Source organism: Netta rufina (genome assembly GCF_964035555.1).
Source record: "Netta rufina genome assembly, chromosome: 12".
NCBI lineage: Eukaryota > Metazoa > Chordata > Aves > Anseriformes > Anatidae > Netta > Netta rufina.
Genome location: NC_140135.1, coordinates 3,647,764 through 3,791,942, shown reverse-complemented (window position 1 = coordinate 3,791,942; position 144,179 = coordinate 3,647,764). Strand labels below are relative to the sequence as shown.

The following is a 144,179-nucleotide window of genomic DNA, read 5'->3' as shown; positions in this document are numbered from 1 at the left end:
AACCTCCTCAAAAACATGAATAAATAATCAGGTGGTGAGCCTGCAGTGAGCTACACGTTATTACAGCTACAAACCCTGCTGGTACACTGATCACTCTGTCCTTCAGCTACTTACGTATCTGAGTGAGGATCTTGACTCTTAATCTCTGACAGTTTGGCTTCTATAGGAGCCTTAGGTAGGTGCAAATTTTTATTGGCCTTTGGAAATAAAAGAAGACTGCAGCACTTGTTTTTCTTCCTCATTCACCTGGTCAATGTCTCCTTTAAAGATTGCAATAGATTTGTACCAAAGTTGGGCTGACTTACACTGAATAGGTGATATTCCTGTGTGCACTTAACTCCACTCTGAGTTTCATTTCTGAAAACTTGCCTTGTGCAGGTTTCAATCTCACAGGATTATTATCCTTAAAGAGGGAAACATGATGCATACTTTGTTTTGCATATCATAAACAGAGATTTCCAAGACAGACTTTCATTTGGCTGCAACCATTGCACATCAGTTAGCAGCTGGGTTCTTGCGCAAGTCGCCACTGTGCACTTGAATATTAGATGGTTGAATAAAATTCAGCCAAAAATCCTTACAAAAGCTTTAAATGAACATGCCTAATTTAATTATTCTATTTTCTCCTTCTTTTATTTTCCTATTTTGCTCAGGTACAAAGCACGTAGTTTAATAAAATCAGAGAACTATCAAATGGGCAGGGCATCTCTGACCTGCAGACTGAAACACAGCATGGAAATACTCAAACCTGCTTTAAAGGGTTAGTTCAGCTGCCAAAAGCAATCTAGCCGGGGTATCAGGGAATTTGGTGTTAAGCAATTTACTCTACCAAACAGAACCCTACCCTTGTTCAAGATGACTCAAGTCACCCATTGTAACAATACCTCAGGAATGCTGGGCAGTTTACAATGAAACTATCATGCTTTTGGATCTAATAACAACATATTAATACATAATTAAGATTTTCTAAAACCAAAAGCTTGCCCACAGTACAATGCAGGGCACTGCAGAAATACCTGCCTCTACCTATGCCATATGTGAACCGGAGGTTATAGGGATTGTTTACGCAGCACAACATTGGGCAAAGCTGCGTAGCTACCTTGCAGGGGCTGTTGACCTAGGAAGTCTGTGCAGAGTGCTCTGCTAACGTAGCTGCACTGCTTTCAGGACCTTTGCTCCCTCTGCACTGCACAGCACCAGGTGAACATCCCTGAGACCCTCTGTTTACTCATTGATCAGGCAAGGCAAGCCTAACAGCCACCCTAACTTCTCAAATTACCTACTATACCCTAAGGCCCTTCCGAGGAAATCTATCTGTTGCTGAGAAGATGGACTGAGGCTTTAAATCCACTCAGTATTACACTTCTCTGCTGAGATTACCAACTGCGTTGTAAAGAAGAGCCACGCTGTGCTGTGTGCCAAGGGGCAGCCTAATGTTACAGCTACTTGGTTAGCTTGTGCCAAAAAGGTTCATGTCCCTGCCCATCAGCTCCTGCCTCCACACTCCTAATCTCTTTCACGTCATTGGGTAGGATGTCAAATTTCTAGTCTCTCTCCAAATTCCTGCTCTAGATATGAAACCACTTGCTTGTCTTACATTTCCAGTGCTTACAAAGTAAGAAAGTCTTGCTCAATCTCTGCTGCTACCCCAGCTGAGAATCTGGCCATCAGGACTGTGTAAGCCAAGCCTAGCCTTGATTGACACTTTTTTTTTTTTTTTTTTTTTTTAACCAGATATCACAGTCACCTCCCTTGGGAAAAAATGCCATTTTCTAATGATGTCCTCTCTTTGCCCTCTGTTCCCGATTCCTTTCCTATAACACTTCTTTCCATGGTTAATATCATGCCATGATTATATGTATGGAATTGCACTGGGAAAAGTCCACGGTATAAATAGGAGGAAAGAAGCGTATATTCACCAAAACAGTATTTAAAAATAAGTCCTTATTTATCTATCTGATAGCTGATACCAGATTTAGTTGGCTTAGCTTCTTAGTTTTTAGAGTGATCTTGTGCCTTTTTTGTTTGTTTGTTTGTTTGTTTTTGTCAGCAACAATTTATTATTTGTAGAGGAAGGATTTCCTTGCTTGGCAGAGTCATCAGTAATAATTCAAAGTAAAAATAACTCCATGTTGAAAGAGGTAACTGAAAGGAGCACTACACCTCATCAAAAGTCTGCAAGATGAACATAAAAGAATGTAGTACATCATGAACTGTGATTATAAACCTCAGGTCCTGGTTGTGCCCAAATGCACATACAGAACTGAGTACAAGGTATGCTGCCCCCTTAAACCAAATTTCTAGATTAAATGTGAAAGGAATCACAGACCCACTATCTCATCTAGCCTTTGGAGTGCACTGCATCTTTGTCTTGTACCAACAAGTGATGAGGCATTGAGGAATTTGATTGTTGTTTTAACTGTGGTAGGACACTAACAGTCAAACAAAAGGTTTTCAGTGCTTCTGTTCCATAAAGCCAAGCCTGCACTTGTAAGAGGGTCTTGTTTTTTTATTCAGTCCCTCGAGCTGAACGCACAGAATTTGTTATCCTCAATTCAGTAGCATAGCTTTACTGATAAAAAGCAAAACGTGTTTCTGTCAGTTAAGATTCTAAATCAGATTTGTACTTAAATTTTCGTCAGCTTTTGTTTGTGTATTCTACTCAACAACAACAACAAATGCCACACAGGTTTCTCCTGAGGGAAATGGGAAAGATCTTCTATTGGGTCTTGCAGTCTGTTTTCGTTAACAAATAAAAACAGAGCATATTCCTCTAAGAACGCGTTGATATGAATCATTCTATTTAAGAAAAGATGTATTAGAAGGGAATGAATCATTGTTTGTTCTATGCAGTATTCCAGCACAATGAAGGTACAAGTATTGTTCATCCAGATGTGTCGCTACTTCACTGCAAGCAAAGCAGTCTATCTAGTGTTATCAGCTGCTTGTATCTTTTTCTGCTAGTAGACTATTCACACAGACTGAAAGCACTTAAACACATTTGATCTTGGAAACTAAACGTTACCAACCCTGGACAGCATTTAGATGGGAGATTATAATATACAGAAGCAGAGCTGATGCAGAACAAAGAATTGTGACAGACTATTAACTAAATATTAGACTAAGATTGACTATTTAGTCCTACTGTTGCTGCTAAACTGACATGGAAGCAGAAGAAAACAAGAATGATGAATTCCATGCTCTAGAATCATAATCAATTCACAATAAATGTTATTTTCCATTTCTAGAAAAGATGTGCAAGACAATATGTCATTATGTCATTTCTTTCTTCCTTTGTGATTTCAATTCATGTTAAGTAAATCTATAAACTATTTTCATTTTCAGAGCTGAAAACATAATATTAAAAGTTTAGTTACAATCAAAGATACATTTTCAGCAAAGAAAAAGGGAAGAAGTATTCCAAGAAACATATATAACCTTTTCTTAAGGTAAAACTGCTTTTCTTAACCTATAACTGCTGTTTAAGCTTAATGAAAAAAAAAACTTAATCTATTAAAACACACTTAGAAACATTTGCAACTGAATTTAGCTTAAAGATTTTAATGATAAACACTGTTTGCCTAACAGGATAAATTATACCGGTAAAGTTAGTAAGCAATATGAAAAAGGAAATATCATTTCATGCCAATAGGATGAAAGACTGATAACAGTATATTAATGCAATTACATCCTCTTTCTGCAAAAATAAAAGTCCAGTTTTCCCCTTACAGTAGATACGGATTTTGTATTTTATCAATTATAAACAACCCAATATATAAAAATTTTCATGCCAATTATTCAATACAAGAGAAACACAGCCTTCAAAATATCAGTCTTTTCTATCAATTGACAAGAAATTATTTCAGTTCAGTATTAGGCAAACAGTGCTTTGATTCAGTTGACAGACTGAAAAGCAATTGGCATTAAACTGCATTTAAGAATTTTGGAGGGGATGATTTTAACAGCATGTCCAAGCTGAGCAGAGTACACCTTATAAAATGAATTTAGTTCACAAAGTTAAGTGCCCTGTTCTCTATACATCCACAGCAGACGAGACGGGATCTCCCTAGCAGAAAGCATGCAGTCCCTCTCAAAATCAGGTTTGTCCCTATTTGCATAGTACCTAAAAAGAAATTAGAAACTACAACTCTTTATTTGTTTAACTTAGCTATTTATATCGACTTGAATTTAATTTATAGTTTATAGTTTATATTGATTTCATATTGAGTTTATATTGATACTAGTTGATTTTCATTTAACGATGTATATTTATTGTCTACAGTAGATTAGAAATTCATTCAGTTGCAGACTTGTCTGAATAAAAACAATCAAAGTAAGCTTCCAATGGCATTTGTGCATATTCTTGACATATGCCCACAATCCAGAACTTTTTTCCTATCTTTTAAAAAATTATTTATGCATAGAAGTCTATGCATCACTACCACTAGACTGTGTACTAAGGGTCACTTTGACTCGGACAGTGGAAACATTTAAAATATTATTAGATTTCATTGACTGAAATGGACTTTGAAGTAAGGGTTGTATGCCTAGGTATTTCCGTGCATAGATAGGGGTAGAGATACAGAGAAAAATTTGCCACCATACACAATAACGTAGTCACTGACAGAGGTATACATCAGCTGCCAAAGACGTGTTTTGCAGTTGTACTTTCATCTGAATACCAATATAGAACATGTTGTACTTAATCTTGCAGGAGAAGGCTGTTTCTGCAACAGTTTTGTCTCATTCTGAACTACTTATTTTGCTTAGGGATGAAGGTAGCCATTTCATTTAGCTTTATCTCAAAACATTGCTGCAGGCAAAAATTTAAACAATGTTGCTGAAAGCATGCAGAAAGTAATGTAAAGGGTCTTACTTCCTAACTTGAGCATGCAGAGGATGACTAATGAAAATGTCAACTTCTACAGCTAATTGCTAAGGGAAGTCAAGGGAAGTCTCGTAAGAATGGAGGACAAAGTAGCTGTGCAGCATGCCAGGAGTCTGAAGCACAACTCTGAGAATTTAAGATAAAGATTATTAGCATAATACTGGTTGGCAAATACTAGATTTTTATCTGAGGATGATTATGGGAAAGACTTCCGGCACAGTCTAGTACTAGAATGTGTCACCTATGTAGACACAGCATAAAATTAACCACAATTTAAACGTATAAGGTTTACTTTCACAAAGCTTTTAGTGACTGTTTCCTCTATTACTCACATTCCTTTAATTCATATAAAATTGTTACGAAATATGGGTTTTAAGAGTTTTTCCCCCAAGCCCTCATCTGGTTTACCATGTTGACAAAGGAGAAAGAGGAATACTCTTCACCCACTTGGAAGTAACAGTAGCTCATTCAACTGCCCTTACCAGCTGAGGCCACCCAACTCCTAGCAGTGAATGCAGCAAGCAGGATGAGCCCCACCAGAGCTCTGCAAACAGCACCAGTTGCCAGCACACAGGGAGCACCTGGGCAGCAGGGCTCCGTGCTGGCACAGCAAGGCATCTGCCGCTGAGCCTGTACAAATGCTGAAACACTCCCTGATTCAATAATGCTGTATTTTCACTGTATCTGAGGACCTTTATCTTGCAAATGACTAGGCAGGATTTGCCCCTGAAAAAGTGAAGATTAACCAAAATATATAGATAAACAGAAATTTGCCTTTTGCTCTCATCCACCATGACCATGCACATTCTAGGTCTGTGCTGTAGCAACAGCCAGCGCAAGTTGTACACACTTGTGAGCAGTTCAAGTGGGGCCCCACATCAAACCTGCATCACCAGGCTGAGAGCACATCTGTAGGTGTTGCAAGTACTCTTGCTAAAGGGGTGTCCAGAATGTTTTGGGAGCAAGCTGCAAACTTAGTCACCTCTGTCCAGTTGTGAAGCAGCATAACCCATCACAGCTGTTGTTACCTCCCTTCTCTGGAGCATGTTTCTTACGGCTTTATCTATACGTTACACAGTTGGCAAAGGCAGGCTGAGTGAGCTCCACTGGTGTAAACATCCAGTTTTAAGTTAATACATTTCCTTACAAACTCGTTTCTTTTCTTCCATCTTGTTTTCCTTCCTCTTTTCAAGAAATCATGCTCCTATATTCAATCGTTCTTGTAAATTCTGAATTATCTTACATAGAAAAAGCAGTGAACTTCTGGAGCACACTACCGTTGTTCCGTGACTACAGCTGGCTGCAGCCTGGCCCAATATATTGACTCATGAACTCAGTGCCCCTCTGTCATTCTTCTAAAACCTTGTTCTTGTGTGTGAGTCAAAAGCTAAGGATTCTCTTAAACAATAAATTTCTGAAGTCTCATTCTCGGGTGTCAGCTAATCTGTGAACTCCTTGCAAATATTTAGAAAACAAGCTAGAACAGTTGTGTTGACTCACCAGTGCACTCTACCACCTCTCGGTCAGGTAATGTACACAAGAAGAGTCTCTCTCATCGAAGGCACTGCCAAAGGGCCAAATTCTTGCCCTTTCTGGCAATCCAGAAGAATAGCTCTACTAGGTATTTTACAATTTACAGAAATGTATTAAATCTTCAGTACTTTTGCTTCTGCTTGTATAGCCATGCTCTAGCACCCTGCATTTCCTTCAAATGAAATCCTAAACACATGGGGAACACAGAAAAATGAAGACTACTTATCAAAAATTCTCTCTTCTTTTTCTAAATTCTAAATGTGACTCCTGTTTAAAATGCCATTTTCACTGATTTCATCTTCATATTTTTCATGCATTGCTTGTATGCATTTCAGTTTGTGGAGACAGATCATAAACGATTGTTTTAGCATTCTATAGATTTAACAGCAAGTCTGAAAATTTATCAACAGGTATGGAAATAAAGCACACCAGTTTTTGCATGAGAATTTACATAAGCACACTCAGGCTGCATACACCTATGGGTGCACAAAACTTTTAAAAGATGCTTGTGAAAAATCCAGTCCTTATCAGAGGTTCAGGAGGGCAGGCTTTCCCTGCTGTACTTTGAATCAGAAAGCTACAGTCTTTGTCACCTGTCCTTCAGTTATGAGCAAAGCTATTTCTGAGCTTTAGCTAAGCAACTTCAGATACTACCAGCTCTCAATTCTTTGGTATCCCAACTAGTTGCAGTTTGTCAAACAGTATTACCAGAAATATTTCTGAATAACTAATAAATCATGGCACAACTGTGATCTGAGACAGAGCATGGGGAACTGTATGTGCACAAAAGCACCAAAGTTCAGACACAAGGCAGATGATATACTGAAAGAAATATCAGATTTTAAGATGTATATATTGCAGTTGAGTCAAAGTATGAATTGCAAAACCTTTCCTGTCTTAAGAGGGCTAACTTTCTATGAAGCTGCTCTAATTACTATGCAGCTTAGAACAGAATTTTGTCTCAGAGAAATGGGAATGAAGTACACTCGTATTCTCTGACACACTGTAAGCATTTTTTTTCAGTAAAAGCACAACTTCTTTTGCTCTTAAAATTATTTTTGCCCTCATTATAAAACTATTATTGCCCCCATTTTTGCTCTTAAAATTATTACCAAGTTCTCTTTCCATAGTCTGCAGAAGGCAAATTAACAATCACACACACATACATGGCTCTACCCCAACCTCACATTCAGGGTGCACCCACTCCCAAAATAGCAGTGCTTGTGCCACTCAGTGTTGGTTCATTCAGCAGCAGCTCTGGTACCAATATTTTATAATGGGTTAAAGACATAGGAAGAAGAGTATTTTATTAACTTTCTGATTAGTAAAAATATGTATTTTAATTTACAACTGGATAAATAATCATGCACATTTAGCAAAGAAACATAATACTTGTTTATAAGAAGTTTGAGAAGAGATACAGTTGATCACGTATTTTAGCTTTGCCCGTGCAATGTAAGCAGCCTTTGGCAATCTCCTTCATTATCTGTACTTATTCACCGCTGTAACACATAATTATTAAAAAAAAACAAAACTATGATGACATGATGTTTTTGCAGAATATTATCTGGTATTAATTTTAAAACTAATCTCTGTCAGCTGTTCCACAAAGTAGAAGAAATAGGATTTTCTACAAATAAAGCCCACCCAGTCAAAGTAACATTTCTTCTGCTATATAGTAACTTCCTTCACTCTAAAGGATTGGAAACAGATCAAAAACTCACAAAAAATATGACTTCTTTTTCCACATAAATAAGCAGAGGCAAAGACTGTTAAGGTGATTTAAGTATGAATTAAATCCAATAACCCATTCTAAACCTCGTATTACACTATCTTGCCAGAAATCACCTCAGACAGTCAGGAAATTATACCTGACAGCGGATATATTTGTCATACTATTCCCAAAAGATTTTATGAAATACTAGTATTGTTCTGTTTTTTAAATCTCCAGATTTATAAATGATAATTTAACTTCACTAACAAAATGTAAATCTTCTTGGCACATACATACTAATCTGCAGACAATTCAAGTACACACGTTACAGTTTCTTTTGGCCCTTCTATTAGTAAGAGTAACACTGGTTTATTAACCCGTAGTCAATTTACAGAGACGGCTTTGCCAGGTAACAGACATTCTGAACCTTGTGTAAATAAAAGGTAAAATTTCTCAGACGTGAGTGCTTTTTAGAGCAAGAAAGACTGGGATGGCAAAATGTCTCTTGGATGCAACAGTGAGGCATTTGCTCTAGCAGAGACTGAAAACGTGCCTTCATTATCCATTAACAACTTCAAAGGAGCAAAATTGTAACAACTTCACAAATGGTTAATTATACACTGTTACATTAACAGGAAATACAGCAGATATTATAGCAAATGCTGTGTAGAGGCTGCAAATAGTATTATCTCTAAAGGTATAATAATGATCTCTTCTTTCAGGAATCTGAATTGATTCCTGTAAAGGGAATGATAATTCAAGACAGAACAGTGCTTCAACAGTGGAAGACTCCATTCTGCACCCAGAAGGAACAGGAGTTTCTTAGATGAATCTAAAGGATTTCTGACTTGATCAACAGAAGCAAAATAAACAGAAATAGAGGAGATTTGTTATTTAAAGTAATAAAGTAATTATTATTTTCTGAAGTTTCAGAAATTTCCTTTCCTTTTTATCTTCAGCAATCTCAATGTTATTTGAAGACATTTATGTTCTCAACTTTGTCACTGCCTTTTTTTGTTTGAAAGATTAGGTTGATAGCTAGATCAATGACAGCTAACTATCAACAGAAATTAAATCCCCTGTCTTTCAAAAAGCTTTGAAAGAAAAATAAAAATCTAATGAAATCTAATGAAAACAGACTGGACTACAATGTGGTTCTGGAACTTCACAAAGTCGAATCTTACATCATATTCTAATTCTCAGACTTGAAGCAAGTTTTATTTCAGAAAAACTGCAATTCCAAAAGTGAGTGACTGGCTATACCCACCATGAAGAGGTCTATCTTTTTTTGTGTTATTTTACTATCCCTGTATACTAGCAAATTTCAAACGTTTTTGGGATTGACTCTGTTCAAATGTCACTAAATTTTCTTTAGCTCTGCCATTAATATATTTTGTCCTTTTATCTTCCTTTCTCATTTTTCTACTCTTCCTAATACTCAGTTAATTTAAAGTATTATCTATATATTTATATATAAAGTTATATATATATATATATATTTGTTTTGTGCAGACAATACAATCATAGAATGGTTTGGGTTGGAAGGGACCTTAATACCCACCTAATTCCAACCCCCCTGCCATGGGCTGGGACCCCCCCCCCACCAGCCCAGGCTGCCCAAAACCCCATCCCGCCTGGCCTTGGGCACTGCCAGGGATGGGGCAGCACCAGCTGCTCTGGGCAGCCTGTTCAGTGCCTCACCACCCTCACAGTAATGTAAATAAACATGTACTTTTTCTTTTGTTTTTCCTTTCATTATTTTTCTCTTAATTTTTATTTTTCATGCATAAAACATGGGAGGAACAAAGAAATAAGAAAGAGAAACTGTAATGATGATTGCATCTTCCTCCTGACTTATGCTGAAGACAAAAAAGCTCTTGAGCAATTAATAACTGAAGTATATTTATGTTATTTTAATACTATAAACATTGTCAAAGTTTGCACACTTTTCATTGTCATCATCAGGATCCTGATCATTAGGATCGTTGTAAACTCAAGACAAAATGCCTTCCTAAATGTAATGCTACAAGCTGTAGATCCCAGTTTAAGCCTAACCACCAAGTGAATCTGGCATCCAATTCCAACAGTAGAATGTTTCCTTAACACCATAGCAGGCATGACTTCAGTACTGACTCAGCTATAATGATGAAACCTATTAAACCACTGACATCCTTTCTTGTAATACGATGAATTTTTCTCACACATCTCCCATTCAAGTACAGACGAGGCCCAACTTTGTTTAGTTTCTGAGATATTACATGATCCTACCTCAAGCACAAAAGCAGCTAAACTAACATGCTTATTGGCTTTCTTAATGTTAAAGTGATTAACATGTTACCTCTTGCTGATTTTGTGACTCAAAAAAAAGACATTCAACATTGCTCATTTCTACAGTTTTGTTAGATTTTCTCTTTTCTCTATTACTGTATTTGTAATCTACGTTAAATGAGATACTGAGGTACAACTTTTATAAAAATCTTTTTGTTATATATATTTTAATTACAGCAATGTAGTAGTAAATGTGTAATAAACCAAATTATTACCTCAAGTCTTATAATACATTCTGTACTGCTCCTGATTATTTAATGACTAAATCTGATAGATTTAGATACTCATAATTTATTGTTATAAATGCTATATTAAGTGTCTTTTCCGTTCTGGAATATTTGTTCCCTAGCGAAGATGCTCTGCACGTGGACACTGGGCATTGCTAACACGTGTTGGCAGACGGGAACTCACACTGCATGCAGGTTATGCTGAGGGAAACCAACTCTGGACATAAAAACTGCCTAAGCTAACTAGCCTTGTGGAATAGTTGGACTTCTCAGTCTGGGCACGCAATCATGGTAACATACTTGCACGGGTTTTGGACACCCCATCAGGTTCATTAGCTCTGTGCACATCAATGCACTTGTACAGTTTCTGAGTCACAGCAAGATCGTAGCTGGCTATCTCGGACTACAGGCATAAAACCCCAGGTTTGTCTGCACAGACATGCCCAGACCCATGCTAGTAAAGACTTCAAAATGGTTATAATATTTATTATGATCTTGAAATAAATATACAGGGCCAAATACTTCTCATAGTTATAGAAAAGTAGTTTGGAGTAACTATTAAATTTCCATATTTATTTGCAGATCATTAACTTCAGGTTTGCTTCTTGAAATTTACACTAGTTCCACCAACAGCGCGGTCTGCATCTCTAACGTGGAGGTGACAGAAGCAACCAGTCATATATTTCAGAAGAAATTCCAGCTCAACTTGTATTAATATTTACCCTTTAGATATCAGCATAAAGACAGAGGAACTTACAGTTTTAACAGAGAGATATTTGGTGAATAAAGTAGGATTAACGTTGCTGAAGGTTAGTTTAGCTATCTATTTGATCTTTGAGAATGTGAAGAACTAATTAAAGGTGGCTAAAGTACATCAAAAATAGGCAAATCACTAAATATCTTCCTTACCTTTCCCTTCCACATCCTAATACCATCAGTTCTAGTTTTACTTTTTCAGTTGCAATCTTGCCTTTGGACAACTGATTGCTCCTCCTCTTTATATGTTTCTAAATGGACAAGGAAAGTTTTGCCTTCATTTCATTCTTTACTTCTTCATTTTTTCCCTTAACTTCTAAGATTATACTTTGATTGCGTTCTAGGGATTTTAAACTACCTTGCATATCAGCAACACTTGGATGTTAAATAGCATTACCAAGGTCATTCTGACAGGAGGAGCAGAAACAATCTGTTTGTTTTGAAACCAAGTGCTCTGTTTAAATCTGTTTATTTCTGTACTAAGTCTAGTCACTTTGAGTTGTCCTGATGACTCAGAGAAAAGTTGCAAAGCCTCAGCACTACAAAGAGATTAGTCACTTTGTTTTTTGCAGTGAGCTGCTCTGAGTCAGCTTCAAATTGTGTGTATAGAGTACCTGGGTACAGCTTCAGATGGTGCAGGTAACCTCAGTGCAAATTTCTGAAAGAAAAACAATCTTTGTGTATCTGAACAAATAACTGGCTAGGTCTCACTTCTCTGATATCCCCAAATAAGAACTGCCTTTTAGAATGAGAGAATTGATAACAGTATGAATGTTGATTTACATGTTTTCTCTTAGACAAGGAGAAACTTTAGTGTATTAAACTCAGACTAAGTATAGTAAACAATTGTTTGAGCTGTGCTCTTAAATCATTAACTCGTTCAAGGATTACAAATTTAGACACTAAAATATTTAATTATTTTTGTACTTTCAATTGTTGGAAATATGTCTGTTTTTTACACTGTGGTATAAGAAGCTTTTAGCAAAACAGAGATCGAGGTTCACACAAATAATTCAGCTGCTTTACTTGACTGTAGAAATCGAGTTAGTGTATCTTGCTTCTAAACAAGTGACTCACTTGTATAGACCTGTTTTTCATTTATTGTCTGGGCTGTGTTTTTTCTTTTCCTCAATGTACATATATATGTATTGTATATTTAAGACTGTGAATATATGACTGTAATCTGTATTGTTGATTTTATGACTGGGGTTGACAAGGTACACTATTTAGTCTGTACACTATATCATCTAACTACAATTCATAGCATTTATGTGTAGCATTTAGGTGTATTTGCAACATGGAGTGAGAAGTGTATTGCTATTGTATAGGTTTACATCTACACATGTAAACACCGTTTTCTATTTTCAATAGAAAGTACGGTAGTCCAAATGGTGTGTCTAGACAACAGTATAATCCTTATGCTTTCTAGGGGAAAAAAACATAAGAAACGTCTTTGAAGAAACGATCAGATTTCTCTGAATTACACAGCTGTATTAATGCTATTACGTGGATCAACAAAGCAGCATATAACATGAACGCTAAAAGTACTGAACTCTAGGGTAGGAAGGAGAAGGATAATGACCCAATCCACTTACAAGTTATAGCAAACGAGTGTTGTTTTTCCTAAGGCCATTTTGTGAGGACTGAATTTGCTCCCCTTTCCTAACAGTATGTTAGATATCTTTTCACAAGGGCCCTCCTTATTCTTCACCAGACCGTTTGACACATTCTGCTGTCTCACTAAGCATTTTTAGCATGTTAAAGAACGTGCAAGTGTTTATGTCTTGATTCAACTTAAAATATTAGTCTCATTAAGTTATTTTCCTGAGGAGTGTTATGGCCATTTATTTTTATTTCATTTGTTTTCTAAAGAAAGCATTAAGGATAACACCCCTCAAATGCCTAGTCACTACAAATATGACTTCTGCTACATCTTTACCTGTCACCTGTTCATATTCTGACTTATTTATCAATAGACACTTAAATATATAAATAAGAATAAACATCTGTTGCACTTGTTCATTCTTTAAACTCATTTCTGTCATTAACATGTGTATCCTTGATTTTTTTCTATGTCTTCCCATCTAAATCACAAATAATAATATAAATGCTTTCATATATCACAGCTATCACAGTATAACAATGACATCTTAAGTCATAAATTCTATAAACGTATTTGGGACATACTTATTTGTAAGACTGTATGAAATACTTTCATTACATCATACAATGCTTTTACGCTGAAGGGACTGTAATACAATGTCAGGTTCACTCTGTAAGATTCAAAAATAATTGAAACTTGGAAAACGAACACTCAGAATATGATTTAAGAAGCAATAGAAGAATGTTGGGTAAGATTTTGAAGTCTTCTGAAGACCATTCCTTTACAAACTGCCTGGAGATGAGAAATATATTGCTGTGAAATGGAGTGATAGAAATGCTCTCCTGTACACTTTATCAACAGGAGTTCTAGGATAGGAATTTTGGAGAGTTACTTTATTTCAAAATATATCAAATGCTGTTGGAAAACAAAACAAAACAAAAAAACAGGTAAGCCTTTGCTAATCTAGGATGAAATATAGAAGATGATTTAGAGACCCATTGGCCCTGTATTAAATGTCATTATGTTGCATATTGTATAAATATACACAGAAATAACACTAAACTGCCAACAAGATTAAGCAACAGAATATCCCATTACTGAAAGAACAGTAGGAAGGGAAGCTTTGAAAGGCATCAGGTGATTGATTTTGCACTGATACAATGTACTTACGCACACTTCATCCTCTCCCCCTACTCTCTCATTTATTTTTTAATAAAAATAAATCAAGCTGTGAGTATACAGAAAAATCACCCTATTCTTCAAAATGCATCAGCACCAGAAGTGCTGAGTTAATGTGTACTGATGTGTTAAAAACAAGCATAATACAAATCATATTGCAGACGTCACAATTACTTGAAAAGGAATTTTAGAAAACACCTCTTCTTAGAATTTCATAAAACTATGAATAATAGCATGAAAGTCAAGCAGGCTGGCAGTTGTTCGCTGGCCACATGGTATGCCAACCAAAGACAGTTGAGATGAGGATTATTAGTTTTATCATACTGGTGTATCTTTCAGAGTGACTGTTAGGTTCTTAAAAACAGAGGCACATCACAATTGTGATAATCGTGATAATAACAATTTATTACTCAATCTATTCTTCATTTTTCACAGTGATGTAAAGTAGAACTTGACAAGCAGAAAAGATTAGCAATAACAACAGAATGGCCCTGACAAAAGAATTTCGGGAGCAAATATTCAGTGGCAATCTCCTGTTGTTACAGTACATTGTAACATTATTTTTTTTTCTGGCTTTATCATCATCTCTTTTCTTTTGTAATGATTTTCAGGTTTTGTGAAAATTACTTGTGAATCTGCAAAAGCTCCTTCTGAAGAACGAGGGTGGTTATAAGGATCATGCAGGATGGAATTCCAAGTTACATTCTCAAAAAATGGATTGTACCTACTTACCCCGGCAGTCCTAGAGGCTAAACTCGACAAATTGATATTTCCTTGTGCACTGAGGGGTGCATAATTTGCCCCTTGAATATACAGTTTTGGTAAAATTTTCTTAACATTTCATTATAAATGTAAAAGTATAGGTAACTATTATTGAAATGAATAATTTCAAGATATGCTATCCTACTTAGATTTTCCTCCTTCATTAATGGGGTAAGAAAATAAATACTACTCAGTGGCAGGCTTTACATATAATTACTGTTGCTAGCAAATTAAAATTCTAAATGCTTGATTCTAAGTAGGTTACCAGAATCATTAACCTCTTTAGCCATTAAGAACAATGGACCTTTGCATTGCTAGGTGATCTAATACTAATAAATGAATACTTTAACCCTGATTTACACTGTTATAAATTTTACACTGTTATAGATTATTACACTGATATAAATCACTGTTCATCTACAAAATCTGGTGATGGAATCTGTTAAAAGTCATTGCAGAGTTTAATTAGCTGATCAGATTTTTTTGGTTCTTCTATTCTATTACTAAATTATTATATTCAACATACAGGAAATATTTATTTTTGTTGGTTTACATGTGACTAAAATTCCTTTTTTGTACATTAATACCAAAACCTCAGCTTTGTTTAATCGTATTTTCCTTGCTGATTATTAGTCTTGCCAGATCTGCCTGAGATCAGACTCATACAGTACTTTAATGCTATGTCATTGTTGCTGATAGACTCCCTCAATGCCACATATTGGCTTTCCATTTGTTTGGGATGACAAGCGAGTGCCCAAGGAACAAGAACTAGTTTCAGACTTGGCAAGAGAGTACAGTGTCCCACCAACAAACACGCAGCAACACAACTACCTAATACACCAGGTACTGGGTTGCTAGCAAAGTTCTTTACGAAGTTGTAAGGCCTGTGCCATCATGCCACCTCTCCTAAAAGCCCTACTGTGGGCACTGCCTTAACAAGCAAGCCTCAAAGAGACATTGTTTTCTTCCATAAGCAAGTACAGAAGCTGAAGGAAACGGGGTCGGAAGTAAACATACCCATCACTTTCCTCTCGTGTCAGCAAACAGAGCTGGCTGGCCATGGGAGAGGGAATATGCTTCGTCTGGCAGAGGGCCGACAGCATACTCCCCACTTGTGCAATGCTACAGCTCAGGGGAAATATGATTCAGAGGGCTGTCTCTGAGTCATAATTTCTTTTTGAGCTCCTTCTGAAGTGGTAAAGCTGTTCTGTCCCATACTTAGAACTACAAGCAAGGCTTCCATCTTATCCTAAATTCTGACATGTGTCAAGGAGATCAAAAGCACTAACTTTGCGAGGGGCACCAACACATGATTTTCTACTCACTATTGCTTCACTTTGCAGTAATTTAGCACGACTAATATATTCTATATTAGCAAAAAAAGCATGACCGCCTACTGCTACTGAAACAGCAAAAAAGCATGTTTAGTGTTTCTTAAAATGTCCTGCTGCACAGCTGAGATAATTACATAGCATATATATATATATATATATCTCCATCATATATATGGAAAGCTGAGACTTGTTACCTAAAGTTTACAGAGATTTTATATCAATTAGTCATCAAATGAGCACTAGTAAGAATTGTGAATACACAACTTCACTGTGAATTACCATTTTAGCAGCTTTATTATTTTACCTTTTAAAGCTACAGGGAAGGAAATCATTTACTAAAAATTAACAAGTAATTTCTATAAAAACAAAACTAATTCATATGAAATACATGCAAAATAGGACAGTAACTTACGGTATTAATAGCAATTAACTTTTAAAACCTATGTTAGAGGGAAGATCATTATCAATCTAGTTTATATTGTAAAAGGTTATACTTGTAAATATGTTTCTTTATGGCAAGTAGAGAGATTGAAAACATCCTTCTTTAACAGCACCACAATGTGTCTTTGTTCTACTAAAAGAGTCCCCTAAACAGGGAAAGCATTGCTAAGCTTTCTAAATCACTCATGCTAAGCATTACAAATAATTGCCTTTGTAATCAAGGACTACAAATAGATGTCAGCTATTACTCAGTTGCAGGACATGACACAAAAACAGCCTAAATGAAGGAATAATTCCCAACAACCTATTTGAAACAACATTGGAAGCATCCTGCAATAGCAAATTAACACAATATTGTACAGAGTTAATGCTAATATACAGTGCAGAAGACAGTGCTGATGATCAGAAGGCACTAAGTCTGGTGCCTGGGGGGCTTTCATCCTGTTCCCACTTCAGGCGACGTTCACGTTGGCTCAACTGAAAACAAGACTGGGCCCTTCTGATCAACATCCAGTGCTTTATGAACACTTGGAATTTTTCTATCAGTTCTGTTACACTGAAAAATGCCTCCTGCAGCTGTACTGCACTGCTATGACGTAGTTTTCCTCTTGGCACAATGTAACCTTATTTGAAGCTCTCAAGTACTGAAACATCTCATATTTACAAATTCAAGCAGTACTTTAACCAAGAAGTTCCATAACCAGGCAAAGCTGCCTTGACTGTCTTCATCTATATTTTTTTTTCCTTTAAATTCTTGAAATTCAGTAGAACCCTGGAAATATTAACAAAAACTTCTACATTTTTAGATGACCTCATTGAAATATTTTTGAAAAACATTTCTTGAGGTACCCAACGCATATGACAGTTTAGGGATCACTAAAATTAATCTGTTCCCCAAACTGAATGTTCCTCTGACAAGGGACATTGCAGAGCAAGGTTTCAGCTTTTCCATAGCAAGGCTTTATTTCAGTGGATTATAGAGAAGACACACCACAAATTTGATTTGCCTTGTTTACTCCATATTACTCCTGTTGAGGCTACTTGCTAGTCTTAAACTTGCTAGCTGTGTTATCAAGCAGTGCAGTAGAGCACAAGAAGATACTGTACTGAGGTCACGAAGTTCATGCTGTGTGCGCTTCCACAGTTTTTCTTTACATCAACTGTAATTTGGTGCTACAGATGGACTCGTTAGCAGCTGGAGAGCATTAAGGCCATGTCTACATTAACAAGAACTCCAGACAAGTACGGTAGATCTGGAGAGCCAAGTCAGTGTTGAAGACTTGATGTCCACTCTATGTGCATTTGGCAGTTTACCTGACAGCAGTTCTAGGCTGGCTCAACGAACAGCTAAGCTGTTAGCATGCAATGCATTAGCCACACTACTCTACCACAGCTTTTGGTCTAATTTCATCTGAAAGGAATTTAGTTTGTGCACTCTGAGACTGTTCCACAGTGCAAATCAAAGCAAGGTGATTAGGGACGAATGAGAAATTAAAGTTCACTTCTAATACAACAATGTAGATACACCAGAGTTGTACTCCTGGAACAGATCTTTTGGTTAAATTAATCAGAAAGGAATTCACCCCACATGCACCAAGACTGTCCTCTTCCAAAGTCAACTCCTAGTCTTAAAATGCTGATGCACATAACACTTTTGCAACCTTGACAGACAGGAGCTCTGTTCTTTACATCACCCTATGTTTTCCTTCAGAGCTCTACACGATTAGTTTACTTCTTCAGGCACGGAGGGCATTGCATTTTAGAAAAGCAACACTTATGGAGTAGAGTGACTTATTAACACCCTGTTCAAGAGAGCAGAGAGACATGCCTTTGCCATTGTACGTGTGCTACTTGTGGTCAGGTAACAGTGTGCCAGAGAATCACATGCAAAACCACCATCATCCTCTCCTGAGAGCGCGTAAAAATGGCTTCACACAGTGAGGAGCAAAGGCACTTTCACTCAGACTTTTCCATGCTCTGCCTACTGCAGTTAGCATCCATTATTTATAGTCTGAAGCGGACTAAACATCGCTCTAAGCTAACACTTATTCTGCAATGGAAATTGGCCACGTGTGTTAAAAAATACTGACAATAGTGAAGTTAAAACATTTCTTTCTGACAGCAGGTCTGGTATCGTTAGAAGCCAATTATGCTGCGTCTTGATGAGAAGAGGAGGCATTTCTGAGCTGTTGGTCAAAGATACCATGCAGGAAAAATATCAGCCCCACTTTTCCAACAGGACATTCAGGCCCAGCTGAAGAACACAAACAGGTGGGAGTACTAGCTTCTGCATGGGAAAGGATTTCAAGTGCCAGGATTCCCTCTCTAAAGTATTTTCCCTTAGGTTAGATGATCTTTTCTCTTCTGATAAATACTTTTCTTAAGTTCAGGTGGTCACTTGTTGCTCTATTACAAAACACGACTGTACTAACAAAATCCCCAGAAATTATTTTGATGACCAAAAATCCTACATCTTAACATGCAGAATAGATTTATTTTTCTTCTCTTGTACCAAGAAGAAAGGACATTTTCTGTCAATTAGAAAATAAAGAGAAGTGTAGAAGCTAAATGAAAGCGACAACACAAAAATTGCATAAGGAATGGCCACTTTAAGTGTGGCTGTTGTTAAGACAAGCACACACTCACTTCCTCAGATATTGCTGAAGGTTAAAAACAGGTTAAAAACGATTTGACTCACTGGTATGCAAGTATTGACTCTGCAGGACTGAAGCCATCATCAGAAAAAGTAAATGTATCAAACACAAACATGTTTGCAAACTTCTGTTTTTTACCTTTACTTGCTAAAGTGACTTACATCAGGAAAGAAATAAAGAAATTATTTGCAACTTCATATCTTCACATGTCAAAAAAATGAATTTGAGAGGCAAATAGATCCATATTTTTTTTTTAACTTGAAGCATTTTTACAAAGTTTGTTACAAGAGTTACAAAGGTTTTTATCATCCAGCACAACACTGACATTTCTCATTTATAAACTGTCTAGAGGCCATGTATTTAAACTCCCACTAATCATTTTTTAAAGTCAAAATTAAAGACATGCTGTCTAACCAATATGTAACATCTTTTCAGTAGATCTAATGCACTAGCAAAGAAACTAAAAGGAAAGGGTCATTTGTACTCACTCCGGGGAATAAATGCTTTTCCTTTATCAAAACAGTCTTGACTGCTCATTAGCTTAAAAACTGGCACTAATTACACCACTTTCTATTTCTAGTTATATAAATAGGTGTCTTAAAATTTCTGTTCCAACCTGCTGTTCTCCGCAGACAATCTGTGAATTCAGTGAGTAAATTCTGGTTGCTTAAGTATTTTCCACATCTTACTGACCTGGACATACAGCCAAGAATTCTGTATCACATAAGAAATCTGTGTCTTTCACTACAGCAGTTGCATAACATTCCACATAATCTCAAAGCTATCATCACTATATAACCAAAACAGCAAGTAGCAACTACACATAAATAGCAAAACAAATAAGCAGAATAATCTTACTATTCATTCCTGATCCAGTGAGAAAACGTTTTGCAACTTTGAGCATATGCCTTTGAAAAACAGCATTCTGTGGTTCTTTTCACTGCATGGTGACACTATCCCCAATTATACAAAACAGTAAAGAAACCAAGCGTCTGAGCATTTTCTGTAGACAATTACGCGATAGGATTAGATAGATGGTGAAAGGAGTAGAATGGAACAAGTAAACAACCGGATCTTCATTATCAGAGAGGTGCTGAGCACCCACAGCTCCCTCTAAACTAGATTGGGCAACTCTTTAATATGTCTGCCTTTAATCTTTGTGCCTAAAAATCTTAAATTCAAATTTATACATTTTCATAAACAAGCATCATAACAAACGCTGTGAGGTTCAGGTATCTTATTTATGCACAGCAAAGAAGAGCTGGATGAGAGAAATAGGAGGTCATGTAGCTTACGATCGGAAAATGCACATTTAGGGGACGCGACACAGTGGATTCTGTGCATTTGTAAAGATAAAGGAAGCCCTCGGGTTGGCTTTACAATTATTTTCATATAGCCCTTGATACCACAACACCTGAGGTTCTCAGTCATTAACAGATTTTATCTCCAAAATCACTCTTCTAAGAAAAAGGGAGGAATTATCATTTCCATTTAATGACTGAAGGATTAAAGACCAAGGTAGATGGAGAGATTTACCCAAGGACATGGGGCACACTTACAAGAAACCTAAGAAAGCTTTGAATTCCTTTAACAGAAAGTGTTTTTGTCCTCTGGATCTTAAGTAATGTCATAATCATTTCATTTTCTCATTCCACTGACAGACATACAGTGAATGGGAAAGTCGTCCTGTTTGCAGAATAACCTAGCTATGATTGATTAATTTAAAACCATTATCCCTTTCCCATTTCTGAGCTTACATTGCCTGATCACAGTATGCCCATACTGAGAACAGAATTGCTAAGATGTCAATGGAGTAGGCTACACAGGAGATGTAATGAGAAAATAAGACTTCTACGGGAAAAGTCTGAGACAGAAATACTTACTTGCAACAAAAGCTACAATAATTTATTTTGTGAACTTAGTTTAAAAAAAAAAACAACACACACACACAAAAAAATGAAATGTTGGGAATGTATACAAATCCACAGTTAGCGAAATAGTCTTAACACAAAACTGAAAGCTTAGCATTCACTCAACATCCTTTGTTACAAAGAACTGACAAATACACCTGCACTATTTTTACTCTAAATTTACTCTGAGAGGTAAACGAGATTCCCTTTCCTTTTTATACATCACATACAAGACTGAGCTAGGTTTGTGTTTTACTGATCAAAAAAACCCAAACATTACTTTTTTGCTGTTTATCAGGTTCTTACCTGAGCAGAATAATAGCAGGTGCAACTGAAGATGGGCATAACATAGGCTGGTGATAACTAGAAGTAATGAGCATTAAATCTTGTAACATTGTGTGAAAAACCATTTACCTTTCTGCATCAACAACATTGCTCTTTGGGGAATTGTAGGTGACACCAACAGGAACCCATTATTTGTCTCTCAGTATTTCTGCAGCAGATGACATATGGCCCTCCGTTTGGCTCAACAGTAAAACTACCAATCCCTTAATTACTTCACATTACAGACGTTTTAGCAAATTGTGGAAACTACAATGAAATGGTTCCAAACTTCTGGTCTTTTACAGTGCCTGCTTCAGGCAGGCACTTGGAAGGGTAGAAACAGCAAATAAATGAAACACAAAGCAAACATACCTCCAGCTTTAGGAACTACAGGTTCTTCTAGTCTGGTGAAAGATCAAGAGACACGAAGAGGGGATCTTGATTTCCCTTTACAATTGCTGCAAGACAATACAACCACAGTTAAGGAAGCATTTGATACTAAGGCTAGGCTGCTGTCTTTAAGTAAAACTGAAGAATATAAAACTGACTTCGTATAACAGTAGGGCACTGGCTTTACGGAGTAAATTGCAACTATGTGCTAGACCAGGAGCCAGAGGTACAGTGAGATGGTAGCCTACAAAAATTGTGTGGAAGTTACGACAGTTTGTGACATAAAAGGTAGTAAGTTAGATCATATCCCATTTCTAGAAAACTACTTCAGTAATGCAAGCGTATCATCTACTAACAGGTATTCTCTCTTATTTTCTGAACTGCAAAAATAAAAAATAATTGCTACAGAAAATCAGTAACTTTGATCCAATAACTGCATCAAGGACTCTAAAAATTTATTTGAAAAGTAAGTAAACAAATTTTCTACTCTTCCTAATAATGGAAGTTGGGAAAGCATATGCAAACTAAAGATTAGTTTGCGGTTTGGGGAAGTATTTCTCAATAGTCACATAGAAAAATTTGAATAACTTAAATTTTGAGGAGGGCTAAGCACTCCTTTTAACACAGAGAAAGCCTGTAAGAAACATCTATCAGCTCTGTTTTTCACAGCTACCTGTCGGTGATCACACGTGACTCCCTCCTGGCCCCAAATTCTACATGACTGAGCTATGCATGTATCACTTTCTCAAATCCCCAGCAAAAACCTTGCAAGTGCAATGCAGGAGCAAAAGACTTTTAAAAAGACCAAAAAACACTGATGCATTTCTTTTTACATCCAAAGGCAGGCTTATTCATAGTTACTGTCAAGCAAGCCCAGAGGTTGATGACTAAAAAAACCAACAAAGAACCACCATAAACAAAATAGAAAACCAAAGCCCCTTCTTTTAAATCGTTTCCTTTCTTCCACCCACACATATCCTTCAGCAACCAGCTGGAATAAGCATGAAATGAACACAGTTCATCTTGCTTTACAGTTTTGAGGGTTTAATTTATTTAAAACTTTAATACCAATTTGAATTTTCATGTAGAAGTACAGAAAGAAATCCAAACAATACACGGAAACACCCAAGCAATCTCAAATCCACTCAACTGAGGTACTAAGAACAAAAAAATATTCTAATTTAGTCTAGCCTAGTCCTGTCAGAGGCTATCAATAATATAAAGGAATATAAATGTACACTGATTACGTGATACCACCACATGACAGAATCAATGTTATTTGTGTGTTGAGATGTATTTTTTTTCATGCTAACCTGTTTGATTAAAAAAAAAAAAAATCTCCTTTTGTTAGTGTCTATAATACTTGCTTTGTGAATAATTACATTTCTGGAACTACAACTCATTCACTGTATTGCCATAACACTTAGGAGCTGTAATCATGTACAAGAACACATTGTGTTAGGTGCTGTAAGAATACACAACAAAAGCGATTGCTGTTTAAACACGATAAGCAGACGGTGAACCGACAGAGAAGTACAAAGAAATGATGAGACATTAGCTATCAATACAGCAAGTACAAGATTTGGCATGCCAGCTCCCAAACCGAGCTGCTGGAGACTCCAAAAAATATCTTCTCCCACATCTGAGAGGCAGAATGAAAGAAAACACTGAGCTACTTATCCAAAAATTTAACAAGTGGGTGGTGGAAGTTGGTGTCAAGAATTGGTTCGAGTTGTCATCTCGGTAATGAATCATAGGCGAAGCAGACAAAGAAGTCTTGAAAGCTCACCGAGCACATCGCGGCCAGTGACTGACAGGGAGAGCGGGCAGAGACGTGTGGCCAGGGGTCCTGGCTGGGGGAACGATCTCTGCAGTTGGACTGCGGAAAAAAACAGCACTTTTACACGTACGTTACTGACACACACAGCGCCCTGCCTCCAGTTAAACCCGGCTTTGCTGCGGGGACTTTTATTAAGGCGAAGCCCCGGGGGGTGCAGCGCTCGGGGCAGGAGCCGGGGCAGGGTCGGGGCAGCGCCGGGCTCCCGGGGACACTGCAGGGGCGGCGGCGGAGGGCAGGGCGCTGTATGGGGAGGGAGCGAACACTTCATCGGGGAGACAATTTAACGGCACGCCAGCGTCCGTTCGCGGTGTGACCGCGAAATGAGAGGGTTTTGCTCCTCGCTCCTCACACAGCGGCCCTCAGCCCGCAGCACAGCACACCCCCACCCCGGGACCGGAGGGTGGCTTTGGGGGGGGGGGGTCCCTGGGCCCGCCGAGCGCCTGAGGGGAGCGGGGCCGTGCGCAAAAGGCCAACGGCTGCCGCGCACCCCAACGGCCGCCCGCGCGCTGCCGCCTTGTTTACGTCCCCGGAGCCCCCTCCCGCCCGCTCGCCCCGCCCACTCCGCGCCCTCCGGCCAATCAGCGCCAGCCGCCCGGAGGGGGCGGGAGGGTGTTAAAAAGGAGCCGGGGGAGGGGGACGGCGACGTCAGCCGCTCGCTCTCGCCGCGCGGCGCTGATTGGGCGGGGGGGCTGCCAATCATGTCCGAGCTCCCCGCCCCTCGCGCCGCCTTGCGTGTTACTCGCGCCGCCGACTCCACGCAGCGCCTCGCCCCCGCCCTCCCGGCGCTGTGTGTGTGAGGCGCGGATTGGCTACCGCCCCGCCACTCAGCACCCCGCCATCCAATCAGCGCCGGCTCCTCCGGCCCAAGACCCACCCCCGCGGGCCTCCGGCCTCCCCCGCCCCTCCTCGGATCCCTCCCCCTCCCTCCGATTGGCCCGCCGGCCTCAGACCTCCGCTCCCTATTGGCCGCCGGCCGCGCCGCTCCGCGCGGGGGCGCTCCCCCCTCCCTCCGGCGGCGGGGAGGGGTCACGTGATGTTTTCGCCGTGCCGCCGCCGCGGCTGCCCGGGGGAGCGCGAGTAGCCGGGCGCGGCGGGGGGACGGGGACGGGGCCGGACCCGCGGCGCCAACGGCCCCAACGGCTCCAGCAACGGCCCCAGCGCGCGGCCGCCTCCCCTCGCGTCCCCTCCCCTCTATGCGCCGCCCGCCGCCGGGGGGGCTCCTCTCCTCCTCTCCTCCTCTCCCGGTGAGGCCGGCTCGCCGCCGCCCGGCCGGCAGCTAAAATGGCGAGCGGCGTGAACGGCGCCGCCGGGGCCGAGGGGGAGCCGGGCGAGGCCGGGCGCTGCCCCTCGCCGCAGCCCCACCACCTGCTGCTGCTGCTCCGCCGCTCGCCCAGCGCCTCGCTCTGCGGGCCCCCCGAGGCCGGCGGCGGCGGCGGCGCCAGGGGCGGGCAGCCCCCCGGGAGCGCGGCCCGCGGCGGGGAGGACGTGAGGAAGTGCGGCTACCTGCGCAAGCAGAAGCACGGCCACAAGCGGTACTTCGTGCTGCGGGCCGAGAGCCGCCTGGCCCCGGCGCGCCTGGAGTACTACGACAGCGAGAAGAAGTTCAAGAGCAGCCTGCGGGCCGGCGGCGGCGCGGCGGGGCTGTGCTGCCCCCCGCCCAAGAGGGTCATCCCCCTCTACCAGTGCTTCACCGTCAGCCGGCGGGCGGACGCCAAGCACAAGCACATCATCGCCCTGTACACCAAGGACGAGTATTTCGCCATGCTGGCGGAGAACGAGGCCGAGCAGGAGGCCTGGTACCAGGCGATCAGCGAGCTGATGAGCCAGAGCAAGAGGGGCTTCCTGGAGCAGGAGGAGCAGGCGGAGCAGCAGCTGGACGAGGACGACGAGCACTACGGGGCGGCCCTGAGGCCCGGCACCGTCTTCAAGGAGGTGTGGCAGGTCAACGTGAAACCCAAAGGACTGGGCCAAACGAAAAACCTGACCGGGGTGTACAGGCTGTGCCTCTCCAGCAAGGCCATCCACCTCGTCAAGCTGAACTCGGAGGTGCCCTCCGTCCACCTGCAGCTGATGAACATCCGCCGCTGTGGGCACTCGGAGAACTTCTTTTTCATCGAAGTGGGCAGATCCGCTTCCATCGGGCCCGGAGAGCTCTGGATGCAAGTGGACGATTCGGTGGTTGCCCAGAACATGCACGAGACTTTTTTGGAGACCATGAAAGCGTTAAAGGCCTTTGCGGAGTTCCGGCCCCGAAGCAAAAGCCAGTCTTCTGGTGGCGGTGGCGGCACCAACCCCATCTCCTTCATCACCACTAGGAGGCACCTGGGCAACCTGCCCCCCAGCCAGACGGGCTTGCAGAGAAGGTCTAGAACTGAGAGCGTTGTTGGAGGGACGCCTCCGACCACCAAAAGCAGCAACTCCTATCGCTTCAGAACATCCAGCGAGGGAGAAGGCACCATGGCCAGGCCTTTCAGGTCAGTGACGGGGAGCCTCATCCACCTGAATACCGCAAGGATGAACTTGGGCCGGCAAGAAGGGAGCGGAAGGTACGTTAGAGCCGCGTTCAGCTCGTCATATCACACCCGCTCTGCGTCGCTGCCCGTGTCTCACTTTCCCTCCACTACCAGTCCCATCAGTGTTTCTTCCAGTAGCGGCCATGGCTCTGCTTCAGATATGTTGACCAGGCCTTCTAGCTCCTCTGTCTGCGGTTCCCCAAGCGATGGGGGATTCATCTCTTCTGATGAGTACGGCTCCAGCCCTGGAGATTTCAGGTACTTTCGGGTCAGGAGTAATACACCAGATTCCCTGGGAAACACGCCACCTATCAGAGAGGAGAATTGTCTGAGTGAGTACATGTCCATGAGTAAGCAGCAAGCAGACGATAGCTTGAGAGATGATTATATGGAGGCTGAAAAGTGTTTCAGGAAAAGAACTTACTCTCTGACTAAACCAACCTCGGTAGCAGTGCAGCAGAAAACGACACAAACGACGGCTTCGTTAGATGAAGACTCTGGGGGAAATCATGGGCGACTGCTGTACTCTGAAACACCAAAACTGAAAGGTAACCATGAATTGGAATACAATGACAGTAATCTTGACTCTGTATGCAACCAAAGCAGGAGTAAAGCTAGGGACGATGGGTACATGCCAATGATGCCAGGAGTTGCATCTTCTCTGTCAAGTAGCAGTGATTATCTGCCAATGACTCCTAAAAGTATGTCTGTTCCAAAACAGATAAACAATTCGTGGTCACCATCTCAGGTTGACTCCAGAGGATATATGATGATGTTTCCAAAGGCGAGCTCTTCACCCGTACGAAGTCCTTTAACTGGATTTATTTCTAAAGGAAGTAATGAGAAGATTGTAAACAATGAGTATATGGATATGTCTCCCGGTAATTCTGCTCCAAAGCACCCTGGTGATTCAAATTACATTCATAACAATTCTGTTTCCAAAGGTTTCAGTTCATATTTTTCTTTGCCCCGAAGCTTTAAGGCGTTATCAGGACAAAATGGTGACCACAGCGAATATGTTCCAATGTCTTCACCTGGAAAACTCCTGTATGGTGGACCAGAAAACGTAAAAAGCATCAACAGCGAAGCCCTGTCTAATGGCATCTCGAAGTCGCCAGTGGTGAAAGGTGAAGAAGGAGGACTTGTGCAGAACAGGGCTACGAGGCCAACGAGGCTCCCGCTCGGTACGAGGGGAAGCAATACTATCCCGAGAATGTATGATCGTACAGTTCCACCTGAGCCAGCAAGTCCTGGTGAATACATAAATATCGATTTTAATGAAAAGGCAAGTAACACACCGTATTCCTTATCTGCAGAGGGATCACCGTCATCTCTGGGCTCGAGTAGTGACCACAGACAGTCCCCGCTCTCTGATTATATGAGCGTTGACTTGGATGTACAGTCGCCAAAAGTAGCGAAAGAACTTTCCAACTCTTTAACGGATATTTCAATTTATGCAAGCTCCAGTATTCCTAGAAACCAACCAAATCCTGACTATGCTCGGCTCTCCTTTGGTACCGCCTGTGTTAGCGCTGCGAGTAACAGGACTGACGATTACACGGAGATGACGTTCAACATGGCAGCGACGCCACCGCGGCCGTTTGCCTCCGAATCTGACGATGGAGTAAAGATTGATAGTCCTTCTTCCATAGTTAACAGACTGTGCATTGTCGATCGATACGCTGGTAGCAGTAGCTTCTCTGTTCCTAGCTCCGATCCTCCCGTGGGACCGAAGGTGATCCGAGCCGATCCCCAAGGCAGGAGGAGACACAGTTCTGAAACATTCTCTTCTGCTGGGACTGTGACGACTTCCTCCTCTTTCTTTACTGATAGTAGCAAAAGACACAGCTCTGCCTCATTTGACAATGTTTGGTTGAAACCAGATGAAAACATTTCTGATGGTCAGGAAAGCAAAATGTCCAGGGATACCTCAACTGGATTTCAGAATGGCTTAAACTACATTGCTCTGAATTTACGCGATGATCCTATAAGCTGTGAGGCAAGTACTGCAACGCCAACTTGCCATCTCCAAAATGGTACTTCGAGTTTGGACAGTGGAGCTTACGTAAGCATAGATTTCACCAGGTCCGATGGTCTGAAGTGTAACGCTGCGCGAAAAGGTTTGTAACTTTAAAAGCACTTTCCTTTCATGCTTGCTTAACTATAGGAATTAGATTGTTTACTTAATACTGAAATGTGGCCTTCAAAATAGGGTCCATGCTTCTATAACCTTCTGTATCTAGTTCAACTGGTAGTAGTGCAGTTACCTAAACATTGAATGAACACACAAAAAAGGATGTGGTCCTTGGCCTAAAGGGTATACAGAGTGATGGAACTCTCCTGGGAGGTGTTATCAACCTGTCATCTGCCCAGGCTTTTTATGAAAGAATTTTGCTAGTATAAGCACTGATTGTATTTTGTATTGTGACTTCTTGTCCTGAGGTTATGATGCTTTTTTTCCACCCCCCCCCCCCCCCCACACCTCCTTTTCCTCTTCTTCCCTTCTTATAACCAAATGACTTCTCACCTGGTTTGAGATTGAAATTTTGTAATTGGTGTTGTGGATAGGAAGCTGAGAACTGCTAAACTGGGTTCAGAAATCAGAAGTTGGGGCTTAGATCTGTTCGTGTCAATAAATGTGCGTGAGATGTGTACTTCAGGGCTTTCTATGTGTAAATCTGCCCGCATTTATTTAATTGAATCTTAGGTAAACAACTCACTTTTCTTTTTCCCTCGAAGGTTTGGTATGCTGCTTTTGAGTTCTGGTCCCCTAAATATCCTTGTATCCTCAGGAGAAGCCATCTGCTGCTGGCTGGGAGGGTGGTGAGGGGCTCCTGCAGCCTGTACCCCCGAGTCCGCCGCCTTCTTGCAGTGTCTGGGGGCTTAGCCGAGCTGTAATGCTCCTGCTGTGCAGTGATCTGCCTTGTGAGGAGCGCCTGTGGTAGAGGAAGAGCAGGCTCAGAGGGGTGTATTTTATGTCTGAAGCTTTGGAGAGCAGGCTGCTAGCTTTCAGGTTGGCAGTAGAGCTTGACCAAGCTTAAGGTAAAGTAGTGAGAGGTATGCCTAAAAAGTTAGGCTGTTGGGGATGGGCAGGAGGAGTAGGGACGCTCCTATTCATGGCTTAAGCTTTTTGCTCTCATAATGAGAGCAAAAAATAATTACCTGTTGGTGGTATTGTGTATGTCCTCTGCCTAACCAGCAGTGTTTATGCCAGTGCTTCATTGCACTGTAACATTTTCTTTGGAAGCATAATCCATGTTTTGGTATTAGTGGCCCACTCAGCTCCTTACAGTAATTCACCTACCCAGACAGAAAACTGTGTGTTGGAAATGTTTTCCTCTTTGCAAATGTGTGTGTAGTCAATAATTGATGACTACTAAGAGGAAATATTTAATCGTTGTTGGACATTGATATTTGTCTACTTCTCTGTCAATAGAGAAAGCAGTAAAGGGGCAGGCTGTTCCTGCCTTCTGTATTTTTAATTACAGTTCTAACCCCTGAAATGATAGCTTTTTTTTTCTTTTTTTTTTTTTTCCTAGTTTCACTTTAAAACTGTCTAAAGGCAGAAGGTAGTGTAGGAGCTTAAAATTGTGTAGCCTTTAATAGGGGAAGGTGTAAGCCTGACTCAGCTAGCATGCCATTCAAAGTCTGGCAGCAGTGCTTGGGGCTGCTCAGAAATGTGTGGTTTGCCTCAGTGGTTTTTTTTCCCTGCTTTGTTTTGTTGGTTGGAATCAAATTTAGAAGACGTTGAAAGTTGCCAGTCCAAGGAGTGCTTTCTTCCAAAGTTAGTCTTTCAGCACTTCAAAGATTTGTCCGCTAAGTCAAAGGCACACTGATTGCCATGGTGGATTTCTTTTTTTAGAAGAAGCACCCCCCAAAGACAGCAGAATTCCTACTGGACCTTGTTCCCCTCATATGACTGTTAAACTTGTAAAATTTTTTAAAAGCAGGGGAGCACCAAACAGGTGATTTCATTTTGGCTGTATTGTAAATATGTGTTTAAAAATATTTTTCCAGAGACTGTTCAGGAATTGTACTTAAGTTAAATGATTTGTTTACTGCAGCTACAGCAAAATATCCACAGGCCTGTGCTTGGGGCTTTTTCCTTGTCTATTACAAGGTCCGGAGGGGAAGGAGACTTGCTGCTGGTGTGTTTTGCTGTCAGTCTGTTTTCTGGAAATGGCATGCATTAGAATGAAGTGAGAGAAGCTGTGTATAAAAACATGGACACTGGCAGGAAATAAAGCATGAGAATAGTAAGAGCTTAGGTCGGTGGCTTCCCTCTAGTCCTAAAAATAAAAAACAAAACAAGAGTGCTTCAAAACAAGGTCTATCAGTTTTTGACAAAGACAGCATCCAGTATTCATGGTGCATAGGAGGAGGGCAGGCGGGGTGTGGACACTGTGCATTTCTAGGTGCCTCTCAGAGGGGCGGACAGATTTCGGAGTAGTCCAGGCTAAAAGCAGCTTGCCAAACATAAATACAGTGGTGCAAATTGGTGGTGTGTATCTGTTTCTTTAACAATGACTTAAAGTTACTGATTATAAAAATACTAGTTCTCATTCTCACTTTAAATCGGGTTTTTGAGCTATAGCAAGCATAACTGTAGAAGTGTACTCCTTAAACAGCTTATCAGTTTTTAATGCAGTGAAGCTTTTATTCAATACTTAAGAGAATGTGTAATCCAGAAAAAAAAAAAAAAAAACTTTCAAATTCCATCTTGAATAGTGGAAATAAATCTCCATTTCTAAACCTCTTATGTCCTGAGGAGGTGCAGTGTGTCCCTATGTGTAATTAATATTTTTAATATTTTTGCAGACTTTTAGCAGAAGTGCTGTCTTTATTCCTACATCCCAGCTCTTTTAGTCTTAGCCTGGAAAATCATCTGTGTGGTCAAATACATTCTTAAGGGAAATATTTAGCAGATGCATTTACCCTTTACTTCCTAGGAAGGAGCTATCTTGTATCTTTTAAATTCTATTGGGTAAAGAACTTTAATCTCTTCTCCCTAAACTGTACTTGCACTCAAAGGAGAACACTTCCCAACATCTGATTATTCACTGTTCCGCTTTGTTTTTGTTTGCCTAAATGGGATATTGTGTGCAGTGACTCAACTGTATTCTCCTAACTGCTGAGAGTGAAATGGAGAGAGATTTCCAATGCATCATTGCCCCTCATTGTAATTCCCAAACTACTTCTGGTTCAGGTTCACTGATATGAATCTAACTTTTTTTTTTCCCCTTCTTCATTCATGAAGTGGATGGAGGAGAGGGAGAGCACTGATTTAACATGATAAGTAAATACATCTGGCTTGCTGTTAACTTTTATTTAGGGTTAAAGCAAAATTGAGGTCAGGTTTTACGATGAAAAAGATGCTAAAAGGAAAATAAGGTTGTGATCCTTAATGCCTGAAGTTTAAGGAGGTCATTAGCAGAACAGTTTCATCATGAAATTGTTACACAATATTGAAGCAAGCGGTTTGCAGTTTTGATTACATGAATCTGAGTCATGAAATTTTGTGCTAGGAGTATGGAACACAAAAGCTACTTCAAACAGGGCTTAGCTAATGTACACCTTGTTATTGGACCTCGGAGAAACTGCGGATGATAATGAGAACGGGGTGGTAATAAACTGCATAATGGGTCATGTATAATAAAAGTTTCTACAGACGTAATTAGAAATACTCAACCTACAAAGATATCCTGAACTACAAAAAACAAAACAGACTGTTCAGGGTAAATGTGATGTTCAGCTTCGTATCTACCTGCCTATTTTATACCCACTCTTTAATCTTATCTCTACCTGATTTTCTAGTGGCATGTTAAGATGCTATTTCAGAAGTTTGCTAAAGTGTAGGATTATAATTTAAATGTTCCTCACCTTTTTAATCCTTTTTAATCTACTCCTGTGTTAGACTTGTGTGAGGAGTTGTGTGTTCTCTGGGGAGCTGGGAGGCAGGAAAACAAGTCCAGCTGTAGAGCAAAACTTTGGGTCTAAGTTGTCCAGATCCTTTATGGGAGCTGCTGTGTTTCAAATGCAGGATCTTGAACATGGTAAACAATATGCACTTTGAGAAATCCAGCAGCTGGAGGTTTTAGCTCTTACTAATATAGTAAATTACAGTTTACAGGATACCAGACAAATAACTGCCCCTTTTGGATTTCAGACCAGTGGTTTTTGGAAGTTTGCTTCAAACTGAGGCTCATTTGTATTGGAGGAATACTTAGGGCAGGGACCCATTTAAAAATAACTTGAAGAACTCTTCTGAAATACATCTGAACACAGCCATGTAGCCTGAATCTTGTAAGCGATGGAGGGATAATAATTCTTGAAAGGAAAAAAAAAAAATCTTGCTGTAACAGATGCCACTTTAACAGTCTTGAGTGACTTACTGCTATGCTTAAAAATACCCAGGGTAACTTTTTCAAGTAGGATACGAGCTACTGAAGGCAGAACAGATTTTTGTCTTGTGGTGTGGGAGTGAGTTAATTATGACATATTTGACCAAGAATCAGCTAGGTTTTACTGGTGCTTGGGTGAGAAAATCTGAGTTGAGAATGTTCCCCTGCTGCTGAGAGAGAGTACTGGTAGTGAGTGTTGAAATGCTTTTGGAAAATCAGCTCTCCAGATTTTACATCCAGAGTTGCAGCTAATGGTCACGTGGCTTTTTAGACTTTGAAAAAAAGAAAATAAAAAAAATTCTGTGTGTAGCTGTCTCGTAGGTTAAAGCACTGCTGCAGGACACTGGGATTTCCAGGAGAAACCAGTACTGGTTCAAATGGCTTTTTTATTTTTTTCTTCTTCAGTCTTGCAGTGAAATCTCGAATATGTCATTGCCTTTTCAGTTTTGCCTCCACAACTTCATGCTGTCCCTCCTGTGATGTCCCAGGGCCCCTTGCTAGCTGTGGGTACAGCTTGGTGGGGTTTAGGCTCTGCGTATGCCCTTTTTTGTGAAGGGGTATTGAATAAGTTTTCTTCATTTTGATTGCTGGGAAGGGAGGGTTTGTGCCTTGAGGTTTTGGATGGTGCCGAGAGGTCGTCGTGCTGTGCTGTGACTTGGTGTGTGCTTGTGCGCTGTTTGTGGGCATGGGGTGCTCCCAAGCACCTGCTGAATGCTGCCCAGTGTGCTGTGCTAAGAAAGCTGTTGTTTTTTTCTGATCCAAATCCTACAATTTTGAATACTATTGTGATCACGTGTGCCATTCTTCAATCCAAAGGAAAGTGGAGCAATAAAACTGAAAGGCAGGAGGTGAGAGAGGAAAGCTTTCTGGAGCCTGGGGATGTATTATTATTGCTGTTTTGACCTAAAAATGTAGTCCTAGCTTACGAGTCATCCTCAAATGGTCAGTAACAACCTGGTTGGAGGTGAGTCCTGTTGTCCACCCTGCAAGTTGCTCTTTGGCTTTTTTTGGCATTTAGCTTTTACACGTTAGCAACAATCCAATGATGATGGTACACTGTTGTCTTACTGGCTAAAGCAGAGCCTTACAGGTAGAAGCAATTAATAGGGGAAAAGGAAGAAGTATGTTCTAGCTTTAATCAAGCCCTGCATCTCTGTAAAGGTCACTGAGCTTCAAGGTGGTTACAGGTTAGCTGAGAACCTTGATCAGTGGGGATTTGTGACATTCTTGAGGGCAGGGGGAAGACAAAAGTAAATTAGCCTGACTCATCAAAGGCATCGCAGAGGTGTTGCTCGACATCATAGGAATATCTTATCTGAAAGATCTTGAACATACAAGTGTTTGGATTTGTGGAGATTTTGCTTTGGGTGGAACATTAATTACCCCGGGAGTAGCAGTGTAACAGACTGCTGGGAAGAGTTTTCTGCCCCGGTTAAATCCTGAACTGTATCTTGAGGGACAAAAGTTGATTAATTCCAAAGTTGGTTTTCCTAGTAATTCTGCTATATAGCTGCCTGCTAACAATCCAGCTTGCTTGTGCATGAGTACGCGTGTGCTGTGCGCCAGTCAGTTGTGAGTTAAGTGTGAGGGCTAATCTTAATCTTCTGAGAAGAAAGGGCTTTTGAAAGAGATGCTTTATACTGAAATTAATATGGTTAAGATTTAGCTATAATTCCAAGGTGATGATACAATTTGATGTGACTCAGGAACATTCAGAACTTTTTAATTACTGCTGAAAGGTGAATGCTGCTTGTGTTCACGGTATCGTGTACGTGTGTCTATCTTGAACTTATAAATACCAAACTGGTAAACTTTGCTTCTGAATTTATTGAGGCACTAATGAATGATATCCTCCTTTCACAGGGAGTAGTGCGGTTCTGTTCCCGTGCTCATGCTGAGCCAACGTGCTTTATTGTTTATAGCTCTTGCTCAACAGCTGAATGTGCAGCATAACTTTCTTGGACACCGGATAGCCTGAGCCTGAAATGCTTTTGGGAACTGATGTTTCTTTAAACAGATACCTTGGGATACCCGGAGTTTGTACAGCTCTTAATGATGTTGCGCTTCGTTAAATAAATGAGCACCTGCCGTATGCTAGAGCAAGAAGAACTACCACCGTGAGCCGTGTGAGAACCCTATTTCAGCCATTGACAACTAGTAGGATTTCTGTGGCACCTCGTTGTCGATTGAGCTAATGTGGCCCCAGTAAAGCAGGAAAGAGTAGAGAAAGGCTTCTCCTTAGGCCTGGGCACCTGTGTGAGTAACCAGAGGGTATGGGGGTGGGTGTGCTGAGGGCATTCATTAGCACAAGCTGGATGCTGGTAAAACACCCATCAGCACTGATGCAGGAACTGGCTGGGACTACTGCTGCTCGTCTGCAGCTTGTTTATCAGTAGCCCAAACAAATAAGGGTCAGGGGCCAGAAAGAAACTTTGCTCCATGCTTACGGATTTCTTTGTGTTTTAAGTCGGTTAGAAAAAAATTGCAAGCTTTTTGGGTTTTCAACAGCAGTATTCACTGCTGAGTTTGGGCTCCCAGAGTATTTGTTTTTGTGTGAGAGACTTGAGGAGGTATTTGCCACCCGTATTTCACTCTGTGGTGTTTTTCTGGGTGGTGGTGGCATTTTTTGTTTGTTTTTAGAAACAGATGTTTTTAAGTTGCAGATTGTGGTGAACAGGGTAGCAGTCAGAAATGCGTTTAAAAACTGAATAGGTTTGCTCTTGAGGGAGTTGGGGCTCGAGTAGGACAGGGGATCTGCCGGTGGAAGCTTGTAGCTCCAGACGTGCCCCCTGCTCCTTGTTGCAGAACCTGAACGGGGAGGCAGGGCTGAGGGCCCGCGCGCTGTGCCACGGGTGCACACGTGGTAGTCCCTGTCCTCAAGAGCTTACAGTTCTGAAGATGAAACTGAAGAGATGGATGAAACTTAATGTGCTGGGGTGGAGGTGAGATAGAGATCAAGGCTGCTGCCATTGGCAGTGGAGATAAGAGCGAGCCTCGCAGAGATAAAAGGCTGCCTGCGAACGGTTGCGAGAAAGGAAGCTGGTAGAGGCGCTCGGGAGGGTACGCGCCTGGCAGGGAGCGATGGGAGGTAGAGAGCTATAAATACAGTGGTTGTAATGGTTTAAGTGACTTGGAGAGGATGAGGTAAATGTCAGAACACTGGCCAGGATATTAATCTCGGGGAGAGGAATGTGGGCCAACATGTATCTCCGAGTCAGGAGCGTGTCCCGGTGTTTACTTCTCCCTTTCAGAGGTGGAATGTGTGTTGTTGTTTTCTCCTTGTCAGTTGGGTTTCCTGCAGCTGTGGGACTGACAGACGTGGTGCCAGCAGGGATGCAGGAAGGTGTAGTGGAGCACGAGGTCACCCTAGGTAGTGTGGATGCGATGTGGACCTGCACCCCGTGTCGAGACTTTGCTCCAGAAATGGATGGGGTGCTGGGGTTGCTCTGTTGCCTTTTTTCACAAGCTTTCTGGGTGGCATCTCTGAGATCCAGATGATCTTCTGGTGTTGGGGAGGAGCTGTAGTGGGGATTTGGGATCTGGAGGCAGTAGCGTGGCTCGCAGGGATATATTCACCTTTGGGATTTGCATTGCAGGGCCCCTTGCAAGGAGGAGGTGTGGGTCAGCTGGTCGCCACTGTGGTGCTTTCAGCTGCTTGAGAACTGCCTGTGGGAGCCAGAGCGTAACACAACAGCTGTGGCAGGAGGAAATGACTTGAATTTTGTGTTGGTAGATCAGGTTGAACAGACACTGGTGGTTGCGGGTGGGTCTGGCAGTGGTAGCAGTGAGGACTGATTCACATGTCACCACTGCGGGTGTAAGTGGCTGAAGTACTAATGCTGGCAAGTTCCACGTGGCAAACGCTAAGCAGGAGTAGGCTCACTTGGTTAAAACTCGTCTGTGTGTAGGCACGGTTTAATTCTGTCCTTGGTGAGCCCCTGAGCTGCTCCTGGAAGCTGAAGGCCCTATCCTTGGCTGTCGTGCATGTGCTGGGAGTGAGAAGTGTACTTAGTGCACAGCCTTCTTTCTTCACAGGGTTTGGGGGGTTGGACTCAGTGATGTGATGATTTCACCATGGCAGAAAGCAGCGTGTGCCACTGCTCTGTGTGGCAGCACGTAGTGGCTGATAGCAAGATTTCTGTGCAGGCACACGTGGGCTAAGCGCACGGCTGAGGATGGTGTCGTTACGTGGTGTGTGGCCACGTAGCAAGCTTCTGCCTCTGATGGTCATTTACGATAATAGAAGCGAAAGAAGAGAAAGTGCTGAGCGCTTTCAAGTGTTGGTGACTAAAGGGGTTGGGAAGAGCTAAGGATGAACTGGCAGATGTGGCGCGTTCCATAGAAAAGTCTCACAAAAGGTGAGTTGGAAGGCGGGGAGCTGGTTATTTAGTCACGAGTGACACTGTCCTTTATCTCTCAGGTGTGTTCATCAGAATAGTTTTGCTCGCTCAAACCAAAGACCTGTGCCTGCAAGCAGACGCCACCCAGCAGCCGAAGAACAGGGCCGGCTGACAGACACCTCCCCACAAGCATACTCCCAGCCTCTGATTCTTTTTCAGCTTGGGGATTTCCTGAGCCTGATGCAGTTTGTCTGTGTTATAATCCTTTATGGATCTCTAATCCAAGTACTTTTCCAACCTCTTTGATCCTGTGTAACGCCTTGTAGCCATAGCAGCCTTTGGTCGGAGGCAGTGCATGCTGCACACGGACCTCTTCGTGTCTATTTTGGACCCAGCTTTGTTTGACAGCCCCTTGTTTGTGTATTGGCAGAGATAACGAACCCTATCTTTTCTCTCCATGCCACTTAAGATGTCGTATCCTCCTGTGCCATACCCTTAGCCTGTGTGCTGTCAGAGGCTTCCTGCAGTTCCTTCACGCAGTGGGGACGTACGGTATATCTGTGTGTTTTCATTTCCTGATACATCCCAGGACCTCTGTGCAGGCTCTTACTTGGCAGTTCCTCACAGGGAAGCTGTTGCACACCTTTCATGAGTTTTTCTGCAATACTCTTGACTCTTGCAGTTATTCTGGCTCCTTTCTGAATGAGGGAATTGGAACTGCACGTGCTGCTCAGTGCCCATATTTGACGTGGTTGTTTGCTTTTCCTATTTGCTTCCCAACAGTTCTTAACATCTGCCTTGCAGAAGGAGCAGGGGCAGGAAATGTATTCCTCTCTGTTGACATTTACAGACTCCTAACCTTTGTCACCAGAGCAGAGTGAACTGTAGCAGGTCGTGTTGCCATAAGCCACACAAACGAGTTTTTGGGGCTAAAATTTAGCTATGTTTTGTGCAATTTAGGAGGTCAGTCAGAGTATCTTGACACACGTATTGTTAAAGTGTTTTTGAGAAAGCAGGACTTCTTCACTCTTCTGTAACATGAAAATCTGAACTTGTGAACTTGTGTGTCTTTAAGTGGAGAGAAGTTAATTCTTAGCATCGTCCTGCTATGTTGAAACTGAAGTTTAGTTTTCAGAAAAATGAAAAAAACAACTTATCAAGCTGTCGAGAGCAATTTGAGTTGGTGTTCAGGCCCTGCCAAAACTGCATGTAAGTTTCCTAATTCTAGGAATAGGATTCGTAAAGGAGATGAAGCTGGGGAGTGTGCATAATGCCTTCCTAGAAACTCCACTACTGTTTATTAAAACAGAAAAAGAAGCTGCTGTTGCAGAAGATAAGGCATTTCTGCGAAATAAATAAAAATGCTCTTAAAGCATGGGAGAGGTTTTTTTAGCTCGTGAAGTTGCTGAGCGTAAGGATACTGGAACCGTGTTTTGAGTGAATTACTGTACATGGAGTATTTGTAGGAGTAACTTTGTCTTGTAAATTTTAGAAGCACATCTGAAGGAGGAAGAGAAACCTAATTTACTCAGATATGTTGTTACCAATCAGTTCAAACAGTTTACGTAATGAAAAGTGGATCACGTAACAGTTGCTTTTTGTTTTTTAAAACAAGCTTTTGCTTTTTTTTTTTTTTTTTTTTTTTTGCCTGTGGAAAGGTCAGTCAAGTCATAGGTACAAAATATATTCATTAGCTGAAGTCGAACACGATAGCTTTGTTGTTGAATGAAGAAAGTATGCGAAATATGTGCTTAATGGTAAGCATGTAGTTTAACATACTTCCCAAATAAGGATGTTTTTCTGTGTCGGGGCCTTGATTGGGTTACCTACAGAGAGTAACTGCGTACGCAGCGGCTCCAGTAAATGTCGGGCTTTCTGCTGCGTGTTTGTAGGGTTGGTGTCCGAGCGTGCAAATTAAGCAGAAATTCCTTCCACAAATAACACCTTTTGCCTCTAGCAAGGTCTAAAGCTATACCATTAAAATCAATCTCAAATAAGAAAATGGTGTAGGATAGTAACTGTGTATTTGGTAAGATCTGGGGGGAAAAAAAAAAAAAAATCTCATGTTTTGTGAGGAATGTGTTTGAACAAATTGCCTCCCCCTGCCAGGCCTGCATGCTCTGAGGAAGGCTGGAAATGCAATCCATCACCGTCCTTCTGCCCTGTCCTGGCGGCACAAACAACATGCTGGGGTTTGGTGGTCTACTGAACAACAGCAGCATGGGATGGCCGCGTGTGCAAGCAGATCCGGGGCTGTTCTGATGCTTTTGATCTGTGCAAGTCCAGCTAACTCTGGTTTCCCCCCAACCTGAAGTTCAGGAAATGGAGAGCTTCAGTGGTGCTCTCCAGAAGGCGTTAAATTGCCTTAGTCTTTTGACATGGAGATTTTAAGCATTTAATTATCTTAAATTAATATCTTTTGTAAGCAAAGCTTTTATCCTTTCAGGAATCAGTTGCAAAATTATGTCAGTAAAAGCCTTTCCTGTAAAAACACACTATCTAGCATGGATTTCTTTGAGAGAAATAGGAGATGTCTGCTCTGTTCTTAAAACCTCTTGGTTTGTTTTAAAGTGGCCTGACTTGTACGACCTTAATAATTCAGATGCAGGAAATGAAGTGTAAATTGGATATACACTCATCTGATACATTTTCAAATGGAACACACAGGGTTTGCAGGCTAAATAATTGACTGATCTAATCCTCTGCCCCTGATTTTTATAAAACTATAGATTTTTTTCATAGAAAACTTGCAGAGCTCTTTCTCTGTGCCTTCCTTAATTTAAAGCTAAATGGTTTTCTGAGCAACGGCCTGCTGCCATCCCAATTTAAATATTTGCCCTCTTAGTTTCTTTTCTGTCCTTTGGATCCTTTTCTTCTGATTATTTACTCTCTGGGAAGATGACAGCTGTGTGTAGTTTTATAATCTGATCCCATCTTAAATTGGTGAATTTAAATAGACTTGTGTAACGAGGAGAATGTTGGGTTAGTTATCTAAACTCTACTTATATATTTTGAGAGGTGATCTGTGAAATTTTTTGGATGCTTTCTGCATTCATTTTCCATACTAAATGCTCGTAGGAAGTTGAATTTTAATTCTCGAGATTCTGAGTCAATTTTGAATAAAGGATGAAGCTTTTGTATAGAAACTCTTCATCACAGAATCACAGAATTTCTAGGTTGGAAGAGACCTCAAGATCATCGAGTCCAACCTCTAACCTAACGCTAGCAGTCCCCACTAAACCGTATCACTGAGCTCTACATCTAAACGTCTTCTAAAAACCTCCAGGGATGGTGACTCCACCACTTCCCTGGGCAGCCTGTTCCAATGCCTCACAACCCTTTCAGTAAAGAAGTTTGGGATGGCTGGGCTACTCAGTGAGCATTATTCCTCTTTTCCTAGCTAGTTCACATCTAGGATTTATTTTCTTTTTTGCTTCGTTTACTGTTCAGTGTTGAGCCAAATACATTCATACGGTATCTATAATGAAATGCTAATAGTCTGTTCCTTACTGTTGATCAGAAAGTCTTGTGCTTGTACAACGAACATTGCAAATTGTTGGCTGATGAGTCGTATATTAGGGAGACTGAAATAAGATATCAGACTTTGCAGAAGCTGTGCTGTTTTCCTCAAGCACTTCATGTCCTCTGTTAGTTTACCTTCCTTGACTGGCTAGTCAAAAGGTGGAAGAAAACCAGGTGTGGAGGAGAAGAATCCCTGGGGAGTGCCTGAGCGCTCCTGTAGCCTTGCTAAATAAACCCATGGCTTTTCCTGAGCATCTTCTAGTGGGGAACCACAGAGGTGGCTCTGGGTATCAGCAGCACAACAGACATCAGCCGTGTTCTCATTAACACGAAACCCATTTTACAGCTCTCTGATTAACTTCTCTTGTGTATGTGCACGTGCGGTGCTCTGCGCAGCTCCAGGTGCCTTCATAGCAACAAAGCCAGCGCTTGGTGGCCCTGTTGGCGATGGGGGATTGCTGCAGATCGTCCTGGGAGGATGCCGCGAGGGGAGCAGCATCAGCTGGAGTTCGTACAGCTTCCTGGTTTGGAAATGGACATTGGCTTTGTGGCTGCCACTGCTGAAATAGCCCCTGGCTCTGCAGGACTGGCCCCTTGGCCTCGGGCTCCAGGCAGGGATGTGTTGGTGCCCTGCGGTGGCGCAGGGGAGGAGCGGCTCCAGAGGTGCCGCAGGGGCTGGGTGGGGGGAACCTTGCAAGACCTCAGTCACTGCCCCACCTTGGATTTCGGGTGGGTTTATTGGTGTAGTCAGGTCTCAGGAGTTCTTTTGCTACCTATACATATAGCACTTTTTATCTACAAATAAATGCTTGATGCTTTTATCCCCCCCTCCAAAAGAGGGGATGAGTCAGGGTATGAGCCAGCTGCTCTGCTCCAACTGCAATACTGAAATTCCAGCTTGTAAGAAGTGGTACCAAGCCACAGCCCCAGGTCTGAAACACTCCAGGCTTTGTAAAGCTATTGTCAGCTTGTAGGTAATGTTTATGCGAGACTCCCTTCTGTTTGTTTGCAGTTGCCACAAATTTTGTTTTAGCTTAAAAACGAAGAGGAACCATGAAAAGTGTGGTTTATAATCACAGGGAGAAGGGGAACAAATTAATGAGACCTTGTTTAATGCACAGCACAGAGTTTAGGGAAGGGGAGGCTCTGAAGCCACTTGACGGTGGTGTAAGGCTGCACCTGAGCCAGGTAATCCAGGGAATTCAGAAGCTGTTGCGAAGCTTATCTGAGGACACTTTGTTCTGGTTTCCTATAAATTAATCTGTGTCACTTGGGGCTGTGATGAGTTACCTCCAAATTAGTTACTGTGCTGCCTTCTGGTTTTTGCCAGGTTTGTTCAAAGAATCAAAGTTAGGAGCTAAGCAGGTTTTCTTGCTCTTAAGCTTCCCCCCCGCCCTGACAAGCATCTTAACTGTAATTTGGCATGAGTTTATAGAAGTTTCCAAAAAGTTTAGGTATAAATAGCGAGTTGTGCCGTATGGGATTGTCCTGTTCAAACAACCGGTCCCTTGCTGTTCAGAATGTTTTGGGGATATGCGTGGAGAGATTAGAATAACTTGTCAAACAGCTTTCAGGTGTGCCTTGTGTGCTAGGCGTGGAGGAAAAATGCACTGACAAAAGCAGAGACGGTTTTTGAAGTTCCTTTCATGTAAGCTCATAGGTGCAAAGCAAGGAAGGGGTGGGGGGAATGTTGGGAGATATTAATTTTTACTGAAGGTAAGTTTAATGCAGAAGCTTCAACTGTTGTAATGGTTCCCTTGCACGGGTTGTTGAGGTGTGATTCATTGCGAGCTGTGGTGCGTGTTTTCATCCTTTGGTCCTACAACAAAATAATATTTTTCTAAAGGGGAAAACTATTTCAAAAATAATAGCTTCACTTGGCTTTTGTAAAAACAAAGCCATCACTAACCACATCACACTTTGTGTGTAACAAGCAATAGCTTTTTGTAGTGATCTTATGATGTCTGAAATAATAGAAATGGAGATTTTTGGGTTGAGGGTGTATTTTTTTTGGCTGTATTTTCCTTGAATTATGAAAAACAAGTTGCTTTATTTTGGAAATTGCTCTGCATTTGAAAAAACGAAGCTCAGCAACCCCAACCTTGGGGTGGGTGGTGCTGGGACACAACAGGGGGCTCCCCTGAAGCTGTGGTCCCGTCCCCCCCCACCCCCGTCCCTCTGCAGCGCTTCCAGCCCTGGGGCCTTTCCAGTCCCAGCAGCCGCTGCCTGGGCTGGGGGTGCCACAGCTACCCGGGCAGGGGCAGCCCAGCCGAGCTTTCTGCTGTGTTTTCTTTCTTTTGAAGAGGCGGTGTTTTTAGCTGGACTGAAATCAGAACTCCTTTAACTTAGGGTGGAGTCTGTGTGTTTAACAAGCGCATGCTTCATGTGATTGGCTATGTAAGTAAACATACAGGTTTGCATTATACTACATAACACTTGCCTGTTCTGTAGTTGGTCACATTTTCCTCAGCGTATTCCTGGGGCAGAGGTAGTTGAGTGCTAACCTTTCTTTAAAACAAGACTGAGCTCTGATTTCCTTGTGACTCCCCCTGGAAAGCACAGCCTGGGTTAAGCTGAGAACCCCCCTCTCCTGTTCCTGCAGGCCAAGCTGCCCTCCCTGCGGGTAGCAGTGAAGCCTTCCCGCAGCGCAGTTCCCACTGGCCGGGAGCTCTCCCCGAGTGTGGTTTGGGGAGGAGAAATTACACTGTGCTTCTCTGCTGGATGCTTCCTGAAGACTCACTCTCTTATGCTAGCTGTTGTTTTTGCTCCGATAGCAAACTTGCCTTTCCCTGCTCCCCTGTAACGCCAGGAGACAGATCCCTGCAGACATGTGCACCAGACCTTGAAGGCGAGGTAGGAAGATGTGAGCGAAGTGACCCACACCACTGCCCGGCACAGGACAGTGCTCTCAGTCTTGCCCAAGAGGACAGAAGCAGAAGGGTTTGCAAATGCTGCCTCTGCACTTTGAGGAGGGAGGAATCATAAACTGGTACAGCAATCAGAAGAGTAGAGATGTTGGTTGACACAGTAGCTGCAGACCATGTGCTTCGTGAGCATAAATGCAAAGTGGAAAAGACAGTGCTGGATACCTAAGTGGTCCAGGAGGAGGATGTACAGCTGAAGGAAGTGCTGTGCTTAGATAAGCAAAGGGTAAAATGAATAAAAATGATGGAAGAGGACAGTCTGTCAGGACTGGGAGTCTGTAATGCAGTGATTTGGCAGATAGTACCACTCCAGACTGAAAATTAGTGCTCCTAATTGCTCTGTTGGGAGTGGAGAGGGTCTGTAATGAGCTGAAATGTGACTTTCTGTATGTTCCTCAAGTTGTGTTCACACCACTTCAGAAAGTGTTTACCCTCCCCTTCATCATTTTTTTTCCATCTCAGGAGCCCATTGAGTCACTCTCACCTTGGCATATGCACGTTTAATTGCAGAGCGGGCGTTCTGCTTCGAGGGCATCCTCCCTCCTGCTTGCATTTCTGCCTTGTCACCCACCCGTATCTTCCTGTAACACAAGGTGATGATTTCCTCCCCGTCTTACTGAGCGCCCTTGTATTTTGCCTTTTCCAGTCAGTTTGAAGCCACTGGGTTTTGCTGACAGCAGTAAGGATGTCTCTGTACCGTTGCTATGTGCTTTTGTGTGGCAGACTGCCTTTTAGCGAGGAAAACTGTACTCTGAGGTGTTCCTTATTATAACTAAATTATGTGTTTTCCTGAAAAGTTGAGGACAGGGCACGCAGCTGTCGTGACTTGCCACTCCTTGTTTGGAGCTGGAGTTGCAGTGAATGTTTACATTGCAGTTCTGTACCTGTTGTGAATGGGAGTGCTTGCCGCAGCCTTAATTATATCTGGGTGAACAGAGCTGCTCTGCATTCGTGCTGCGTTGTGAGCTTAGTAATAGCCTCTGCTATGCGTGCAGCCCGGCGTGCTGAGAGCGTCGAGCTGTCATTAAATGAAATATTGATAGTGAAATCGGTGATGGCAAACTGCAAGCTTTGATCCTTCCCGTAGCGCGTGGGGTAGCAGTGTGGCGCTGGCCGCAGTCCGAGGTCCAGTCTGGTGTCCACGTGCCAGCTCGGAGCTGTGCAGCGCTCCCTGGGCACCTGCTTCAGCCTTCAAGTTTCTTCCCCACCGTGCAGGGTGTCTGAGCGTGGCATCATCTGGTAGTGCCTCCTCCCCGGCGAGAAAAGCCTGCTCTGTATTCAGCAGCTGTCACTTCTGCAATGGATGAGCTCCATGTATTCTCCTCGCTAGAAAACATTTTTTTCCAATATAACTCGCACTTAAAATGTCACTGACTTTTTTTTTTTTTCCCCTTTCTAGACTGACTGCATTGCCATGGAAACCATTGTTGGAAGAGAAGACTCTTCTGCTGGTAACTCCAGAAACTGTGTGGTGCTTTTGGAAGCAAAGCTCAGCTCCAGCCGGCTACTTTCATTTCCACCAGCACGGACATGGACACACATCCTTTTAATTAGTTTTTCATAGACATCAGCTCTCTACAGTTGAATTAATTTGAATTGAGATTTTTCATAGCTGTGCTTTGGTGATGGAATTTGGTCTTTCCTGTCATATCTATTTGGGAGGCAGCGTGAATGCTAATAGGAGATTCCTGTATGCCCCTTTCTTCCTCCTGCCTCTCCCATTAATTAGTTTTTATTTATATTCTGAGAAGTCAAAGCTGGTTTCCGATTGTCTGTTTAACATGGGTTTTGCTTCTCTGGTACATTAACAAGTGATTAGCTTAAAACATGTGTTGTTTAGAAATATTTTGGCAGTTCAGGCTATTTTTTTTTCAGGTGGCTGGGCGGAAGGAGGGAGGGAGAGGTGCACATGAGCTTGAGGGGAGAACCCGTGGGACTGAACTGGTCTGAAAAGGAGAGACCTCTTCTGCCTTTTTTTTTTTTTTTTTTAATAATGTTTTGCTTTCATGGTACAAGAGGTATTTCTTGATCATAGGCTAGAGTATTTTAAATCAAGTGTCTATGTCAGAGCTTAAAATGATTTTTTTTTTTTTTTTTTTTGCTCAGAATTCTGGTATGTACAAAGTAGGATTAATGGGCTGGTTGTCTTGTAGATTGTTTTTGTTCTTACCCTCAAGATACTTGTTTATAAATATGAATTGTGTAAAATGAGGTTTTTGTTCATGCATTCAAATGGAGAAGTGCAGAGTCGTATCCAGCGTTTGTGACTTCTGCATTATATTTGTCAGCTGTAGCTTTTTAAAGAGAAACCACCCTAATTGATCTTACTTTCAACCAAGTCCCATTTTAATTTGGGACTATTTTTGTTCTTTCTTCGTGGCATAATGGGAAGAAGTAAAATACTGGCTCATCAGTTGTCCTTATCCTGGTTAAAGAAGTGCGAACAATGATGATTTGACATTTTTAAAATAAATTGCAGAAAAATCAGGGCTTTACTCTTGTACTGATTTTTTTTTTTTTTGGTTGAAATGAGTTTAGGCTTTTTAACACTGCTACAAACTTAAAGAGCATGACACTAGTTGTTGGTACATGCAATGTATAATAAAAGGCACTGACGATTGATAAAGGATTTAGAAGTGGTACACAAATCCTCATGCTGTACTGCACCACACAGCTGGTAATCCTCTACATTGTATATTGTACAACTGATTTGTTGGGCTGCCTCACCTCTAACATACAACCTTGAAAATACTAGTACAGTTTTGATTGTTAGGTGATGTGTACCCAAATCTATTTTGAGTAGTATTGTACATGTCACTAAAAACATGAAGACTTCTTTTTGACACATGGTACCAATCAGTTTACACAGTGTCTAGTGACAGGAAAAACTGTTGCTAGAGGATTTAAAAGCACAGACCTGTTTTTGATTCTGGAAGAGAAGTTCAAGTTGGTACAGTTCCTTGTTGCTGCTAAACATACACTAATTAAAAATATGACCACTTTTCTAGACCATGATACTGTCTCACCATATAGCTTTCGTTTGGTCTCGTAAATTAATAATGCAATATGTAGACAGCTTTTTATAAAGCTTTACATCTTTTTTAGGAAATCAAAATTTGGATGAAGGTAGTTCTAAACCTTTAACGTGAGAGGAAAAGGTTGTTTTGAAGAAAATAATGATCTTACACACTTATTTCATATTAGATCCCTGAGGCTGCCATTGTACAATATACAGCACTGATTTAATAAATGCTGAATAAATAATTAAATGGGTAACCTCAAGTAGAGTGGTACAAATACTAACAGGTACGGCATAATAAATATGCAATCTTTTTGAATCTCTTAGTTTACAGCAACTAATTTATTCAGTATTGTGCTGGAAGAACATTTTCAGAATATGTAAAACATATCACTATATATACTACCTTCCAGCTACCCGTTTATGCTGCTGTATAGTACAAAAATACCAATGATGGAACAATGTTTGTCCTGTAAATTTAATTTGATATTGGACAGTTATTGTCTGTACAAACTAAAACATATATGGTTGAAACTGTTCATTATATTTGCTATTTCTGCTTCACAGATCTGTTTTAAAGTTGAGCTGATTGATCTGGCTTTGTCTTCCATTGTAAATATTGTTATGTTGTTTTCTTTGTAAAACACATCGCGTTTGCGGTTTTGGGAGACTGGCTTGAAGCTCTGTATAGTGTTTATATTTATCTGACTTGGCTTTCCATAGAGCTACTTGCAGTAAATACGTGTTCATGTAGCTCCGTGTCTGGGTTTTATTTTTAAACAAACTTTTGTTTTATTCTGTCAAAAATGCATTTCTTGCTGCTGCTTTCTTTTTAGAGTGGTTTTGTCACCCTGCTTCCCTGAAGATTTGGAGAAGCTTTTAGCATATTTCAGGGGAGTGATTCTCAGCCTTTCCCATTTACTCTGCCACTTAGCGTAGAAGGTTACAGGCAGCAAAACACCCAGAAGTTTTCTTTGTCATAGATTTGTAGTGCTGGTAAACAACTGAGTTGTTGATTGGGGGGTGGTGGAAATCAGTGCATGATACTTCCTGCTTTAAATGCAGAATATCTCATCAATTTGGGGTTCGTAGCTTTGTCTATGACTGGGTATGGAAGTTTTATTATCAGCATGTAGTAGTCTTGGAAGGAATTTTTAGCAGCAGAGTGTCAAATAGGCGGCTGCCTTTAGAGTTTACGGTAAAAGGGGACAAGTATGGCTTGCTGTTTTAAGTTTCATAGCAGTACTTTGGTTTGAGATGTGCTAAATATGGTCCCAGTATGTAAAAACAAAACATATATAGATCTCGTAATTTCGGGTAGCGTACCCACTTGTACAAACAACTGAGCTTAAGCTGAAAGATACCTATAAAGTGTAATGCCTCTTCAGATTCTTCCTGATGTGAACGATATGTCAATTTGATATAGAAGGAGTTTTTATCCATAGATGTGAGCATATCTTATTTTCACAAATATGAGCAATTACTTTGAAGTGCATTGGGTTATATATTTTTTCTTTAAAAATACCTGATTTCCTCCTTATTCTGTTATTCAGAATACTGCATCAAAACAACTCGGTAGAAGTCGGGTTTGCTGTAAGAATTGGGTTTTCTCCAACTAAACCAGCCCCCGTAGGGCCCCATTTTATAGCAGGGAGCCTGTATTGGGAAGAGAAGGAAGACAGTACTTCTCATACATGGCAGAAGCAGCCCTACCAGCAGTAAACAAACAGTGAAAATTATCCAAACACTGTCAAGATTGTTGCAACAGTCTCACAATAACTGCTTTAAGAGACCTTTGACTGAAAGCCTCAGCAGACCTGAAATTAGCTAACTGCTTGAGGGTTTTTGTTTGTTTGTTTGTTTTGGGGGGGGGGGTAGAGAGGAAAAGGGAAGGCTGAGGAGGGGAACACAGTTTTGCATTAATTTTTCAAACTCCTTTGGGTGAATCGTTGGCAGAACTCAGTTTCTGAAGCATGATGAAAGCCCTCAATTAAAACCAGAAGGCAGTACGCCTTCCTATCTGAGCTTGAAGGTAGTGACTAAAATAGACATTAAGTCTTTGTTTTGAAATACATTGACCGATTCCAATGGCCCTTGCATCTCCTCAAGCAATATGGTACTGGAAATAAGTATCTGGCAGTGAGAAATGACAGGGAATGAAGGACCAATTCAGTTACCAGGTACTATGACATATTCTACTTTTCCCGTCCCTGCATCCTCTTTTGGCTGTAGTAATAGCATTTCTTCAAACACAATTTATTTTCTCCTCTAATTTTTCCATGAAGGGCCACGAAGGAACATCTCAGAGGAGGAGAGCAGGAGCCCTGAGCTTGCTGCATATATCTGGGAGGTAAGAACTCTCTTTTACCTCCCTTTTGTAAGAGGAACACCCCAAGCTCAGGCACTTGCTTCGTTTCTTTGGTTTTCTCTCTGAGATACTGAGTTACTTTAATTAAATTATTTTAAAGTATTTTAATTGCCTTTGAAAGAAGAGTTGCAAGCTATAGAGACTGACTCTCAGGAAATTCTAGCTCAGTGGGCACAGAAACGATTCATTGGCAGTGTGGCAGTAGCTACTGGGCTGTGCTCCACCCTTGAGCTATAGTGAGCACCTCTAGTACAGCCAGCAGTTTGTCTGCTTTAATAACCAGTTAATCTTGACCTTGTTGCCAGCTGGGGCTCTTCTTATGCAGTGGTCACCAGTCTGCAGCACATGGGTTGAGTTAATAATCTTTCCTTCAAAAGCAAAGAACTCCAGATACTTATGTATTAAAATGTAGAACGCTGCTACTACTCCCCTGAGCTAATTACTGCTCTTGCCTTTCATTAGCAAGTGTCCTGCTTTTTGTCACTAAACTGCCCTGAAAAGACTAAGTTATTGCTGTGTCTTGCACAATGCCCAGCTTGCACTTCTAGTGGAAGTAGCCACAGCAGCAGAAGTATTTTGTGTCCGGCAACATCGCTGGATTGTCTAAAGGATAACTTCTCTGGGAGGGAACGGTAAAAAAAAAAAAAAATCAGCTAATGGTGTCCACAGCAGCATGCTCCTAAATCTTGCAAAACAGCTTTCCCTCGGTGCCCCTGTGATGGCACTTCTTTACAGTGCAGGCGCCACACTGACTCAGGCAGTTAGCAAAACAGAACCTATGAAATATACGCTACAAAATACATAATCTGGATAGAAAAGTGCATAGAAAATGAAAAGATCAAATTTTGGAGCTTTGGCCTTTCTTACTTGCAAGATCAAAAAAAATCCCTCTTTCAGGTTCTAAAATTGCTTTCTAAAATTGGTACTTCCTCTGCCTTAGAGACAAGAAATCCTTAGCCATTGAGGGACTAACCTCTGCAGTAGAGGACAAAAAACCTGTATGGTTAAGAGCTTCTAAAGCACAAAGTTTGCATGCAAAGTTCAATGTACTGCAAAACTTGCTGCAGTGCTGTGTGTGCCCACCTTAGTTTATAGATTGATTGGAGAATTCTCTCAGAAGTTCTGCATTATATGACTTTGAGGGTAAAAGAAGCAGTTCCCTTTTAGTCATGGCCTAGAATAGAAATTATTACAGTGAAGGAAGCTCCTGCATAGCCTGTCTTTAGTAGAATTTCATTCTTTACTACTATAACAGTATAAATCCAAGTTATACATAAGGTTACTGTTTTTTTAGGATTTGCACACTAGTGTTCCTTCAGAAAGCTGCATTTTTAACTAATCAGCCATATTGCAACTGGCAGCAGACCATCTTTAACTCCATTCTGCAAGAAGTTTTCAAAGAAGAACTGGGCAGTGAGGAAGGAGAGGTAGTGCACTCCCCTTCCAGCAAGCTTTAATAAGTCATTGCTGATGCAGGCACTTCCAGGAACTCGGTCCTGTTTCTGCTCTAGCTTTCTTTGAAAGCTGTATGGTGCCCTCGAGTGGCTAAAGTGCACGTCTTTTCCCCCTTAGAGCTTACAAATGCAATCATGTTAACTTCCAGGTTCTTGCTTAACTAAAACAGACTGGTTTTACATACTTAGCAAAGAGAATAAAACCTTTAGTTAAAAACGAATCAAACTACAGGAAGAAAGCCTAACTATAGTTGAGTAAGTGAGGTTCTGATCCAGATCATGTTTAGGCTGAAGACTATAACGCTTTACGTGGTCAAAACAAGAACTTTGAAAATAATAAATCTGCAAACACAAGGTTTTACCTGTAGTTTAATATTTATATACTGATGGATAGCACCTAGAGGCCCCAGTCAACAGCTGAGGTCCCCTTCAATGTTGCACATAGACATGTCTCTGCCCCAAAGAGCTTACAGTCTAAGCAGTCCAGAAGTGGCAGAAAATAATAACCATGCTTTCTTTTATAGAAGAGAAACTCAGATCTAACACAGGTCAAGTGATTTGCCTGTTCTAAGGCACAGACTGTGGTGGGAATTAAGCGAGCATTGTTTTAGTCTCTACTGCATGTCTCAATTAAAAGATGCTCCTTCTGCTCTACACTACTTTTCTCTTAACAAAAAAAAAATAAATCACAATTAGCTCTTTGAGAAATCTCAGCCTAAAGTTGATTAAAGTTCAGGACTGTTCTCTAAGTCAAGGTGGGAGCTGCAGTAGAACAAAGAACATACCTGTCAGAAGTGTAGCTGCTTCTCATTTTTTGTGGTCATCTCACAGCTTTGGGAGCTAAAGCCTGCTGCAAGACAAGCTGCTCTGCACGCTATCTATGTTAGATTGGAATTGTAATTCCTGTCTTGTCAATATTCAGTAGGTTTTGTTCTACATGCTGCAAAAGAGGCCCAAATCTTAGAAAACAGCACCATTGATGCAGTGCTAGAACAAACACGTTCTGCCCTTTCCCAGGTCCCAATATATAAACACAGCTCCTTGTTGGTGAATGCAATCAAGGCAAGACAGGTAGAGTTGGTAGAGATGCAGGAGAGCTCTTCACCCTGGGCACTGGCTGAACTTAGCCTCTATTCTGTTTTCTGGGGCTAGGGATAGGCTCCTATGTTCATTTTACACTTTTGAGGAGAAGCCAGTGGTAAGATACGAGCTTGGGTTTACAAGAGACATAACATTTTACTTTAGCTTTGGTAACAAGTTCTTGGCTTGGAGATAGCAACAGGTTCCATTTATTGTGATGTGCACCAGCAAACCAAAGTAAACTAAGTAGAAAGATGCACATTGTTGGTAGATAATGGCCTACTCAGCATAGATAACTGCAGCTAATGGAAAAAGGATAAAGCTATTATGTCTTTGCATTTTAAACTAAATAATCTGTTCCATACCTGAAAGCTTTTGAAATCAGCACCAATCTCATTGCAAAAATCACTGCCACCTGGTAAGTCACCAGTCCTATGTCTTTTTCAAACATGCACAAAACAAGATTTCTGATGCTCCAGGCCTACAAGGACAACTGAAAGGTAAGGGTGAATAGCCATTAGCAGATAAATTACTTAACAGTAGTCAATATAAACACATGTACTTCACCTGTATAAAGCTGTATGTTAATTCACAAGTTAAATTGTATTGATAGATAGTGGAGGTGACAATATACAATGAAAATGTTAAAAGTATCAACACTTGAAAAATAGTCTTGCTTTGGCTAGGGAGCTCTGTTTATATATAAATGTAAATGAAGCAGCACTGACCATAAAAGCTGACCAGTCACGGACAGTTACGCATACAAAAAGTGATCACTGTTCAGCTATTGCACAAGTAGTGACACACTAAGACATACACAGTAGGATTCTTACAAAATCACATCAGAAACAAGGAACTGCATGCACCATTTTTCAAGGCCTTATGTGAACTGTACATACACAAGAGTTACTATATATTGTGAATACATCGTGGTTGAATATAAATTCACATAAGATCAAAGGGAAGGATTAATTTGTAAATAGGAAAAGATCAATTTCCACCAGCTTACGCTTTATTTTATTCAGAAGGTTTCTTAGCATGTACACTATTCTGCATAATATGTGTGACACCACTTCAGAGTAAAGAGAGGTTTCGTGTAAGCATAATCTTAAATGCTTTGGTAACTGGATATTCCCAAGGAACAGGTTTTGTTGAACCGAAGTGATTACTACTAAAATGTGAATGTGACTTTTATTCAGAATAGAAGGATATAGTATATGGCTAATAATTTCACATATTTTCATAAGATTTAAAAAAACAAAACAAAACAAAAACCTTTTCAAGTGGATCGGGCTCTTTAAGCACAAATAAAACCACTGATAGCATGGTGTACATTATTAACATTTAAAACCCTGATGAAAATGACTTCAGAATAATTGTGCATTTCCCCAAATACAACAGGTTTGCAACTGAGGAAGGAAATGAAATATTGAATGAATAAGTAGGTGTAAGAGGTGTAAATTCTCTCCGTACCACAAATTTTGTAATAAAACACTGCTGTATATTTTAACTTTAGACATAAGCATTTTCATATGTGAGTCTGGTTTGTTTCTAAATGACTGAAAGTTTCAGCTAAAAAGGTGTTTACACAATATACACATTTCATTACTTACAGAGAAATAAGCTTAAAATTTCATATTAAAAACCTGGGATACAATAGGGTTAGTAGCACCATGAAAAATGTTTTTCAAAACTGCAGTCTTGTTATTTTAAACATACTCAGTGCGTCGTTTTTCTTTATTCTCTTGGTAGATCAAAAAGGTGCCGTTTTGGTACAGGGAGAGAAATGAAAAATTTCATCTTCTGATCCTTTGTGAACCTCAAGTGTCTTTTCTGTTTCCAAGAGGTTAATTCTTTCTTCTCATCTTAGTCCTGTTGTCAAATACGTACCAAACAACCCTTAGCTTGGCACGAGTGAGGTACACTTGAATTTGCGTGGTTAAAACAGTTTGGATTTGTTTTTTCTTTTCTTTCTGCACAGTAGCACCATTGTTACAGCTGGAGGACAGTGCATCTTAGGAATTTTCAACTGTTTTATAAAACATCCTCCAAGATGTTACGTCTTCTTCATGCAAACTTGACAACGACTAATACGTGTCCTCAAGTCTCCAGCTTTCAGTGTCTCTGACTGAGGTTTACTGGGTGACAGACAGAAAGGTAAGGCTGGATTAGCTTTCTCTTTGTTAACAGAACTGTAACTTTAAACTTCTACTTAATTTAACAGTTGAAGGTAAAACGGAAGTATGTAAGTGGGAATTAGTCCAGTATTTAAGGGTTTTTCTTAAGAGCGATCTTTTTGGATATCCTCACAGCAGGTGACAGAAGCTCAATTTTGTCCAATATCCCCATATGCAGAAGGTGTGCTATAATCAACTACTTTAGTCCAGCATGTGATGGACCAAAGCACAGATGAATACTCAACTGAGTAGAAAGCAAATTTTGTACATTGGAGGGCCATAGTGTACTTTGCCCCTTTCGTGAAAAACGCATTTGGAATCATTGGTTCCTCAGATGAAGGGTATCATAACAATCCATAAGAAACACTGCTACAGTGAGATTTGTATATTTAAGTGATGAATTTAACCAGTAATTTTCTCCTATCCTGTAGAAGGTAGGAGGTAGTAATATAGCATACTTGTGTAATAGGAATGTTCACACAGAATAAGAGCCATTCTTGATTTTCTGTTTCAATAAGGCAAGTTGAATTTCTGGGTGACAGCAAGTGGTAGAGACCAGAAAACACAAAGGTCCGTAGTAATTACTAGTAGGCAGTTTTCATCAGTGAATTACCACTAATAAACTATCCTGAAAACTTGGTGATGATTACTTAATGTACATCAAATATTAGTGTAATTGTTACACAAAACCCAGTTAGAGGCCATTAATACCCTGTCATGACTGTGCACATTGTAGCCTTGTGGTACAGGACTGGCATTTTCCAATTTGGTGACATTGGTGAGGCTTTTATTAGGTACACAAACAAAACAGTAGCATTTTATTCTATGAAAGAAGATGCTTTTTCAAAGAAAAAAATGAATATGCTAATCAATTAGGGAAAATCTGGAGGAACTGAAATCCTGATGGCAGAGAAGCCAGTGGTGTCCTGATCCTTCTGTAGAGTACTGGAAAAAATGCTTGCTGGGGAGGGTATGGAACCTTCCTCAAACAAGATTTTTAAAAACAGGTTATATGACCATCTACCTTAAAAGGTACAGTTGATTTTGCCCTGGGGCTGAGAATGGACTATGCAGATTTTCCCCAATTTTCCCTTAAGTTTAAATATTTCAGTCTATTTAAAGGCATGCAAAGAAGAAAACAACAACAAAATCAATCTTTTAGGCTTGACCACAATCACTACAGTCAGACTACTCTCAGAGAAGGTCCTACTAAATATGAATTAAGAGTTGACTTACAAAGAATCTGACTCCTTCCAAAACAATGTGCCCTCACAAGTTTTTACATAATATAAAAGGCTTACCCTAGCACACACTTGAAAAACTGGTTGTGAGGGGGAAAAACAAAATAAATTCTTTCCCTAATCCCCTGTAAACACATCTCTTTTGATCTTAGGAATAAATTTGCTTTCTAAAGATTTAAGTCTGGAATAAAGCACTATACAAGAAGCAGGTTTTCTTACCTGAACATTTCTGACACTTCAACAGTTGCCAGCCAGAAACTGTATGAATTGGCATAGTAGTTACAAGTGCCACGACCATGGCACTCGATAAACGGAGCTGAGCGGAATTCTTCTAAACAGGATCCAGGTGATGCCAAGGCCTGTCCAGAGCCTTCTGCTCCAGCACTAGTGTGCTGAGGAGGTAGTAGGGAAGAAAGAAATGCACATGCACACAAGAAACTTAGAGTAGGAGCTAAAAAATAATAGCATAGCATTCAACTGCTAGAAAATACACTGTTTCTTTATTCTTGGTTGAGATGTTGTGACGCTGGACACCTCCATACAAAGGCAGGACTTAAAAAGCATTATTAGTTACTCTGCTCTCTGTATCCTGGAAAATTGTTATTAATCTTGGCCACCAAGGTTAGGAATTGAAGGTAAAGGCTTTCTCTAATGACAACCATACTTGATTTTAACAAAGTCCTAAAGCAGCAAGCAGCTACTTGAGGACACAAAGAGGTAACAGTCACTTCTGGAGTGGGAGGCAATTCTTACCATCATAAAAGAGTAACCAATCCAAAGGGAGTCCCAGCCTGGAGGACACGAAGGAATCTGAATGGTCTGACTGTGGACAGCTATCACCATAGCAGGAGCTTCACACACAACACATCTGGACACAGAATAAGTATCAGAGAAATACATGACATTAAAATGTATGCTTTATTAAGAGTTATAACACAGGGAAAGGGAGAACTAGACAGTTAGGGGCTGTTCTGTTAATCCAGGTTTCAGCTTCTTAACATATCTTGTAACTGCAGTAAGACCCTAGTTCTGAGTGCAAGATCTGCCTCTATTTCCACTAACAACACTGGGTAAAATACAGCAGCAGTTCCTGAAACAAAACGTGGAAACTCCAAGTCCCCACCCAGGTAATCCTAGAGCTGCTGCCTCCCATGTTTTCTTTCCTGTTCACAATGATCCTGCACTTACACTTCCTCGGCTGAGAAAAGCTCTTAGAGCATGTCAGCCTCTAAGGATCTGCATGTAGGCAGCCTTTTGAGACAACGGACGCTTTAAAACAGACTCTTTTCCCAGTATGTCCCAAAGCAAAACATAATCTCACAATATCCAACGTGCAGGTTGGAAACATGTGGTTAAGACGTATTATTTATTTATCTAGATACTTAAAAAAGAGACTGTGGTAGCCTGCTTTGTCTCACCGGCTAATGAATGGCTGAATGCTCTGCCCAGTCAGGGGCTCCATGCTCATTGGCATTGGCTCTGGAGTTGATAGCCAGTAGGAATAGTCATTCCTTGATGCAAAATTACAAACGTTGTTGATGTTGCAGAACATGAAGGGCATGGTGCTAAAACGTCTAAGGCAGCTCCCAGCAGTACCTGAAGAATAAGATACATAAAATGCGACAGTAAAGTTTTAATTTAATTGTTTTTAGCACTTTTTCAAGAACAGTAATTGTGTATTCTTCCTCTTGACCTGTGTGCACTTATCAAATTGTCACATGTGGTAAAAAAAACTCTCAGATTTGGTTTACATTCTTCCATCCTGAATTATGCACAGCTTCTGGAGGCAGTAGAGCTTAGCATGCTTTCCCCATCCTTATTTAAGTAATCTCCAGGATGGTCATTTCTTCAGAGAACCAGAGCACTGGAAGAAAGATCTACAACCTCTTTCCTCTTAAAGACAGCATACAGTATTTCTCACCCAAATCCTGGCCATGAGCTCTCTCATTTCCTTGCACATATAAAAGAGAGAATCCATCATATATTCTTGACGTTCCTTGTGGACAAAGTGGTGTATCTCTAGTCTGACTGTGCCGAGTTATAAGGAATCCATGAGCAACAGAAGCTGTTCCAGGAGGTCCAGGTGGGCCTTGTAAACCATCAGGACCAGGGGGGCCCTGTATTCCTCGTGAACCTATTCACACGAGAAAAACACAACACAGTATTTAACACGCTTGCTCTTTCAGGAATAATGTAGCTCTGAAAGGAAGGACGGTATAGTGATTATGGTGCTTGTAAGTTGGGGGACCCTGGTATCACCTAACTCCATCTTCCTTAAACCATTTTTTTTTGTTCTTATGAGGTTGGTCAAATCATAAACTAATTATAATAGTGCAACTTTCTGGCAGCATAGGGACGTTCTGAAGTTAAATATGTTCAGAGCTGTGAGGCACTAAGATAACAACTGCAATGGACATGGCAGCCACTGAAATAAGTCCAAAGCAGCTTCCCAAATCCAAAACATCCTCATCTGCCTGTGCAGCTTGGTAAGATAAAGCTGAAACATCTTGCTTAAAATCACACAATAGATCACAGAGCCAGAACAGAAGCGGTTCTCACTGGAAAATGCTCTGACAACACCTGAACTAAAGCCCACCAAAATGAACAGAAAAGCTGGTCTCAGTTTTGGAGTAGGTGACAAAAAGTGGAAATGGGCTAGAATAATCTTGAATGAGACCAAGAAGAGTCACGGGACTGAACAAGGTATCAGAAAAGGCATTTGTTCTTGAACAACAAAAATATCAGAATGTATAACTACAAATATTTAGATTATTTCATCCCATGATCATTATTAATGTTTTTTTCTTTCACTTAAAATAATGTTAACAGATTTCATAGAGGTATTCAGAGAAAAAAGAAAACAAGCATTGTGGATTTTTGTACTGTTTTAATTGTTCTAATATTTTTTTTTCCCAAGCTGCAATATAGAACTACCCTGATATGCATCTCCTGCTTTAGAGAACTGTTCCAGTGTTGAATCTGATTTCTTTTCTCAAATGAGCAATCCTAAACAGTGGCTGCATGGCTGCTTGATCCCTGCATATGATGAAATCCTTTCCTTTGTTAAGTCTGATTTTCCCCATTCACAAGTTCCTTGTAAAGTGAAAGTTATTTCACTAATCTCTCATTTCAGTTTCTTACTGTCGTCATTTTTTGCTGTTCACCATCATCGCTGCAAAGGGGATGCCATTAATCTTGAAATTAAGTGTTCTATAGTATTACTTAGCAATGACTAGCAATGTGCTGATTTCCAAGAATGTTCCAAACCAAAGTGTGTTCAGCAGTATCATATTTTTGCACTGAGAAAATCCCCAAATTATTATTCTATTATTTCATGAGGCAAGTCTTGCTTCCCAGTATTAGCCTGCATTCAGTAGGGACCACATCTTTTTCCAGTGGGTCCTCACAGGACAAACAGTACCTGGCTGGCCTGGAAGACCTCTCTCTCCTTTACGTCCTGCTGGACCATCAAAACCAGGGAGACCATCTCTGCCTGGATCACCAGGAACACCAATTGGACCTAGAAGAGGCAAATGTGAAAGTGAAAGAAATCTCACTACAGAAATCTTGAAACTATGTAGGGCTCATGTGACATTTCTTCAAGATACACTAGACAAGAACAGACCATTAAACCAGATGTATGTGCTACAATCCCACATTTTTCTATTGTCTCTTGCTGAGTTGAGTAACTTGTCTCTGCAGCCCATACTAAGTGACGCACATTGCAGCTTGCAGTCAGCTACACTGCTTACTCCTTTTCCCTGCAGCCACCTAGAACCATACCTGGCAATCCCTGTGGTCCTGGCAATCCGGGTGGCCCTTTCGACCCAGGCTGTCCTGGAGGACCTGGGGGACCAGGGTCACCTTTGACAACTATGCTTCGTCCAATGGTACCTGGTAAACCTGGGGGACCTGAGAGAAAGCAACTTAGTGTTAGGTAACCCAAGGCAGAAGAGAGCATTAAAGATGGTTGCAGTAGCACACTGTTTCTGTTATTCTTTATTGCAAAGTCAGCAGCCAAGAGCTCTATCACTACAAAGAGTAAGTGTAATTGTATATGAAAGGCAAAAAAATGCTCTTGGTGGCACCACAAAAGACATCTCTTGCAGGGGTTAATCCAGGTGGACTGGATACAGAGTATAAAATATAGTAGGATTAATCGTAGGGCTAAAAGTTATTGCCTGGAATCGTTGTTTAAGCTGTTGCTCTCTTACCTACTGCCATTGCTGGCTGAGATCCACACAGTCCTACATCTGTGTAACAAAATCTACCAGCAGAAAGCAAAGTGATAATAATGCCACCCAAGACTCCTACCTGGCGGGCCTGGTAATCCTTGACTGCCCGTGAGGCCAGCGGGTCCTGCAGGTCCGGTGGGACCCTTCATACCTGAAACATCAAGTTCATATGGTCACACAGTGAAGGAACATGCCATCTTACAAAATCTGCTGCAGGAATGGCCAAAATAAAGTTTCTTTCCTCCCTGATAGGCTGTTACTAAATCTAGAGGTTTTCACTTAGAATGGTAGTTAAATACCTGGGAATCCTGGAACGCCTGGAACCCCGGGATCGCCCTTCATTCCATTCAGACCAGGACGACCAGGATCCCCCTGAACAGAACAGCTTCACGTTATTCACTCATCTCTCCAGTGGTTTCAGAAAAAAACATAAAAGCTGTGGCTAGGGGACAGATCAGCACATTTTGGGTCTGTGAAGTAGTGCTTTGGAGGGCTGAGGCCCTGCATCCTGCCTGGTGCAGCAGGTGCTGTCAGAGAAGACTGGAACATGAACAGCTCCAATGGGAATGTAATGGGGAACAACTGCCCAGGTACTGGGGGATAATGAAGGGTAAGACCCCCTATCTTGGTACGAGGCAGGATATTAGCTACCACCACATTTTGGCTTTTATTTTACCATAGTAAAATGCATGTTCCACCCAAACATGGTCAGTTTTTATTACATTTAAAAACAAACTAAGAGAAAACCATTTCTTGTCCTACCTGGCGTCCAGGTGGTCCTTGATCTCCCTTTTGACCTGTCAGGCCAGGTGGGCCAGGCTGACCTGGATTCCCTTTTTCCCCTTTAAGTCCTCCACTGCCTGGTGGCCCCCGCGGACCTTCTGGGCCTGGCGAACCTTAACATTGTGGAACAAATATGCACATGTCAGTACTTGTCAACTGTTCTTCCCAGGATTGTGCCTTCAGTGTAAAAAAAAATAAAAAAAATTGGCTTGACTTCCCGTTTATGTTTCAATGCTGAATTCAAATAGAATAAACTAAAGGGAAATCAAATAGAGGGATTATTTGTACCACCCAAATCAGGAATCAGGCCTCCTGGTATAGCTGCTGAAGAGGAGCAGGTCTTTCCGGAAGGCAGTGCAACTCACCTGCATTAGAGGCTTACCAGTGACCAGGCAGCTGGCTTTAGTAGGAGCCAAGAAACCCCAAATTAGATGGTACAAATATCCCCTCCGCTGACCTGCATTGCATTCACTGTCTCTTAACAGACTCAAGAATGTAAAATATTGCTGCTTTTTTGCTGTTGGAATGTGTAATACCTGCTGAGGAGCCTGGTATATGCTGTCTGCTGACTGCTGGGCAGCAGGAAGCCACTCGTTTCGTCTTGCCTGAATACTACGTAGAGTTGCAGGCACTACCTTCTGCTCAGTGACCCTCCCTCCAGCTGATTTGTCTATCTTTAGTAGAATTATGCTCTGTAAATCCAACAGAGGAACTGGGCCAGTCTTTAAATATTTTCCCTTTGAAACGGCCATGTTAATCCAAAAGAAAGGAGTGGTTTTAAATGAAACCTAGGTATTAGGAGCTCTGGAAAATGAGACCCCATCTTTATGCCACCCTCTAAACAGAAAGCAACTTGTGGCAAAACAAACTGTAAGCAAGTGCAGCAACGGCTTATAGCACTTTACAACTTAGATCTCATAATTGGATTAACAGAAGGATCTCTTTGCAGGACAGCACTATGACATTCTCCCCCGTAGTACAACAAATCTAATAACATAGCAGTGTGCTGGATTTTCAGTTCTTAAGAATTTAAAGTGTCCTTTGAAACCCTCATGGTCTATGTTCAGTGGATAAATCTGATGAGCTGTATTTCTGCATGCAAATCTGAGTGTAGAATTCATTCCAAAAATATCTTTTTAAAATAAGAGCCATTTTGTACTGTATTTCACACATATCCTATTGCAGTTTCAGCTACAGAAAACATCCCATCATGCAAGAGTTTTTTGTGTTCATTTTGTTCTTTTAAACCGGTCCAGTACTGTACACATGCAAATTATAACAGGTTACCATCTGAGGCATGCTAATCAAACACATACAGTCTTGCAGGGTAACCACAGTCCTTAAAAAACTAATCACAGAATTACAGGAAAACATCTGTTTCTCTTACATCAAATGCAAGGCAGTAAAATAAATTGACTGAGTTAAGTGTCTAACCTGGAGGACCTGGAAGGATCAGAGTTCACCAAAGCCCAATGATCGATGTTAGAAGGGTCAGACATCACACAGTACAAAACAAGATTACTAGTTAGAAATAGTACAGATGACAGCATATACACTACACATTAACCCATTTCACCAGCATATTTTGTATTTACAATATAATCCACATGCATGCATAAAACCATACATGAGTACACAGCAATATGTATTTTCAGATACAAGTTATTCTGGTGACTAGGCTCTACTAAGACTAATTTGACACTTCATTTAATGGCAAACTTAAAGCTTTACTATGTGTTATTGCTTTAACACTATAGCTGAGGCCTGCCACTAGTTAGTCCTACTCACAATGGGGTTTAGGCTATGTAACCATTTCACTGACAATATTCAGCACTCCCAGGGCCTGGAGCTTGGCAAATACACAAGGAAATTGTGAATGACAGCTTATTTTTGAAAAAAATCTGCTTTGGGCAGGGCAGAAGTGTGATTAATACAGGGACTTAACACTACTAATCAGGTAATAGTGTTACCTAACTGTGAATAAAACTCTAGGACTGAAAAGTAGGCATATATCCTCCCCAAAACAGTAAGCAGAATTGATACAGACCAAAAGGGCTGCAAATGCTATCAGCAAAAATATGGGGGAATTAACAAATTTGTAATTTGTCGTCTACTGTTGGAATTACTTTTTCTTAATAAAAATACCCCAAGATGTTAATTTACCTGTTTAAAGTTATGGAAAATGGCATGTGATAACATCCTTAGAAAAATGGTTTAAATGTAAGCTGCTTGTCCCTACCATGCTCCTGAATTAATATGTAATATAAATTAATATTAATATTGCTCCTGTCCCACTCGCATCTTTCATGTCAGTGAAATGATTTAAATATATGAATGTATAACCATGCAATTTACAGCTAAAAACTACAATAAATACATATCGGGTTTACCTTGATGCACTATTTCTTACATATTTGGTAAATCATTTTAAATACTAGGTGTAATACAGCTGTTAAAAATAATGACATGGACATTTCATTGTTTCTGTTAAGTACTCATAAACTTTATTTTACTGTTAGATAAGTTTTGCTATGATTTATCGATCTCTCCTATACATGTCAGTTATTGAATGCTGGCTGGGTACAGTCACAGGGTGGAACAAAATATGAAGCCATTGGTAAGTTCCTCCCTGCATACCCATAATGGGAGCCTTCATTGCAAGTGTGGTTACTGCTTATGTGACCATGATTTAGTTAAAAGAAAGCCTTATTTTTTATTTTTTCCCAATGATTTCATAAAGCTAAATGTGTATTTAGGTTTTGAAACATCAGGGGCTACCACATTTGATACCTCACAGTGCTTAAGACAGCATGCTAAAATCTTCCTTTATTAAATTTCACTGGCAGTTCTTTCCTTCCTAAAAATCATCATAGCAACACTTAAAGACTTCATTATTAAGTAGATATGCCAAGTCATTTTTAATCTAGACATAAATGGTAGAGTCTTCCCAAGAGCTGGCTTGTAGTACCTGTTGATATGGTAAAATTAAGACAAGCTTGTGAAAATGACCATGTTCTTGCCAATCCTGCTCCTGCTCCTCCTCCCTAGTGGTACGGAGGAGAGGGCTGTGTGCTTCATTTTCATTAAATACATGTTAGAGCAAGAGCTTTCCTCATTTCCTCTAACCATGTACTGGTGAAACAAAACAATGGAAATAAGGATTTCTCTACACCATAAAGTTAAAACGCTCTACATTGGGAATGTAAAACATTACAATTGCTCTGTGTAACTTTCCTATGGTGCCTCTTGGTATAAAAGCACCTAATTCATTTATGTCACTTCAGAGCATCCAAAATCAACAGCAGCAGGTGTTACAAAAAATAAGTACTGTCATTTGTCGAAGCTGCAAAACACAATTATACAGCAAAGGCACAGGAGGACAGCAACAATATGCTTAAAAAAGAGGAAAAATAGTCTTTTAATAATCTTTTAATAATCTTTTCAGCTGCTCTGGGAATAAATAGGCTAAAACAAATTTCACAGTCAGGGACACTATAAAAGCCTTGCAAATCTGGACCCACATGACATGACCTTCCATCATGGGGAACGCTGTCCTTCCAGTCCTGCAACAACATGGAGGAAGAGTCTGAAAGCCAGCTCTAAACTCTTCTTTTCTACCACAAATTAAAAGGTACGTATGAAAAATGACTCAGCATATCTACATTTAGACACTAAAAACATATATACTTCGTATCTTCATGCAAAGTTATTATTTTGGAGTTAAGGGGCTAACCTGAGGGACCTGGGAGTAGGGGGTCAGAGTTCACCAAGGTCATCATTAGAACAAGGGAAAAACATCAACATTGTTAGAAAAGTCAACAAACTAACATATTCAACTAAACCTTTCTTTTTAGATTTAGCTCAATATTCCTTTACATACAGTATGCAAAACACCAAACTATTATTATTCATTGCAATGAAAACTAGACATATGGAATAACAGCAATGTTATGTTGCCCTGGAAATTGACTTCATTTTATCATTGATTAATCAATCCCTCCCAACATCATCTATCCAAATGTGTTTTAGGGGCAACCCAGCTGAAGTCAGAGTGCTTTACTATGTTTGACCTCATTGCTTTTGCTAATCTTAGAATATACCCAGAAGTCAACAACAAACAGTATACGAATACAGCTTCTGTTTTTATTTATGTCCCTGGAAGGGGAGTAATTTGACAGCCAGACAACTGCTTTTATGACTAGCTGCCTTATGTTGAAACGTTACAAAAATCAGCATTTCAACAATAGACTGTGTTATCATTTGAAACAAAAGGCTAGAGTGCTGATTGTACCAGAACTGTAATAATAGTTTGGTTTGTCCACATTAGTTCACGCATAACTGAGCGAAACAAATGCTTTACTTTATTCATTGCATGCAACAAAAATGGAAATCAGAGAAAGAAAGAGAGAAAGAGAGAGAACATGGCTGAGCAGAACTTCACTGGCTGTTGTGTTTTTTTTTCTCCAATGCTCATAAAACTACACAAAATGAGTACCACTACTCCTCTGCTTCCCCATTCAATTTGAGTCAGTAACCACCCAATTCATACAGAAAAGTGTAAACAGGATGAGAAGCTTCAGAAAAACAGCAATGCTACAGCAGAGCATAGAATCTCAATTAGTAGTTTTATTAAACATCAGGAGATGCTTAGCTGGTTTACTGTTTGTTTGTTTTGTTTTTTTTTAAAAGGTATCAGAATCAAGCCTGAGGAAAAAAAAGGGATCTTAAATTCTTCCCAAGTATTCCCTGTAAAACTAAATTATCCCTTGATATCTAAAGTGAAAAACACACGTGTGGCAGCTATTTTACAAATACACCAGCTCAAGACTGACTTTCCGCAAACAAATCTTTGAACAACAGAAAAATCTGAGGTCAGAGTTTGAGAATGCAAATAAATTGAGGGCAACAAACATTTTATGACAAAAATCAAATTCTAAAACAAGCAAGGAAGTTGCTCAGCTATGTTAACTCAGCATGGTGAGTTTTTCATTCCCAGAATTAGTTGGTGCAGGAACAAAATGCAAACGTGGAATGGAAAGATGAACACAGCATGATGGTGCACTGAATCCAAGGGAGCCACATGACACAATGGAGCAATGACTTATGTTACATGACCTGAGGATGAAGAGGCAGCTATCCAATTTGATCATGCTGTGATGCTAACGTGAATTTGATTTTCATGACTCTTAAAATGATGGATTTGTTACTTTTGTTTTTTTTTTTGTGTGTGTGCGATGACATTTGCAGGATTGTCACATGATCAGCAAAGGTATCAGATGTTCAAAAGGCGGTATCGTGCTCGCTAGATGATTTCTGTGACAGCATGCGGAGAATCTCACATTTATTAAAATATGTTTTTGCTGCCAGGTATCAGAAACGAATAGAAACTGAGGATGTTTTATTTTTAGATACTGTCACTTTTGGCAACAAAATCCTCTGGTTGCCCATAAATACTTAAGACCTATGCCATGAGGCTTGAACTTACCATCCAAATAAATTGACAAAGTCTAAACACTGATAACCTAGCAGCAAAATGCAAAAGTACTTGCAGATGTTGGTGGGTATGGATCACACTCTTACCTGGTCTTCCTGGAACACCTGGTGGGCCAGGGCTACCTTTAGGACCTTCCAGAGGTGGCCCTGGTAATCCTGGTGGACCTGGTGGACCCTGTAGGCCAGGGAATCCTTGGAAACCTGGTTCTCCCTTCAGACCTGGAAGTCCAGGTGGTCCTGGTGGGCCAGGTAACCCCAGTTCACCTTTTTGCCCTGTAAAACCAAACAGCCGTATTTATGAATACTGTTACAAACTGGTATGTGGAAATGTCAGTTTGCAGAGCTATTTCTCTCTCTTGATTAAGAAAGTGCAAGTCTGGCCACAACTCATCTCATTTTTGGAGTGAGAAAGTATAAAAATCGAACTAACAAATTCAGAAAAGAATTGGGGCCAATAATTCTTGCAGGAGAAAGTGCTATAGCTTTTGAAATATTAAAAGATCTTACAAAGTCTCGCTTTACTACTCAGTGACACTAATTTATAATCATCCTCTGAGTTTATGAACCTACGAACAATGCTTTTCATGAGCTTTATATACCTGCAAAGAAGTATTAATATTGAATATTGTGAATATTAAGACTTCGTTATTTTTTGGAGACACCACTGAAAGTTAAGGAGTGCAAAATTTTCAAATACATTTAGGGAATTTAGGAACACACTACTGGAAAGTAATACAACGTAGATTGTAAAGTTGCTTTTGAAAATATAGCAGACATTTTCAAAGCAGCTTCTGGTGTAGGAATGCTTTATTTACTGAGACAGATCAGCAAATTTCCACAAAATGCAGTAGACTCAATTGTCCTGGGTGGATTTATTTTGTCTGTATAATTCTAAGTTACAAAATTCAACTCATTAATGAGTGTCTTTATTACCCTGGTTAGCTGAAAATGATCTACCGTGGAAGAAAAAAAAAAAAAAGTTCTTTCTTTTCTATATTCATTTGTCGCAGAAGAAACTTTTTTTTTTTTTTTTAAATAATGTGTACAGACAATTTCCATTGACGTTTTTAAAACAAAGAACAGCAAGAAACTCTACCTGATAATCCTGGGAGTCCTGGAGGTCCTGGGCGCCCAAAACCTGGTAGACCTGAAAAGAGACGGTTTCATTTAATAACGCACATTTAGATTTCAAGTCTCCAGGAATAGGAATACAAGGCTGCAAAGGATGGAAGTGCAGTTCATCTAAATCTCTGATTACTTTAGACTAACAGGATTCTTATTTACTCCCAGAGTCCACACTAAAGCTAGAGATTTTACTTCAAAATGTATCTGTGACTTTCATAAATATTTCCATCCCTTCCCAAGACGCTCTTTCAGACTTTGTGGTTTAATATATTTGCATTTCTGGTAGGGGTTCTCATTTTAGGGCAGACATTATGCCATTAGGTCATTCTGTAACTGAGCTGAAGCAGTACAGGTACCACTGAATACAAGAATAAGGCTTCATGCTGAATTCATGGAATAAAACTCCAAGAGCTTCTTTGAATTCTTCTACTGTGCTTCACAGGCAACTTGGCAGCATCCTTTGTGAACCATTCAGCAGCTGGGAACCACAGAAGCAATTTTGAAGGTGCATGGGTAGTTACCAGAAAAATGGAATAGAGAAAGCAGGATATCACAGCGGAGACTGAAAAGGAGAAAACAAGAACAAAGGACAGCTAACCTGGCTCGCCCTTCTGACCAGCTGGTCCAGGGATGCCATCTCGACCAGGCTGACCCTTTTCCCCTGGAGGACCAGGAGGGCCAGGACGACCAATATCACCTAAAAGGAGTATACAACACATTAGGACAGTAATGGCTAACCTGCAATAAAATAAAATAAAAAGCACACATCCCCTGAATCTTGAAGCGTGACAATGTAATATCAAATTTACAAGGGTGTAATCTTAAAATTAAAACCTCTCTATCTCTCCCCTGACAATTTAGAAAAGACATTTCAGCCCATGACCTTTTAAGCAGTTAACTAAAAATAATATAAAGCTTTTCTTTAGCATAAATTGGAACTTTTCCCCTATAGAAGGAGGTTAGACCACTGGAATACACAAACAAAGCTGGTAAATACTGAAGCAGTTAGCTACTTGCTTCAGTGGCTTATGATTACAACAGCAGTCAAAAGCTGTGAAAAACAAGTTAAAACTTTTCTGTTTCAGTGTTTCAGTGAAATGAGTGTGCACAATGGTGTTTGAGCATCTATGTACACATTAGATAGATTTTCACCACATTAAAAAGAAGAAAGGAAGTGGCTTCATGTGTTACACTTTTCACAGAAGCAGCTGACCTCTGCAGCACTGCTCATGCTCACCTACTGGCCCAGGTGGTCCAGGCAGACCAGGGTTACCCGGAGGCCCCTCGATACCTTTTGGTCCTGGAATTCCAGGCGTGCCTGTAAAATACAGACATTTCAATTAAAACATTGGCATTTTAGCAGATTTTGAAACACTATAAGCTGAGATGCCCTGAGCAATAAATCAGCTAATTGTATCAAGATACTGCATTTATGCCCATTTTGCAGATTTAGAGCTGATCAAGGAGATAAACTATAAAGCAAAGAATGTACAAAACCAGAACGTACTACTATGACTGTCCTTACTGTTAATTTGAAAGCTCTTAATTGCTGAGTGCCAGTGGCTGAGGAACAGTCAGTCTGGCAGTCTGTTAGAAAATAACCATTCTAGAGACAAGTATTACTTGTTGACAAAAAGTGCAGGCATTATGAACTATGGCTGGCCAGTCCTTCCCCAACCCTCTTTTCCTTCATTGAAAAAGGATCTTAAGAAAAATGGTCTTAGTATTTATAACTGATTCTTACCTCTACTGCATGAACTGAGTGGGAGGTAGAAAAAATGATTAACCTGTTGGAACATGTCTGCTCTGAACATCATCTGAGCCTGATCAAGGTAGTACCCGAATACACCATTTTGACTGTTCACAGTTTTTGAGGCATGACACAGGTTAAATACTTTCAGGTTCACAGCCAGGTTTTTGTTTTCTGCTAAGCTTCTTGCTGCCATGACTACACTATTATAAATTCCCTGATTTCCTATGTTAAAGAAAGCTCAAGCATGCTTGCAGAACAGCCTTTATCGCTACAAGTACAGCATAGGCAAAAACCTTGCTTTTTTAAGCTATATTTAGGATATCTGTAAATTGAGAAGTGAAAGAACTGACATTTATCATCCATGAACAATCTCTATTAATATTTCCAGTGAAGAGTACAAAATCTAACTTCATTATGTTTCAGAAAGATTTCTCTTTATAACATTTTTTTAGACAATAAACACGATAAAAAGCCCAGCTTTCCTGATTACACTTTTTTCTCTTTACTGATTCACGAAGGAAAAACAGAGCCAAACACAGGTATTTTGTGGGTCAGGAGAGGAGAATACAACCACTGTAGGGAGTGGAAAGCATTGGCTCACACAACTATTACCTCCCCTCAAAGCAGATGGGTGATTTCAGAAGGCAGTCTGAAGTGATGCATTCACACACTTACACTTGCAGTGACAGTTCCAACAGCACAAAGCTTAGAAACACCAGATTGCTAGAAACTTTTGAGAGAAGCTGCAGCCCTCCACCAATTACCCACTGTGTTTAGATATATATATACACCAATATAAAAGAGCAAGAGGGAGAAAAAAAAAATTCTGTTCAGAATTACCTGGGAATCCAGGAAGGCCTGGCTCTCCTTTTGCACCTGGATTGCCTGGCAGTCCAGGCAAACCAGGATTTCCAGCTACACCTTTACTGCCTGGACTGCCCGGGTATCCAGGCAAACCAAGATCACCCTGGAAAACATTAAGCAGAAATAAGAAGCCAGTCTTTGTAGGATGAGTAATTAATTTTTGTAAGTTCCCAGTCTTACCATCACAAAAAGGCCACCATTATATTGTGCACATTTCTTCTTACTTCCAGTTAATGTTAACAATCTCACAAAAAATGAGTTGCAAATAGCATATACAAAGAATTTAACAGTTTCCCCCTTCAATTCGTATATATACTGTATCATAGCTTTTCTTCAAAAGGAGCATACATTAAACAAAAACAACACAAAACCAAAACAAACCACCACAAAACAGAATTATTCTCTTTTCTTGCAGAATAGTCAGATTTTTAGTCTTTGACAGTGGAGTTTAATTTTGAATGTAACCAGAAAAACGTCACTGCTGTATCTCAATCATACAGCACCTCGATGTTGTATCAACATTTTCAGTTTGCCAGTAGAGCTTTCTCTTAAGCAAATCTTCAACTTCTATTAAGAGAACCAAGCACTTTCTAGATCTTTGATACTAGTGATGATGTAAGTGAGAAAGGAAAGTCAAATTATTTTGCACACACCTCTGCAATCCTGATGCATTCCTATTTAATTCTACACTGTTATGCTCACATGCCAGTTCATCTATTGGGCTTTCCTAGATGTTTTAGAAGTTTGACATTCAAAAACCCTAGACAACTTTAAAAGTTTTAGCCATAAACAAATGTTAAATCTTAAAGGTTATTTGGGTTACCAATGTTTTGAACAGTATGTGTATAATGTTTGAACAGAAGGAACAGTAATTAAAGCATTTTAAAGTAGAAGAAAATGGCGTCTCCTCTGAATTTACACATAATGATGTATGTGACAATTAGAAAATGAACAAAAAACAGAAGTTTGGTCTATAAAATCTACCAAAAAGTTGGTCTATGGCTTTTGACAGTCTTGACAGACCCACATAATATTTTCAACATGTTTAAGGTCACCTGTTATTTACCTAGCTGTAGGGATTTAAAAGCAATCTTCTACTCCCTATTGTGGTTTATTCTCTGCCCAAGCTGTACAATCTCCCTAGAGCATCAAAACTACTTTCACAACAAAACCAAGAGGATCATGGCACTAGCTGGAAAATAAGCAGCACATTTTAAGAAGCCAAGATTCTTTGACTCGGCAGTAACCCGTGATAATGCAGAAATAAAAAAGAAATCTGTGGAGCTTTAACTATGCATTGTTTTTGCTAAATTAATTGCTATTCAACATCAGTTATAAGGTATCAGTGAAGTCTACTAGATATTCCATTTCTGTCACTTTTTTGTGGGTGACAGAAAGGAAGATATAGGCAAGTGTTAGTACAAGTGTTTTACAAATTTTAATCAGCATTAAACATGATATATCAATTCCTTGGTAATTTATTCTTAAGTGCGTATTGTTTTAACTTTTTTCTAGAATTAGCTGCTTCATGAGACGTAGGAACAAAAATACTCACTGTATAATTCCCTATCAACTATCAAAATGTCAGCAGGTATCAATGTAAACGAGGCTACTAATTGAACACAATTTGGAAGGTCAGGTAAACAGTCTTCTGCTCTAACCAGATTGAACGTTATATGAATGTTTTCACCAGTAAAATTAGAAATTTTTGCTCCCACCTGAAAATGACTACAGGAAATCCTGCTTGTTATAAATACATTTACATACATATTTGTCATTATACATATCATATATTAAAATATAGTTAAAAAATCAACACAGAATCTGATTTTCTCATTTAATTTTCTATTGAAGAATTTTGGAAACATACCTTTGGACCGGGGAGACCAGGAATACCAATGCTTGAAAGTCCAGGGTCACCTTTCTCCCCTTTCAATCCAGGAAATCCAGCAGGCCCAGGCTGCCCTGGACGTCCTGCTATTCCTTGGCTGCCTTTAATCCCTGGGGGACCTGTCCAAAATATAAGATGCAAGTTTTATAAACATAAACAAACTTCTGCAGTGGTTTAGAGAAATCACTCAAATTATACCCATTCATCAACTGAACTAGAAAGAACCAACAGTATCACTGGTTGATTTTGAATACTTAATGTGTGTGTTGTCTTTTTTTGTTTAACTAAAACTAAATCAATTATCTAAAATCTCTAAAAACTAAAACTAAAACAATTATCTAAAATCTCACAGCTTTTTCATGACACCTCTAAGATTTCTTTTTTCATTCTTAATTTACACAAATCCGAACACCTCCTTTTACTACCTAGGTACAATTTAACACTAGAATCCTCAGAAACTGAAAGTTTGTTTCAGCAGCCTTTCTAAAGAAATGAATTCACTTTGTCCTTCCCCTTTTATCATTCTATCTGATATCTCTCTACTAAAAGCTGGGTTTATCAATTTTTTTCTGAACTGTTTCATAGATTGGAGTCTGAGAAATCAGAAGATGACAATTACAAGACATAGATAATTCTACTTCTAGTTTTGCAAGTACTTTAAAATAGCACACATTTACAATATATGAGCTATTTGAATTTTCTGTTTTAATGGGTATTTCTGATTTCTTATGTACTACTTTAACAATGTGTACATAGGACTTTCAAATTCCCATTCAAGTATGTTATTAGGTACTGCACACAAGCAGGTCCACCTCAGTATCACAAAAATGATACAAAGCACTATGAAAAGCACTAGCCAAGATGGTGTAAAATACAAGCCTGGTAACTAACCTGGAAGGCCCATCTCTCCCATGGCACCTTTTAACCCTGGAGGTCCTGTTGGTCCTGGCTGCCCAGGAAGCCCCGTGTCTCCTTTGATGCCTAGGAAAGTTGTGGGTTTAGTTAATTAATGACAATAATTAAAATTTTCTGGTATTTATGTGTTGTCATACAAATATGCCTGCCATCTAATTACAAAGGCAATGGATTTTGAGTTGGTTTAGGCCTCAAACTTCTTCTACATGCTTTTTCTCCATTTGTAGGGAAATTTTAAACTTCTTCAGTTCTGTGCCAGGACAGGACAACTTCTTCTCTGTTCTGAAGATTAGTCTGATGAAATGGGTCAAATCTCAGTCAATGATTTAGTAACCATCTGAAATAATTTAGAACCAGTGTGACTTGGTCTCCTGTGAATTGTTTTGCAGAATGAGCACATTATCTCTTCCTCATTTGCAATAGGTATTCAGGAGCTTTTATTAGGAAATTAAATGTAACCTACAATGCTCTAACTAGTTTGAGTCCTGGATGGTAAAAAAAAAAAAAAAAAAAAAAAAATCCCAAACCCCAACAAAGTTTTTAGAGCAAGACCTACATCAGACATAGTGAGCAAAGATTCAAGATTTCAGATTGTGTGATAGCTGTAGGAAAAAACACTGCAAGACAGAATTTGTTTTCTTGATCCCTGCAATTCTTGAAAGCAAAGATGCGACATCCAGAGAGCCTTCAAAATACATTCAATCAGCCATTTGCAAAGTGCAGGTATAATGATTAACAATTTAAGAAATGAAGGTAAAAAGAACATGCACGTCCGGTTGGCAAATCCTGCAGTCTTGTTGCTTACTCAAGCAACAAGCACTTATCCAGTCATCCTACAGATATTCCTAATGTCTTTTAGGAGGAAAGAGCTCAAAGCATGCTGTTTGGATAATGATTTTAACAGCCCCAAACTGTGCTGCAGCTCTAAGTGTAAATCCAAATGCTTTGCTTAGATATGCCTGGATTAACATCCCAATCCCATGGTATAAAAATGCATGAAATGTTTTTACATAGCAAAACTATCCAAGACCTGGTTTACTTACCTGGCAACCCTGGTGCACCTGGGGGACCACTAAGTCCTGGTGGTCCTGGGTCACCTTGGAGACCTTGATAACCTTTCTGCCCTGATAGACCAGGAATACCTTAAAGAAAAACATATATTTCATTATTATTATTACTACTTCTACTATATATTTGCTTTTCTGCTAGATGATCAGATATTTACATGTGTGAATAAAAATCCAAACAGGGATTTTTCTTCAGTAAACATAATTCCCCGTAGTTCTGGTAAGGAGAAGTATCATAGAACAAAAACATACTCTTTCTAGAAAGTGTAAAATGAGTACAAAATTGAAATAATATTCTGTAAGTAGGAGAAAAAGCAAATTTCTGACTAATGCTAATACAATTCACTCAGAAGGGACTCTTTGGATGAGCAGACTCTATGCTAACCTCTGTATATTCATTCAGATTATTTATGTTTAATTTCATTCAGATTATGTTAATGTTTAATTACATTACTACACCAAAAGCACTTTGGGATTGAGCCATTACAAAATGTAACACAGGTATTTTGGCAGATTTTTACAGATACCATGTGGTTTTAATCCCATACAATAAATTTGTGCTGGCACAGTTAAGTCTGCCCTCTACAGCTCTCGCTTAACAGAGAAAAAATAAAAAGGCAGGTGTCTTAGGAGCTTACCTAGGCTTTGCAGAAATTAATACAATAGATAAATTAGCATAATCACGGCTGGGCCAACATTAGAGAAAGGCATTCTAGTTCTCTCAAGGGTAGAATATTTTTACTCTTCTCAAGACAAAATTAGAGTCCACAGGAGACATCAGAGCACTTGAGGGGATAAGGGAGGGGGAGTAGAAACACAAGCCAGAGAGAAAACAGACTTGAGTGAACTCAGAAAACCTTCCACGCTTAACCCGCATCCTGAGGTGACACACACACAGATGGCATTCTGCTCAGCTGAGGGTGAGTTTACAGAGACACCCAAAGGGAGAATTTGGAGGTGATGCATGAGTAGATGACCTCTTCAAGTCCATCCTACAAGGCAAAGCCCCAGTGGCCTGAGACAGCAGGAATGCAGCTAGCGCAGCAGCAATGACAATGATCTCTCACTGTGCTTCAGAATAGTATTTAGAAGACTCAATCCTAATCCTGGTGAGAGCACTTTAGTGCCTCTACACAGAGTACCTTGGTCATAGAACTCCTTAAAAGTGCAGCCTAAATTAAGAGAACCTTATTTCACCTCCTTGTTCTGAGTATTTTTTCTGTAAAAAATACAGACCCACATGCAAAATTCTGTACCTGGAACACCTGGCTCGCCTTTTTCTCCTTTTGCTCCTAGTTGTTTTGGATCAATTTTTCCAGGTGGACCTGGCAGGCCTGCTTCACCTTTGATGCCTTTCTGTCCTACCGGTCCAGGAGGCCCAGGTGGGCCAGGTAATCCATTATTACCTACAGGAGGTAAGACAACAAATGGGAACAATACAGTCCATAAGGTAGACTAATATATTTCTAATCCTTTTTCTTACATAGGTTGGCCATGATTTATTCATGAAGTCTGAACCCACTGAATGATCAGTCAGTTTATGCAGGGTTCTCCACAGCATCTCAAGCCTTGGAACAACTGTAGGTGGAGTGTGTGGGGATGTCTGCATGCTGCAAGAAGGCAGTATGTCAGCTCTGGACAGCCCAGAGGAACCAGCTGTGTGTGAACCTCATTGAGAGAGCTCCAAGAGCTCCACCACACTGTACCAATAGAACAGAGGAGTTGCAACGGCTACAGCAGCTTTGGATTCACAGCCCCATTGTTCTATGGAGATGACTCTTTTCTTATTTATTTTTTTTAACCACACTCCTCCAAAATTCATCTCCAAAAAGGGGGTTGGAAGAATGTAGCTAGAACACACTTCTCTGTGATACTTACAGACCTGATTGGGAATGACGCCATAACCAAAAGCTATCAATGTTCTTCTTTCTGCTGCTTGAGCAGAACTTAATTCAGAAATAATGCTCTACTTGGGCACCATCAATCCAAAGATAACTTTTTAAAAATAGCTAACATTGCGTGACATCAATTAAAAAAAAAAAAAAAAAGTGACTTAATCACAGAATCACAGAACTGTAGGGGTTGGAAGGGACCTCGAAAGATCATCGGGTCCAACCCCCCTGCCAAAGCAGGTTCCTCAGAGCAGGCTGCCCAGGTAGGCGTCCAGACAGGCCTTGAATATCTCCAGAGAAGGAGACTCCACAGCCTCCCTAGGCAGCCTGTTCCAATGCTCTGTCACCTTCACGGAGGGTGCTATGGGTTAAAACTGCAAAGGAATTACGAATATCAGTACTGTTGAGAAGATAGTGCCTGTGGATCCCAGTAATTAATTGTAGATATTAGCATTATGAAGCTTTTTCCACACAGGACATTCTGTATTCTCTTCAGTGTAAAATAAAACAAACATTACCTTTTGAGCCAGGAAGGCCATTTCTTCCAGGAGTTCCTGGGGGGCCTGGAGGCCCAGGGGCTCCCATGACGCCCATCTCACCTTTGGCACCTGAACACATTGAATCACCATTGTCATTCAGAACACCCAAATCCATCAGTATCTACCTTTTCCCTGCATCACTATGCTATTATTAAACAGGCATATAGAGCCTGAACTATGTTTTAAGGAAATTATAAACACTTCACTGATCTAAATCAGAAAGAATACTCAAAAATGTTACCAATTTTTCCACAGCTAAGTCCTGGGAAGAAAATCAGTAGCACAGTGATCATTTCAGTAAAAAGCATATTTATACCTCCAATAAGTTTAGTCCCCAGGTTTGGAAAATAAATACTTGCTTGTAAGCAAACTTGAATTTAATTGAAATCCAAAAAGACAACTACAAATACAGTACTTTTAGAACCTTTTATATTACTCCTTTATCAAAAGACAGATTCTCAAAACTCATTTTGAGATTTCCCATCCAGAGGGAGAAACAGACTGCTATAACCGAAAACACTAACACAAAGAATAAGGAAATGAGTATTTAAAACTATATGCTGGATCCAATTGATTGCATTTCTCATAACTCCCTTTAAACAAATTTGATTTTTAAATTGTAGCATTGACTGGAAAACTATCACAAAAGGAAGTTGTTATAATGAAGATGATCAAAGTCATATTTGAAAGTTATGAAACAGTAACATGGAGAATATATGTGTCAAGTTAGAGAGAAGAGTGGAAAGGTGACACGGATTTTAATGCAAGAAATTATAATTAAAAAAAATCAACTATGAAATGTAATAGTTACATGCATCCAACTTTAAGTGAATAGAATAAACATTGAAGCTCTCTAAGCTGACATGTCCAAGCATAAAGAACATTTGGTTTTTGTCCAACTTTGATTTTTGTCCACAGGTAAAAAACTCACCTGGAAATCCAGGAATGCCATCCCGGCCTGGTGGTCCAGGTGAACCCTGAGGTCCTGGGAGGCCAGGGGGTCCTGGATAGCCTGGGGTTCCTTGGTCACCTGGAGGACCAGGAACATCAAAGCCTGGAGGACCTGGATCTCCTTTCTCACCTGGAACGCCTTGTAACCCTAGACAACATTGTTAAAACACAATCTTTTAGCAAAAAGTAAGGTAAAGCTGAAATCTCTCTCTCTCTGGACACGGTACTGTACAAACAGACAAGTTTTATCTGCAGTACGTTCCTAGCACTGATGAAAATCCTGCAATTCTTCTAAAACCATTTATTTTTTTAATTATGTCCCAGGCATTAAGGGCCATGTTCTCCTGAAGCTTCTCTTGAAGAGAAGCATTACTAAAATTTTACCAAACTGTAGTAAGTGCAGTTGAATAAATCCTCAAAAGGAAAAGAACAACTTTCTTCATTAGCCATTTAAGTCTGGTTAATAAAACAAGAAGCCAAGATTTTTTAGTCTGGCTTGTATTTTGTCTTTAAGTATAGAGAAATTCTTATATTTCCATTAATGATTCTATTTTATAGCATTCTAAGACAACATCAGCTCAATATTTTTGAAGGCTAGCATTCTGCATTGCATTACATTTCTCTGAGTGAAAAATATGAATTATCAAAATATGCTCAACATTGTTTAATACTAATGATATGGAGCTCGAGATGCTGCTGAAGCAACTGGGAAGCTTGTTTCCCTCCAGTGCACTGTAACAGTGATGGTACTCATTCTTGAAAGGTAGCAGACAAAAACTGATTTTTCTTAAATCTGAAGCTAAGAAAAGGCTTTGGTAAAGAAACCACAGTACCTGGGGAACCTGAGGTTCAAAAGCCAACGAGTTAGAGCTCATCAGGAAGTTGAGACAGGTATCAGTAAGGAGTTGTAATAGTCGTTAAGTTAGGAAACAAAATAAAGCACATAGAGATTAGAAAAAAAAAGGCAAACAAAAACTAAAACACTACCATAAAGTTACTGAAAACAAAAATACAAAAGTACAAAGAATACAACACTAATGCAGTAAGAGAAACCAGACTATAAGGAACCTTGGGGGATCTTGTTCAAAGCACAGCCACCATTGTACATAGAAACAAAAACACAAGTGAGGTATTTTCAAATATTGATGAAACATTCTTTGAAAAATTGGATTATTCCCTCTCCTTGTCTAGCCCTCTCTTCACAAGCGGGGAACAAGATTCTTCTGAACTCTTACATGAAACTGTAGCAGACACTGGCTTGGACACCTTTTGAACAGCAGAGTACATCCTACCAGTTAGCTTCTTGTTGATCTGCATCGTATGCCTGTAAAACCCTTCAAATAGGGATTTCCAAAAAGATTCTTCTACACACACACAAAACACTAAATATGTTTTTTCTTTCTTTGCTTGCTTTGTTTTGTTTTCCCAGACTTCTATTATTCAAATGTACATCTTTTTACTTGCAGAGATGGTATATTACATGTTACATGCCCTAGCATAATGTACTGGGATTATGACATTATGCCAAAACCTCATAAATAACCACAAGGAAGTATTGCTCTAACAGATGGGGCCCCCCATTCTCAATGGCATGAACAAACTTAGAAGTGATGTTTTCATGTGCTTTTTGCATGCTAAAAAGGCAGATCAAGTTTTCTTGACTGTATTTGACTTGTATTTGTTAATTATAAGCATGCTCCCTTTGGCAGCTGCTTACCACTGCATTAAACTATGGTGTCATGTGCCTGGAACTGCTTACTTTGCAGAGAAAAAACAATACCAGAGGATGGATAGGGATTGTATGTGTTATGTTTAAATGGGTCTCTACCAGCAAGTTGAAAAAAAAAAGTCGAAGTAACATTTACCCCAATAGTAGAACAAACTTAGTAATTAGCACGATAAAGATACTTAGCAAATATAAATTCATTGTGATTGAATTTCTGGTTTTCAAAAGTCTGACCATATCACAATTGGAGTAATATAGACAACACAATAAATTCTAGAGGAATTTGCCACACATTCCAAAAAAAAGAAAAAAAAAGAAGGTTGTTGAGTTACTACAAATTATTTTAAGAGGTGGTGCTGTAGAGAAAGGAAAATTTGAACAAGGAAAGCCACTCAAGAGTTTTCCAAACTACCTGAAAAACAGACCCCCAGAAACGTTACTCTACTGTTGTGTAAAGCAGCAGAATCAAAACAGAATTGTAAGACAAGAGGAAAGGGTTGGGATATAGGAATGGAAAGCACATTGTGCTGTCAAATGAAATAACGAGGACCACTCAAGTGGAGCTTCAGCCATGCACTAGATTTCAGAGCCACCATGCCATTAGTAGCCACTATGATTGGTCAGTACAAACATGAAGAGTGAAAATACAAGCAATTCAGCGCACTGACTCTACTAGTAATTCTGCATTTGTCAAAACTGATATTTTGCAGAATAAATCTGTGATCACATGAAATCAAGTTCTGGCCAATACCTGAAAAGATGTTAAAGAAGATAAAAGAACATGCATAGTATGAAACATTCAAACTAATACCATTCTAATACCTCTCCCCAGCAACACACACTTGAGTTGCCTTCTGTTTCCATTTAGCCTCAAAAGCAGCTTTCAGTTCAGGAGAGGTACGATAAGCACAGTAAGCCAGGTGAAGAACCTACCTGATGGCTCAGGAACCTTCTGTGCACATTTTTCAGACTCCTTCAGTCCATAGTTTTTTAACACTCAACATATTCAAGGCTTACTGATGCAGCAATCACACACATTCCTTTCCCAACTGGGAAACTAGTGGAAATAATATACGTAAGTATGATCCACACTCTATGTACTGGAGCAGAAATCAAACTCCATGGGGCCTCTTTACTCCAACACTTGTCTACCTTAAAGAGAAGCACTTTGCTGAGTCTCAGCTTGCAGTGCATAAAGATCTGAGTAAGACCAGCCAGTCTGTGATTCTTGCTCTTAACAACTGACCATAATTTTTTCAACATGCATTGTGAACGATGCCAGCCCCTGTAGCGGCATCCAAACAAATACAAAAAGTGTATGTCACAGACATGCAATATAAACAGTCATACAGGCACGGCAAGAACCAGATGGATTTTGAAATGTTTCAGCAGTAGGCGGGCTTAAGTCCACAGAGAATGTTCTCACTAGTTGACAGCCATGCATTTGCAACATGAGGGGTTGGTGCACAGCAGGATCATTCACTGAGTGCAGGAAACAAGGAACTTCCCTAAATAAGCTTTGAGAATAGAACGATGTGCACAGAGATGCAAGAAGTTCCTATCTTCAATAGTCAGCAGTCATTTTAGATGAAATACAATCTACTTCCCTTCAGAGACAGCACAGACATCTAAGGGCAGCTTTCTTCCTCGTCTGTCCCCTCAAAACCTCTGCACTGACATTGTGCTACTGAACAGTATTTCATAGAGATTTTACTACTACCTGTGCACAACACCTCCTAGAATCTCTGCTGAGGCTCTCCAAGTCTTCTCCAAAGCAGGCTTTTACACCCCTGAGACCTCTCTACATAATGCAAACAGCAGGACTGAATGCAATTTGGTAATAAACATGACACACCAAGTTTTGTCCACTTAACTGGCAAGACAACCACTCCAACAGACAAACTTGCTATTTTTCTTTATCTGTTCAGTGAGACCTTAAGTGTCTGTTTGTGATATGCCAGAAATAACCTGAGGGTACAATTCATGTAAATTTTACCTGGTGGGCCAACAGGACCTGGAGGTCCCGGAGGTCCAGGTGGACCTTGTCCTCCGATGCCAGGGATGCCCGGTGGGCCTGGGAGTCCTGGTGGTCCACTTGGTCCAGGGTCACCTAAAAGAACATGCTTTAGTTAGACAGTGAATTCAGTTCAGAGATGCTTGCTTACAGATGCAGAGTGAAGCCTGCATATGGTACTTGAAATCTTGTCCTTGCATGCAAACAAATATGGATCTGATACAGGAAAATAAAACACTTCAGAGGCTATTTCTGCAAGCCAGAGATTTGTGCTCTCTCTATGGACTGCATGCAGTTTACATTTCTAGGCTACACAGAGACGTGGTTTTGCATCACAATTCCCATTAACTCAACAGATGCTCTCTAGCACACCAGACATAGTCTGCAGTGTAATACAGATAACGATTAACAGTAGGAATTCACACATTGCTAATGCACGGTGCTTCTACTTGAAGAGTATCAAAACAATTAACTATCCTTTTGGAAAAGTTTTACTCCCTGCCCCATAATAATATTTGACACCAGGTGACAGACTTTCAGACACTAACCCACAAACTACTATCTACTCCCTTGCTCTTATTTTATTTTTTCCTTTTGAGAACAGAAGTTTCCTTTTACACAGGGTTCTGTCCTTTGGAAAAATGGACCCTGACGTAATTGTTCTGCTTGTATTTAACTGCCATGTGACTCCCACTTCATCTACAGTTTTAAAAGTTCAACAGAGAACAGAAAGACTCCACCATACCTTTGGGCCCTGGAGTTCCATCAAAACCTGCCCGTCCTGGAAGACCAGGGTTTCCTGGGAAGCCAGGATCACCTTTGGGTCCTTGAACTCCTTTTATGCCTGGTGGTCCTGGAGGTCCAGTTGGTCCTGGAACTCCAAATCCACGATCCCCCTGTTGATTAGAATCAATGCATTTTAAAAAGGGAAGGGTTCTGAGTTTAACCTCTCCCAAAAATGTTAGAGCAGCAAAGAAAAACCGCCCATAGTCTTAAGAGTTAAATTTCATTTTCCTACCCTCATTCAAACTCCAAATAGAGAATGTGACTTCCCCACCAGCAAAAGCTGACAAGTGGTGAAAAATTCCTTACTGACTTCGCACTAATACAAAAACACTTCCAAGAAAATTAAATTTTGTATTAAACAAGCAAGCACAGACCTTCTGGCCTGGGAAACCAGGTGGTCCAGGGGGTCCATCTAGACCAGGTCGGCCTGGAGTTCCTGGAGCTCCGGGGGGGCCTGGTGTTCCTGGGAAACCTACATATGACATGGAGGTTAGGGCAGCGGAGGAGAGGACACTAGAGAACATTAGAACAACTCTTCCAGAAATGTTCAGGTATCATGAAAAGCAATCTGAGAAGTATTTTTTTGTTTGCTCAAGCATACTTGGGGGGTGCCCATTTAGCTGAGAGAGCTTTGAGTATGCAGTGTGTCCCACAAAGGACCTCTGGGACTCTACTTAGAGGAGGGTACTTCCCTTTCTGTGTGCTCTAACAAAAATTACAAACAATTCACATCAGAAACAATACAATTTTGAGAGACCATTTGGAGATCAATTATCAATAATGAGTCAAGTTGAAATGTTCACAATTTCTCCAAGTTTTTCCCATTGGCTTTTGTATCCTGGGATTACTGAAAAACGTAAGCTATCATAAAATGGAGTACAGTCAACAGAGGAATGAGAATTCAGCATATTTTTTTTTCCTGATATTTCTGAAAGTCTAAATATGTATGAATTCAAGACAAACATTTTTAAAAGGATTCTAGAGATATGAATTGACTACAACAATGCAGAGAGGCACAACCCTCAATGTCCCCTCTTTCAGCTGGTACAATACAGCAACATGGCTGCAACCATACCTTTTGGGCCTGGTGGCCCTGGAAGTCCAATGCCAGGAATACCTGGCTCTCCTTTTGCACCTGGGATGCCTGACAACCCTCGCTGACCTGGCTGACCAGGATCCCCTGTAAAAAGAAGAAAATCAACTGAGTTATCAAGAGCCAGCCAGAATAAAAAGCTCCTGGAACTCCATGGTTATCTAGTTGCTGCTTTACCTGGAAGGCCTGGGTCACCATTTCTTCCTGGAGGACCAGGGGGGCCAGGAACTCCTGGTTCTGTAATAGTCTGACCAGGTTCACCTTTCGGACCTGAAGCAGAGAAGAGGAAATATGTATCAGTCAAAGGGAGTTTATTTTCTGTAATTCTCTGAAGAGAAAGAAAAGTTGCTAGCCACATCCCAAGCTTACAGGGAGCTTAAAGACCAGAAAGACTAGGCAATAGGCTATCTGCCCCTAAGCCCCATATAGGCTTAGACATACAGTTTATGTAAGAGAGTTTTCTTGAAAGGTCATTTTTTAGCTTCCTCCAAGGTACCATCACGTGAATAGTATTTTCCATAGCTGACATCAGTACAACTTGATAAGGATCTGTACAGTTGACAACAAAGTAACAAAAGCAAACTCATTCAAAGCAAACCTTTGTTTTCAAAAAGTTGTAGATGCATCATAATTAAGCATAAACCAGGTAGTAGTTACAGTGCATTACCGCTATCGTCAATCAAGATGAACTTCTCTAGATGTCAGAGCAGAAGGGCAAGTCAAATGGCTACAGTAACATATACAAATTCTGCTCAGTTTGCGACTCTGTGGTTCAGTTCAGTAAGGGAGCTTCCAAACACCAGGTCCTGCACTGCCTTTGGGAGAAGCTTGAAAGCATTTTCTTCTGAAAGCTACCCAGAGCCAATGGAAAAAAACTCGATCATACATTTTTTGTTCAAGAGGAAAGAGACTAACTTACCAGGAACTCCAGGAGGCCCTGGGCGACCTGATACACCTTGGATGCCCTTTTCACCAGGTGAGCCTTGTGGACCAAAACCAGGAGGTCCAGGAAGTCCTTTGTCTCCAGGAAGACCTGGTATTCCTGGGTCACCCGGAATTCCCATTTCTCCTTTGAATGCAACACTGCCCTGAAAAAAGGAAGAGCAAGATGAGAAAGAGGAACACATATTTACTAGTGAAGGAACAAAGAACTTCATTAGTTCTGTTTTGAAACTCTTTGCAACTTTTATCCTTCTAACCCTCAAGGCCATTAGCTGTCTGCATCTTATTAACATGGTAGAGGTAAGGTCTACACCTAGCTAATTAATTCCTCACACCATATAGGTGAAATACAGAGAATGGCAGAAGGGACTATCTGACTCTGTCCTAGGGAAGTCTGTTTATTTTTAGTCACTGATGGGTAGCAGGGACTACTCTGTACATTATCACTAGATTAGCATCTACTGAAGAGAATTACTGAGTTAGTCACATTCAGAAAAATATGCATTTATCATCCTCCTATCTGCACTACCCTAAACTCATCCAAGACTTCCCAAAACATTTGTCCCATCAAATACAGCGTAAAATGGAACTCACGGGTTCCCCCTTAGGGCCAGGCAGACCTGGCAGTCCATCTCGTCCAGGAGTACCATCTATGCCAGGAAGACCTGGAGGTCCTGGGAAGCCAGGGTCTCCTTTTTCACCTTTCATTTTTGGAGAAGTCAGGACATCCCCTGGGTCTCCTTTAGGACCAGGTCTTCCAGGAGCACCTGGAGGCCCTGGGAATCCCTGAGAGGAAAAGAAAATACTTAGTTTTCCTTTCAGCTCCTCTCTGAGGTTGGTACAGCATAGTGATTATGCATTCAAGCCAGCTAAGGGACAAAAAAGAAGTATTCATACAAGACAAGTATTTATATCTATTGTATGCAGCTCTACCAAATATATAAGACAAATGGCATGCTGTTTTCCCAACAAAACATGACAGCACCACTTACTGGTGGCCCTACAAGGCCAGTTAATCCTGGAAGCCCCTTTTCACCTTTTGGTCCAGGAAAACCAGGAGAACCTGAGTAGTGCAGAAAAAGATAAAACATAAAACTATAGAACCTGTAAATACCAAACATATTGTTTCTACAAGATAATATCTAAGTTGTTTTAAAACCAGGCAAGGTTTAGCAAGTGTTTCTGGAAAACTTAATTTTATTTTGGCAGAACAAAATTTGGAACTCTAAGTCAAATCAGTAGTGCCCAAGAATGTCCAACTTAGAAAGCTCCATCTCTATCATTTCAGGAATAGCAAGAAATATAAATTAATTTTTCTCTTTCAGTTAAATCTACGTCAAGCCATACACCTTCAGTGGGGAGAATGCTTGTAAGCCTGTCTTTGATCAGATAATTTATTTTTGAAAGACCAGATTTTCAAAACTGAGTGCTTGTTTTACATATGTGCAATCTGTTTCTTTAGAATACTCCCCGGCTGGGCAAGATAGGACATGGACCACCTATATATCAGAGCTGTCAAATGTGCAACTCAATTTGCACACAATACACAATAAATTATTAGTGTCATACTGTCGTGGTTTAACCCAGCCAGCAGCTAAACACCACACAGCCATTCACTCACCCTCCCCCCTCCCTCTCTGGGATGGGGGAGAGAAACGGAAAGTGAAGCCCGTGAGCTGAGATAAAGACAGTTTAATAAGACAGGAAAATAATAATAACAATAATAATAACAATAGTAATAATAATAACAATGATGATAATAGTACTACTACTACTAATGTGTACAAACAAGTGATGCACAATGCAATTGCTCACCACCCGCTGACCAATGCCCAGCCTAACCCCGAGCAGTCCGGCCCCCTCGCCCCGGCTAGCCACCCCTATATATTATTTAGCATGACGTCAGATGGTATGGAATACCCCTCTGGCTAGTTTGGGTCACCTGTCCTGGGTCTGTCCCCTCCCAGCTCTTACTGCACCCCCAGCCTGCCTGTTGGCAGGACAGAGCAAGAAGCTGAGACGTCCTTGGCTTGGTATAAGCACTGCTCTGCAACAATTAAAACATCGGGGTGTTATCAGCACTCTTCTCATCCTAAGCCAAAACACAGCATTCCACCAGCTACTAGGAAGAAAATTAACTCTGTTCTAACTGAAACCAAGACAGTTATACATAGATACTCAAATATGAAGGTATCTTTATAGAATGTATTAAGCAAAATAAGGAAGACCACAGCCTTACCTGGACTACCTGGAGGTCCTGGTGGTCCTCTCTCCCCAGGAGGCCCAGATATTCCAGTTCCTATACAGTTGAAGCACGTGTCTCCTTGATCACCTATGAAGAGTTGCATTGAAAAAGCATACTTGAGCATCTTTGAAAACATTAAAAATTCCAGCACAACAGCAACTGCTTTCTTGCTACTGGCCTGTAGTATCAAGTTCAAAGTGAATTTACGTAATTACATGATGCTTAAATATTAGAAGGCTTCCCCCATGAAGGCCACACTGAAGCTTTTTGGCTGCCAGCAGTCAGAGAACCAACAGTCAGATATGATTAGAATTTACTTAGGATTGTGCAGAATGAAACAAAACAGAACAGAAAATATGCTTTCAATAATCAAGAACGAAACTGTGGATTCTTAGCAGAAGAGTCATCTTCCGAAGTAGGTATTAGATACTTTAAACTACAACTCCAAAACACACGTACCCAAATCCTAAACTTTAAACTCCAAGAGTGCAAAATAAATATTGGGAATATCTTATTGACTTGACAGTAGGCTAAACATATACAATTAAAAACAACAACGACAACAACAACAAAAGCAAACAGAAGGAATGGTTTCAAGAAGTTTAGGAATTTCATTCACATACAGGCATGTCATTCTACGACATTCATCACTGCAGTATCTAAGCACTTCATTAAGGATAATTAATCCTTACAATCTCCAGGAAAAAAAAATACTTCTGTTTGAATAAAGTACAAAATTAAGATGCCCAAAGTCATCTAAGATGTCCATGGTTGAGCTAGGAAAAGATTCTCACTTACCCATATCAGCATCCTCATTGCAAGGTTGTCTTTTTGGGAACAAGGATACACATTAAAGATGTCTTTCTTTGCTTACCAAACAAACAGACAAACTCATTCTAGACTGACTAACTCAAATTATGAATGTTGCATTTATAATTTCAGTGTTGATTTCCATAAAAACCGTCAAACTTATTCATGAAGTATAAAACTTTCTCACATGGAGTTAGCAATTGCTGTTACAAATATATTTAGTTTCTATCTACCTGGAAGGTACTTATAAACCTGAAGCTCCATCTTAATTTAATCATGACCCATACTAGGCTTGCATTCAGATTGGTTAAACCCTCGGTCACTTTGAGATTCCTGTGCTTTTACACTAGAGACTATCCTAAGCTCAAACAAAAAGATTTCTTGCTCAGAACTGTAAAACATCTGCACACAACCCTACTGGAAAGAGACACTATTTACCCTCATTTAATGCAGGCTACATTCTTTAACAAGCTTTAACAATAAGAGAAGAAAAAAAAGCGATAGCCATGACACTGCACCTTTTTGGCCTCGCTCCCCTGTAAAGCCTTGTTGTCCTGGAATTCCTGGAGGACCTGGTGGCCCCTGTTCACATAACCCTTCACCTAAGAAGCAGAAGTTTAATCGTCAGTTTGTGTTAGACTGACAGCAGCACCAAATACATGTATTCAGAAAAAAAAAAAAAAAAAGTACTTAGAGTATTTGTGTGTGTATATTCTAATATAAACACAAGATCACAGACCAAACACTGTTGTAATTCAAACACTGGGCTGTTTACTAAAACCCATCTATGTAATCCAAACTCAAAAGAAAACAAATCAGTGGATATTAAACAACAATCACCAGCTTAGCTTCACAACCTCCTTCCCATAGCCTGTCCGTGTCCACCTCTACACTACATTTAGCTTAGGATCATGAAAACACACATACAAAATGTCATCAGATTGAGGAGAATTAACATGCCAATGCCATCTAGACATTGGATTCCTCTCCAAACCATGTTAGCCTATCTCCACCACAGCCTTCCAGTTCTCAATTCCATCTCCCATTTCCCACTTCCCTTATCCAAGATATGATCTAGAAGCTTTCACCCCAAGTGTTCACTCTTAAGCTAATTTTGTATGGTTTACACACTAGAATAATTATGAAATGAAATTGGAATTCTGTCAAAAGTTACTCCTCTGACTCCTCTGGTACCATAGCCCCTCCAAGCACTGATTAGATGATATCACAAAAGCTAAGTTTATTCAAGAAAGCAAAGTGGTTACCTCCTGCCTTATGTGTAAATTTTAATGTAATTTTCATTAGTTGGATCAAATTGGATTTAACATCAATTGGGAAAAATACTTAATTTTGTACAACTGGACCAAATCTGCCCGGCTCTGGAGAACTGTCATTACTGTGCGAGTTAGCACAAAGGTCCCGCAAGCCTGAAAAGATTTATCCTCCTACAGTCTATCTGAATCTCATTGATCAGTCAAGGCAGGACTACCTGAGGTAGAAAGAAGCGTGATAAAACCAGATTGCAACCCACACTATTGAACTCAAAAATTCTGTAATCATCTTTATGGCCAGAGCTTTCCTACAAATGTCCTGATTTGCAATGGGAGTGGAGGACATATGAATAGTTTGGAATCTTGTGGGCTTCAGCTGCTGATAAACTACATCTCTGGAGGAAGAATTAACAACAAGAAGAACGGACGTCAAAGCTATTCACTCTCTTTTCTTTGCTGTCTATATGATCATCACTCACCAGGAGGAACAGATGGTGCAGGTGGTCCCGGAGGACCTGGAGGTCCTGGAGGTCCCCGTGGTCCATCAAGTCCAGGCTGTCCAGGAATGGAAACACCAGGTAAACCTGGATCTCCCTTCTGTCCTCTCTCACCAGGTAAGCCAGGTGGGCCAGGAGGACCAACAGTACTGACCCCTACGATGGGAAGAACTTAGTTACTTGATAGCTCAAAGGTTTAAATTACCTTTTTTGTGAGGATGACAGTGACAGATGATGAATAGCATGCTGCAGATAAGGCTCTGTCTTTCTGTGTAAGTACACCATGATTTTTTTTTAATGGAATTAAAATCTACATGTTGATGTGCACTTTGACACATGCACATTTTCTATTTTGAGAGATTTTTATTTGAAAAATTGAGCTAAAATTCAACAACTAAGCAAACATTTTATGAAGAAAAAAGGAAAAATAAACAAACCAAAAAGAAACAAAACCACAAAAAGACATATGAAAGGAAGGACTGATGGAAAAAAAAAAACAACAACAAACATTTAAAACATTTACATGCTGTAACATTACAGTTATAATATTCTTCTCTGTGCATATATAAGATAACTCCCATTGTAGACTCAGATCACCTCTTTCTTTGTTACTGGCCAATCTGCAGCAAAGATTAGATTTGATGGCCAGGTACCAGACTTCTGGTACACAGTACTTTCTCTGTGCAATGCAATGGATAATGAGCCTTATGGGTAACTGATACGACACAAATTAACTCTAAGACTGTTAAGCTAGGATGTTCGACAGCATTGAGGATTATCATCCTTTGTTCACCACAGCAGGGGTAATGAATGTTCAAAATTCCTCATATTATCTCCATGAGCAAAGGACATTTAGCTCGAAAATAGAGCTCTATATAGTTTTGCCTTTACTTTCTGCTCAGTCCTTCTGTCAAAAGGAATGTGAAAAGACCATGAAGCTAAATATCCATTCATACATTTGAATATACAACTTATTTTAATGCTTACAGTCCTACCTGGAGAACCCGGCAAGCCAGGTGGGCCTGGCCTACCAGAGAATCCACGCTCCCCTTTGGCTCCTGGGAGTCCTGGCAATCCTTTGCTACCTTTTGGTCCCACTGTTGCATCAATGCCTGGTCTTGAAATGACCTGTAAATGTTTCATGTTCATGTGAAACGGTTTGTTAATTACTAAGCCAAGAAAAGTCACTGAAAAGATAAAGAGATGTAAGGGAGGAAAAGTTCAGTGTACTTTGAACCTTATACTAACGACAAGACACTTTTCCCACTCCACTGAATTACCTAATAAAATTACAGCAAAAAGTACTTCCAATAGAAAGTACCTTTATTGCCAGGACAATATGGTTAGAAAAGACTTCAGTGGAGCTGCCTCAATTTCTGCTGGTTTGAGGTAATAGTCTACCCTTGGTTTTGTAGCCTTGCAAATCCTAGAGCACAGGATCTATCTCAAAAGAAGGATATAATTATTTCTATTAGTGAGCATATGAAAACTTTGCTGGTGCTGTTAGTTTTTGTTTGTACCTGGAGATGTGACTCACTGTCACCCCAGAATTATGATGAGACACGCTGTCAACCAAATGCAGAGGAAAAAGAATGGAACAGGAACTTACACTTCCAGGGGGACCGGGAGGACCAGTGTCACCTTTTTCACCCTACAAATGAAATTAAGAGCATTTTTTATATTGCACGTTAGAATACAAGATAATTATAGCAAATATTCTTCAATACTCTAGCACCACAGGCAATGCAATTACTACTCAGCCAGAACTAAACTAAATGATGGCAGGTTTACAAGCTACTATAGCAATAATGACAACTCAGCATACCTTTTCACCATCTCTTCCTGGAGCACCATTAACTCCAGGCCCACCAGGTAAACCCTTCAAGAAAGGAGAGAGACAATCACAATCAGATCTTCTCAATATCAGAAAAAAAGCTTGTAAGTAGTCTGCTGAGATCAGAAATGTATGAGGTACTTACATCCCTACCAGGCTGACCAGGTTCTCCATCTTTGCCAGGCTTTCCCTTCAAAGACATAAATATGCATTGAAATAAACTGCTTCAAAAGTGAAGATTTTTTGTGGAAATAAAGTTACTTCCCATTTTTAAAGAAACTGAACTTTCTCTAGAATGCAGTTCTTATGACACATACCTCAAAGATACTAACCAAGTAGAATCAACTGAGCTACTGAAGTGAGGTTTTCTTTTTGAAAAACAGGGCACAAAAACATGACAAGTCTCAAAGAAACATTTTGTGAATGCAGCATGAAATGATCTTCAATTAACTAATTCCTTGCATTTAATAATTCCCTTTATTTTAACATTAGAGAAGTCCTTTACTTGGAAAACAGAACACAGTATGTAATTAGGAAATTAGCATACTGTGGCCAGTGAAACTAAAACCAAACACATCTGTGTTTGAATTTCAACTATCCCTTAAAGTAAATGCAATTTTCTGAAGAACAGTATCAATAAAAATTTAAAGTCCTATTCTGCTCAAAGAAGCAAATTCTAAAAACATTTTTGCTGAACAGATTTGTCATTGCTACAATGAAAGTAGTGCAAGCTGCATTTTATTCCAGACCATCCGCTGGGTGAGCCTGCTGTTAGCATTACAAAAGCAGTAAGAACCGCGGACACCTGGTGGAATTACACTAGGGATTGAGTTTCACCACAGTGACATGATTAACTCTCAATCAAGGAGAAATTGATAGTAAGACCAGAAGATCTAGTGTACTATAATGTGATCTCCGAAGTCTTTAATATCAGTGATTATTTCTGATTCTCAAAAATAAACAAATTTAAATGTGTCTGAGCCATAAAACATAATATGAAGCTCTAAAATCCAGTTTTAGAGTCACTTAACAGCAAAACTGCATGTTAAATATGCAACATTCAAAGTAATAAAAAAGAAAAATGTTGGTAAAACTTCCAGAAAAAAGCATCTGACATATCCGTTTGGGATTTTTATCCTTTCCCATCTTTGCAAATTTATGTGGTTCCCAATTACTTTTGCAGAGAGAAGCAACTTGGAAAATACAATTCAAAATATAATGTGAATTTTGGCTTTGTAAATCTGCCTGATTTCTTATGTATACATGAGAAGGCAAATCAAAGCCTACCCAGAAATCTCAGTAATTAACAAGAATTTTATCTAGAACACTGGAGATTTTTCTTCCATATTCTTTATTTCCTATGGAAATTGGAAAACTTAACTCCAATATGTTTCTAAGCAGTGTTTATATATTGTCCAATTAACCAGAGTAAGACCTGTGTCCTGGTTTTCAAAGAAGCCCATTATGTTGACATCAATATAGGTTCAGGAGCTATAAAAGTGAGAACACAGAATGCTTTGAACTGGTAGCAGCTTTTATTTTCTTTGCCAGTCCAAACCATGATATTTTCATTTTATTTTTTAACACCCCTGTTGTCTTCCTCAGCTTTTCTGAGCTGTGATATTCAAGTAAATTTAAATTTCAGGATGGATTGAGTCTAGACAGGAACAAAGTGATTCATGCTGTCCCCGGATGCAGCTATCCTGACTCGTCCCCTCCCCAGTTAGTATATAAACAGAAGTAGTCACTTGAGAAGTGACAAATGGACTTTTGGTCTTTATGCGATGTTCAAAGACTTGTTTTTGTGACTCACCTCACAAGCAAACCCACTGAGAATGAGTTTACATAGACCAGCTTAGAAATACAGCAATCTCATGCTGCTTGGGCAACCCAGTAAATAGCAAACTGAATGAAGAACCTCTCTAAAAGGAAACAGAAAACTGCTGCTTCAGCCAAGGAATCCGACAACTTTGAAGCAGGTTTCCACATGTAACCAGATAACAGAATTCAAATTAGTTTTCTGTCCCCCCAGACTAAGATCTACATATATATAATTCTATCATGAAGCCCTGAGAGATCCATAGCTAGAAGCATTACACCATTAACCATATATTATGTTGCCAGGTTATGGAAAAAAAGAAAGAAGTTTCTTACCCAGAGGCTGAAGGCCTCACCTGATTTCAACATTTGTTTAATTCTCAAAGATAACATTGATTGGAAAGATAAACGTTAGGTTAAATAGACTACTTACTCTTTTGCCTGGTTCTCCTTGCTCACCTTTTTCACCTTTTACGCCACCGGGAAGACCCTGGACACACAAACATCATCTTAAACTGAGCCCATAAGCCTAAACAGAATGAATTTACAGCTCTGATACAGATGAAACAAAAAAGAACTAGAAGAGAACTACTCACAGGAGGGCCTTGTGGCCCAGGAAGTCCTGGTGGGCCTGGATCACCTGGAATACCCTGTCAAGCATGAGAAGAGTAAAAGAGGATTAAGCCTCCACCACTCCCTAGTATCTCAGTTGATACATATATACACACATATGCATATATATATTCACACACATTTTAAAATAGAATCTTTTTTTTTTTTTTGCTGTCATTTAGATTTCCAAGTACTATGAACAGTAAGGGATCACATCAGTTCTTTATTTGCAGATCGTCAAGTGCAACTGTAAAGTTTATTAGCTGCTCATCCTGTTTGTTTAGATGATTCACTCCACTAGGACACAAATGCCTCCTGCGTGCACTGCAGCAGCTGGTTTGGTGGTCTGCAGCTGCTATACAATAATAAAAAGAAGGAAGAAAGAAAGGAAGGACAGATAGAACAAATGCCAGATCCTGCTGAAATCACAGGAGCAACAGTCATTAGATTACTGGCAGTTGCTGAAGTTGTGAGGCCATTAGGAGCATGCTTGTCAGAAAAGCATCAAAATCACTGTGAAAAAGTTAGGGTTTCCATTTTGTCTTGTTACACCTACAAACAAGATAATAAAATCTCTTCAGCATTAACCTAAACAAAAAAGTTACAAAAGTGAATGTGGCTGTTGAATCCACAAAAGCTTTTTGTGCAGTCTTTTCCCTTCCACAACTCCCAGACTTATACAAGCCCACCCTTACACTCGAGTTTTCAGTCATCAGAGGTCATATGTGGAGATACACATCAGAACCTTGTGTGCACTTCACAGAAACCTGAACGTAATGTTGATTTTTTTTGCTCATTTTGTACTACCAAGTATAACTTTTGTTGCAATATAAATAAGTCTTTAAACCTTGAAATCATTGTCAATGATGGTAAAGACAATGTGCTCAGACTGTCTTACTGCTTTATAAGGAAATGTAGCTAGAATGCTTTGATTTTGTACTTTTAGGTAACTTCATTTCAGCAGAATTAATCCTTCAGAGATCCCTGATGACACAGATGCATAGTCTGACCCTAATAAAATCAGCTGCATTTTTGTTTCAACTATAGGGTAGTCAAAACGTCACCTCTTGTTCCACTAGAACTATACAGACACGCAATGCTCTTTACCTTCTCTCCTATCATTCAGTAACAAAAAAAGAGCCAAAACCAGGGATAGAGACCTTTCTAGGATGACTGCACATTGCAAATGTGTATCAGTGGAAAGCTCTAGGGAATGCCTTAGTGGTGCTTAATGTTCTTCTGAAAGGCAGGGTAACAAATGGTTTTGATAAAGACGAAGGACAGCACAACAGCCCTACACCCCACCAACATAAAGTATTGCTGCCCACAAAAAGCCTTCTTCTCTCAGACACATTTCTCAAGATGAAAAGGTAGAAAGCAAGAAATTGACCCAAAAACAGATGGAGGAAACTAATAGTTTAAAGGTATGTAGGAGCTCATTTACCACAGTGACATTTGCAAAATAACCAGAGCATAAAAATGGCCACTCACCACTCTTGCCTCAAAATATCTACCTTAGTCCTTCTACTACTCAGGGTGGCATTTGAAAATACCACAGAAGCTTCAAAGAAAAAATGAAATCCAGGCACCCATAACCCTGCTGGTGGTGTTCAGATTGTCTCTAACTTGAACCCAGAACCCGGAGAAGAAAAAAAGAAGAAATGTAGTAACATTAAAAATGTCAATTGTCCCAATGATGTTTTGGCACTTATGGGTGGGGAAGGACCCATAAAAATCAAACCAACAGTTTGAGTTTACTGCCACAATATGGCTTGATATTACTTTTGAGAGGCCAGAAACAGGGAAAGCACTTTATTGAGACCACAAGGAAGAAAGATCTGGGGACATCACTGATAATAAAAATAATAATAAAAATAGACAAAAGAAAAAAGAAATTGAGTTAAAACTTTTGAAAGGCTTCTTCACAATAGATGACAGAGCTGGTTAATTAGTGGGAATCAGAATTCTCACAGCTTTGAAAATCTCAGTTTGGGTGTTCCAAGGAATGAGAGCAGTTTAACTGCTTTTACTGTTACTACGAACTTCCTCTGAGACAGTTTGTTCTGCAGGACAGTTACTTTATTAAGAGAAGTAACTGAGCTAATGCAACTGGCATGCCTTCTATTAAAGGAAAACTACTCAGACTTGAAACATTCTGTACTTTAGGAAACCTAACTGAAGCTCTGTACAGTGAGCAGGACATAAGTATATATGAGTCAAACCAAAGGAGGCTGCAGCTTGATCACATTCATTGCAGATGGGTACAGTTTCCCACTCACCTGATCTCCTTTCTGAAACTCAATGTCATTTGGTCTCTTCTGCTCTCCAATTTGTCCTGGTGGCCCTGGAGGTCCCTGAAGACCTTGTTCACCCTAATGTGCAAGAAGACAGCAGTTTGCTACAGGCAGTACAAGCCAAAATAGCATGCACAAGTATTTTGAAAGTAATAAGGAAAAATATCATCATGATCACCTACTCACTTTTTCACCTTTGGGTCCTTGGAAATTCAAGCCCATATTACCCTGCAAGAAGCCAAACTTGTCAGACCTTAGAATTCACAAATGAACAAAAACAAACAAAACAAAACAAACAAACAACAAAAAAAAGCCAACCACCACCATCGATGAAGGAAAGAAAATACCTTAGGTCCTGGTAGCCCTGGTGGACCAGGAGGTCCCTATTAAAAAAAAAAGAAAACAAAAGTCACTCTATTAAGCACTTTGCATGTCCACTTTTATACCCATGTTGACAAGGCACATGGATATGCCTTTCTTTAAGTGCTGCTCTTCATGCTACTAAACTTAATGGATAGATAAGAAACAAAGCGAGAGGTTCAAATACAATTTAGTAGGTATTAAACATGAAAGGATTAAAAATACAGGTCTAAATAAACTAAATCTGGATTCTGGGGTTTCACACTGATACGGAGACTGCGCAAAGATTTGATGATTTAAAGCAAGAAGAGCTCTGGGAACAGGCTGAGTGTTTTAAATGTATCACATTTAAATGTGCACAGTAGCAGCTCCAGGGTCAACTGAGTGCACGGTTGCTACTGTATTCATACCAAGTCACAGCTACCAAAACCTCTGCACTTCGCCTATTTGCCTTTGAGGACATTAAACAAAGAAGCAACCACCCCATTTAACATTTTAGGGGTAACAGGCTAAGAAGCTTACCGTCAAACCTGGGGGCCCTGGAGGGCCAACTGGACCTGGTATTCCCGTGGAGCCAGGTGGGCCCTGTTGAAAAAGTGGAGGAGTCTATCAGAGAGGAACCTTATTACAGAAAAAAATAATAGTGGGCCAAATGCAAGACCTTCAAGGAAAAAAAGAACAACCCACAGCTGACATCCCATACATGTCAAATCAAAGTTGCTGACCACTGACCTACCAATGTGTTCTTGATGAAAAGCCTAAAGGAGTGTGTGCTGTGCCAGGAGTGTTCTGCTCTCAACATCAGTACATCTCTCTGGCTGGGATAAGGGAATGCTTTTTTGTTTGTTTTGAACTACTTTTGCTCTTTCTTTCTCTTCAATGCACTGAGAGAGAACAACAAAACACTTTGTATTTGTAATTCCTCCCAGCCAGAAACAGACAATAGGAAAGCACAGATCAGAGGAACAGAAATGCTAACAGGCTCAGTCTGGTCAGAATAGCCTGGGGCTTGCCTCTCTGTACCAGGAAATGGGAGTTTCTGGCTTCTCTCCAGTGCAGGCTGATAGACTCATTTTCTGCTCCCCTTGTTCTTACACTAAAGCAATGAATGGCTCAGTGGGGAAGCACAGGGCCTGGAGTCACTAGCTGTTTTCACAGAAGACTGCTGGGAGAACAGAAACACTACTCAGGAGGTGCAACATGAGGAGAACAGCTGAGACATTGCCCTTTCTTCCCACCATTGAAAATAGTGGCTGCAGCTCAAAAATGCAGATGTTACTTTACCTCAGGGTGAAAAAGGGAAGGAAAATCCAGAACTGATACAGAGAATGTTTGAGAAGTAGCAACAGGAAAGGAAAACAGAGAAGCAAGCCAGTAACTGAGTACTGCTGTTTGCTGGACACTGCTTTCCTGAAAAGGGGACTTTTCTGGCCTCTGTGGGCCACCCTGTTAAGAGACGCACTTTCACTCAAGCCATAAACTAGAGGTACATTAAAAATAACCCTAGCGCCAAATTTTCCAATTGTGCTATAGTTGAAATACTCTTCATTGCACCTCTTTGGCAGAACACAATCCAGTAGTACTTTACACTACTTACAGGTATCCCTGGAAGACCTGGAAAACCTGGGTCGCCCTTCTGTCCTGGTAGCAAAGATGTAATTATTTCACCTGCTTCACCCTAGAAGAAAAACAGCTGTTTTTATTTACTAGCACTTTCAGCAAATCTTTACAACCATTCTGACTCCAAAGAATGCAAACAGTGGCTCTTAAAACTGATAGAGTTATCCTATACCCTAGCAGTACTCTTAAAATTTAAGCATTACATTCTTCAAAGAAATAACTCTTTTAAAGAGGGAGATCCTTGCATATTTGGAGGATTCTCTAAATAGCTAAACTACCAACTGTTAAGAGCTCATTTTGTGTGTACAAATATATCAGCACGGATCTAAATTTCAAAAGATTATGGGGGATTGAAATACAAATGCTTCAGAAAGAGATATTCTAGCTCCATGTGAAAGCAACAGATAGGACATGACAGAAGAAAGGCTTTCAGCTTCTTCCAGTGTCCCACCTCATGAGATTAATATTGAGTATGTTACAATAGTCATGCTTCATGAGCTAAAATTAAAGTACAATTTGTTACCGATTTCAAGGAATATCTTCAAAGTGTTGTGAGCAGCTTGCATTTTAGTATCTTCACAAAGAAAGGGGCTGAGAAGAACAATTCAGCTTAAGAGTCATAATTTCCTGGCATCAACGTGTTATGCTATCCTTTCAGGAGTTTATTGGAATAACTGTAGGTCAAGCTTCTTTTTAAATAGACTTGAACTGAAATGAATGTTTTGACCCATGCTCAAACCAGGTCAAGGTTACAAAACCAAAAAACAACACCACCAGACTTAAAAAGAGTCCTTAAGGTCCAAAATGAGAGTATGAGACTATTTACAGTAGGAAATAAAAAGTCATCTACATAAGTAATCTATACGGTAGGAGCACATTTTCAAAAGGAATGTAAAATGTTGCACTACTCCCTTAGTTCAATATTTTTAGTCACTGCTGCTCAATCTCTTACAGCATTCCTGAGCATGCACAGGAATACTAGAGCATTTTGATGTTGGTAGCATTTTTCTAACTTGATGCCTCACAACACAGATGCTGTCCCTCACACTCCCAAGGGAACGACCTTCCGAAAACTGTCTGCTACTTCTACTCACCAAAACTGAGACAAGTTTCTGCAGAATTTCTAGTTAGTTGCACTGGAGAGGTCTAGAAACAATTTTTTTATTTTTTTTTTCCAGAACTTCACTCCAGATTCCAATGGACGTATGTGGTCTTGCAATAAATGAAAGCAGCTTACTTATGCCAGATCACACTGCATAGCCATGCCTGATTAATACTTAGATGTGAGAGTTTAGAACACTTACCTTCATACCTGGCAGGCCAGGAGGTCCCTTTGTTTAAAAGAACAAAGAAGAGAAAGATCAATAAAAATTAATCATTGGTATGTTATTTACAAAGCAGTGATCAGATCTACAGCATGCAGCAAGCATTGAAAGGAGAAGGCTAAAAAAATGGATGGAACGAAAAATTTTTATGATCTTCAGAATCAGCTGGAAAAAAATTTTAGAAGTAGTTTCACAGTAAATATTGAGCATTAAAAGGACTACACTTCCATTTGCTAACAATTTGCTTTTTCATTGCCTCCTACTATCCTGTCTCCCACATTACTTTCTGCTTAGTTCTGGGGTTCCTAGCATAAGAAAGACGTGCCTGCTAGAGTGGTCCAGAGGAGGACCACAAAGTTGCTCAGAGGGCTGGAGCACCTCTGCTGTGAAGACAGGCTGAGAGAGCTGGGGATGTTCAGCCTGGAGAAGAGAAGGCTCCAGGGAGACCTTAAGAGTATCCAGTACTGAAAGGGGCCTGCAGGAAAGGTGGTAGTGGGGTTTAACCCACAGCAGGCAGCTAAGCACCACACAGTGTTCATTCACTTCCCTGCTCCCCAGGTGGTATAGGGATAAAGACAGTTTAATGGGACAGAAGAGGAAGGGAAAATAATAATAATTGTAGCTATAATATACAAAGCAAGTGAGGCACAATGCAATTGCTCAATACCTGCTGCTTCCTGCCCTGCCCAGCTCCCTGAGTTTTATTGTTCAGCATGATGCCCTGTGGCATGGGACTTCCCTTTGGCCAGCCTTTGTCAGCTCTCCTGGCTGTGCCCCCTCCCAGCTTCTTCTGCACCCCAAACCTACTTCCTGGTGGGGCAGCACAAGAAGCTGAAAAGTCCTTGACTTAGTGTAAGCACTGCTCTACAACAATTAAAACACTGGTGTGGTATCAGCGTTATTCTCACCCTACATCCAAACCATCATCAGACCAGCTACTAGGAAGAAAATTAACTCTACCCGGCCAAAACCAGGGCAGGGACTCTTTAGCAGGGACCGTAGTGATAGCACAAGAGATAACGGTTTTAAACTAAAAGAGGGTAGGTTTAGATTAGATATTAGGAAGAAATTCTCTCCTATGAGTATGGTGAAGCACTTGCACAGGCTGCCCAGAGAAGCTGTTGAAGTGCCCAAGGCCAGGCAGGATGGGGCTTTGGACAGCCTGGGCTGGTGGGAGGTGTCCCTGCCCAGGGCAGGGGTTGGAACTGGGCAATCTTTAAGGTCTCTTCCAACCCAAACCATTCTATGACTTGGTTCTGACAGTTGCTTATACCCTATATTACTGTCCCTTTTTTTCTTCCCCATTTATCACCAGCAACACTCTCTATATATACACATACACACACAATGACAGTAACAAGATTTCCCTTCTCTGACACATATGCATATATTTCTGTTTTCTGCAGGTGACAAAAGCATCTCAGCACATGAGAATTCAAATGGCTTTTTATTAGCTTTGCCACAGCACGCAGCAGAAGAGCTCACTTTTCTGCTGGACATCTGAAATATTCTGATTAACCATAACAAATAGATTCCTGTTTATTCAAAGAGCAACTGCAAAAAGAGGCTGATATTTATCTGATCTTTCACAGATCTAGGCAGAAATCTTTCAGTGGATTACAGGAAGCAGATCTGGAAATTTTTTACTTACAGGAGGCCCCTGTAGGCCAGGAAAACCTGGACTGCCTGGGAATCCACGCTCTCCCTTAGGGATGAAGAAGACCATTAGCCAAAAAGCAGAACAAAACATAACAAAAAGATTAACAAGTACGTACAGTTTAATTGGTAATTTATGACTCCAGAATAGCAAACTGTATTGGAATCAGCTACAGGATAAATGGTTTGCAAAGTCATACAAGTGATTGAAACAGAACTTTCCAAATTCAGATCTACATACATCCAGGCAAACTGCTGTACTACAGAGAGGGAAAACGCACGCACCGCTATAGAGGATCAGCTTCTCGTAAAGAAAGATCATAAAGTGAAGCTAAGTAATATATTTGAATGAAAGTGATTCCTTCCAACAAGGAATCAGTATTTTCAATGCAATATTATTAAAAATTAATAATTAAGAAGTCCCACTGTTTGCTAGTATGTTTTCCTTGGTAGCAAGACCCTACTACAAAGATCAGATGCAGCATATGATTCTAATCACAACACACTCCTCTCAGTTGTTAGCTGTAAAATTAAGGATTGGATGAAAGTAACAAAGAAGATGCTGAGTACAAATGATGTGACTTGATGCTGGCAATTTATCACTAGCAACTGGTGCTTTAGTTACCAGATCATGACCTCTTCCCTCAGATGCATGTGGAAGTGCCTGGAATTACCTGCACAAATCAGCAACAGCAAGTGCTACTTCACACAATAAACGAAACCCATTGCCAGAAGAACAAGAGCTCTTTATCATATTATTGTTGTCCTGATACGAATTTTAAAGGGATTCCACCTTAGTTCCATTGCAGCCTGGGATACCCTGAGGTCCTGGTGGCCCATCTTGTCCTGGTAATCCCTTTGAAGTTGAAAACAGGAAAGAACAGTTAGCTTGCAGGATCGTCTTCTGTGTCAGAAAGACAAAATAGACCAGATCATAACTATACAGTCCACTCCTACTTACAGGAAGTCCTGGTGTTCCTGGAAATCCTGGAAGCCCTGGCGGTCCCTAGGAAAAAAAAAAAAGAAAAAAAAAAAAGTATGTTTTAAACAGTATGATGTGATTAGATGTGCAAAAGGAATGACCAAGATTTGACTAAATGTAGCCTATATGTATATACATAAGAAAAACTGAAGCATCAGAATCGCACAAAAAATAAGAATGCAATCCTGGACAGCCATCAAGATTCTCACCTCTCTTTCAGGAAAATAGCCATGAAAACACAGAGAAGATGAAGGTAACAGAACAACTATGGCAAGACCATGTAGATATAAAAAGAAAAGAAATACTCATGGTACAGAAGATGGATGCATGCCACTGAAGTTGGTGGTGACACAACAGTTATCACCCACTGAGGGGTTTGACAAAAAGAAAAAGCAGATGCATGAAACATAAAGGGTTTCCAGACTCCATGTCTCACATATTGACCCTATATACACATATAAATGCATACACAGTATTGGGATTACTCTCCCTAATGAGTTTATGGAAAGTATTACAAGCAATACATAAGATTGTGTAATACAATCAATTGCATTAATTGTATTACTTACATAATCTTATATTCCTTACAAAAAGTAATACACTCTCTTCTAGCTGATAGACATGTTTTACCAGGATTAAGTTAATTTCCCCCCCCATAAATCACCCTTTTTATGAGGACCCATTCTATACCTGGCAGTCTTTATCTGCAATTCCAGTATATCAACCTAAAATTGCACCGATACTTACTCTAATTCCTTTGGGTCCAATAGGTCCTGGAAGCCCATCATCACCCTAAAAAACAAACAAACAAACAACAACAAACAAACAAAAAACCAGCATTCAAGCTTGCAGTCAGTTTTTCTATCAAAGTAAACTGTAAGCATGATAGAAGTTATTTTACATGTTTATAAGATGGCTAAAGGTTAAGTAAGTTGTCATTTCCTGAGTAAAAGGGTTCAGAATAATTTTATTTTGGCCACTGGACCTTGAATTGAAAAGCATTTGTTACAGTTGATAAACCATGACTTAGAGGAAACGTTTTTTTTCATTAAAGCTACCTAAACTTGCTTGTAAGCAGAAACCGTCTGCTTGCTACTTTCATCAATTGTCCTACAGTGACCTCGTGTGGTCAAAACAAGATATACAAGATTAAGCTTCATAGTAAAATAACTGATAAGAAGATATTTATGGAGTCCAAATACAATAGACTAGTTTCTTATAGAAGACTTCTTTCTCATTTCACTCGTTACACACAATTTTCTCTCTTAGCATAGCTTTTCATTTTTTTCTTATCACCTAACTATTTTTTATTTATTTATTTTTTGTTCTGCTAGTTTAGTTTTTGGGTATTTGCAACAGAAATAGGCAGATCCTGGATAAGTTTGTGCATATTAAATAAACGTGCACTCAGAAGAAGGCTTTTCAGTGTTTTAATGCTAAGCCATACCATTTGAGCATGGTGATGTAATTCAGCAGGAAATAAAAATAAACTGAAACCATCCAGAGAAAGCAAGGAGCATTCCTCAGTTGCCTCAGCATGGTTCAGTGAGGCCTTCATTTGCATCACCCCACACAAAACTAGCCCACGAATACCACTAGGTGCAAACACGAGTTTGCAACACTGCCCACATGGTGGGACCCCTCCAGCAGCTAACACCACCCTCATCAGTAAGCTAAGTAATGGAGTGTGTTATTGCAAGGAGTAACAAAGCTACTTTACAGCACCTTGCCAAAGCCATTCTCTGACCTTAATTTGCTAGGGAAAGAATAGAGGTATACACACAGTGCTTAGAAGAACATGTGTAGGTGAGGAATTGGAAACTTCATGCAATTTTCTTCCTATGGTTGACTCTCCCAAACAAAAAAAAACCAACCATCTAACATCCTAACTTCTGAAGATTTTGCCTATTAAACTGATAGAAAATCAATAATTCTGGGGTGATTTGGGATCAGCATTAAAAACAAGCTTACGCTACCTAGCATTTTCACGCTATTCTAGTAAATTGGGACTTACCTTTGGACCTCTTGGACCAGGAGGCCCTTCTGGTCCTGGAAATCCAGGCAAACCTGGCTGTCCTTCCAAGCCCGGGAATCCCCTTTCACCCTACAAAAAGAATGGGTGTGGGAAGATAATACAGCAAAAGTACAAGGAACATTAGCGATGTTCAGAAAACACACTTTGTCTGCTTTCAGTAGGAAGTTACCATACAAACTCATTAACATTATGATTAATCTCACCTGCTTAGCTACAGAAATTCCTGAACGTACACACGCATTGCATTTAATGGCACCACTTAAACAGGTTTCATGGGATGATTAGCCACTATTTAAGCTACCTATTTACAGAAATAATTCAACAATAGTTCTTCTGTGCTGCCCAAATGCATAGAACCCTCCCATCTTCCTATAAAAACATGGCTTTGTTAGTCACCAAATCTCTCCTAAAAACTCCATTGTACTGCACTAGGCGTAAAAACTCCCCAAGGGTATAGATTACTGCTATACTGTGACTGCTGGTTAGTATCATTTCACAGATACATGATTGCTATTTGTAATATAAAAGTAACTGAGATCCTGGTTGAGTACTGTAGGCTAAACACTGTGTAAAGACAGAATGTAAAGATGGTTCCAGCCCAAAGTGCTTATGATGTAAATCAAGAGACAGGACAACAAAAAAATGTTTATCCCTTTTATTTGTCACCTCATGCTAAAACTATAAGCTCTTAGTAAGGAACCATATTTTGCTGAATATTTATGCAATAACAAATCACAAACAATATTATGAATATTATAACAAGTATACCTCTACCACATCCCATCACACGCCACCCTGTGAGCTGGCAGTGTTGCGATACACTACGTCACTGCAGTTTCAGAATGTTCATTGCTGCAGATTCATTAAATATTTACTTGTATTCCTTCTGTACAAGAGATTCATAAAGACCAGTGAATATTAAGGTTTCAATAAGTACAGAATGGTTCAGAAATACCAGAATTAGGACACTTTTTTGTGCATATGGATTATTGTACACTTTTCAAATGTATAAGCCTATTTCCTACAGCTCTGTTACATCAACCAGTACATACATGTAAAACAATGCTTACGAAACAGGCAATTGCTCAGCATTATTCCCTATTGCTCTACAGCTTGTTTGGGTCCCACCTGCAAAACAACTTCTGTAGATTTGCCCCAATTATTTTTTCCACAACTACATGAACCACTAAAGAAAGAGGCCTGGATTTGTTCCACCCTGACAAGCACCTTAATCACACGGTTAGGGCTGTCATATGCTTAGGGCTGTGCATTCTTTTCTGTATTCTCTGTTCATCCTGAATTTTTATCTTTTTGCATGGCTTCGGTAGTAGCTCCCACATGTTACCTGGCAGTCTACCAGCTATGACATTCTCTAGGGAACCGGGAGGCCCTGCCTAGATCCTCAGTCAAGGGAAGGAACCGAAGCAGGAATCTCTTATCTTCAAGAAGACAACATCAGCAGAGAACTGAAAACTGGGGTTTGGAAGCAGACAGGAGCATCTAATTGCAGCCTTGAACACAATGTGCAAAAGCCAACATTATGGCTTCGCTTATCTCCCCTCTATTTTCCATGGCAGCTCCACGCTGAAGATGATTTCAGATACTCAGCAGGATAACAGCACTAGGTTTCATTCTTAAATCCCAGGTTTCTCAGTGTACTACTTGGGTAGGTGCTCCGTATTCCACTGCAGTGGACAGAAAGCTACCAGTTGGGTTCAACACATTTACAAGATGTCAGGAACCCCCCCAAAAATCAGAGAAAACTAACATGGCCTCTCTTCCTCCCAGCTTTTCCAGTAATTGCTACACTACTTTGGATGACAACCTGAAGGCTGTGAGCAAGCCTGAGCTGCAGCCTTAGCTCTAGACAGTGAGATTCAGAAAGACTCCTTGGATAGGGATGGACAGCTCATTAACCGGTCTGCTAAAGCTGGCTTCCTAGTAATTAGAAGGTAAACACACTCCTCAGTTACTCTAGGTCATATACTGCTCTCCTGTACAGGGCAAACATCTTTTCTCCCCTGGGGAAAAGCTGATTGCAAAATAACTTGAGGCTAGCTTGAGTTCGACAGCTGGAGTCTGGGCTGTCTTTTTGCACATGAGATGCCAGGCTCTGCTTCTGTGTGCAGCTCCACAGCCAGTATGCTGCCTCAGCTGAAAAGCAAGACTGGAGGAGTGTTACTCTCCTGGGCCAGGATATGAAAGGGTTAGTGTGCCCCCGAAGGAGACAGAATAAGGAATCTGGGAGTGCCCAATAAAGAAAACATCAGACAGAGCCAGACTTCAGAGCAAGCTCTGGCAAGAACTGTGTTTGCACACTAAGGAAACACTTGCATACAAGAGGCATGTCAGATGGATCAGGTACTAGCTGGGCTACACTATGCCTATTCATCTCAACTTGCTCACACTTCCCCTTTATTTATTTTAGAGAAAGTAACATCTGCAAATGGATACTAGAACTGACTTTCAGCAGAGGGGTGGCCTTGTGTCATCTGCTGCTGAAGAGCTGTTCTCTAAAATGCAACTCCCAAGGTCTCCGCTGCAAGCTGTGGCAGAACTGGGGAGCCAAGACCTTTAGAAGTGAGAGAGGGCAACATCCAAGGCCAAACAATTACACAAAAGAAACACAGGAGGCAACAGATGCACTATTGAAACTACAAAATGAGCATTTTCCAGGCCCACTTTGAAAGTGAACAGCTACAATGTGAGCCTTGCACAAGGAAACTGTTGCCAGAGCAACTCCAGGGGAGTTTCCAGCAAATTACCCCTAGAGTGAGGAGATGAGTTAAAGGACTAGACTCCCGAACAAATGGGGATTGCACCAAACGCTTCCTGAAGAAACCCTATACAGCTAGTTATAAAGAAACATTTGCACTATAACCACTATCTTTGATCAAAAAATTGGTTGGATAAATAAATGTGGGGAAGCTAGGGGGAGAAACCAACCTGATATAGCTCTCTAGAACAGAGAATTTTTTATTTTATTTTTTTTTGAACTGTCTTCTATTCAATGTTGCATGGAAGAATCCCATAACTGAGAGCAGTTTTTAGACACAGCTCCTTTTTTCCAGACTTTCCTATTGCACACCTTGTATATACTATGCTGTTTTCACCAAGATTCAGATGTTACAATGCTGAATTTGCCTGGGAAAAACGCTTGCTGCCTTGCAAACACACATTGAAGCAGAAAAGACGTTTCAAATTTTTCACTGAAATGACAAAGCCAATGAAAGGCTTTGTTATATATTGTTATATATAACAATATTGTTATATATAACAATATATTGTTATATATTGTTAGGGGTGAGCTTCACGTCCCTGGGTAGCATGCAACATATTTTCTTACAGATACAAAAACTGAGAGACTTGCCAGCCAGTTCTGCTTGCACAGGAAACTGAGAAAGTCTGGATATTTTCTGGTTTGGACTTGAAGCTACTGAAGAAAAACATATACAGGAAAGGTGTAGGTCAGCTCAGATCTCATCTTCTAGTCCTGAAGGTACAGGATTCTTTTAATAGCAGAATAAAGATTTCTCAGCTATAAACCATCATTACCTTGGGGAATGGGCTAGGAGTCAGATTTTGATCTCAGATGAATCCAAAAGGCATTCCAATGCAATTGGCCTCAATCAGCTACACAAATGTGGCAAAACCATCAGCTTATACACTTGAACACAATGTTTACTTGGGGGTTAGGAATTAAAAAATAGTTAAGAAACACTCTAAACTTGTGCTTTAAGTGAAAGAAAAAAATATAGCCTATTAAACAGGGATATGGGGGGAAATGGGCATAGTTCCAGTGACTGGAATAGTTCAGAAGTATTTATAAAATCAGGGATAGGTACAATTCTGAAGTATGCAGTCATGTACATGTCTTGAATTTCTTCCAGAAACCTAAATGTTTGTTGTAGGATTTATGAGGAGAGAAACTAGGTTATTTACACAGATGTGGTATGCTCGTGAAACAAGACTTTAAAAGTATGAGAAAAACAATCAAACAAAAAACAAACAGGAAAGCAATAGTTAGCCTATTCTGGTGGCTAAATAGTTGTAAGAGATCAGCTGTTACATTTGGAACTAGGATGTTCTGCTAAGCAAAGCACAATGCCAGAATCACATCAGTTTGGAACTACAAGTACCAGAGACTGCAATGGAAGACAGCGTAAAATTGATTTTAAAGAATAAAACACACAAACCAAGAACTACTCAGAACACCTAATACAACACCTGCCTGGCCTGCCAATCTGTAAGTCCTGTAAGCACTGTGTATCTAGTTTTAAATCCACCTTCTTCTAAGACGGGAGCAGATGCCTGAGATTCTCAACATGTGGCCTCAACACTTTTTGCCTACGGTATGCTCTGAAATTTTATTAATGCAAACATTTAACTTCAGGTACCGGTATATTTTTTTATTTGCAAGATGTTAACATGCTAACTCCCAATCTGAGCAATTAAAGATGAGAGCATAAAGTACTCCAGTGTGCAACTTTGCAAAATCCACCTCTCATAATGGATTGGGCAACAAAGGCACATGCATGCTTCCTGCTGTTGCTACAAAACCAGCAAGCATCAGAAAGTCTCAAGACAATTGACTACATGTGGCTGCTTAAAACTAGACTAATATTCTAGTGTCTGTAGTAATAAAAGATGGACAGCAGGGAAGAAGTGATGCAACAGGCAGCTGTATTATTCTTCCCCTTCCTAGACAACAGGGTGAAAGCTACAGCAATCCGTCTCATGTACCAATATAACATTAGTCAATGTAATTGCTTCCTCAACTTAAAGAGCATTAACTTAAATGAAACTATAGGATCTAATAAAGGCTTTATTCAAAGCACACAGCAACCAGCCACAAACCGGGGTGTTTAAAGACAGTTGAATACTGAGGTAGAACACAATGGAAAAAGTCTCCGCCATGATTTGTATTCTTCAAAATACACCAGTTTCTTCAGAATAGCATTTGCTTTATCTTGCAAAAGCAGTCGCAGTCCAAGTTCAATGGTCGGTCACTTGCTAGGGCTGTAAACTTCTCAGAATACAGGACCACGTTAATGCATTTCAGGCCAACGTTTATGAAACAGACACTAATCACAGTTATACATGATAAAGTGATTAAAGTTTGAGAATTTAACTATTTCATAGCAGTTTTTAATCCAACAGTAGGAAAAAAAATGAGCTTGAGTCACGTCTGTACTAAGCCATGACAATGCAAAAAGAAACAGGAACCTTGAGGATTTTACTGGTATTTTCTCCTGAGGCTCAGCTCCAACTGTGTGCATCCAAAGAGTCCAAGAACTTTTTTCTTTTGCAGGGGGCTAAGGATTTCTTACATCTGAAATGCCTCCAGAGCTCTGGCATTACAAAGCTGCTCTTGCCACAACCTTGTGCGCTGAACTGTTACTGGAGTACATTAGGAGCTTGCAGCCCAGTAGGGTCTTTAGCACCCCTGACATCGTCATCAACAAACCCAGTAAACTTGGCATCTTCTGAAGATTTCCTTTAAATGACCATGGACTAATCACATGTAGTGACTAAAGGGCAGCCTCTTAACCCATTTGATTAGCTTGATTTGAATGGATAGAACCAAATAGGCCTGATCACCTAGAACAGCATCATGTATGCCCAGTTATTTTGAGGTGCAGCTGCACCTTAGATGCCATAAAAAACAACAACAACAAAAAACACTCCAACACAGCCCCTCCCAGTGTGAGCCACATGTTTCTACTGAAGCTACACAAATAGTTGCATTGCAACTCAGCATGCTTCAAAGACCTGATCTAGCTGTAAACTAATACAGTTCACAAAGAGACCTGTTTTTGGTGAGATGAGTTCACTAACAGCTCTGAACTAAGAAGCAATTCTACACATCCAGTTGAAAAGCGCAAGCAATTCCTATAAGCATCTGTACAGGGCAGATTAATCTTTACTTTAGTTTTAAGAGAACCTTACCAGATCCAGTTCACTGAGAAGCAGGTTACTGAAAGCAGAGGACAGCACTGTGGATCTTGGCTGTGATCAATTTTCTCCAACTCAGTAATTTCTTGTTTTGTTTCTATACTTCCTATACTGTCAATTTTAATGATTTAGTTTAGTAAGGTGGGCCTGAGCTGAAGACCTTTACTGCACGGATTTTTGTCAGCTATCGTATTATGGTTCCCTGAGGCAAGACCAGTAAAGTTTTCTTATTTGTTACAGTTTAATTTGTATTACTTGTCCCAGAGTGTTAGAATTTGGATATTCTGAAGGAAATGCTAGGATACTGAGAAAGAAGGCTCCTCCTGAGTCTCAAAGGGGACACGTGAGGCTGTGCTGAGCTGAACAAAGCAGCACTTCTTAGTTGACTTGATGCAAATGGACAGCAACTTGTATGCAGAAGCTGTTTGCAGGCCCATAATGAAACAGTGCAACAGAAGGGCAGGGCTCAGCCGAGAGCATTAACAAGGCTTCTCCTGTCCTCCAGCACAGTCCCAGGTTCCGTACGCCTGACTTCCAGTAGTTCTACAAGTACATTGTCACACTTCCAAGGGGAGAACCAAAGGGGTGAATATTTATACAGCTCCTTGCCTAATGCTGTTCGTTGCCAATTAGATGAGGAACTATAGGGTCTGACTCCTGCTTCAGAGGTCACTGGAGAGGGAAGCAGGAACACCAGATGCTGAGGGTCAAACACAAAGCAAAGTCTGGAGCTTGTTGTTGCAGCAGCAGTTTGCACCCAACTGGAACAGAAATAATATTTGCAAGAAAGATGGGTTGGAGATGGTATCAGGCCTGGAAAGCTGCATCACATGTGTAAGAAACTTGGACACTGATTGATCAGCTTCATTATCTGAAGACAGCCTTAGATGTCTTGCAGCTGTACAAGATTTCAGAAAAAGTTTAATGTTAAAAAATAACAGAAAAAGTTGTGGACATTAATGACAGACACCTCTTGTGGTTTCCCAGATATGGATTGTGGAATCTGTCCATGCATCAGATTCTGGCCGCTTCATAATTACAGGGCAACTAACGTAATGAGGTGCGTGCACGCATGATCAAACCAGTTCCACATGCAACACACCACACTTAGGAAATATGGGCTTGGCTTTTCATTGTTTGTTGACATGATGCACCACTAGGATGGTCTGCAAGCTTCTGAAGGGTTATTTAATAAAAAATGTCTGGCATGCCTCAGTATTATGCTGTGTTTAACTTGACTTAGGTGGAGAAGGAATCACAGTTCCCAGATTTCATAGCAAACATAGCAAGTCTTCCATTCTAAGGCTGAAAATCTGTGTCAGATGTGTCCACCAGTTTAAGGAGGTGCTTACACCTCCCTCCACATTCTCTAAAAGGGCTCACAGACATACAAAAAAAGAAATTCTTACCATAAGTGAAGTTCTGTTTTGTTTGTCTTTTTTTTTTTTTTAAATTAAAATATTTCACTTTGCTCAAGCTGCGACCATCTAAGCTTTTTCCAAGATGCAGAACCATTATATAAGTATCTGGTCTGTTGCTGTGCTTACTTTACTGAAGGCTTTTTTCCCCCTTCACCCTTTTTACAAAGGGTTATCAAGCCTCTCACTCTTTTACTCAAGACTAACTATAATCTGCTCAACAAAAGGTACAAAAGGCCAAATTTTGCAGGGAAGTGTGAGAGTTTCTCCTGCGCAGCTCTCCTTGATGATTGGCTTGGACAGTCTAGAGGAGCAGAAACAAAGCCCACAATGCGTAATGACACTTCAGTGCTTGATTGAGAACAGATATCATATACTCCACTTGCTGACTATATTTGGATGAAAAGCTCACTGTGACTCCAAACAGTTCCAAGATTTTTTTCTCCATAAAGTGACTATCACCACGCCGTTAACTGACACTGAAAGACTGGAATGTGTCAAGTGGGCCATGATCCCAGTGCATGTGTAAGTGGCATACAGAATACTGAATCACTAAGAGAAAACAATTAATTGGTTCTATTTAGAACGCCGGATGTACTTTTAGATGTTTCTTATCCATACCAGCCAGTAGTTGTGTTCACTGGATTCACAAACTAGCTGTGACTGGTGCAGAAAAAGGCTAACTGTGCATTACAGATGGGTTCTCCAAAGTTGCACCTGCTGTGGTTGTACAAGGAATGTAACCCTGATGCTTGAACGCCTTCAAACTAAACCTGAAACAGTTCTGTGACTAGTGTTAGGATACATCTGGTTTAGCCACCTGCATTTGAAGATCCTGTAGGAATGCAAGGACCAGGTTCAGGTTTTGGCTAAGCAAATCTAAGTCAGAAAGCTTTGAGGGGATATTGTCTTTCGCTAGGTATGTAAATTGGGAATGTACTTGATGAACCAAAAGCAAGTAAATGCTAAGGAATGACCTCATCTGTTTGGATCCACCTGTATGGTACATTTGGCACCATGAATTACTCTGAATTTTGGACATCTGCCTTGTTTAACCTCAGCCAATAGTAAAATTCTGTATCAACACCACGTTGTGCTAATGCAGTGACTGAATATTTTGCATCTTTTTGGTTCACTTGATGTTATGCTTATTCATATAACCTCAGAACCACCTTTGACATGTTTCAGAAACGAATCTAGAGCATTGAGGCCCTCTTAGAACCTTGTTGAGAGGGGCCAAGTACTTTGATAAGACAGGCTTATCATACTCTTAGAAGTTCACATCTAAAAGGCCTCCATTGCATCTCAGGCAAACTTTACATGGCTATGAAAGTGTTTCAGGCACTTTCTCTCCCTCATTGTGATCATACATGTATTACATCCCTACCCTGCGACAACAGCAGTTACATGCTGACTATTTAACCAGAATTTACTCAGAAGCAGGCTCCCACAGTTGCCCAATTTGAGCAAGTCCTGAGCTGCACAGCTACATTGCGCACTGTACCTGAAAGAAATGCTGAGTACCCACAGTTTCCTCAGAGGACAGATTTCTAAAACTATAAGAAGTATTAGCAATACTTAATTAAAAGTATAGGGCTCAGACAGCAAGAGTGGAAATCCAAGCTGCATGAAAAACAGGAAAGCTTTGGGATTTCAGCATGCATCTTTTGGCCTTAGGCTGCTGGCCACGCAGCCCAGACTGCCTATTTTGCTGGATCAACCACAAAGGTTTCGTTTCTCTATGTGATCTGAGAATACAGTTTTGGCCACTAACCAACTCGTCACTTGGCAGCTATGGATGTTCAGAAAGCTGCATTTGAATGGCCACCTCCAACTTTCAGCTGAGCAACTAGACAGCAACAGCTATCACCTTAGCATACAGCTGTGTAAGCTGTGGGTTAGAAATGGTGCAAGTTCAGAGCACAACAGTGATTGTCAACTACTTAGATCAGGCAATGCAAGGGAAGTGGAAAAAACCCACACTAGTTTAAAATTCCCACTGAAACATTACTAGTGGGCATTACTGTGCAATCCACCGCTTGGCTTGCCCAGAGGAACTGGTTATAGTAGCCAGTCCCTAGAAGTTATTTCTACATTACTAAATTAATCTCTTTTCTGCTTTATACTCCCACATTCCTGCAGAATTGTGTCTCATTCCCCATTTTTTGATAGAACAGTGATATGAAGCTCTGTACACCATCAGATAGACCACTTGGTTTGACTCACTACCTGAAGCTGTTATAAAAGCTGTATACTTTGGTGCGTGCCTACAACACTGACAAAGAAAACAAGTATAATTTATTCATAAACTTCAGATATCTGCAGATGGCATATGGCTCAGTGGTCTGTGCATTAGTCTAACACAAAAAGATACACTTACCTTTTCACCTTTAACTCCACTGCAATCACATTTGGATACCGATGTACATCCATGGCACGCCTTTAAAGACATAAGAAAAGACTAAATGTCAATCACTGTAAGACCAAAAAGCAAGTCTACTGCAAAAGATATCCTAAAACATAAGCCTACAATGTTTGTCATCTAGACCTTATACATGTGTTCAAAAATAGTCTGTTGGAATTTTGACCACCTCTGTTAATAGACATGCTTCAACTCATTACAGTTTTATTGGCAATTTTACAGATTTTTAAATCTATGCTTAAGCACATTTTATTCTAGGGCTAGGTACAACCCAACACCTATAGCCTGAGCACTGAGTGTCCATTTATGGCTCCCACCAGTAGATGTCAGGTTTTGAACAAGAGTTTAACCAAGCTTAAAGCTTATGAGTTTATTTATAGTAGTTATTGGCAAGATACTTACTACCCAATTTGTTCTTTCTCCCACAGCTCAGTTATTGAGAAGTTTTTTTTAAAAAAAAAAAAAAAAAAAAACACAACTAGATTTTATCTAGTTGCATTCACTCTCCACCAAGAATGACAAGCCAGCTAATATGTTCCCTCACATGTGGGCACCGGCTGATACTAAGGGGGTCAGAGGAAGGAGATACAGAAACTCAATTCACAAAGATGATGCAAATCAGGTAACTCTATTTGCTCAGTTTAAACTCTCCCCCACTCAACCTATGATACTCATTACAGTTCCTTGCTGATTTCAGAAATGAACTGTTTAAAGAATAGATATTTCTGGAATAAATGAAACTTTGTAAAATACCTGTACATAATACACAGACAATTGTCAAGCCTCTTTCAGTGAAAAAGATAAGCAACGTTAGATGATGCACTACCCAACATACTTTAGGATTTAACTTGTTCTGAGGACATGTGCAGCATTATTCTAACCAAGATGACGGCACAAACACTGGAAGTTTGAAAAGCTGAGGGTGGGGGGTCCCCCCACCCCAAGTAACCCCTGCAAAGAACAGTACGTACAGAGAAAGTTTCAGGCAGGCAGGAGAGCAGCCGGTTTGTCAGTTCTCAAGTATACCCACACTAACTCGAGCCTTCATTATCCCAGAGACATGACCCATCACCTACCTGGCATTAGCAATGTCCTGGCTCGTAGCCTAAACACATTACCAAGCATCAGAAGGAAAGCACCCAAGTAGCTTAATTCACCTGGAGCTACACGAACCCTGGATAAACCAGCTGGGGGCAAAAGGCAGAGCTTTGAGTTTTAAGTGGGCAGTAGTGCTACCCAGCACAACTAGGACATATCTCCACACCTTTCATTTAGCTTTTGTAATCAGTTTCTTGATTTGACATACATGAAAACTCAAAATTCTCAGTTATCAGGGAGTTACTGAGCTATTTCCTAAAGTGAAGTTGAACCTTCCTAGACAGTTCAGGTTTTCAATGATCAGACCAAAGTCCTGAGTAACCTGGCCTGACCTCAGAGCTGACCCTGCTTGAAGCAGGGTGTTTGGCCAGATGCCCTTCTGAAGTCCCCCTGCAGCCCAAGTTACCCCATGAATTCCATATCCAATCCTTTTCACTTTCAGAAGCGTATTTAAAAAAGGCAAGATCCTTTTGAATCAGTTTTAGGATTAATCTCGTTAATAAAGCTTCATTTAAAAGGGATTAACCTTATTTCCATGTAATATTCCCGTGCCTCACAGTACAAGAGTAACCCAAAGAGCAAGCTACCTGTCTCGTTGTGCCATGCAGCAGTGAGTTTCCCTGCGCAAGGACAGCACACCAAGATCTACCTGAAAGTCTTTGCTGCCTCCAAGAGGCGGGGGGAACATCAGCACTTATTAAAAACAACTAAAAGCTGTGCAGTGGTAAAAGAATCTAAACCAACACAACCAAAATCCCATATAGCCCAAGGAAGACCTTTGTGGTGAAGCGTGCCCTCCAAATCTCACCGAGTTCGCTAAGGTACAATCCGTACCCATCCCCTCTTATCCTATACAGGGTGAGAGCAGCCTGGCTCCATCTTTATTATAACCTATGAAATGAAAAAGCCAAAATACTCCACTTCTCCCCTTAAGCTTTATTCTGATCTGGCAGGAGGAAGTCTCCCCAGTACCTCCCCATACACCCTGGGTTCCACCCTCTCAAATCTGGGCATCCCCAACTGAAGCAAAGCCCCAAGCTTTAAGTCAGCTTGTTTATGATCAGGGACTTGTGCTGATTTTCATTCTTTACAGAGCCGACAAAGCATTTTTCTTGTGTATGTTGGTAATAAGTAATGGTGGATATGATGCCAAAAGATTAAAGTGCACCCTTCCCAAAATTGCGCCAGCTTTTTACTAGGACGGGTCTTCCTATATAGGATACTTTAAAGAGTGCTTTTTTCCCTTATCTCATTTTTAGTTTAAAGAAAAAGTGCTCTGTGTTAATCACTATAGCTCCTACCATAAGACTTTCTTCCTTTTCTTAAAATAGACATCCCTGTGACTGTCTTCCAAAGTCATTTGTATGTTCAGGCTGGATTCAGACACTGGACAGCCACTTAGACAATTCGCCCACCCCAAAGAGTCAAGTGTACTCACTGAGCACTTTTTGACAGATTGTTTTGCATACTGGGTTCAGATGTTTTCCCCGCAGGAAGGGAACGCGGTCTTTCCCAAACAGAAGTAAGGGGAGCTGAAAACAGCCTGTAATCAGAAAGTTCTCTCCAAATACTCGCTGCAGTCAAACAATGGGAGTTTTTGGCTTAAATCCTGGGACAATCCATTCGCCCACGAGCTTATCAAGCAACATTCCCTCAGCAGAGTCACTTATCTTGCTGTACAGAAGCAGTAGCTGGACAGATTGTGGTTTTTATTCTGCAGTAACTTCTATCCCCACCACATTAACGTTTCTGAACTAAGCAGTTTGAAGAGAAAGCCCTAGGAATTCATACACTATCAAGATCAGTTCATGCCACTTATGGGTCATACAGCAATCTAACAAAAAACAAGTTCAACATCTCGGCACAGTCAAAAACCAAGAAGCTTAATGACCTATTCTAAATAAAAGCTTGCTTCTTGTTTAGACTTTTCAGTAATCTCAAGGTCTTTTTTTTTTTTTTTTTTTTTTTTTACTTGGGAAAGCAGGCACAAGAATTGTGCTACAGGAGAACACAAACTGTGTAACAAGCCAGCACAAGTCTGAAAGCCACTCTGCAGCCACAGGCAAGAGACCTGATATCACAGATTTCATTCTGTATCTCACGTTAATGCAAAAATGAATCAAATCCAGGCTCCGTGCTATGCACAGTAGCGACTACATTTCAAGCATAGAAAGCCTACATTAAAATCAAGATGTAGATGGCCGCTGCCAGTAGTTTGCCCTCAGTAACAGCTTCATTATCGGAACGAGTGACTGTTAGCTAGCTTGCTGGGTTTTCAAACATAACAAATTGACTTCAAGCCTCAGGGGAGCTCCTGGAACTCCAAGCTGCACTTGGTACATTTGTTACAGGTTCAGGAAACTGAACAAGGCCCCTGTGGCTTCGGTAGTAGCTCAAATCCTAGCTCTGGTCAGTGGGATGCAGTGTAGACCTTATGCAACAGCAAAGCTAAGATATTGGATGGAATAATGAATTGTGGCTTGATCGTAAAGATTTGGTCGTATAAGCTCCATGACCATTAAAATCTTTTAGTTTTCAACTACAGGAGGATGGACAACGAATGGATACAGCTTGGCAGACAGACCACAACTTCTTAGATCTGCTTCTTGCCTACTGTGTGCCCGCTGACAACCCCTCCCGTACCTGTGAGGATGAACTCACTGACTATCACTGCCATTTCCTTTGCTGTGACTTTTGCATAGCAGGACACAATCAAGGGCTCTAATTAATCTATTCAAGTTGAGCTAATCCTTTCATTGGATTTTCCTGACAGCTTCTCCCCCATTGAACTAGTGTGTAGACAGCAAGCTCTTTTCATTAGGGCATAAAAGGAGGGATGGTATTGGTTTTCTAGTCAAAGGATAATTCTTCCAGAACAAGCTCAGTCTTTTGTGTCTTACGTGGACTGAAAAAAATTGCTTTATGCCACCAACAGAACTGTTTTTTTATTTTTTGGTTTTCCAGTTTGAAGAGGTACACGTTTGAAATCAAAGTCACTTCTTACTCTTGGCCACACGTTTGTAACAGTTTGCTCACTGGAATGAATAAACCTAAGTTACCAAGATTTGTTTTGGCTGGAAAACTGCCTTGAGCATTAGGCACATTCCCCTCTTCTCATCAAGCCCAGAGATGTCAGTTACAAGGCAATTTCAGCCTCCCCACCTCCCAGCTGCCATTCACAACCATATAAACAAATAAAACACACACAAGACAGATGCTGCTATTCCTGGAGAGATCTGCAGCTTGGGACTTCCTAAACCTGTGAAGGGAAAGGCGAATTGTTTTTATGGACTGCTAAGAACAAGTTAATAAAAGTTATAGAGGGCTGCTCGATGGCTTCAGATAGATTACCCTGATTTTACATGAGGCAGAATCAAAGTAACAACACAGTTAGTCAACACATTAGTACCAACTACTGAGGCAGAGAGATGGGAGGTGTAACTGTGCTTTGGGAGTGATTCACCATTACAGCCACACAGCTGCAGGGCAGTAAGGTACTTGGCAGCAGGGGGAGGAAGGGGGTGTAGGGGGAAAAAAATAACCCAAAAAAAACACAAGCAGAAGAACGCATCAGTATCTAAATTACACATTAGCACTTGGCCATTGTTATTTAACAAGAATTTAATGCTCTTTCTACTGTAGAAGTCAGATATAGGGAGAGATGCTAGTTGTTTGACAGAACTTGAAATTTACACATTAGAAGTTGATAATGAATAGAAGGTGTAAGTTCTTACAGAAGCAGTTAGTGGATGGAGGTGGTGTCTTTGTAAACAATTACAGGTGTTCTGAAATAATCAAAACTGCTTACAAATGATTTCTCAATCCATAGCTCAAGCAGCTAGAGAAGAGAAAGAAACAAAGCCCAGGCTCAGCATTTATAAGCTGAGTAATTCCTCAGCTCCTTTCCATCCCCCTTACGTATTCTTTTATCACGAATGAGTTTCCTGTGCGATAAGCCCTTCCATTTCTCAGAGAGCACAGCCACGTTACTTTACCTCCCTAGCACCACAGTTTATACCAACAGCCTGCGTGGGTTCTGGACAGCTCAGTTCTGGTGGTGGCAAAAGGTCAAGGAGGAATCAAACTGATAGTGGGTATCCACTGGTGTGAAACGCTGCTGTGGCCTGCAATGCACTAAGATTTCCTTCCTGATTTCAAGGAGCACTGAGCTTCAGCACGAGGCATCTGTGGGGATTAACGTGCACAAACCAGCTTCACAAACAGATGTTGTCCTGAAGGGAACCGTGCAGTTACTTGACACCACTATGTCGTAAGCCACCTTGACAGGTGAGAAGAGTGCCCTCCAGCAGGGAAAAGATGCACACAAGTCACTGAAATCAAGTTCTGCCTAGGAGAAATTGGCCAAAATTCTCCATTTCAAAAAGTCTGACACATACTTAGATCATAGGAGCTTAACTGAGCTGTGGAACAATGCTCCAGTTTGTGAAGGAGCAGAGAGCAAGCAGCAAAAGCTAAACAGTCGATAGGCACTCAAGCCAGACTACGCAGCAGTTGCAGTTCATCTCCTGTAATTGCATGTTCGCACAGTTGTTTTTTTCTAATGACCTCTCGAGAATGTACTTGAATGCTTATGCTTAAGTCTGTAGTTTGGTTTTACCAAGACTCTCATTTACTGGAATGGCCAAAGGAAGAACCAGTCACAAAACCATTCAAAATCAATTCAGCTCCAAGGGCTCCCTCCCATGCAGGGCACACACCCGTGGACTGTCTCCCATAACTGCTCTCGAACATGAAAATCACAGCCTGTTCCACACCTGCACAAAGCACAGGACTAACAGAAGCACTTGGGCCAGGCTGGTGTGGTTGAGCCATTCTGCTACCTGCAGCAGGCTGAACTGCACAGCTGCTCAGGGAATGAAGTAGTGTTCTTGAAAGGTGTAGTCTCAGCCTCAAGATGGACACATTGCTGACCAAATACTTCAGGCTTGATGCTTCCCCTTCCTTCCAAGCGCTGTAAAAAGCACTTGTTATTCATACACAGTCCCGCTTTTATTATTAACAGCCTCAGATTTAGGTCTCTCCTTTCAATATTTGCCAGCACCACATGACTAGCCATTAGTTTGCAGTGAGACTGCAAACTGATCAGGCAGTAAGAATTAAAAACAGTACTACTTGCTTTAGAGAGGAAGGCAAAGAAAAAGAGCTGACTGAAACACTGCCTTGTGCTCTGATAGTCGTGTCAAGCCACTAAGCCCAGAGCCGGAAGAACGAAAGGTACGTCAAACCCCTTGAGTGCTCCCTCAGCATGCATTGTGCCCACAACATTTTTTGTAGCTGAAGAGAAACAGGAGCTGGGAGAAACAGTGGAAGTCTTAATTTGGCTAAAATCTATGGTTTTGAGATCTTCTAGTCACAATTGACTACATCTGTCTCTAGATCACATATATAGGGAAAATACACTCATTTCCTGGCACTGCTACAACACCAGGCTAGCTCGGGCACACACAGCTGGCATGGCCAAGGCTCAGTTTGACAGCATCCTGCAGCTCATGGCACTACTGCAGTAACTGCTTATCCCCAAAGCCAGTCCCAGCTGCTCATCACCTGCCCTTGGCCACAATTTGAAGTTGGTAAAAGCTATTTTCACTTGTGGAAGCCCTGTTCTTAGAAGGAAGCTTCTATGCAATGGGACAAATCCTGCATCTCCTGCAGTTCTTCCAGCTGCTCCAGTGCCTAAACACCGTTATTACCCTCTGCACCGAGGCATGGCAGCTTCCCCAGACAGGAACATCAGAATGTTTTAACACTGGAAAAAAAAAAAGGAGCATAAATATTTGTACTTGATCAATACCAAGACTAACTGATTAAAAATGGTGAAGACAACCTATAGAAAAGCACGTTACAAACATCTTTGCCCTATGAGAAAGGCTCCCATACTTACCCTGCTGTATCCATGCAAAAATTCCAAATTCAATTATTTATACCTCTATTTACATGGGCAAAGAAACTCAGCCTTGACATTCCACACAAAGATTAAGCTTAATTTTGGTGGTGGTCCTGAAGAACATATACTCACATCTATTAGCTTGCCAAGATCTGTGTAACAAAACACCTGCACAGTTATCTAGCTAAGGATTTACTGCTCAGCCAGGTCAAAGATTTCACCATTTATCTTCAGCAAGTTGAGCTTTCCTTTCACTTGCCTGGACATGAATATAACTAAGAAACAAAAGGGTTTGTGGGGATTTGACAAGTAGAATTAAAGCTGCTTTTGTGAGTTCTAATTATGATTTCCACATACACGCTCTTTAGGTTTAACAAGAGTACAAGTCTGCAGATCTCACAGATCTGAGTGCTTAACCATCAAGTCAGCCATGGCAGCACAAGACCTCACAGTTCCAGAACTCAGCTGGCCACTCCTTTTTTTTCACTGAAGTATCGTCTTTATAAGCAACAACATTTCTAAAGCAAAACTGATTTCAAAGTGTATCATTACATACTTTTAGTAATCGTTTTCCTCGTTTTGCCTACCTAAAGATAGTAAGAGAATACGCATCCTGATCTAAAATGCAAGTCAAAGCACATGTTTACAGAAGTTCTTGACCAGCTTTTTACTTAAATTAAGGGAACTTCTGAAGCATAACTGAACCCATTACACCTTGAGGCACCATCTTTCTTTGAAGTCTGCACAATACAGTATCTGTTCAAACTTGCAGACCAGGTTCTTAGCTGTAGTAGCCATAGCTCTGGCCACTGAGACTGAAAACACGACAGAGGCAGGTTAAACAGATTGAGATGTCGAACTGATTACAACCCTCTTTTCTCCTCTTAAGAGGCAATATTAGGTTTACTATTTAGACACCTGAACACTTCTATTGTCTTTGCTGCTTTTAAAGCAGCAGTGACATGTAAGGATTGCCACCGCAAAAGGCCACCACCAACTTACAGACTCAGCCTTTTTACTGAATTCAAGCCCAAAGCTTGTATAACTTCCATCACACCCCAAATTGTAATTATTTGCCCATGAAGACTTTTTCCATGTAAAGGAGACTTCCCTGCAAGCACCCCAGGGAATGCTCTCGCCTCCCTTTCCTGGAAGCTCCTAAGAACAGCTCAGAGAAGAGATCTAGAGAAGCACTCACCTGCAGATTTGGGCTGGTCAAGTGACCTGCCGCACAGCAGCAGCTGCTGCTGCACAAGAGACTCGATCAGCAAACACGCTGAGTAGGAGCAGGCTGTCCCAGTGCCTGAACTGCTGAGCATGGCTAGAATCAGACAAACAGGGGAACGATTTCTCTCCAGCAAGCTGCAGAAGGATGCAAGTCAGCAGGGGAAAGCTTACACAGAAACAATCCTTACCCTTCTAGAAGTTAGGGCTTTCCACCTCCCTTTTTTAAACAAAAAAATGTGAAAGCAATGGGCAAATGTGCACAGAGGTTATCCCCCAGGAGCAGGGGGCACTGCAGTCTGTAAACCGGTGTTTGGTTCCTGAACCCAGACCAGGACAGAAAGTGAGCGGGGCATGCGGTCAGCTCCCAGACCTTGCTCCCTTTCTCCACACTTAGCTCTAAGAGGAGGAAAGCCGAGAACTCCCCAGGTGCAAACCCTTCAAGCAGAGTTTGAACAGCCGGCCCTCACAACTCACAGTAGCTCATTCTCATTTTCTAAAAGAAAATAAAAGAAAATGATAGTTGCCACCCTGCTTTAATGAGTGCTGCCAGACTTGCACTCAACTGTAGGCAAAGAAAAGCATCCGGACAGTTCTCACCGCTTCTCAGAACTCGTATTTCTGGGGCCTGTAAGACTTACAGAGCAGGCGGGCTTCAGTGCAGTGTGTTCACCGGGTGGGACACACAGAAAGTAAAATAATCACATCAAGCTTCACTGCCCATCTCACAAACATTTCAAATGTGAGACTGAAGACACCTGAAAAGCCAAGTACTTGTACTTCTATCCTCATGAACTCAACTCTCCAAACACCCCAACCCTGCTGTAAGAATTTGTCAAAGTGTCCTGAAGTGGCTGCTCAGGCTAAGTACTGCCTTTATGCTGCCACCCGGAGATGCTGCTGCTGTGTTTCGATTTGACAAGTACACAGCTGGTAAAAAGAGTGCAAGCAGAGAGAAATTAAGACAGAACACAAACTAGCAGATGGTCTTTTCCACCCACTTTGCCTTCAAGTACATGAGCCCTCAGATGCCGTACTCATTTCCTTGCTCAGCAGGCACTGCAGCACCTGCCCAAACCTCTGAACAGACAGGTTGGGTAGAGAAACACCTTAAACAAAGCAGCTCTTCAGCTTTCAGTTTCGCAATAGGAGATTTTGGGAAGGGGCGGATGACATACCTCCTCTGTAGGCAGCCCACACTTTGCTACTTCTGATTTCAGTTCTAAATGCTCAACTCTGATTCTGTTCTTTCCTGGAAGCAATTTAAAAGACATTGGAGCCAACCAAAAAAGATCCTAACGGCTGCTTTAAATGCATTGCCTTTGTTTTTACTCTATACCACACATACGAGGAAACGTTTTTTCCATGAATACACTGGAAATAAGTCCTTGATGACAGCTTCACAGCTAAGACTTCAAGAAAGAAAAAACTTGCACTGAGGTTGCACCTTTACATACTGGGAAAGTCTGAGCATGAACATGCACGATGTGGGGAAACAGCCACAGTACACAAGAGATGAAGTCAGGACTGCATTTCTGTTGGCTAAGTTTACCATATATTGATGTGAACATTAAAAACTCACATCAAAGCACCCTCTGGCTTATATGCAGACCATAACCGAACTCCTTACACATGTACACTGCAGGGTAGGGGACCAGTTTCATTTAAGTTTGCCTTCATCTTCGCCTGTCCAGTTACGTGTTTCTGCAGCTAACCGTAGCACCGAGACACCTGACATTCAGACAGCAGCAGCATACAGTAAGCCACTTTGCTTTCCAGGAAGTCTCAGTTTTATTTGAATTTTACACACACGCCTCTAATCACTAGCCTCTAGAGGCTTCCTGATTTTTTCCAGATGCAAATAAAGAGTGCCATATGGCACCCATTACAGGTTAAGATTTACTAGTCATTTAGGACCTTTCCCAAGTGACAGGTGTTAGATGTTTCCACTTTCTATAACCACGTCCAAATGTAACACAAACCTCGGGCTAACTGTCAGCCAGGCTGTAAGCCTCACCTGCCCGCGAGCCAAGTATTACAGCCACAGCGCCGCCCGCTCCGGCAGCACGTCTCTAATCCTTTCCTGGGTAAGGAAACGGAATAAAGACACAGGCTCCAGACTAACTCCTCAGAACACGTCCTACTCCTCACCTTTGTCTACACAACATGCAACAGAGGAAGCTTCAGTCCCGTAGTGGAAGTCACTCATTTGACACTGACAACTGCACCTTCATGTGGTGTGCACACGAAGCAGACCACCCGTGAACAGCACTCCGCTTCTTCCTCCGAGAAAGGAGACAAAATAGAACAGCAGCTCAGATGAATCTAACAATCTCTCTGTGGTCTATTTTGAAACGACAGAAAGCACTAAATTAATACCCAAGATTAAGCAAGTGTATGTGTTGAAAAGAATAGAGGCTGTGCACAGCAATATTGTGTTGAGATGTTATCTGAAGCAGTACACACCCTCTTCACTGTCAGAACAAGACCTAACTCACTTGGAGCTTGGTAGATGTCTGGGGATTTTTTTTGCCATTCTTTCAGTTCTTGGACCAAGTATCATAGCTCCAAGGTTCTTCTAGTTAGAGCTGTTTCATCATTTGTTTATGCCTGTAGCATCAGCATACCCCATGTATGCATTTTAATACCTAAAGCTAAGTGTGGTCAGTGCTTTCTTTGTATTGCTAAATACAGATAGAAACTATCCTCCAGCCTCAAGTAATCAAAGCTGGAAAATGTATGTGACCCTGGAGAAGGCCAATTCAGACAAGGAAGCAATGAATACAAAGCAATTGTCCTAACCATCCCCAAGTCACTCCCCAAAAGAAAAGAGCATCAGGAGCTGGTGAGCTGGGAGACCCCTTTCTTCTACCCATATGGCTTCAGACATCCCTAAAGCTGCTAACAACTGGAGACCTAGATGCCTGTTCAGGAACTTGCTTGCGGACCTTCAGCAGATGAGCAGTAGGATACTCTAGGCCCAATGTTTGGCTACCTGCTAATGAGAGCTTGGGGTCTCCTTAGAGCAGCTGTCAATTGATCACTTCCCAGAGAAGATGATCAAACTGTACCCTGCTGTGAAAGAGCAAGCTTACAGTGATGCAGAGGATCACAATGGCAGTATTCTCCCAGAGCATTTAGCAGGGACAAAGGAAAAGTGGGGCTGACTGTATTTTATTGCCTTTAAAGTGCTAGAAGAGACAGCTGCAGGCTAGTGCTAATAGCCAGTCTATCTAGGACACACGATCTTGGAATTAGATACTCAGACTTGATTAGCAGTGGATTTCGTTCCCTTACACGTGGGAAGTTACATCTAGAGGCTGCACGTTACATTATCACGGGAATCGCTACCTTTGGTTTGCGCTGATCACCCCTGAACAGCAAGCATGCCCTAGGAATTCAATTGCACTTGTCAAAGGCTTGCTACTTTCAAAAAATTGAACCCATGCCAAAAAACGAGCTAAAAGGACCACAGATAAGATCTTTACAAAAGGCCTTGAAAACCAACAAGTTTTTCGAAGTATTAACATGGTATCTGTAGTAAAAAAGGCAAAATAAATCTGATCAGTGCTGGAAGGGGGTGGGAGGGAAAGCAGAAGGAGGGAAATGCACCTTAGATTTTTATTTCAAACAGCTGCTGATGTTTAAGCCTTCATAATAATTTCTTCTGTATTTTGGCTCTATTCTTCCCCTACCTCCCACTGCCAACAGTGAACAAGATCATTTTGTAACAATGACATATTCATCCAAAGAGATTCAATCAAAAAGATTTTAGTGAAGTATGATGAGTGTGTACTGAATGAACCAGTTTTAATAAAAACAAATTAAAAAGTATTACTCAAAAATTCCTTTTTTTGAAACACTTTGAGGGATACCACCCACAAAAACTTAGGAATAAAGTGCTACTTTCAGCGGATGCTGTACAAATAGTTTAGTACTACTTATCTGGGGAAAAGAAGTCTTCAGTAGTAAAGTTAAGCTCCTCCTTGCTTTGGCAATTACATTATTATTGCTTTCTCATCAGTTTTGTTCCCAGTCACTCTGGAGGTTGCTGGGAGGCAGGTTGACAACACCCAGCTCAGAGTACCTGGTTCAGACGATCCTCTGACCCAGCCTGAGGATGTCAGTAGGCTGTCTTCTGTGCAATGCTGCATTAAAGTACTGTCAGTTTTACAAAAGTGAGGGTAGCCAAGGAGAGAACCCACATTCTCCCTACAGTGACTGAACTGAGGATGTCCGTTCATAAGAAGTAGCCCTCAACTCAAGCCTTACTAAAACTCAAGATGCAGCTCGGCCTGAATCTGGGGAGGAACGAGCAGCCGCCCCTGGCATCTGCACACATTCCAAGCCAGTCAGTCACTTTCTCGAAGGGAAAGTGTTCCCCGAGGCACCCTGTTTTAGGGAGTGCACCAACTCCTACAAGTGCTATTTGGAGCTGGATGCACTCCAAGAAAATAACCTGCTGCGAGTTTGTGATCTATGTTCTGCATCCTGCAGTGACTGGTAGGTTAATTACAAGCACTACTGAGTGTTTCCAGAAAGTTTTAACTGTATTCCTGCAGGAAGCAAGGTTTGGAAGATACTTTTACAGTGTCCTTTTAGTTTGCAGCCACAAAAGAATAAATGGAGAACTTCAAAGACAGCCCCTGCTTTGAGCAAGAGGTCATCTCTCCTAGCCTCCAGAGCAGCAGGATTATACTTCCAGTCTGAGTTTTTCTTTGATTCTAGAATAAATGACAAGCTTGGCATTTTAGGTTTTTTTTATTATTTTATTTTCTTCTCTACATTGAAGTATTCCAAGAGTTAAATCCCACAACATTTTGTGTGCTTACACTCTCCTGTCAAGACCAGAGATAGTAAAGGTAGTGGAGGTCCCTAGCTCTGCAGAGCCAAGTGAAGCACAGGACTGGGACTAAAAGCTACCAAGCTACAACTGCAACTCACATTCACATACATCAGCTACCTCAGACATTCGATCACTACCAGTCACCACAGTATGAAACAAAACAAAAGGCTCCATTTGAAGAGAGACAAAAAGCCAGAGAAGATGTTTGTCCAAAGATGACAGCCTTTTGACTTCACATACGGGTCTGGATGGGAGTTTTCTCCTCCCAGGAGGAAGCACCACCATGTTTTGAGACAAGTAATTTCAGCTTCTTACGCGTTGTGTTTGGTGATCAATGAAAAGTGATGTTCACGTTGCTGTTACGTAGCTGTGACTCAACTATAACAAAATGCTGTGACTGGAGATTTTTCCCCCCAGACTTCATTATCTGTTTATAATGATTAGCTTTCAGAAATCAGTCTTTGTACTTGAAGCCTCCACCTTCTGTATTTGTCTTGTCCTCTGAGCCTCTTAACTGACAATAACACAGTATTTGGTTCATTTCACCTGAAAACTTCAGAAGTGGCCTCTGGTACACTTCTGAACACAATCAAAGAGCTTCCTCCTTGCAGTTTCAAATACCAAGTCTATTAACACATGCCTTCTTGCCATCAAGATGCAAAAGTCACTGAAAACCTTAAGTGAAGCTTAGGAGAATACACCCACGGCCATTAAGTGTCTTATTGATGTTAAGCACATTTGCTTAGCCTGTCAATTAATAATTCATCAATTAAAGAGAAACAGTACCTGTCTGATTACTCTCACTTGTAGGTACAGTACGCTGCTGTTCCAAAAATAGACACGTTCTGGGCATGACTAGACCTGTCAACGAGCCTCTCCTCATTCAAACCTAAAGTTAAGGAATTTATTTTCGATGTTCTACGTTTCAACGTTCACTTTGAATACAAAAACACACGATTGAAACTTTTCTCATTCATTTCATCCTCTCCCCATTTTTTCCTCCATATTGTGATTCAGTATATAACTCTTAAAGAATAAAAAAAAGTTAAGGAATGGCTTTGCAGAAACCTTAAGGTTCTGTTGGGTGTGATACACAGTGACTGGATGAAGAGATATGAGTAGTCAAATACAGTGAATAAGTAAAAGTGAAAAATAGTGAAAAAGCCTCCTTTTCCTTGAGCACCTTTGTCTTTTAAAGTTCGATATATGAGAGTTTTTCTTAGACTAATCCAGAAAAAGTATTTTCTGAGTCACTTTATATCCGAATGCCAGCTGCGAGCCATTTAGTCTTTCAGAAAGGACAGCTTCTGCTCTCATCCTGTGTAACATGATGGTTCGGAACAAACTGAACCACAAAAATCACTGCTCCATAAAAAGGATTCACTTTAAAAGGTTTTTAAACTCAGAACATAAGCACCTTCACCCAAGTATCATTTTGCAGGGGCACTTTATAGGAAATTGTGTGTTCTGGGGGATGAAGGCCCGTCTAGCCTTGCCTGCAGGTCACATTAACTTCACCTAAAGCAATGAAAACTATTTGTGGTTTCTGGTAGCTGCTACTTGAATTCATGGTGTATAAAGGGTGAAGTTCTTTGCCCAGGGTGCTCATTTTATTCTTCCCTATAGGCCACCTGCAGGATTTCAGTGCATAAGTCTAGAAGGTTTCTGGAGAGCGTGGAAGCTTGCTTCCTGACGCAGCTGGTTAGTGAGCCTGCCAGGGGAGGTGTCCCGCTGGACCTTCTGTTCACAAACAGAGAAGGACTGGTGGGAGATGTGGTGGTTGGGAGCTGTCTTGGGCAGAGTGACCGTGAAATGGTGGAGTTCTCTATTCTTGGCGATGTCAGGAGGGGGACAGTAAAACTGCTGTCTTAGACTTCTGGAGGGCAAAGTTTGTGCTGCTCAGGACACTGGTTGGCAGAGTCCTTTGGGAGGCAGTTCTGAAGGGCAGAGTCCAGGAAGGCTGGGCACACCTCAGGAAGGAAATCTTAAAAGCTCAGGAGCAGTCTGTCCCCATGTGCCCAAAGACCAGCCGGCACAGAAGAAGACCGGCCTGGCTGAACAGAAAGCTGTGGCTAGAGCTTAGGGAGGGAAAAAAAAAAAAAAAAAAAAAAAAAAAAGTTTATGATCTTTGGAAAAGAGGGCAGGCCACTCAGAAGGATTATAAGGATGTTGTAAGGATGTGTAGGGCAAAATTAGAAAGGCCAAAGATCATCTGGAGCTCAGTCTGGCTACTGCTGTTAAAGACAACAGAAAATGTTTTTATAAATATGTTAACTGGAAAAGGAGGACTAAGGAGAATCTCCATCCTTTACTGGCTGCGGGGGGAAACTTAGTGATGAGAGATGAGGAGAAGGCTGAGGTGCTTAATGCCTTCTTTGCCTGTCTTTAGTGAAAGACTGCAATACCGGTTGTTCTCTGGATACCCAGTACCCTGAGCTGGTGGAAGGGGATGGGGAGCAGGATGTGGCCCTCACTATCCATGAAGAACTGGTTGGTGACCTGCTACGGCACTTGGGTGTACGCAAGTCGATGGGGCCCGACGGGATCCACCCGAGGGTACTGAGAGAACTGGCAGAGGAGCTGGCCAAGCCACTTTCCATCATTTATCAACAGTCCTGGCTATCAGGGGAGGTCCCAGTCGACTGGTGGCTAGCAAACGTGGCACCCATCTACAAGAAGGGCCGGAGGGCAGACCCGGGAAACTACAGGCCTGTCAGTTTGACCTCAGTGCCAGGGAAGCTCATGGAGCAGATCCTCTTGAGAGTCATCACGCAGCACTTGCAGGGGAAGCAGGCGATCAGGCCCAGTCAGCATGGGTTTATGAAAGGCAGGTCCTGCTTGATGAACCTGATCTCCTTCTATGACAAAGTGATGCGCTTGGTGGATGAGGGAAAGGCTGTGGATGTGGTCTACCTTGACTTCAGCAAGGCTTTTGACACCGTTTCCCACAGCATTCTCCTCAATAAACTGGCTGCTCTTGGCTTGGACTGGCGCACGCTTCGCTGGGTTAGAAACTGGCTGGATAGCCGGGCCCAAAGAGTCGTGGTGAATGGAGCCAAGTCCAGTTGGAGGCCGGTCACTAGTGGAGTCCCCCAGGGCTCGGTGCTGGGGCCGGTCCTCTTTAATATCTTCATCGATGATCTGGATGAGGGCATCGAGTGCACCCTCAGTAAGTTTGCAGATGACACCAAGTTAGGTGCGTGTGTCGATCTGCTCAAGGGTAAGAAAGCTCTGCAGGAGGATCTGGATAGGCTGCACTGATGGGCTGAGGTCAACTGCATGAAGTTCAACAAGGCCAAGTGCCGGGTCCTGCACCTGGGGCGCAATAACCCCAAGCAGAGCTACAGGCTGGGAGATGAGTGGTTGGAGAGCTGCCAGGCAGAGAAGGACCTGGGAGTGATGGTGGATAGTCGGCTGAATATGAGCCAGCAGTGTGCTCAGGTGGCCAAGAAGGCCAACAGCATCCTGGCTTGTATCAGGAACAGCGTGACCAGCAGGGCTAGGGAGGTGATCGTCCCCCTGTACTCGGCTCTGGTGAGGCCGCACCTCGAGTACTGTGTTCAGTTTTGGGCCCCTCGCTACAAGAAGGACATGGAGGTGCTCGAGAGAGTCCAGAGAAGGGCAACGAAGCTGGTGAGGGGTCTGGAGAACAAGTCCTATGAGGAGCGGCTGAGGGAGCTGGGCTTGTTCAGCCTGGAGAAGAGGAGGCTCAGGGGCGACCTTATCGCTCTTTTTAGGTACCTCAAGGGAGGCTGTAGCGAGGTGGGGGTTGGTCTGTTCTCCCATGGGCTAAAGTTGCACCAGGGGAGGTTTAGGTTGGATATTAGGAAGAACTTCTTTACTGTTCTTTACTGGAAGAACTTCTTTACTGGTTGTTAGGCATTGGAATGGGCTGTCCAGGGAAGTGGTGGAGTCACCATCCCTGGAGGTCTTTAAAAGACGTTTAGATGTAGAGCTCAGTGATATGGTTAGTGTTAGATCAGAGGTTGGACTAGGTGGTCTTGGAGGTCTCTTCCAACCTAGGTGATTCTGTGAAAGATTCTGAAGAATCAATACTGTATTTAGTAAATGCATACTGGTACCATACAGTGTTATTCATAAACTGTTATATTTATTCCTGAATGACAGAATGTTAGCCTTCTTTGCTAAACAGGTGAAGCTAAAAAAATAAAAAAAATCAAATGCAAGTTCAAGTTCCTTAAGTTTGAGAGTTATATAGTAACAAATGTTATTTTTTCCACCCAAAATGTGGGAGTTCAGGAGAGATTAAGGACCAGAAGGGAATAGTAATAAAGTTATTCTGAAAAAAAAAAAAAAAAAAAAAAAAGGTCAAAAAGTTTACAGTACATCCAGAGTACTGGAGAAATAATGAAGTTCAGTATGAATTATCAAAAAATCATCACTCCTGACTTGCCTAGTTTGATTAGAAAACATAGGGAGAAGGGTATGTCTGCCAGGAAAACAGCATTTAGAATAGAGGTGAAGTGACTGTACATTACTTGGGTATGAACTCAGAGCTTTCCCACACATGGAGATGAGAAATAGTGCCAGAAAGTGTTTAATATAAAAAGTTAATTTGTTTTAGCAACAGGTAGCTATTAAAACAGTATGACCCACAAGTCCATGGCTGGATGAAGAAATCCATCTGGCACTGGTCTCCTTTTAAGGATTCCTGGATTCCAAGAAAACACATTTGCATAACATTTTATACTAGCATGCAAATTAAGAAGCAGAAGTGAGTTCCTTCTAGGTTAAGGCACAGAAGAAGAGTAACCTCCTGGAGTAAGAACAGCACAGAGAAGATGGCATCAGGGGGTGGGGAAAAGAATTGCTAGCCTCAGGCACAACAGGCTAACAAAACCACTTACCCATCCCACATGTGAGTTCGAGACTTTTAACCAAGCAGAGTAACAGCACAGTAAAAGGGTGGCCTTCCAAGAAGTACTTCCAGAAGTACAATCGTGAAAGAAGCATAGTGAAAGAGTAGTGAAGGAAGCAGAGGCAAATGGTTATTCCAGGCACCGTATCAAAGAACTGAAACATTAGTTTCACTCAAAAGCAATCACTGTTATCAAGTGCTAAGTGGTAAGTTTCTAAGTTCCCCTTACAACTCAAAACTTAAGGAAATTTATCTTATTTCCTTCTGTTTGAGGAACACTGCAAGTTGCACTTCAGTATATTAAAAACGCAACACACCAACGCATATTGCCAGTGCATGTGCTTACGTATAAGAAGTCTAATTTCTGTTGAGACTGTGCTACAAGATGAAGAGAAGGCTTTGACTTCACAGTCATAGAACTACCAGTTACAGATAGCACATGGTGAATGCAGGTTATGAAACGTAAAACACAGCACCTCTGATATCATCTACAAAATTCCTCCCTTCCACTCAATGCTGCCAATGCTCTCAGGTGCTTCAAGTACCTGAAAGGGTAGGTAGAAACAGGAGTCAGTCAGTCACAAACAAGAATATCAACACTGGGGGTTTTCTTCAAGCCTCATTGCCTTTTTCTCAGTACAAATGTTGGCATGTTGCTTCACTATCACTCCAGTTGCTACATAAAGCCCAGTTTTACGCTCACAAATGAAGGTTCTTTTATACTCGTCTAGTGCAGTAACCGTGCAAGAAGCGAGTTTGACTGAAAATTAAGTTAGAAAGGAAGGGCTGTGCAGATCTGTTCAGTTTTCTGTGTTTTCTAAAAATATGGTATAGCTTTGGAGGGACTCAGCAGCCACTTACCTCAGCAGTCCTGAGAGCACTCTGGGCTGAGAGACCTGTCCAGTTTCACCTTTCCCATGAGCTGCCCTACAGCCCCAAGCACTTACACGAAGCCTTTCCACCACAGCCCCGCTACTTGCCCAGCAGGCAACCAGAACCATCTTCCCTTAACCTGGGGCAAGAGCCCCCCAGGGACCCATCGGCCTGCCAGCTGACACCAGAGCCAGTAAGGTGATCATACCTACCGTAAATACATCTCCAAATACAACACAAAAGAGGTAGAAAAAGCAGGAGTTAATAAAAGATGGAAAGAGATGAAAGCTTCATTTGGTATCAGTGAAGTATTTGGAAAAACACTAAGGATTTTCTTGCAGATTCGTTTGGTATGCTACCACGTGCATACATCTCAGCTCTAAGTAAGGGCTGTCCAAGTCTAGTTTCACAAAGCATCTTAATTCCCCAGGAAGCACTACAGCATAAGTAATCTTCCTGTAAATTAATGGGGCATTTTAAAAGCAAGATTCACAGTGATAACAGCTAAGGTCAGTACTGGAATAAACAGGTTTTTCCAACATGTTCAAGACATTTCAGCACAGAGCCCTAACAGACATTTAGGGCATTTCAGCACAGAGCCTTACCAAAGGCAGACAATGGCAAAAAAAAAAGAAAAAAAAAAGGACTTACTAGGCTGTTTTCAGCTGAGCTTCACTTATCTCAAGGAAAGCTAAGACAAAGGCAAGTAGGGTTTCCAGCAGAGCTGCAGTAGCAAAGCTTATCTAGCATACAGGGGGCCATGTTTGACCACAGGAGAGGAGTTCTGCAGGTTTAACCATATGCCTCAAAGAAAAAAATCATTTTGTAGACAGCTCTTTGACTAAACGCTAGTCTAAGTGCTGTACGTAGATGGCTTTTACAGTGCCAGGAGAGGGAACATTGAAATTCAGCTCTGTCAATTTAATTCCTTAGAGAGATTAGGTAAAAGAAACAAAATGCTGATGAGACTAAACTATTTTCTTTCCCCTCCAAATGGGAGAAGGAGACAAGAAGAGAAATCCAACCACAGAAGTTGGAGCTGCAATAACTGAGCCTTAAAGGGTATCGCTGAAGTCAGCTCAAATCCATAGCTTTAGAGTCCCTTTCTTCCTGATTCCTAAAACGGGCTTCAGGTTAAAAATACTGTTAATATTACTGCTACATTTTTTTTCCTCTTGTATAGCAAAGTAACATATATACACATACACTGGGCAAGACACCCTCCCCAAAAGGGAACTTGTACTTTAAAATTTGAAAACAGAATCCAAATTGCAGTTTTCAATGCTGCCCATGCTGACAGCTAGAGATGGCTTTCTGACCAAAACACAGCAGCAGCTAGCTGCACTGGAAGTAGACATGAAACCTCCTACTTACAACTGCATAGTTAGAGTTAATTCTTGACTACAGGACGCACAAGTAGTCTTAAAGCAGGCTTCAGAGCACAGCTTTACTCTCACATAGCTCTGTTTAGAGCCCTGGGATGATTCAGGTTGGAAGGGGCCTCAGGTCGGTATTTACCCCAGACTCCCCCTTGGAGCGTGGGAACAGAGACGTGGTTTCATAAATGAAAGACAAAATTACAGGTGTCTTTTTCAAGAATATTAAAAATGTCCATAGTACAGTTTAAGAATCAGACTTTTAGAGAAAAATTACCACCAAGTCAACGCTAAAATGGTTAATTCACAATATAATTTCAAAATTATGTGACTGCGAAATAGCTCTTCACCCTAAAATTAAGAACGTATCTCCCACATGCAGTATCCTAAGTTTAGGACTATCTCCTTCACAAATTCTCCAAGAAAGATATGAGCTCTGTGAGAAAGGCATAAAACAAAAGTTATTTTACAATTAGCTTACTATTGGAGTTTTTTTCTTTAAAAAAAAAAAACAAAAAAAAACAGGACCTTTTCCTCTGCAGCTCAGCTGCATTCACACTGTTGATAAGTCCTCGGTACACTGAAGCTTTTCCTCTGCACACCACCCATCTGCAATTACATAACCAGGGCTTTCAGCGAGTTTCCTTTTCAGAAAGCTGCACTGCATCAGCAACACTTCATACTGTTTAATTGCATTGTTAACCTCCCACAGGAAGGCAAAGGATGCTTAAAACCATACCAGAAGTACACCTCTTGAACACATTTTTACACGTTCGGTGCTGTAAGCCACCTGCTCTTAGAGAAGCCCGAAGTCAACATCAGATAGCCAAAAACTGGGCAGAGCACCAGCTTAAAAGCACCCTGGGAGTTCAAGTCCAGACAGCCTGATGCAACAGTCAGGCAAAAAGTGCTTTCACTCCCAGCAATTTGTCTGGTATTATCATTATTGGCTGAGGCTGCTCGGGCACGCTTGCATAACGCTATTCCTCGAACGTGCAAGCGTTATCTAGATATCTTGTGAAGTGGTGATGCGCAGGGGAGAGTTTACACAGCTGATGCGATTAGGGGAGAGCTTTCATTTAAGCAAAGGGAGGGTCAGAGTGCACCGTACATCCTCACGGCCTGCGGAACCGCTTCCTCGCCGCACTTTGTCCCAGAGAGAAAATACGCCTGGTAACTTTGCCAGGGTGTTCTTTCTGATTTCAGTTGTTTTGTAGGACTGATAAGTCCCGGCGTGTTCCAGTAAAACTGACAGCAGCTAACTGCATGATGGTGAGCACTACCCTTATTCAGTGTCGAAAGGTCACTGTGAATTTACAGAACTGTTAAATAAACCAGGTAACACTTCATCCTAGGAAAGTTTACCCTTCCTTCTTTTAAAAAAAAGGGTATGTAGCTTAGATAATTGCTTACAGTGAGTAGATGAATCCATTCATAATGAGGAAAACACCGGAAAGTGCCTAAGCAGAGGCCCTCAGAGTATGCTAGGAGTTTCTGCTGAACTATCAGTCTATTTTCATCATGTAGCAGAACTGAATAAGATCCATAACTATTTTTTATGCATGGCTACGAAAGATTAGATGTCACTATCCAAAGGGGTGTTGTTAGGTTTCATGCAGAATTCCTTGGATTTGTTTGCATTTCAGTATACACCAGAGCACATCCTGAGATACAACTGTTACTGTGCATCTTCACAAACCTTGAAAGGTCCTTGCCATGAAAGGCAAAACACACGACAAGTGACAAGTCGCAAGTGTGAGGGCTTTAGCCTTGATGTTATGCAACAGTCTTGTGCATGACTGATCAAGACACATCCTCAGAATTTCAGGATGAAATATTGTTTGGGTTCTGCAGGCGAGCATCCATTCCATCCTGCTTTTCAAGACCTAGCTTTCATAACTAGAGAGCCAGGCAGTTATGAAATGCAAGATAATGGTAACCAATCCCATGAAAAGTATTTGGGTCCAAAGGAGACAACTACCATATACACATCAAGAATATTAATTAAGTACAGTGTAATTAACTACATGAGATATATGTATATACTCAAACTGGAATAAAAAACGCAGGCAAAGAAAAACAAGGCATTGCAAAACTTTTATTTTTGACAACTTCAGGGCATACAAAGCCCATTTACACACACTAAACATCTAGGCCTTAGCCATAAAGGTTCCCCCCCAATAAAAGCTAATAAGCAGTCACTAACTTCAATGGAGTTTCACAGATTAACACAAATCAATGATCTAGCTCATCTCCATTCTTTAACTAAAGAACTTCCACAATTGCAACTTCAGATGACTTCTCTATAATAGTAAGGGTAAGCCTGCAGGAGAGGGAAAAGCACTTTGCTTATAATAGAAACTAGTTGGCTTATATATGTATACGTGGAATTACATAAGAAACACCAAGTCTTTTAGGCAACAATATTGCCCCATGCATACATGAGCACTGGCAAACTCTGATGACAGCAAATAAGTACCTCTCCTGTACTCCATCGCAGCTGGCACCATATCCTACCCCTTTCCTCCTCCCACTCTGCAGCAGCACCGGTCTGACTCCCAGCTACTTTTATGCTGCTAGCCAGCGCTTACATGCTTCACCTTACATCACTGCTCAGTCTGTACAAGTGCACTGCATGACCCGTATCCTACTCACCAAGCTGAGTTTATGGCTTAAGGGCAATGGAAATCCAGTAATAAAACCTGAACAATTAAATTCATCCGTACTGAGTACGAGTTTCTGATGGTTTTATTAAGTCATTGCCTCCATGGACAGATAATAGCAATGCTCTGTCACCTTGTACTTATCAAGTAACACAGATAGCCCTACAATCCAGAGCAAAGACAACATGATTTTTACATTTTAAGTGTGCATAAGGAGGTTGAATAAGCTCAGATATTTTAGTCAGGACACCAAAATGACTTCAAATCATCCCACCAGGATTATGCTGTCAGGGTGGGCAGCTGGGATGTGGAAACCTAACATAAGGCCCCAAAACAATATCCACAAAGAGACTGTATGCATTATGCATACTGCTATAATGTTAGTTCTACCTCTTCTGACCATCAGAAGAGTAAAACGCTGATCCAAATTGATAAGGGTCAGCATAATTCAGCACTGTAACCATCACGGGAGATTCAAGGGCATCAGAACACCAAAGTGCTAAGAAACCAGAGAGTCAGCAGGATTTACGTAGATTGGGAACAGAGCTGCCCGCCTCTTTCTCCCATCCCCACTAGCCCTCAGGTCTTGAGTTAATCTCATCTCACCATGGGGCAGTAAAACCCCAGGAGGCTCATCCTAAAAGAAAGCCTGTAGCACATGGTGGCATTGAGATCCACAAACTCCACCATTTTGCTTTTTTCCTTTCTTTTCTCTCGAGGCACAGGGCTGCCAACAGGGTCGGCCTGGCAGTGTCTCCTTCCAGGACCCCACAGACTCCCACCACTCACACCCCCCCTCTGCTTCAGGGCTTTCCTAAAGGAGTGGGGAGAGCTTTATTTATACACACAGACCCATCCCTCTTCAATCCCCACCTCCTAAAACAGTGAAATCCTGCAGGTGGAACTGACCCAGCCCCTCCTTTAAGGGGTAAAAAGTGGGGAAACCTCATGGGAAATAGTCTGGGGCCAGAAGCAGCACCGCAGGCAACACGAAGGCGAGCAGCTAAGCATTGCTAACACACTGGTGTCACTCACGTTTGGGTACACACCTGGTAAGAAGAAGGGGTGGAAGAGTAGAGGAGAGCATTACAGCCAGTCTTTACTTTTTGGAAGGGCAAATGAAAGGTCTACCAGGTCTGACTGTAAAGGAATGCACTTCAAAGGAGCTCCAGACAAGGAAGATTTTGTCGGCTCTATCTACAAAACCGCACGTGGAGTAGGGCCACAGCAAAGAGGTGCTGCACAGCTCTAGTTAGGACCGCTGTTCAACTGGGGAACAATCTGAAACATCAGAAACCTGAACTCATTTTCTCTTCCGAGGAAGCTTCAGAAAAGTTATCGCCCCAAGCAGTGGATCATAAAAAAAACAGACAGGAGCTGGCACAGGCTGAAGCAGGAGCCTGCTCCCTTCCATACCCCTCGCCAGCAGCAGGTCCCCGTGAAGCACTTGACCCAGCAGCCGGTGCCCCCTGCCCCAGCCCTGTGAGGGGAGGCAGGGCGGGCACCCCAGGGGCAGCACAGCGCCTTCCTCCTCCTCCTCGCCCCTACCACGGGCGCCCAGCACCACCCGAGGAGCACCCCTGGGCCTTCGGGGCGCCCCCAGCCCTGCCGGAGGGGGGCGTCCGGCCTCCTTTGTCCCCCTGCCTCCCGCACACGGCCCCCCCGGTACCTCAGCCCCGCTCCGAGCCGGGTTGCGGTCAGCTCCCCGCAGCCGGCAGCCCCCAGGGCGACCCCAAAGCTGCCCCCCCAGCTCCTGAGGAGAGCCCAGGGACGCCCCACACTCACCGCCGCCGCCGCCTCGTCCAGCCGCCAGCACCCCAAGAGCAGCACCACCAAGCACCCGGCGGCTGGGCTGCGGCTCCACCACCGCGGCTCCATCCTCGCAGCCACCTCAGGAGCTCCGGGAGCGGGCGTGAGGCGCGGGCATAGCCCGGCGCGGGTAGCCCGGCTGGCTCCGAGCAGCACCCCCCGACCACCCCGCCGCCACCGCCCGCCCCTCTGCCGCGCTCGCCCGCTCCTCCCGGCTCAAGTCCTCCCGAGACTACTGGCACTGGCCCGCCCCGCGAGATTCATCCGCGCCACAGGCGTCCCCCAGCGCGTCTGTGGGGAAGGGGTCGCTCCGCGCTGAGTAGAGGGGGCCGCGGCTCCCCGCCCGCCGCTCCCCGCCAGCCCTCCACGGTTCGGGCGTCGGGGTTTTGGCGGAACGGAGGCCGGGAGCCTTTTGCCTCTCCCCGCTGCCTCGTCTGGCGGCCGTCGAGCCCCGGACTATTTTTCGCGGCGGAGGCAGCGGGGTGTGTGAGAGGTTCGACGGCAGTGGGGGCCGCTGGCGGTGCCGGGTCCGCACCTCAGGAGTGGGCGGGCGGCGGGGCCGGGCGGGGCCGCGCTCTGCTCCCCGCACCTCAGGTTCGACGTCCCGGCTGTGGCCGCGCAAACTCCGCTGTCCGCGCACCGCAGGGACGAGGAGGTGACCGAGAGGCGGCTGGGGGGGGGAAACCCCCGCTCCCTGAGCCGCGCAGGGCGTCCTCCCCTTCCTCCGGCGGCATGGGCTGCGCTGGGTGAGTGCCGGGGCGCGGTGGCCCCTTCGCTCCGCTTCCCCTTTTCCTTCCTTCCCCGGCCCCGCCGTGACCCTCTCTGTGCTCTCGCCTCCCCTCAGACTGCTGTGGGTGCTGCTGCTGCTTGTCTGCCTGGGCATGGAGCCGGCGAGTGGGGTAAGTGAGCGGCGCCCGAGCTGGTTGTTGTGCTCTCTGCCCCCGTCCCCCTCAGGCTTCCCCTTGCGTAGTTTTTTTGGGGTGGTGGGCAACGAGTACAGCCGTTTTCTGCCCTCTTTCCTACCCCCTATACCGCCCCCGTCCCCTCAGGGCCGACTGCTGCAAGCCCCCGGGTCCCTGCCCCCAGGGGCTGCCCCCCGACCCCTCCGAGCTGAGGGGGGAAACGAAGGGCTGATTAACGTTTAAACAGCTTAACGAGGGATCGTGGCTTCTTACACATTCACCGTTTTCATTTTTTTGGTCTCGTAATTTTCTGTAACTGGGGTGTTTAAGTTGTTAGCCCGCTCGGCTGCAGCGAATGAAAGAGTCCTTTGGAGAACCTGTAGCGTGAATCCAGCGTGCGAGTGGTGTGCAGGCAGCTCACAGCAATCCCCTTGCTGTGTTGTGATGGGAATGAAGGCTGCACAATGTCCTTTACTCTGTGTAGTCCCGATCTCACCACACGTAACCTACAACGAATTAACGTAAGTGGTCGGTATAACATGCTTTGTGAATGTTTATTTAAATTCTTCTTCTAACAGGCTTCTAGCAAAAACAGTTTAAAACATGAGCTCTTGATTTCTTAGCCAATGTTTTCCTAGTGCTTTTGCTACTCTTTTGATTAAAATTTTAAGGATTTAGAGCCTTCCTGTACAACTGGCAAGAAATCTCTTGAAAAGGCTTTAATAGCAGAGGAGTTTATATTTTTCATAAGCATGAAAGACTTGCTTCTGCCTTTCACTTTTTATAATCGATTGGACTGGTAGAATTACACCATCCTGATCAGGTGGTAGTTACAGGCATTAATCTGCCCAAAGATTAAAAGATTAAACAATGTGCAAAGATGTGGGAGTTACTTTGCATGTTTTGTTTTTTTTTTCCCTTCAACAAAACCAGCAACTGTTCTTCTGAGTGTTCTTAATGCCATGGAATCTACGTGGAAACGCAGTGCATATTTTCAAAGCGTTTTGAAACAAAAATGGCAAGCCATATTTTGCTGTTCTTTTTATAAATTCATGCAGTATGTCAGTGAAATTATTCTTGATAGGCGTAACCAACATCAGATTTTTAATTATCTGTTTCAGGTTTGCTTTATACCTGTTGGAAAGTGCAACCTTCAAACAGTCAGACTTCTGTTTCTTGATATGTTTTGTTGTATGCAAAGGGACTTTGTCAATGGAAGTTCTATTGAAATGAGTAAGATGAATATCTACATGCCATTTCTAAGTCCTCCTGGCCGTTCTCTTCATGGTTAGAAAACAAACGAGATCTTTGTTCTCGTGTGAGCAGTCTACAGGTATCAAAAATATTCAGAAAGAGGTCCTTAAAACATCTAGTTTTAGTACTTTTTCTGTCTAAGCGGTTAATGCACGTAATTACCATTATTAAAAAGCTGGCAAACATGCTCAACAGGAAAGATAGACAACTATGTTTTTGTTATCTTTTCAGATAGAGCAGTGGGTAATTGACTTTCTTGTAGTAGTGATTTAAAAAAAAATTGAAAAGTCACCACCACCACCACCAAAACAGCCACACCCTAACACCTTCCAGCATGAAGCCCTTAAGAGAAAATGCTAAACTGAAGTTGGTTTTGCAGTAGGCAGAGCTTTTGTGTGGAAAGAAGAAACTCTGTAAGGTTACTGAATAGTCCTCAGCTGTGTGATTTGAAGTGCCTGGGTGATGTGAAGTACAATGTTAATAGAATGAAGTCAAAGCTTTGGGTCAATAAAGAGTAATAGCTTCCCAAAGGCTACTCAAAGAGATGGTCAACAGTTAAAGTACTTCTTGTTGAAGGTGATGTGATCTGTAACTTTGTTCACCTTCTCTTTCCTTCATTTAATCTGATTTCTATAACTTACCTGTTATAAACCCTACAGCTATTGCACTGATTTGTTGAGCACTCTTCCAGAATAAGTGGCTAGGCAGGGGCTGATATGTCAGGCCAACATCCTGCATAAAGTTGCATCAAAGATGGCTTTGGCTCAGAAGTATAGTCGTTCATCCCTTTCTAAGAATAGGATTTAAAAGCGTATCATATTTATTTTCTCAGCTTGTACTTATTTTTCCTGGGTATAAATGACGTCGTATTGAGTGGCAGTACAAAACTAGGCCTATAATGCAATCTAAGTTCTCTTGAACCAAAAGATGAAAGTATAAATGACTGTTATCTGTGTGGTTACTTTGCAAGAGAGGGTTACCTTGTCTGTGGGCTAATTTCTGGGAGTGACCTAAGAATTTCCCTTAACAGCTGTCAGCTGAAGTCACTTCAGGAGCTATGCCTCATTCAAGTTTTCAATCTTTTATTATTAGTAATTTCCATTGATCGTGTCTCAGGAGTGTCAGTGCAAGAAATTGCTTAAGTATAAACTAGAAGGGCAGTACTTCCATTGCACTCCAAGGCAAATGGCAAGAATTGGTCCAGGGCTGGAGGGAGCGTGACAAAACATGGGAGCAATCCTTGTGGCAGGTGCTCTCCTCAGCTAATCACTGACTGCTAATGGGGCTTTTTCAGGGCAAAATGCAGTTTTTAGAAGAGGGACTTCAAAGAGGGCAATTAGAGTTTTGCTGATGCTTTGGGGATGTCCTATAAACATGTTGGAGGGTGGCATAAAGATGGTTGCAATGACCATGGATACCCTCTTGCAGTGAAATTTGACATTCTCATCTCTTTACAAGGCTCTCAGAGGTGCTTCATGGTATCAGTAGTTCTACTGTGCCCACCTGTGAGCATACCTGGTATATAGGTGAGATAACTCCTTGTTTATGTCCTTTATCTTACTGTTCAGCTAGTTGGAATTTAGCTTGGAATATGGGCCAATATTGATGTGATGTCCTGAGTAACTAGTTATTGTTGGAGAGCTTCTTCTGGAGCAGTTGAGCTTTCACATAGAGCTCAGTTGGCTTTTATTTCGTGAGTGTGGACTTCATGTACTATTGCTACTCCTCCAAATCTTTTCTTTATTTTTTTCTTCTTGATAATAAATGTGCAGATTAAATTTGGAAGTATACAAGTAAGGAAAAAAAAACAACAACCCTATGTGATAAAAACAGTTCTGGGCAGTCTGCTCTATTTGGAGCTCACTGGTTTATGACAAGCTAGTCCAGGTGATCTTGTTTCTTTCTTCTCTTACCATACCCCAGGTTTTCTGTGCATTTAATTATGGTACAAATGTTTCTTGATATCGTTTAATTTAATATGCACTGGGTGGGCTTAATTGAACCAAACTCATTGTTTTCAGTGGCCTCACGCCAAAGGTAATTTTTGTCTTGGCAGTCTATATGCAGGGAAAAAAATAGCTGTTTAATTATGGATATTTAAAAAAAGAGTTACCACTCTCATCATTCCACTTTCCACGGTTCAGTTTCTGGAAATATGATCTTATCCATTAAGATCTGTTTTAAAAGTTCTTTTTTCCCCACTTCTTTGTTGTTTGACCACTATTTATAGGTATGTGACCCTTCTGAAGACTCACTTCTTACAGCTATAATGTCTACATAGCTTTGACCTTTGTAAATAAAGTAATGTCTGATAAAATTGCTTATGTAAGGAAGGATTATAGAAATTCAAGAAATAATGTAAAATGCAGTTTTAATCTTGTAAACTTCTAAATTTGCTTACTAGGCAAGGCAGCTTCTTATTTGTAAGGACATGTGGGTGCAGAGGCACTTCTTTGGCAAAGATGCACGCTGCATTGAGAGCGGTCATGTTGGAAAGGTCAAATTTTAATAGCACTAGGTCTGCTAATCCTTGATTCTGTAGAAAAATAATGAGAATTATTTTTATCTGAAGCATAAAAATATACAAGGGAGACAAAATTGCTAATTGTGTAGCCTTTGCCAAGACGTGTCAAATTTTATGGAAAATTTCATGTAATGCTCAATATCCCCTTCTCTGCCATCTAAACAAAGAATGGTTTATTTGCCGAATGTCTTCTGGGTGCTAAAGATAACTGAGCATAAAGCATGGCCTTTTATTTCTTACTTGAACATTGCATCAGGTCACAGCAGTTATGAAACGAGGTAAGGTGTGTGGTTGTGTTCTGAAAAGATCTTTTTTGTGGTGTTATCCATTTAAGGTGGCGGCTGCCTTTTTGCATAGGTGTGAGAGGCAGCATATGACTTAAGAAACTTATTTCCCCTGGGGGCACGCCAGCTTTAGTGCCAGCCCCAGCGTTCCCCTGCCCGAAGGACTGGTGCTGTGTTGGTGTCCCTCAGGTAGGGACAATTCGTGGTGGGGTCTCTGTCCTGTCTCCAGCCTCACAGCAGGGATGCTGTCAAGGTAAGTACAGGTCTGGTACCTTACTCCATCCTAATTCTTCCTGAGGGAACTGCAGTGATGTGCTTCTAGATGTTCCGAGAACGTACGGATTACAAAAAGTTGTGGCAATAAGAGGGCTGTGGCTTGCAAATCCAGAAGTGCCCAAGGTCTCACCTCCACCTCACTTAAGCGTTTCATAGTCACGCCCCACTTGCAGACACACAGATGCTCCTAGAAGAGAGCTGGTGACTCCCTGACTCATAGAGGGAGAAAACTCTTTCCCCCAGAACACCAGCGATGCAGCATCTGTTCAGGAAGGGCTGCTGAGCTATCACCAGCTGCTGGTATTTAATAAGACAAGTTTTCAACCCATAGGAAGCTGCTGTGCTTTTTGAAAAGGGTGTAATTGATCCAAAGGCTGCTCACTATTCATACAGATGCTCTGCATTATTTCTTCAAGTACTTTTGCTGCTGCTGAGTGCTGACTGCTGTGTTAGATCCACTCAGTCTCTTGTCAGGTGGAGTTTTGGCTATGTGCAGGGAAATACGGCCTATGTTCTGGTTTTTGAGCTTCTTTGAAGATGAACTTGGAAGAGAGAGAACTCAAGGCTACAAAGCTAGTGATTCTGTGTTGGTGCTGAGGAAACAAATATATTTCAGAGATACTAGGTGGTTTTAAGCTTTTTTCAGTGCCTTTTATGAAATTATAAATTTCTTTAGGGCGTGTACCTGAAAGTAATAAAATTAAGGTACTTTTACTGATATAAAAAAAATAACAAAAATTGGTGTTCTTATTTTGTAGAGTGCTGTCATGGTATTTTGAGGTGACTGAACCAGCCCCATCCTGTTCCCTTAGTCTCTGCTCAGTGGGTTACCTTGGTATTGAGAGGATCAACGCGGTGAGATTCGTCTTGCTTCAGTCCACTGAGATGTCGGTAGCAGCTGCGCTCTAAGTTTGCCTTATGATTCACTTACCGCTCTGTTTTCTCCTGTTCAGCTGGAACCTACTGTACTTTGTGTTTCCAGCCCTTGCCTCAACGTGCTCTTAAGCTCCTCTGCCTTCCTAGCTCTCCTTTGTGTCTTAGCCGAGGGAGCTGCCAGTATGACTCCTGGCAGTAATCTTACTGTGCTTTTCCTGATGCCTCGCTCTTTGCGGTGGTGAGGACATGTCAGTGCCTGTTACCTAGGAATCTCTGCACAGATTTGTTTCAGAAGCTTGCACCTAGTGTTTGCTGCTTTTCCCATTAGTAATAGGAACAAACGATCCCGTCCTTGACAGAAACATTGGCAAGACTTCAGTGTGACATATACCGCAGGTAAAGTCATCTACGTATCGCATCTGGACTAATCACGAACTAGCCAGAAAAGGCAATACATCAGTTGAGGTTTCTGTAAGAACTAAACGTGGTTTTTCCCTTTCCTTCAACTCTGCATGCGTCATCTTACCGTTTCCATAGAAGGGGAAAGAGCTTGGAGGCAAGGTAGCAACAGCAACCTTAAAGTTTTTCTTTGGCTGGCAGAGAGATCAAGGCCTGCCACTTTCTAGAAAGTAATCAGATTGGATGAAATGTTTGTACAGAGCGAGCTGAAAGACATCTGCATAAACACATAAGTGTTAGAAGGGGTTGGTTTTGATCTGGAAAGCAGAGGAGAGGAAAATGAGAGTGCAGTTAAACAAAGGATGGACTTAGAAATGTTCCTATGCTTCTTAAAAGTACTCTGTAAATGCTGTGTGTCAACGAAACATAACTGTCCTACTTTTCCTCCTGGCATCATTTTAAAGCTCTAAATAGTGATAAGTTTATGCTTTGCCTTTTCCAAACTTTTTTAAATTACTGCATGCACTTTGCCTGTTCACGTTGCACCAAGTGATTGCTTGAATCATTAAAGGTATTATTTTCTATTAAGAAAGGTTTTGCTCTCACGTATAGAAAGACCATTTCTCTGTAGACGTGAAATGACGTGTAGCTCTAAAATGGAGGTTTAAACCAAGAAGTGTTTCTTTAGAAAATGATATGATTAAAAAAAAAGGGATGATGAATCTGTTACTCTTAATACTTTACTTTTGAGTCGATGTTCAGAATTTATAGCCTGGCAAGTCAATTTTTCAGAAATGCATGTATGTATGTATCTCATTACTGTAACAAAGTTAAGTAGATTCACTG

The 144,179-nt window shown here is 41.2% G+C and overlaps 2 protein-coding genes across 3 annotated transcripts; one reads left to right on the top strand and one right to left on the bottom strand.

Moving 5' to 3' along the window:
* The first annotated feature begins 24,938 nt into the window (after window positions 1-24,938).
* On the top strand, window positions 24,939-47,355 carry IRS4 (insulin receptor substrate 4). The gene is made up of 2 exons (XM_084294213.1): window positions 24,939-28,516; window positions 44,983-47,355. Exons 1-2 carry the CDS (start codon window positions 25,165-25,167, stop codon window positions 44,985-44,987), a joined length of 3,357 nt encoding a protein of 1,118 aa, XP_084150339.1. The 5' UTR covers window positions 24,939-25,164; the 3' UTR covers window positions 44,988-47,355.
* A 5,919-nt stretch (window positions 47,356-53,274) lies between these two features.
* Window positions 53,275-136,887, bottom strand: COL4A5 (collagen type IV alpha 5 chain; the record flags this gene model as incomplete). Of its 2 annotated transcripts, none has more annotated exons than XM_084294014.1 (51): window positions 53,275-53,642; window positions 55,142-55,314; window positions 55,676-55,790; window positions 56,341-56,518; window positions 56,844-57,056; window positions 58,344-58,442; window positions 58,706-58,834; window positions 59,237-59,308; window positions 59,457-59,529; window positions 59,920-60,053; window positions 65,515-65,706; window positions 66,530-66,580; window positions 67,157-67,255; window positions 67,796-67,876; window positions 69,152-69,278; window positions 71,046-71,185; window positions 71,958-72,047; window positions 73,025-73,123; window positions 74,305-74,454; window positions 75,459-75,548; window positions 76,411-76,578; window positions 80,153-80,266; window positions 80,916-81,066; window positions 81,331-81,428; window positions 82,032-82,136; window positions 82,227-82,319; window positions 82,969-83,137; window positions 83,586-83,777; window positions 83,984-84,054; window positions 85,231-85,323; window positions 86,565-86,648; window positions 87,797-87,970; window positions 88,810-88,942; window positions 89,424-89,465; window positions 89,640-89,693; window positions 89,794-89,838; window positions 91,900-91,956; window positions 92,063-92,116; window positions 94,358-94,450; window positions 94,559-94,600; window positions 94,720-94,755; window positions 95,255-95,317; window positions 96,330-96,410; window positions 97,657-97,683; window positions 99,329-99,382; window positions 100,127-100,189; window positions 100,295-100,339; window positions 101,063-101,107; window positions 102,330-102,419; window positions 112,104-112,163; window positions 136,795-136,887. In XM_084294014.1, the coding sequence occupies 51 exons, from the start codon at window positions 136,885-136,887 to the stop codon at window positions 53,561-53,563; spliced, it is 5,076 nt and encodes a 1,691-aa protein (XP_084150140.1). In that variant the 3' UTR covers window positions 53,275-53,560. The 2 variants fall into 2 exon arrangements, with proteins under 2 accessions (XP_084150140.1, XP_084150141.1); XM_084294015.1 differs by having other exon boundaries at window positions 65,521-65,706.
* Between the last annotated feature and the right edge of the window lie 7,292 nt (window positions 136,888-144,179).

Bases quoted from the DNA above. Each gene is read 5' to 3' on its own strand.
- IRS4 (XM_084294213.1), top strand. From the start codon at position 25,165: ATGGCGAGCGGCGTGAACGGCGCCGCCGGGGCCGAGGGGGAGCCGGGC.